This window comes from Electrophorus electricus, chromosome 5 (assembly GCF_013358815.1).
Source record: "Electrophorus electricus isolate fEleEle1 chromosome 5, fEleEle1.pri, whole genome shotgun sequence".
Classification (NCBI taxonomy): Eukaryota; Metazoa; Chordata; class Actinopteri; order Gymnotiformes; family Gymnotidae; genus Electrophorus; species Electrophorus electricus.
The window spans coordinates 12,034,641-12,178,819 of NC_049539.1; the positions used below are offsets into that span (position 1 = coordinate 12,034,641).

Genomic DNA, 144,179 nt, shown 5'->3' on the forward strand with positions numbered 1-144,179 from the left:
GTTTACTTAAAATTGTTATTTTGGGAATCCCACATTCTAATGAAATGATGCCTATAACAGATTATGCAAATATGTTGGTGACTGAGTGTCAATTAGTATTAGTACTATTAGATGATGATAGAAAAGCATAATTACATTTCCCTTACACAATTATTAAGGGAATTTAATAAGGGAATTACACAACTCCCTTATTAAAGATTTAATCAAGGATAAAGATAGACAAAGCAGGGCAGAATGCTCAGTGCCCCTAACCATAACTTTAATGATATTAAATTTGTGACTTAATATAATTATGATATCAACTGGTTTTACTCTGATGGAAGGGAAGTTCCAGTATAATATTACCAAAATCTGTTCAATCACTTAGCATTATGTTTTGCATCAATTATATGGTACATTACTTAATATCATGTCGTCATTTTGCAATGGTCCTCTTTAAAACTAGCAATAAACAAGAATAAGCAATAATACAGAGAATAGGAGGTGCTAAAACCATCAAAGCCATGTAGAGAAGTGGAATATTTTGAATGAAGATCCACTGCCCACGCTAACTATTACTCTCATATCATCTAACAAAATGGATGACGGTCCACTGTTCCAGTGGTTCCAAACTGTAATGAAGCAGTTTTGCAGTAACTAATAACTTGGAAGTGTAAGTTTAAAACGAATCATTTACCAATAACCACAATCACCCTATGGATGAAAAAGAATCCTAAAACAGTGTCTGTTGCACCCATCCTGTTATTTTTGTGAAAGTGGTCTGATCTTCAAGAAACTTAGGGTTAGTCCTTTTCTGTACCATGGTTAGGGTTGGGGTTAACCCTAACCCTTACTGTACTAGGATTGTGATTAACATGCATCCTTTCTGTACCACAGTTGAGGTTAACACTTTCTGTGCCAGGGTTGGAGTTAACCCTAATCCTTTCTGTTCCAGGCTTTCACTGTCATGCACAAAAGCTTTAAATGTTTTTCTCTTAATTTAGGTTTCAGTTTTGCAAAACACTCAGCATTAAATAACATAATGTAGCGAATGATATATAATTTATACAATATTTGTGTTTTACTGTTACATTTGTATTACTTTCTGGGCATGCTTTAGAATATTTTTGTAGTAAAAAAAAAACAAAAACTAAATAAATAAATAAACAAACAATCAAATCTTTTATATACACATTTTGTGTTACAGGGAGATCCAGGGGTAGGGACCTTTATACCTTGACTCTGTATATGTGAAGAACATATCATTTTTTAACTGAAGATCTAAACAGTGACTGGCCTGGGAAAGTTCAGGAAGCTAGTTAAAGTTCCCACGAACATCCCTGCACTGAGAGACAAGTCTCTAATGCTCCTTGCAGTGGCCAGTGAAGAAAATGGCCCTGCATGTCCTTATGTACTCATCCCCCACTACGATGAGAGGCAGTGGGTTTTGGTTTTGTTGTTCCAGAATAATGAAGCCAAGTATTTGTCTGACAGGGACATGCGTGTGTGGTCTACAGCAAGGGCTAATGTCATTCCTCAGAGTGTATGGAATTTTTTAACAGAATATCAACAGCATCAACACCCAATATCACAATATACATTACAATATAAAAGTGTTAAATTGTAATATGATTACAAAGAGTGCTGACAATTATATGCAAAACTTGGGCCTCACAGGTGTTTTTCATTAGAAAAATCTATCAGAGATGACCATGCAATATCAGCATTTTCCAAGAGAAAATTACTTTTTACAATACATATTGTCACAAAGCAGCTTTACAGAAATCATCTATACATAGAATCTGGGTCCAGGTCCCTGATGAGCAATCCAAGGTGACAGTAGCAAGGAAAAATTCCTTGCAAAGAATCAAGACTCAGAAGGGGAACCCATCCTCCTCAGATCCACACCAAATGATAAACTAAAAATCGATAATGAATTAGGTTTTAACCTTAACTTGCTATAAAAATTAAAAGAGCAATTTATAAGCCTGAAGAAATGACTAACAAATATTTGGCAGAGGTACTCTGTGAGATTACTCAGGCAGATAATATAGTGAGAATCAATTCAGAGTCTGTACAGTAAGCAGCGAGAGTCGGCGAATCTAGCAGGAGAGCTAATAGACATGGTGAAGGTAAAGTCTCCATGTAAAGTAAAGTCTCCATGGCATCCAGGAATTTTTTTTTATCTCTCCAGGAGTAGGTGGAACATGCAGAAGTCACTCCATGTCACTATGGAACTGACTGATGAATGCCACCTGGGTATGGGTCCCTAACACTAGAGAAAAGCAAAACATTGCTGTTTTGGAGGAGAAATGTTACCTCTGTATCTCCACATGTGACCCCACTTTAAAACAAAGGATGAATGAGCAACAGGAAATTAGGGCACTGCTTGTTTTAGCATGCACACACACACACACACACACACACACACACACACACACACACACACACACACACACACACACACACACACAAGCATGCAGAAATGTAATCACATGAAAATGTGTAATGATGTAAATCTCCCTGCTGGAGGGCAATCAAATACTAATTTCCTCTCATTTATTCAGTTAAACCCTACAGGCAGAACAACCACCTTAGAGCTGTTTCTTTTCAAAAGGCTTCTTCCAGTCTCACTGGCTATTAGGGTTAACCAGAGGGTCTGTAAAGCAGCCAGTGCTAAAGTATCACTGCTAGATTTTCCATTCTTGAAAAAGACTTGATTTTATTTGATGTTGTTTCTGCATGCATTGTGTAATGGTGAAAGACTTGGGATTTAAACCAACAATCTACTGGTTGCTTGCTTGCTTTTCTAACCATAAAGATACCTGCTGCTGTGACACCATCAGTCACACATTCCATGATGCCTACTCAATAACTACTGTGTTCTGAAACACAGGTCTACAGTACTCATCACCAAAGCACCTTTCTTATGACACGCATCTGGGTGTCAGGGATGTATGCCGTGGATTCTGTTTTATGCTGAGCGGAACCGCAGTTCATTGCATCATGTCTGGAGGGCCCGCCAAATTACTGAGTAGTGGAAACTCTCTTTTGTTTTTTGCTGGCTGTTTTGATTGTTTTGTCAGCTATTTTGATCCTTTTACCAGCTGTTTTAATCTGTTTGTCGGCTGTTTTGCTTTCCCCCTTTTGACTTTGCTTTTGTTTGCCTCATACGTTCCCATTTGCCCCACATTTATATGGGGACTGGACTTTAATTTTAGATTTAGGTAACCTAGTTTCCCATTCTATAATTTTTTGATAGTATGAATAGATCATTAGTCATTTTCCATAATCCACAAAGACTGAGGATGACTAAGGGGAAGTGAGCTTCCAACAGGACTGACATCATTACCAGAGAATCCATATTATATGGATGCACATTTTTGACCTTTTTTGGATTTTTAAATGAGCTACAGAGAAATGTTCATACTTCACTTATGACTGAACATTATAGATTAAATTACTTTGATGCATATAGCATTTCAAGTCTGTGTATGTAAGAATGTCTGAGTAATAACTTTTGAAAAACATTTTGAAAAAAAATATTTTTATATATATTAGAAATATAGAACTTACTATGATTTTTTGTTGTATTGTTTTTTTTTTATGTTGTATTGGGGGTTTTTTTTGGGGGGGGGGTATTATTAAAAATTAATCAGTTCCAGATTTTTCTTTCAGTTCTTCACAAACATTCAGGAAAAGAAAAAGAGAAATACCACCTCATGTTCACACTACATAATATCTTTATTTATAAATGTTTCAGGTTTCTTCCAGGTGTATTGACTTTATTCATAGATTTTCTCAAACCTCAGTAGATGTACTTAGAATAATACTAAATGTATAATAGTTTTGATTCATTTACTGTTATTCTAAAATGCAGAAAGTAGTAAAAATAATGAAAGAACAGGTATGTCCAAACTTTTGGTCACTACCTTATTTAATAATTGTATACAATATTCCTTATTTGGTCAGCACCTTATTAAATAATATATTTTTACTGTATTTGGAGGGAATGATAGGCAGAAGAGCAGGACATGCAAATAATCACTATTGATTAAAAAGATAACTGATAAGAAATTATACATATCTTTTGTTTATTACTTTCATACCTGTGTTTGAACAATATGAGCTTATTTCATGTCCTTATTTCAAGACCGTTTGGTTTATATTTAACAGTGTTTGACCTTGTTTTCATGTCTGATACAAGACTGATAAAAGTCTGTGTAAATAAATATATGCTTACACCCGAACCTTTAAAGAAGGCCTATCCAACATTAGATAGATATGTGTCTAAATTTCATTAATCATTGTACCAATGTCTCGGAATATTGGGCATCAGCCGATGAATCCCAGGCAAACCAGTTGGGTATTTTTTTTTCCTAAAGTTAACTTCTCAATATTTTACACATCTGGCTCTAAGAACAGGAAAGCTGATTCTTTATCAAGACTGCATGACAGTGACTTCTGTTCTTAAGCCTGCATACCATATTGCTACCTTCCGTCATATTCAGTGGGAAATTTGGAAAGGAATATGATAAACTAGATGACAGGCCAGCTGATTAAAGCCTGACAAACACTTGCTTTATTGATACTGAGTAAGATGAATCCTGTGAGCTGGTGTTGATGATAGCTCCTTTCCTTTAATTTGCCAAATCCATTTTTTAAATTTCTCATGAACATTTTCAGTGAATACAATACAATACATTAATACTTATTTCCAGATAAATGTAAAATCTGAACTTACATAGGCTGGTATTTTGATAGTTAAGAGACAAAAATGGCAAAACTATTATCCCCCTCATCTTTGACTAAAGGCACTACCCTGAAGTTATGAAGTCCAGAGACCACTAATTGAATATGATGGATTTATTGAGGTACAGAGTATGTCAAAGTGAACCTGAATGCCAAAGCAACAGCACTGATAAATTTAGCATATCAGAAATATTTGTGTTCCCCAACCCCACAAAAATATTAGAGCTTTTGAAATAGATCAGCTTCTACTTCTGAACAAGTCACTTTTATTTATTTAATTTAATAAATTTGTTTATTTATTCACATTTTATTTTTTTGTAAATACAGTGTCTTTAAAGAAACCTGTGTTCAGATCTCCAAAAATCTCTTGACTCATATAGAGAAGATTCTGTGAGATATGTATCTATAGATACATTTGGAGCACATAACACTTAATCAAAGTGTTAATAGTTGCAGGCCTCTCAGTGGGTTGGGCTGAAGTGGAGGAATGGTGATGGTCTGGAATACCCTAAGCCTGGTCTTTATGACTATACTACTATGATGTACTGAAAAAAAGGCATTAACTTCTAACAGTGAATCTATACACCTTTACTGTCTTTGGTCTCCTTTGACATCCAGTTGGATGTGTATCTCTAACACTTCAACATTGAGTGTATGCCCAGCACCTTCCCAAATAAACCACGACTTGTTCCAAAATGTGGCACAGCTCCTTTCCAAATAAACCAAAGATCCTCCCCAAATAAAACACAGTTCCTCCCCAAATTACGCAGAGCTCATCCCCAAATAAACCACAGTTCCTCTCCAAATGAGGTATAGTTCCTCCCCAAATAAACCAGAGCTCTTCCTCAAATAAAACACAGCTCCTCCCCAAATTAGGCACAGTCCCATCCAAAATTATGTATAGCTCCTCCCAAAATGAGGTACAGCTCCTCCCCAAATAAACCACAGCCCCCTCCCAAATGAGGAACAGCTCCTCTCCAAATATACCACATCTCCTTCCCAAATAAATCACAGCTTCTCTAGCAATAAGGCAAGCTCTTCCCCTGAATCATGGCACCTCTGCCTTAGGCCATCACTGCTTCTATGGAGGTTTTCTGGATTGATTAATGCAACACCAATGTAATGTGCCATCAGGGAAGCAAAAAGTCATAAACAGCTTCTGAGCAACAGATCAGAAGACTAATTAAACTATCTCTTCTTCTGACTTTAGTCCCCCTTAGTATAAAATTCTTCCCATCCATGTGACTTATCCCCCTGAGACTTTGATCAGGACAAGAGATCTGCATGCCACTGGTCTCAGTGGAAACATATAGAGAAGGGTTATTTTAAAATGCTGTTTCATGTCTTTTATCTTTCTGTGCATGTCTCCAGAGTGTGAATGAGCGGTAAAGTTATGGAAAATGCTGCAGGGGTTGTGATTGAGGTTTCTGGCTCCCACTGTGTTCCCAGTGGAGGTCTGGATATCTGATCACGTTTCCAGCAGCAGTGATTTAACTTTCCATCAAAAATTGCTTTAAAAAGAACTGAGAACTGGTAGTCAACAAATAGAAATCAACAACACAACAGAAGGTGGGCATCATCAATTGTGACGATGATGTGGGTGGAATGCAGTGTTTCAGAGAAAGTCACTCTCACTCCCTTATGATGCAACCTGATCACTGACACGTCTATTGTTTTTGGACCGTTCATTTGTCTTTACAGATCAAATTATATCTTTCTGTTTTATTTGCATGTTACTGCAGAGATTATACTGACACTGCTTGTCATTGCTGAAGAATCTGAAATTATGCCAAAAAATGTTCTGGTGAATTGGTGTTGCTATATTCATAATAGTCTTAGGCCTTAGTGACGGGGAAGGCCTGTATGGATCTGCTGTCTTGCTGCCAGTGTCCCAAGCTCACTACAGTTCCCAACATGCTGTTCGTCACCTGGTTAACAACCCAGCCAATCACAGACAGTTCGTCAGATTATCATCACCGGAATATTAACATCACTTATTCTTCTATTCCTAGTGTATTTAAGCCTTCTTACTCATTCTTCCCCTTGCGAAGTATTGCTTCCAGTTTCACTGAGAACACCAAGTAGTTTCCTCTGTTTTGCCCTTTTGTGTAACAGATCTTGTGTTCTGCATTTTCTCCCTACTGTCTCTTGCCACTTCAGATTAGTCTGCCTGTTTTTTGGATTATTTTTTTTGCTTTTCAACTCAGACTGTATTAACTACATGACTGTGCTTATCCCTGATCTCATTTTTCTGGCTCTGACCCTGGCTTTTTCTCTGACTACTGATTTGGATTAAAATAAAAGCCCAACCTCTTATGCATGGGCATCTGACTCTGTCTGCCCTGTTACATCTGTAGTGTTGGGGAATGCTTGGTGGTGTAGTAGATAAAATCCATATGTATCTGGTGGCACTGAGTAAACATTTACTGTGCCAGTGGATAAGGTTTTAGTTGCTGGGAAGGCCAAGATGGATTTTATAGGTTAGGAAGTGATCGGTTGCGAAGTGGCAGCACAGTGGGTAAATACAGGGAAATTAACACTGTTTGCTGTTGGTGTAGTGCATAAAGCCTATATGGAACTGGTGACACTGAGCAGATATTAATGAGATTATTTGGGCTAGGTAGAGTTTTAGTCACCAGGAAAGCCAATGTGGATTTACGTTTAAAGTGGTGTATGTGGCTGGTTTATAAGTAAGATGGGAGGGCAGTGGGGCTGGAAAGCCAGACCTCACCATTGAGTCTTCTGGAGGTGTTGTGGCCTTAATTCAGTGAAACACGGATGAGGGAGGTGCCTACCTGATGACCCCTGTGAAAAGCTTGCAATGTTGAAGCTTCTAGTATAAGATGAATTAGCTGGATCCTATGTAATAATTTGGTACAAGGTTTTTGATATCTTATACTGTGCAGAATCCACCTACTCCAATAAGTACAGATACATTTAGCTGACACTTTTATCCAGAGTACCTTAGAATTATGACTGAGTACAACTTCAGCAATTGAGGGTTAAGGGCCTTGAACCAGCAAGCTTCCAATTACAAGTCAAGTGCCTTAGCCACTGAGCTACCACTGCTACCACATACAGCATGCCAGAATTTTGTTGTGATGTCAAATCTTTTTAACTCAGCCTTTGTAATGAGTTTGTATTCCATTGGGAATATTGATGACGTTGGGTTGAGAGAAATAGAGTGTGTATGTGAGATTTAGGACAATTTTTCCATTTGGGGAAAATAATCTTCATCCTCTTCCAGTGTTACATAAACAATATTAACAGCACAATGTTTAAATGCTCATTTTTAAACCAAAACAAGATTCTTGACAAATAAAAACATTATTTAAATGTAGAAGTAATAACCTATTAACCTAAAGGGATCAGATACAATGAATGTGTTCATGGTGTGTATTCAAAGTATGCAAGAAAATGGTGTGTATTCTCATGGTGTGTATTCATTGTGTAGGGGCGTGCATGATGTGTCTACGTGGATGTTTTATGGACATTCATCTTATCAAAAAGTAAGGGGTTTTAATTATAGTGGGACTGAATCATGAAAAATAATAATCTTCTGCACTGATCAGTGATCCATTTTTGTTTTTTAATGCAGTTAAATAAGTAGAGAATCAGGTTCAGGTCATTACACTGAAATGCTTTCTATGGACAGCACAGACCTAGGCTTAAAAACCAAAATCTTTGATTTAACAAAATGTCTTTAATTTAAGAGACAATTCATCTTTGTCCAACTAAGTCGGTATGTTTTTTAAATGTAATTATTCATGTAGCTTTTTTACTTTGAAGGTGAATAAAGACAATCCAAAAGCCAGAACTGTTTCTTCATTGAGGGAAAGCCTTCATGAGCCATGAAAATGGCCACAACATAATAAATCTTGTCCAGTTCCCTTCCCTCAGAGGTTTATCCAGCACCAGATCATGAATGCAACTTAACATAGACTATATGGATTTGTGTGTAAGGATAGGTTCAACCTGTCAGTCATTATATATCATAAGCTGGAGTAAAAAAGCATCTTAAACTAATCAACAACAGTTTCAACTGACACATGCAGAGAGGAATGTAGAAACAGAGATGTATCCCTGTGTGGAGTTTATCACAGGCTTCTGATACAACAAATAAATACAAAATAAGAAACCAAAGGGCTTGTACATTTTTTAGCTTTGAGTTCCTTTTTTTAACTGGTTGGATCTTAGTCCGGAAGCAAAACTGTTTTAACTATGACTACTATAAAAGTACTATAGAATTAAGCCTGAAGTATGTTGAGCTGAATTAAGATGTTATACCATCTAAGCATTTTAAAATAGGGTATATTATTGATAAATGGTCCTATTGACTAAATGTGTGGACAAATGCCCTCTGGCCTTTATAGTTTCTGTATACACCACTTTTCTGAATCTCCCCAAAGACTCTGGGGAGATCATAGCAGATTTTGGAAATTTATAAGAGACCCCAAAGGACATTCCCCAAACTCCCAGAAAGTATAATACTGTTGCTAGATGCTAAAAATCCAAACATTTTCCATGACCTTGGAGCAGATTGAGGGAACAGTTTACTGTCAGCTGGAAAGAGTAATGGAGAACTTATTCATTACTAATCTGTCCTTATGTCTCACTACAATCTTTGGTTTGTGGGTGGAGTATAAAAGATTGCATGTTAAGTAGCAATTTCTAGCATTTCCCCTTAAATAAGACTTATGTATAAAAACTAAATAATTCATTGGTATTTAAGAAGGTAATTCAATAAATTGGATGATGAGGTGCATCTGGTGCGCAGAGTTGTAGTGTAACGGGAATCCAATGGGCTGAAGGGGAAGCCACAGGGTGGGAGGTGACATGAGGTGGACCAGAGGTAATTGCATAATTGGATGCCTGTAGTTTATTGGCCATGTGTAGTACTGCTGTTTATTATTAGCTCAAGCGCAAGATGATATTTTATTCTTTTGCTGATGTCTCACAGCATGAGAACCAAATAGGGGTCCAGGCATCATGAGGCTGAAAAGTGTATCAAAACCTCTTTCACACAGAAGCAGAAGCATTACGGGAACCCTAACATGAACAATCTGTCAACCATATAATGCAAAAATCAGGTACTCAGTGAGCAATGAGAGTCAACATCCAGGGAGGTAAAGAACACTAATATAGATATACAATAAATTAGTTACCTCGAGAAAAACTGAAAACCTTAAATCTGGGATCTTCTTTTAACCCTGTTTTTATCTCTTACATAGGTGCTAAGCACCAATCACTGCCTTTCCAATTATCGTTAACTACCTCCCCCTCTTCTGGATTGTTCAGACAAAGCAGCATTATTTATTTTTAATTGCTGACAAATTTGCCACACACCATTATTACATACCATATATTTTGTAGTCATGTCCATCATTAATGTTGTGTGTGAGTGCCACCATCATCTTATATGTTAAATTAAAGATGCAGGCCCACAGTTGGGATTTGGTTTTGCCACATTCCCTATTTGCAGCTATAATTACAGTTCGTTTATGAGTCTTAAAAATTTGTTTATGAGACCTAGCCGGCTCCACCAAACTGCCATCACTGCAGTCCTTGGGGAACTCTTCATCTCTCCTCGGTCCTGGCTCAGTAGCCTCAACCGCCCCCCCTCAAGAAATTCCTGGGGATGTTCCCCTCCACCTCCGGAGTGGAAGCAGACGCCGGTCCTCAATGTCCTAGGATCCAGGAAGCAGCATGGGGGGTGCCTACGCACCTCTCGCTAGGAAGTCTGTCATTCCACAAGGGAGTAGGCGTCCTGTCTTGGTTGGTCATTCTGTAATGGCCCGACTGCCAATGGGCGTGGAGCAGGACGCACTGACTCGACAGTGAAAGATGTTTATTAACACTGAATGTATATGATGACGGTGGCACTCACACACAACATTAATGATGGACATGGCTACACATTATCTGGACACAGGCTACAGCAAAATTAACAGTGGATACACAAACATTAACAGACATCAGCAAACAATGACCAACAACGATGCCCACACTAGCAGGGGTTTATATACAGACGGACACAGAACACGAAACCCTGTGCAGGTGTGTGCTATCATGAAGGACGTGGTTACAAATGACACATGTGAATCCCCCTGCACGCGGCAGGCCATAACACATAATTCGTGTGGGGAGGAGCATTCCGTGAGAATACAAAAACAAGTTTGGAATTGGCAGTCTGCCAAGAGCATGCCAACCCAATCTTCCAAATAATACTTAAATTGGAAGTATGAGCCAATCTGCTTGAAAATGAACTGAAAACTGAACACAGAATGAAAATTACTATAAGCAATTTTCCTCTGATAAGAATAACTATGATTCATGATGCATTTCAGAATTGAAGAGATATTTTTTATAATATGCTACATATTATTTAAAAAAATAACATAAAGAACAAAATTTTAAAAAACCTTTTCGATGTGAGAGCAATTTTTATCTCCTCAAAATTATCCCAAGTGCATATATTGGGGAGAAATCATAATGCAGCAGAGTTATTCGAGCAACAATTCAGAAACCCTCACAATAGCCTCTGATAACACATTGAAAAGACCTAAAATATCATTACAAATAAAACTGAAACTTCCCCAAAGTATAATTTAAGGATGTTTAATTAAAGTCATTAAAGGGGATGATTGGATACAGACTTTTATTCCTATTCACTAATGGCTTGCACACACACTGACAGAGCCCATTCACTACCAGTATTAATAAGCTTTTACTGGTCACAACATTTTCGGCAAGGGAAATCTCTCAGCCCATATGAATTCCATGAATCAAAATTGGATCAACGTGACTGATGAGGCTTTCCAACTCATCATATGAGAAGACCTTTAGACTGCTTTTCATCTATGTATTGTATTCTCCAGGAAGGGATTATAAATGTAAAAAATAATTAACTTTAAAAGGCTTCTCCACACTTTGTGCTATGCCGTTGATCAAATATATATTTTTGCTACTAAATTTGACCATTTTATACTATCATTAACAGTCTAAAATATCAAGTACTATGTCTTATGAGAATGTTTGGATATGTAGGTATTAGAGTGAAAAGAATTGCTGGTCTGTTAATTATTGGTTCAATTATTGCGGTAACACTGCTCTTTTTGCAATCTCCCCTCAGGAGATATGGGAACCTTTATAATACACTGACATTAGACAAGATGGGAAAATCTTTAACATAACTAATACATGTCTTGAAAAATCTATTTCAAAATAAATTCAAGTTTAAAGAGTTTAAAGTTAATTCATTTGCTTCTCTATTATCAGAATCATTTTCATACATCTAGACACAAAGTGATAACCTTCCATAAATGCAATTGTGGGCCAGAGGTGTCCAGTTTGTGTAGTTTACTAAGATGTATGCCTTGTACACTCCATGCTACGCAAGTGACTACCTGACCCCATAGTGCTGATATAGCACCATGCATTATGACACTACTCGGTACCCAGGACAGCAAGTTTACAGTGCTCTCTTATGGTATTCTCAGCAGGACAACTGACACTGATGAGTGAATGGTGAATGTATTGCCTAGCTTTAGCCTGAGGTATTTGAACTGCTTTATTCCCCATGAACACCAGAGAACTCCTGAAATATTTGATAAATATTTTGCTCTCATATGATTTAAACAATTGTCCAATATTTTATTTGCAGTCCAGACTTTTCTCCCACCTAGCTGGGTTATGACCATGGAGGAAACAACTCACTGTACAGCTCATTGTCAGGATTGTAGCTGCCTGAGCTTGTTGAATCAAGATAATTACAACTTAACAAATATTTCTTAACTCAAAATTAAGTAATCAATGCTGCTTTCACAGAAAACAGACCTATGTCTGCCAGAAACAGACCTCATTTAGAGATATATTGACTGCTTAATGATTGACTGCCTCTTTTTTTTGTCTAACAGCCTCAGTGGTTGAGATAGGCAAAACTTTATAGCGAGCTCACTGTGGAATTGCATTTACAGCAGAACTCTGTTATCACTAAGAAATGCTGTCCATCTTTTTTGTGTTCCAAGGAAGTGCATATTTCTCACTTTCAGCAAATCAGAACATTTGGAAAGACATTACATGGTTTGACAAATTTTTAGATTAGAAACTAGGTGCTTGTAGATTAGACATTATGTTTGTATAGACTCTATAGTAACTCTGTAATCTCCATATAAAATCATGAGTTTTTATACACATAAATGGGTCATGTATAATGACATATAATCTGGAATATCTGTTTATGGCATTAGCCGAATAAGTATAGTCTGGGCCTCCAAATGTCTGATAAGGATATACTAAGCCCTTAATTGATGTGATAAGGATAGACAGATCCTCAAGGTATCCGATAAGGATAAAATGAACCTCTAAATATCTAAAAAGGATGTATTGAAATGTTTATTAAATGCAGTCATGCAAAGACATTCTTTCTGTAACATACTGTAGCATTTTATAACAGATTCCTCTGAATGGATGTTTTGTAGTCCAATTATCAATCACTTCATTCCACTTTTCAACCACATAAATCACCAACTGTCCCTAAAACCTGCAGAATTCTCTTTTAGGAAAACTCTGTTTTATGAGTTTCCTTTTTGAAAATCCTCTTTTTACACTGCCTGGCCAAAAAGTTCACACACTCTAATATTTCGTTGGACCACCTTTAGCTTTGATTACGGCACATATTTGCTGTGGCATCATTACCACGAGCTTCTGCAATGTCACAACATTTCTGCCCAGAGTTGCATTAATTTTTCCCCAAGATCTTGTATTGATGATGGGAGATTTGGATCACTGCGCAAAGTCTTCTCCAGCACATCCCAAAGATTCTCAATGGTGTTCAGGTCTGGACACTGTGGTGGCCAATCCATGTGTGAAAATGATGTCTCATGCTCCCTGAACCACTCTTTCACAATTTGAGCCCGATGAATCCTGGTGTTGTCATCTTGGAATATGCTCGTGCCATCAGGGAAGAAAAAATCCATCGATGGAATAACCTGGTCGTTCAGCATATTCATGTAATCAGTTGACCTCATTCTTTGGACATATAATATTGCTAAACCTAGACTAGACTAACTGCAGCAACCCCAGATCATAGCACTGCCCCCACAGCCTTGTACGGTAGGTACTAGGCATGATGGGTGCATCACTTCAACCACCTCTCTTCTTACCCTGATGCGTCCATCACTCTGGAACAGGGTAAATCTGGACTCATCAGACCACATGACGTCTTCCATTGCTCCAGAGTCCAATCTTTATGCTCCCTAGCAAATTGAAGCCATTTTTGCCAGTTAGCCTCACTGACAAGTGGTTTTCTTAAGGCTACACAGCTATTTAGTGCCAATCCCTTGAGTTCCCTTTGCATGGTGTGTGTGGAAATGCTCTTATTTTCACTATTAAACATATCCCTGAGTTCTACTGTTGTTTTTCTACGATTTGATTTCACCACACTTTTAAGTGATCGCCGATCACGATCATTCAAGATTTTTTTCCGACCACATTCCTTCCTCAAAGATGATGTTTCCCCACTGTCCTTCCACTTTTAATAATGCGTTGGACAGTTCTTAACCCTATTTTAGTAGTTTCAGCAATCTCCTTAGATGTTTTCTCTGCTTGATGCATGCCAATAATTTGACGCTTCTGAAACAGATTAGCATCTTTTCCATGACCACAGGATGTATCTTTTGACATGGTTGTTTAACAAATGAGAAGCTACTCACTGCATCAGTTAGGGTTAAATAACCTGTTGCCAGCTGAAACATAATCACCCATGCAGTAATTATCCAATGGGAGGCTCTTACCTATTTGCTTAGTTAAATCCAAGTGGTGACCTTTTTTTTTGCCAGGCAGTGTATTTCAAAGGAAGTAAAATTTGTGCATTGTTTTCAGAAAACTCACTACAAGGGACGTCAGACACACATTTGCGGGGTCTGTGGTTATCCCTCACTGACCTGGGTCTGAATGCAAAATCAAAATATATAAAACTCTAAAATTACACATTAATCATGTTAATACTGCATTGTAAAAAAGACCCGCAATAGTACAGCAGCTGTTTCCACCTTTCTAAGTATTCATTCATCTGTCTCTCCAGTTTATGATTTGTTCTGTTTTTGGATTATCGTCTCAGCCTTGTCCCTATCTGGCTGCTTTGTCCTATCGGACTGCTCTCTAGTATTGTGTACTCTGGACTGTTTACTGGTTTGTTATATTGTCCACTCCTCAAGTTCTTGCTTACTACAGTATGGATACTGACCTCTGCCTGTTACATTACCCAGAACCTGGATTGTACTTTTGTAAATAAAATCAACTTTGCGAGTGTCTGTCTCTGGTCTGGTTCCAGACAGCAGCACTATTTCCATGAGTTTGTACTTAAGAAATAATCACAGCAAGAGAGTGCTGTTCTACAGAATATCAGCACAGGTGTGAGTCGATCGTAGGTAATCACAAACACGCTGATATGAAGTAGTACAGCATGAGGTGACATTGGGTCACAGGAGTGAGATGGGAGTTAGTAAAAAAAATAAGACAAGGCAAAGCAAAGGCACTTAGAGAAGCACAGACCGGATGCATGGCTGAATCAGGCAGGTTGTTGAGAAGGAAGTGAGATAATGAGGTGAAGGTGATTTTTATATTTTTATAATTATTATATTGGTAATTGGGACCGGGACAAGTATGAGAAAGTGGTAGAGGTAGTGACGTGTGATTCGTGGAATCCTGGAATCAGCAGTCATGGAACATCTCTTGTCCAATCAAATTACTTGGTCAGAACTAAATGTTGTGTAAAACAAAATAAAGAATTGTAACCGTTGTCTGTTATCTAAACTTGTACTGACTGTTGGCCTATTTACACAGTGTGCAGGAAACCTACTGTATAACTTACACATTACTTTATAACCTCTACTGGTTTCATTTTTTTCCTGCTCACCTATCACTACAGAAAGGCTTGCTCCAGATCCTCTTTTTAAAATATTGAAACAAAGCTATTTAAAAGGTTTTGTAAATAACACATAATACATGGAGAGTATTACCTGAATGTAGATATGAAAATAAACAGATAGATAGGTCGATCAATAGATCAATTCCTATTTCTCGCTCAGAGGATACTCTAGTCCAGACTTTGGAGCAAATTTTTATGAACTGTCGTTGATGGAGGTGTTATCTTGCCACTAAGAAACACTAATGTCTTTCTCTTGACTTGAGACACTAATGTCTTTCACTAATGACTCTTTCTCTTGGCCAAGTGCTCATAGCTAAACTGCCAGAGAGCACTATAATGTTTAAATTATCATGTCTTCTGGGTTCTGTCTTGGTGTAGTTCTGAATCTGGCCTGCTTGATTCTCTTCTGTCTTATTTCCAAGTACAGTACACTCTCCTGCTTCAAATACTGTCAGTATCCCATATACCATGACCTTTAATATCCTTCCAGAGCCTCAATTAGCATCCCAACAACCTTTGAAATCCTATTTAGCTTTTTTGTACTTGCTGATTGCTGGTTTCATCTCAAATATTGCAGCAAGTCAGTGCTGGAAAAATACACATCTGAAAGATTTCCATTTCTTAAGATATCAGATGTAAACCACGACCACAAAGTAACACGACCACAAAGTAACAGGTTTCTCTCTAGTTGTCAGGTAGTGCAAGCACTGTGTGTGATCTATGACAGTTCAAATTGAGTTCTGCCTTGAAAATGTTTTTGTTGTTAACTGATTGTTTTCCAGCTTATCGTCAGGGACTCTGGCAAAAATCAAACATACACACATATAACATAAACGTAAAAGACATTGACGTTCATTTTACTTTACATTAACTTTTTGTGCCTAGTAGGGGTTTAATTTCTGGGTATAAAGATCTCATTCTTGCTGAAAAATGACATTAAAATTCATTGTAAGCTGATATTACATAGCATTTCTATAAAAATAGTTCAAACATTAATGTAATGAGAAACAGGTAGATGCAGGTGAAAGCACAGATGGTAATGTTTCTTGCAGCTGCACAGTAAGGGCTTATTAGCATTAATCCATTTTTGCAATTAAAATATGCCTATCTGTCTAATCTAACTTATTTATTGAATTAACTAATGTATTTCTTTTTACTGAACATACCATGCAGTACATCAAAAATGCTTTGTGCCATGGTTATTTATTATATCTCAGAAAATGTACATCAACATTGTAACCTACTGTTTCCTATAGTATCAGTAAACTTAATTGATCCTATAGGATATTGCTCTGCAGTGTTCATGTTCTCTGGATATCACCACACTGCTAAATGTTTTCCTCTGCTTGAGTTTAGTGAGATCACTGTTAATCTTTATGGATTTACTTGATCAGCAAACAGTAAAAACACACAGTATACACATAGACATAGCATAGACAGTACATTAACCACTGAGCTAGCATGGGGCAGTGGTAGCTCAGTGGTTCAGATACTTGACTTGGACTTGTCGGTTCAAGACCATTAATGCTCAAGTTGTAATTGTAAGTTGCTTTAGACAAAAGCCTTTGGTAAATGTAGACTGTAAGCACACATAAATTAATGGCTAGAAAGTTCCATAAACACTTATTTTTTCTTAAAAATATTACATAAAGAGTCTAACAAACTAACAAGCAAATATACCGCAAGTTTCAACCATTGTTCATTGTATGCACAGGCCAAAATCTGCCTTGGTTGTGAGTACATACAAATAAAATAAAGCAGAGCGCTAACCTCGCTATGTGTATTAGAAGCTATCCTCCAGCTCTAATAGATGTCCTCTGGGTGTGGCAGAGGCTTTGGGCTGAAATGTAGTATATCATCATTTTAATTAACTACTCAGATAAAAGGCATGCTTGCCTTTCAAATACATGTATTAATTCTGTGAGACTTTTAAAGGTCAAGTTGAAGTCAACCACATACAGGATTTCCAAAGTGAAATTCAAAGGCACATATGGTAGTGACATTGCCTCCTGCTAATCTGTCAGTGCTGCAAACCTTCCCCTTTTGCCATTTACTTCACTTGTCACTTTCAGTTTCACTAGAAGGACTGACCCTTTGTTTACTAAATCATGAACCTACACCCACCTACCTATGCCTAACCCTTATCTGGGGTTAATAAGGAAAAATATTGCAGTGACAGACAAAGGTTACTTATGTAAGTAAAGGATTTGATTTAAGCATTTTCAATAATCATGTTACTTTTGTGATTATAAATTAATTTATTGACTTGCCCATGTAGAGGATGGACAATACACTGTAATGTGTGATTGTGTTACCACTATGACTAATTTTATCACTGACAGACATACACCTTAGGCATTAAATATACTGCACAAACAAGAAGTCTTAACTAGAACCATATTGTTATATTCACAATGCTGCTCTTCTGAATTCAATATGCTATAAAAAAAAAAATGCAATCTTTTTTTTAATTATTCCTTTGTGGGGATCTTGGAATGAATATTTCAGTTTATTACTCACTTAGTGACAGCTTAAAAAATCCATCTTTTCAAACACAACACTAATGTGTGCTTTAGAAAAGAATCTAAAGCCAGCACCTTGCAGACTACTTTTCAGAGGCTTTCAACATTTCAACATTACTACTGGACAGTGACCACTGCCCCCTGCACAGTGGATTCTGCACTCTATGCATTAAATCATTTGAGAACAAAGTTCATTATCTTGGTATTGCATTTCATCATGACTTAAATTACTCATTGCATAAATTAGATGTGATTTCCTGCAAGATGTGATTTGCTGATGTCTCCATTAACTGCACTTAGAATACCTTTTTAATTGATCACTCAGGCAAAAGAAAAATTAAAAACCGCAAAATCATGACATAGCCATGTCGATGGTGAAAACCATCCATGAAACGGAGTTTGCCAAGTTCCTGTCTTTGCTGTTCTAGTGCCACCATTTGCACAGCCAGCAGGCTTGCCCATTCAGGGCTGCTCACTTCACTGCCTGCAGGCTGCACATTCTGTGATGCTGGCAGCACAGAGGAAGCAAGAGCAATGGTGAGGCAAAGGAGTATTTATTCTCCATTATTCAACGTACGTCAGGAAGCTTCAACGCAGCGATAAAGAAAACAGGAATAACTAATGTGTAGGCTTAGCACTGTGTTGATGAGCAGCATGTAGCTCAAAGCTCCACTAATGTGCTGTGCCAACTTCAGGAACCTGTGATCTTAAATAAAGACAGGCGGAACAAGGAACAGGTGAGTATGTTCAGTAAATGGGTGATTGGGACCACGGCAGGTGCTGTGCGTGGTTCTGTGCAGCAGTGGGTGTGTCTCTCCTGCTGGATGACCAGTTTACCATGACACTTTCTCAAATATAAACTGGTTCCTCCTCCTACAAACTCAGAAGCACTTTGCATAGCTGATGAAGGACCTCTTCAACAGGATCATGTCTGAAACATCTTGTCTCTATGGAAACAGTATACTTCACTACAATTTGTTGCCTTTCTATCATCTCAAACCAGTTTGACCTCTGGCATCATTAAGGCATTTTCACCCAGATGACTAGAGTTCACTGTAAACCCTACAGATTGTTTTCCATGAAAATCCTAGTGGATCAGCAGTTTCTGAAATACTCAGACCAGCCCATCTAGCACCAACAACCATGCCATGTTCAAAGTCATTTAAATCAACTTTCACCCCCATTCTGATGCTCTGTTTGAACTTCAGCAGGTCGTATTGACCTACATGCCTAAATTCACTGAGTTGCTGCCATGTGATTAGCTGATTAGATATTTGTGTTTATGAGCAGTAAATCAGGTGTACCTAATAAAGTGGCATGGTGTGTGTGTGTGTGTGTGTGTGTGTGTGTGTGTGTGTGTGTGTGTGTGTGTGTGTGTGTGTATGTGTGTGTGCGTGTGTGTGTTTGCAATGTTTTTTGTGCAGTCTGTAGGGTTGTAGTCACGCTATGAACCTATAGTGTTATAGTGTTTTTGGACCCATTATTTGTCTCTTAAGTAATGGATCTGGATAATGGATTTGCCTGGAGTCCACCTATCTCTGTTCTGCCCACTTTGCTGCAGAAATGAATTAATCTGGTCTGGTCAATACGTTAAATAAGTTATTTTAATTGTGTGCTTTATCCTGCTTGCCACTTGTCTTCTGTAATAAATTATGTACAGTACAATGACATTTTCATAAATGTTATTCTTGTTTTTCTTGGCAGTATTATTCATAGTAAACTGGGTTGTTGATAATAAGCTGCGTAGTATTATTGTCAGTATACAGGGTAATATTATTGATAGTAAACCAGACAGTATTGTTCATAATCACATCAGCTGTGTGAGTGTGTTAAAACATTTTTTAAATTAATAAAATTGGGGAAAAAGTGACCTTGAGTTTGAGAAATGCAACTACTAATAATAATAATAATAATAATAAACTGGGTGTCACAGAGTCATGGGTGTCAATGTGCAGAAAAAAGGAAGACAAAGCAAGCCACACTGGGATGTTGATAGTTAAACTGTTGTATTGTTGGCACTAAATTAGGTTGTATTGTTGATAATAAAATGGGCAGTGTTGTTGATAGTATACCGGGCAGTGTTATTGACAGAAAGCTGAATGATGCCAACTCTAAATGGTTGCTTATGCAAGCAGCAATACTCATTTTGTTAACTGAACCTAGGATCCTTTCCAAATATGTAAAACATAAATAGTTATTTCATAACCCAGTCTAAGTACAGAATGCATATAAAGTGATTAAAAATCACAGAACACTTTTCATTGAAATTATATATCCCAAACAAATAAATTTGACATATTGCAGTAGTTCTGTTTGTGTGTGTGTGTGTGTGTGTGTGTGTGTGTGTGTGTGTGTGTGCACATATGAAGTTCTCAGTAGTATGTGTGTGTGCTTGCCCAAGCAGGCTCCATTCACAGATTAATCACTTAGACGTATGCAGCGAAGTCAGTCCCTTTTAAATCAAGTTGGATTAACTTTATTCCTGTTATTCTTTTGTTTCTTTTATGATTTGTGAATTGTTATCTTTTTTTTTTTAATGGGGAAAGGTTGTGTAGCTTTAACATAACCTAGTCATCATGCTTACTGCGTTCATATCTGATCACAAGCCTTTTAATGCTCGTATGTCTGTACTGCTTGGTTTTGTGCAGGCATTTGGAGCTGTTCTGCACACTGTGTAGTGCTGTTAGTCTCTGTTGGCCAGGAAGGCCAAGTGGCTCAGTTAGAATTACACTTACACAGGAGCCAAGAGGCCTTGTTCACAGAGAATTAATGGTCATGGTTGACTTAGCATGCTTCAGTGCATCAGTGTGTTCATTAATCATAGTAGTCTCATGGGTGATAGTACACTGAGAGTTTATCATATCCAGAAAACCCCCATCTTAAATCTCAGATGATGTGCGAAAATACAGAGAAATGTTTCAATGTCTTATAAGAAACCTGCAAAAAAAAGTGTAAAATACCCCAGGTGGTACCCAGCCAAACCAGTACTCATCCACCAATCACACACACCATCACTCATTCACTAATCACACACAACAATCACTTTCCAGGTCTCAATCACCCCTGTTTTTTTCCTGCAGGCTTCCTTGTTTTGTAGGTGCTCTGTGAGTTTTCTTTGTCCCTTTTTTTTTGGTTAAATAAACCATTAATGTCTCTACTTTCACCATGTTCCATGATTTGTTTATCTGCAACGTGTCACACAGGGTTCAAGTGTTTACAACAGCAACCTTTTTTTTAAGGTCCTCTAAAATCTCCTTTGATTTGCACCATATTACACATATTGCAACAGAGGTATGCTGTTGTCACACTCCTGGACTGCTGCAGTGTGCTCCTTGACCAGTTCGGGTTTTGGGACTGTCTGTGCACCTCGTCGCTGGCCCCGCTCTTCCTTGAGTGATTGCTGTGGCTTATATAAGGACCCTGCAGGAAGAAGACGGCGGCTTGCCCAAGCTCATTCTTTTATTGGTGGTGATTTGTGAGTTTGTAATCTTTGCTGTGCTTACCTGATCTTGTCTTGTGATATCCCTAGTTAGCTTGTGTTTGTGTTTGTGTATGTGTAGATCTGTATGTGAACATTCCCTGTGTTTTGTTTATTGTGATCCCTGTGATAGATGAATGGTTTTTGTGTATGTTTATTTGTATAATTACTGATTGTAGGCGGGTATTGTCTGTTATCTGTTATTCAGTGTTTGTGTGTGTGTATATATATATATATATGTGTGTGTGTGTGTGTGTGTGTGTGTGTGTTTGTGTGTTCACCATTTCAATACACAAAATTTCACCTTGTCTGCCAGTTCAGTCCAGTGATTAATCATTCCACATACCATCCTGCTACCAGTATTTTCACAGTGCTGTTGCAACCTTGCCACCTAGAGAGGGTCGTAACACTGTGAAAATCAGGGAAACAAATGCTTCATGTGGAATTCTCTGGGAGATGCACATAAACCTTACACCCATAAGGAAAACTTATCTGAAGGGCTGGCGCAGTGAAAGAATTAGGTATCCCATGAGCAATCACTAGGTCACAAGACAGAACTCTTAAGATAACTGACACTGCTCTATGTAGGCTGTTTATCCTAAGTAACAATTTACTTTGCCCTATGTTCATGATGAAGTCATTTTTATGACATACCCATCACATTTTAGTTAAGAAGATCATTATGAATATTTTATTTATACTTAATGATATGCTGTATAGAGTGAATCTTGTGTATGGAGAAGCAGACTCAAAATCACCTTCATCTTGCAGCAGGTCATAAAGTCTACTAAATCTTATCATCCCTAAAATATGAGAAGATATAAATAAGTTAGATCTCTACTAAATAACCCCTTCTGAGATAAGTCTAATTATTTTGTGAATAACTGTATGAAGATGTAACTGTTCATTACAAATTATATTACTAAATCAATGACCAAATAGTGTCCTGAAAATAACTTACTGAAATAAAATTACTGTAATAGATTTCTGAAGAAAAAAACAGGTAAAACATGTAAAACAGAAAGTTGTTATGTTCAGTTAACTTGTTTTTGTTCATTTAACCCCTTAAATTTCATGACTTATAGGAGTCTTGATAATTAACCCCTGAAGGCCCAGGACCTGCTGGTGGGTTCAGGCCCTGATTCTTTACCCCTTTCACAATAGTTTCTATGTAGTTATGAAATAATTCATACTGGCATAATGATGCATAATAGGTTGTCAGATTAATAACATAGGACTTTAATAAACAAAAAGTAAAATATTAATTATAATAAGACCTCTACTCTGAATATTTGTGAATGTGAATACTGGTTCTGTGAATACTTTCTAGGGGTTCCAGTAACGGTGAACCAAAGAATTTTAGAAAAAATAAACAATTTTCATGTCAAGCTGAGATGCAGCTGGCTATTTTTGTACTGCGTCCTTGTATTTGATTGCATACAATACAAGTTGTAATTTGATTATCTTCCAAGGAAATGCAGTGCATTAGGACTCCTTCTATAGAATGGTTTTTCTGCAGAAATGGATTTCCATTGATGGTGTTCTGCTTTCAAGTCCTTAAGATGACATATTGTCCATCTAGCTAATGCTCTCATTTTATGGGAATGCTGTCCTGGTCAAACTTGACAGTACTTGATCAAAGATCAGGTAGACAGAATCAAGCAGTTAATCCAGTTTGCTCGACTTGAAATCAGTGAACCTTTACATGTTCTCCCTTTAAACCTATGCTCAAGTTTTCATTACTCCAGTTGATTCTCTTTCTATAATGCAGATTTGCATATATGTGAAACAGAGGATTATAGAAAATTATTATTATTATAGGCTGCACTTTAAATAAACCTCAAAGCCCATAATGGCATTTAGGATGGACAATGTGAGATCAGACTGAATTGGATGTTTAAATATCTCTAAGCAAAAGGTACATTATTCACACACTAGTTTAATTATAAAATGCAATATACCAGACAGTATATACAGTATGTTTGTTTGCAACCAAATGTTATAAACATGTGCTGCTATGTATAGTTTTTCTGGGCTTCTTTTCAAAGATCACAATGTGCTTTAAAGTACTGTTGGTGACATGTTATGTATAGTACATTTTCTATTGACTATAACACAATTTAACTAAATGTTTTATACTAATGAATATTTGTATAAACTGCTTATCTGGTATTTGTACTGAGCTATAAGACAATATATAAATAACCAAATGGGTAAAATGAAAGGAAGATTATTTAGTGGAATAAAGGCTGAATTGTCTGACATTAATGGCAGACTACTACCAAATGGCTCTTCTTCTACTAATGTGTGATGTTAGACTGTCCCCAAACTGGTCAATGTTTATTTCTAAAAAATGCATTCCTGTATTGGTGATAGAACAATTCTACCAACAGTAATATTTCAGATTATTTAGATATTTTGAACAGCATTTAATGACATAGCATTAAGAACTGTACCTTATATGTCTGTAGCTTAGATGATTTTGTCAGCCAGAAAAAAATAGTAAAATAAAAATGAGCATGAATCAAAGAATAAAATGTTATTATGTGACATTTTATGGAATTTTGCTTGAATTAGACAAGAGAGTGATGTGAGCACTATTATTTTACCATATAACTATGATGCTCAATTAAAGCATAAAAAGGTGTTTGGATGGAGGACTACAAATGAAGTAGTGTTTAAAATCTTGATTTAAAGGTGCACAGTAATCTGTGCTAAATTAATATCATAAAACCTCACAAGCCCCACATGAAGACTGTAAAATTCAAACCAACACTGCAAAGCCTAGGATGTCAAATGATGTATTTATCTATTTATTATGAGTAAAATTATTATGAGTAATATATACAACCCCAATTACAAAAAAAGTTGGGACTCTGTGTAAAATGTAAATAAATGTAAATTAAAACAGAATGCAATGATTGCAATCCATATACTCATATTTTTCACAATAGAACATAGAATGAATATCAGTTCAAAGTAAGACTTTTTACCATTTATGAAAAATATTAACTCATTTACAATTTGTTGGCAGCCACAAATCTTTAAAAAAATGGGGTGGGGCAACCAAAGGCTGGAAAAGTAAATGGTGCTAATAAAAACAGCTGGAGGAGTAATTTGCAACTAAGTCACATGATTGGATATAAAAAGAGCATTTTAGAGAGGCAGAGTCTCAGAAGCAAAGATGGGCAAAAGTTCACCAATCTGCAAAAACTATGTCTAAACATTTTGGAACAAATTCAAAAACCAATCAAAATTTGAAATTCTTTTTGGAAGCCACAGACACTGTGTGCTGTGGACTTGAAGAGAGGGACCACACAGCTTGTTATCAGCGCAACAGTTCAGAAGCCTGCATCTCTGATGGTATGGGGTTGCATTAGTGCCTATGGTGTTGGCAGCTTATACATTTGGAAAGGCACCATCAATGCTGAACAGTATAGAGAGATTTTAGAGCAACATATGCTCCCAACCAGACATCATCTCTTTCAGGGAAGCCTTGCTTATTTTAGCAAGACAATGCTAAACCACATACTGCATCCATCACAACAGCATGGCTTCGCAGAAGAAGAGTCCGGGTGCTGAACTGGCCCGCCTGCAGTCCAGACCTTTCACCAACAGAAAACATTTAGTGCATCATGAAACGAAACCTGGGCAAAGAAGACCCAGGACTGTTGAGCAGCTAGAATCTTGTATCAGACAAGAATGAGACAACCATCCTCTCCCAAAAACCCAGCAATTGGTGTCCTCACTACAGACATTTACAGACTGTTACACAATGGTAGACATGGCCCTGTCCCACAGTTTTTCAGATGTGTTGCTGCCATGAGTTCTAAATGAGTTAATATTTTTCATGAAATGGTAAAATGTTCTCACTTCAACATCTGATATGTGTTATATGTTCTATTGCAAATAAAATATAGGTCTATGAGCGTTGCAAATGATTGCATTCTCATTTTATTTACATTTTACACAGCATTATTGTGTGTGTGTGTGGTGTGTGTGTGTGTGTGTGTGTGTGTGTGTGTGTGGTGTATGTGTGTGAAGAAGATTCCCAGTAACTGCAGTGGTCTGTAGTTAAAAGAGCCAGTACAAGATATTTCAGTGACAAAGAAACAAGTTGTTTTAGACAGAGAATCTTTCACCTACCATATTTTACATATATACTTTTATATAGCTAGTATAAAAAATAAGCAAGCCCCAAAATCCTGGTTTCACACCCAGATACTGTAATCTGGCGAGTTCTGTGATGTGCATAAGTATCATTTTCAAAATTTGCAGCATCTGCTAATACAGGGTAATACTTTCATCTTACGTACTTGATAGGAAACATAAATAGATGTTGTTGTAAAAAGTTTTGCTCAGTATGGATTTTCCTAATTTGAAGCGATACAGGACGTCAGTGGATGCTGGATTGGGATTGGGCGAAAAAAAAATCTCTCGGACAGCGTTGACGCATGCGCATGTGGAAGGTTGCGGTTGAAAGTTTCCAGGGCTTTAACAAATAGTTATAGTACCAAAAAACATATGTTTACTTCTCTACAACAACCAACAGTTTACTGCAATAACCTTAGCACAGTTGCAACAACCTGCAAATGTTTTCTTTCCGAACTTTAACAAAGCTACCGTATGTTCGTGCTGACAATGTTAATTTAAGTCCTGGACCGCCCAATAGCCACTGGAAAATAGCACGCCAAAGATTTCATGGCATCACAGCAGTGAACTGAAAACTCAGAGATGAATTTCGGAATTCCAGCAAATTCACTTTGTTTGTTCCGTGCTGGCGACGAGGCGCGACTACGAGCACGCAAAGAGGATACTCGAGCCTGCTGGGAATGAGTCGGGCAGACAGTCCAGAACACGTTTGGATTCTGTCTCGGAGTGCAGTGTGGACATCGTCCGGGGTGGATTGCCACTTGTACCCGTGGATTGTACCGACGAAGAAGGAAACACGGCCCTACACTTTGCCGCCGCTAGTGGACACGAGCATTTAGTCAGATTTCTGCTCCGAAAAGGGGCGTCTGTGGACAGCCGGAATAACTACGGTTGGACGCCTCTCATGCAGGCAGCAAGGTGGAGTTTGTTCACTTTTATTTTAACACAATAACAAGTAACCACCAGGTTTATTTATAGATATCATATGGGTTTATTTTTATCCAAAGTCTTGTTTTCGATGTTTGTCCTGTGATGAAAAGGCAAAACGCTGTAAACTAATGAGAACAACAAAAAAAAACAAACAGTGACGTCTCCAGTTCCGTTAGCTTGTTGCAAAAGTAATTACTGATAGTAGCCTGCTGTTACAAGGTAATGATTAGACAACCTCCACTACGCAGTAGAAAAGTAGTTGGGAATGTGCCCAGCTGCAGCACACCTGAGTCAACTCATCAACCGATTAACCTGGTGTCGATGGGTTTAGAACACCGGAAACGAGCAAACACTGTTGACCCCCCCCCCCCCCCCCCCCCCCCGATCTTTGTGATAGATCTTTACACAGATCTGCTGATTCTATTGTTTTAAAGTTGCCGTTTTTTTCTTTATATTCTTCATCTGAGTAATCTCAGTTTACCTGTCCATTTAAACACCTCACTGCACAAGTGTGGACAAATTCATAATACTACAAAATGTATTTAGTTATTAAATGTAAAAGGTATTAATATTGGGGTTGCTTGTAGAATAATGCACACTTAGTAATCAGTGCCTGCTTAAATGATACTGTATAGCAGAGCCTTTTTCACTACTGACTGACATACTGTGATTCAACATGTAATAAGATTTCAGAATAAAGAAAGTAATGTTATTTTATAATGTAGCATGCTTTCAGTAAAGTCATTGAAGTGTTTTTCTGTTTGGTGAGATTGTGAGTTGGGTGTTTAATTTTTCGATGAAGCAGAATATGATTGTATTTGCCTCTATGTATGGCAGGTTTGGCCATTTGAGTGTGACACACATTCTGCTGGAGAACGGGGCAGAGGTCAATGGCAGGAATCGAATGGGGGCCAGCGTGCTGTCTACGGCAGCCCGTGGAGGACACACACATGTGGCCAAGCTCCTCCTGGAAAACGGTGCTTTCGTGGATGACTTTGACCACCTTTCTCCATCTAATAACGGAGACCACAGCGAGCACGGTGATAATGGGAAGAATTTTTTTGGATATCACGCCTTGCTGGGTTGGTGCTCAACATGGTCACGAGGCCATGGTAAGGCTGCTTCTAGACTGGGGCGCTGATGTGAACTGTTCTCAGAAGACAACGGGCTGGAATGCTCTGATGTTAGCCACGCTGAAGCGGCAAGGCCAGTTGTAGCGGAACAGCTGGTGGAGCGGGGAGCTGATCCTGACCATCTCAATGTTCTGTCCAAAACAGCTTTTGAAGTTGCACTAGAACTTAAGCAGAAAGAGGTGAAAAGCTACCTAGACTCCATAACCACAGTTCGGCCACAACCTGGTAAGACTATTAGATGAACATTATCCTTCCTTAGTTGTTCCAGAATATTCTGGAGAAAATGCTGGATTGTTTGAGGTTCTGGCCTACACATCTGAGATGAACATAATTCTTACTTTGATCTTGTTTTCCTGGGCATAAAGCCCTTATTAAAAACCTTTAAGGGCATGTCTCTAATGGGGAAGAACAATTAGCCATTTATTAGATAATATTGATGGTTTACTAAAGTAGAGCTGTAGATTTATGATTCATTCTAAAGCTGAGAATGCTCAATGATCTTTTACTCTTTAGTCATCACATTTTACAGTGGAATAAATTATATTTTTAAAACACTTTGGTACTTGCATTATCAGGTGTGTAATGGTATGTAATGTGTATTACATACACATTAATTGGGTATCAACTGTGAAATTAACCAAGTCTTTTATTTCTCTCAAACATTAACCTAGTGTTGCCCTGGTGTTTAACATAGTATTGCCCTAGAGTTTAATCTCATGTTGCCTTAGAGTTGCCCTGGTTTTACGAGGTTTTTATTTTATTAACCCAGAAGACATTCCAAAAGCATATTGTGTAGACATTATTCAATGCCCATTACTGTGTAATAACTGTATAGTACTGTGTTTAGTATGTACATTGATATGTAATAATAATAATAGTAGCATTCATTGATTTCAGTGAAAATAAGTGACTGATTTGTGTCTGTGTTGTTTCTCAGGTTAGGACATTTCAAATTTACCTCAGAAATGTGTGTAGTCAGAAATGGAGATATGGATATGTTTACCTAAGTATTGTTTAATTCAGGGCCTCTAGTAACTTACCATAATGTTTTCTTTTGAATAGATGATGAGAAGAAGAGACCTGATGTTTTCAGTGCATTAAAATTAGGTGAGTATCACTAAGGGAAATGAAAATTATGAGAGTATCGTCTCATATTTTAAGTTTTGTTTAAAAGTTTGAACTACTGCCCTGCAAATGTGTTAATGCATTTGTATTTGTAAAACGTTTGTACATGGTGTTTTATGCATTTGACCATTTGTGCTTGTCTTTTTGTTTGACTGTGTTTTTATGCATGTGTGTGTTTGTGTGTATGTGCATGTATTCACATACATGTCTTTTTGTGTGCGAATGTGCATTTGTATGATGGTGTATGTGTTTTTGTGAATGCTTGCGTGTGTTTATTTGCATGTTTGTTTGCGTGTGAATGCATCTTTCTGTGCTTGTGTTTGTTTGCACATCTGTTTGTTTGTGTGTCCATCTGTGTGCATTTGTGGTAAAGGAAACACCCAGCTGGTGAAGGAGATCCTGGATGAGGACCCATCCCAGGTGAACATGGCGAACCCAGATGGCGCCTCCCCTCTGATGATGGCAGCTGTAAGTGGACAGTTGGAGGTGGTACAGCTGCTGGTGGAACAGGGTGCAGACATGGACAGGCAGGATGGGCTCCACGGCTGGACAGCCCTTATGCAGGCCACTTATCATGGGTACAAACAAACACACAAATATGTCCATTCTTATATTTTATTCTGTAAAACATTTTTAAACCTTGTTTTTAAAAGAGCTACGTATGTCAAGGTTGTTATTATGCCGAATATCTTACATTGCTGTCATAAAAGAATTCTCATAGTAACCTATTATAGATTTAATAATAGAAAATAGAAATAGAACACTTTACCTGAGTTAATACATGTACTAACATCTGCGGTTTGAGTGTATGTAGCAGAAACTGGCCTGCTGCTTTGTGGCTGGAGATTTATACAGTTTATTGCAGTTCCAGTGTTTGGCTGTCACACAGGAAAAAGGAAGTGGTAAAATATCTACTGAATCAAGGAGCTGATGTAATCTAAGAGCCAAAGAATGGGTACACAGCCTTTGACCTCGTTATGCTATTAAATGACCCAGGTAAAAAAAAATAAAAATTTAAAAAAAAGCACATGGTAAAGTGAAAATTATTTTCAACAATAAATTGAGTGTATTGAATTGTAATTTATTCTATTGGCTTTTTCTCTTGGGTTTTTTTTTCTGCAGACACTGAGCTGGTGAGGCTGTTGGCCTCTGTGTGTATGATGGTAGACAAAGACAAATGTAAACACAGAGGAAAGAACTCGATCAAGAAACGTCTGTCTGCCAATGTGCCTGTACCCCCAGATGATAAAGGGGGCCTGAAGGTGGAGTATTGCAAACATGTGTGCAGAGCCTTAAACTGAACACTGTTATGAGTGTTAAAACATATTTTAGCATTTCCATATTTGTTAATGTTTCTTTTCAATTTTCTTCTCTGGGAGTCAAAATTATTTTTTTAAAAAAAGAAGATATTTTCTATAATTATATTTTCCATAATTTAATTCTAGTATGGAATTCAAATGCTATTACATAATTACTTTTACTTCATTTTACTTGATTTGCCTGCAAATTCCACCTCACATTTTCAATTGCCTCAAACACCATTATCATTAATGAAATCAATATTTAGAAGATCAACTAGAACTGTGTTCATACAGAAGTTTTTATATTACAAAAAAAAAATTATAAAAGAACTTTGTAACATTTGTCGTAACATTAAAGGGTTGATAACACTCAGTGAATTAGAATTCATTGTTACCAAGAGAAAATTACACAAGACAGCCATAAGATGTTAAATATGTTTCTTGGTCAGTAGTACCCTGAGCCATCCAGTAGCATTGATCCGGTCATGGGTATAGTTTTGTTGTTGTTGCTTGTTTTGGTTTTTTTTTGGTTTTTTGGGGTGGGGGGGGTGGTATGTGTCCCTCTGCTCACTCTAGTCATATAATGTGTAAGTTTGGGTGGTGTGAGTGGTGTACAAAGTTGAAATGAAACCTATGCCACTGGATCCCGTAATTCTCTGCATACCTGTCACCTATTTCTTCCTCTCCAGTCATGGTGGAACCGGATGTCCAATCGCTTTCGCAGGCTGAAGCTCACTCACACGCTAAGGCATGGGCTATCGGCTAGCCGCTTGGCTCCCTTCCCTGACGGCCCTGAGGTTCTGCTGGATGCCACTATGAAGGCAGAGGGCAGCAAAGAGGATTGCAGCTCTCGACCCCGGGATGCAGCAACACCTCCTACTGCATGGACTGCTAAGAACAAAGACTCTGGTGAGATATGAATCATTAATTGTGCTACTCTTTGTTACAGGCAAAATTATTTGTTTTTGTAGCTCTTGCTTTTGTTATATAATAAGAGTTTACCATCCCAAGTAGGTCTTTTAGAGTTTTGGATCTAGCTTGATCCAGATATAGTGCTGGCAAAGTGCAACATGTTATATGCAGTAATTTAGGCATGAAAATGTTGGACAAAAGTACATTTGCACAAACAATGCTAAGTGAAGTCACATTTTACTGTACAGCATTTTTAGTTATCTTATGCTGTTTTGAAGGTCTTGGCAGAGCCAGCAGTGAGAAAGATGACTTTCTCATCACCACAATGGTAAGTGTGAGATTTTTCATGATGTGATGGATCTGAAACCTTTTGCTGCAGCATGTGCAATCGTTAGTAACCCATGCCTCAGATGTATAATCGTCACTAACTCCAGCTTCAGTTGCGTAATCGTCACTATCTCCCACTTCAGTTGAGAAGCGGAGCTCCATTGACTCGTCTGCCCAACGACCAGCTGAAGGCTGTGATCCCTCCTTTCCTGCCTCCATCCATCTTTGAGGCATGGAACTCGCACCGCTCGCAGGAGCTGAAGGAGGGAGTTAGGCTGAGCGAGCAGCCTCGTCTTCCCATGCCCCCCAGATCCAGCAAAGGCAACTTCAACAGCAGCGGAAACTCTGATATTGTATGAATCTGCTTGGGCTTGTCCAGTGGGAATGTGTGATGTGTTGAGATTTTTGACACCTTTTTTCACTTTTAGTAGTGACTCTCTAGATGGGAAAGAAGCAGGAACACTTTCATTCTATATTCTAAAATAAAAATGAGAACAATTCTTAAAGTATCCTGATGATATTTTTGAATTGTAATCTTGCTGATGATGATCTGTGTTCTCAAGCACATGTTGTATGTTTGCTTTTGTTCATGTGTGTGATTGTGTTTATGCACTTTGGCTGATATTTTAGACCTCCATAAGTCGAGTAGTGAGCAGATCCATGAAGTTCCCCAGTATCAGTAAAATGCCCTCATCCTCGCCTTCCAACTCAGGCAACTATAACTCTCCTCACTCATCAGGAGGGTCCAACGGAATGGGAGGGGTCAACCGGCATACATCAGACTCGCATAACCGCTCAGGTACCCTTTAATCAAACACAAACACACATAGATGCCTTCACATACATGCACAAATACACACAAACACTCATATACACACATGCAAAAAATATGTAAATGTGCTCTCTAACACATCAAAAGTTGAGTGCTATGAGCATCCTAAACAATCTAAAACAATGTAAAAGCATAAAAGTGGATATTTTGATGATTCATGACATTCATATAATCTAGCCACCATATGTTGATGATGTTTGCCTTCTCCTTCAGGGGGCAGTGTATCTGACAGTGTCCTCTCTCAGATGGCTGCCCAGAGGAAGAGGGCTGCCGGCCTGTTAGATGCTAGAGCTCCACCCCCAGAGACAGGCAGCCCCACCCCCACAGCCCTGCCCACCATACCTGATATTAGCCTGCCCAGCATCCCTAGTCACCCCAGTCTGGTGGCAAGTGACTTCCATTCCAGACGGGTATGTGACCGCGCGTGCTTACATTCAGGACCATATCTACGTGAATAGGAGCAGTCATTATAAATTATGTAGAGATGTTGGTGCTTTTTCTTTTGTATTCCATCATTTTTAAATCATTTACTATCTTAGCTTGCAGAATGTATAATTGTCTGCATTTAAGGGGAGTGACTCAGCAGTTTAATTAATTACTCTAACTTCCATTGCCCTCCAAAATTGCCACAGAAAGTGGACCTGAAGAAAAGGCCACAGTGTGGGAATTCCTCCACCTCTAAGAGCACATCCCCCACCCTGACGCCATCGGCCTCCCCGACTCCCAAACCCCCCACTGGGGACACACTGTCGTCAGCTTCCTCTCAGCCTCGGTCCAAGAGCAGTGGCGGATCCAGCAGTGGCACAATCACTGATGAGGGTCAGTCTGATGAGGGCCGGTTCGAGGGAGCCATTATATTTATACCATTCATGTTCACTAACCATTTAAAACTTCTGTTTATAGATGAGCTGTCAGGGATATTGAGGAAACTTTCACTTGAGAAATATCAACCCATATTTGAAGAACAGGAGGTATGGGAATCTTTTTTCTATATCATTCTTTATGCCCTTTGTTTGGGGAAGATAAATTATTTTAATGGATTTTGTGCTAAAAACGGCATAGTAGTCATCTTTGTTTTTTGAGGTTAAGCACAAAGATTTGCAATGTAACTAACAGAAGCATCACATTGTGACACTGTTTTTATCAAATACTTTTAATGCCAAAATGAATATTGAAAGTCTTAGATAACACTTTATTAATCCCCAAAGGGAAATTAGACAAATCTTGTGTGAATGTGTTGCTTCTTCATGTCTCAGCTTGTGATTTTTTTACCTGCAGGTAGACATGGAGGCCTTTTTGACACTGACTGATGGAGATCTGAAGGAATTGGGTATTAAAACTGATGGCCCCAGACAGCAGATCCTGGCAGCCATCTCTGAGCTTAATGCTGGCAAGGTACTGGGCATTTTTAAACAGAATACTTCACACGACTGAGTTGAAGTGTCTGATGGCACTGTTCACATTTTTGTTTTTGTGGTCGTGTATGCTCACATGTGTCCTTTTATGTCAGAGTTCTGTTCACATTTATGACAGATAGGTTACTGATGACCGATATGCCACTTACCCTCAAATGTTAGTCAAGGCAAAACATTTATTTTAAATGCTCTACACCTCCTACCTTTTGGCAGTGCATAGCAAATAGGTGTGCTTTTACATCTCTACCTGAAATACATATGCAATATTTGACCATGTTTTTATGTTCTTTTGTTATGATGTATTGCAATTTCAGGGAAGGGAGAGGCAGATACTACAGGAAACAATCCACAATTTCCAGTCGTCCTTTGGAAGCAGTGCCAGCAATCACCGACCTGCAGGGTGCTCACGCTGTGAGTCCATCACAAAGACACCACCTTCTATTCTTTTTTTTTTCCCAATCTTCTTCAGATATTTACATTTATGGCATTTAGCAGATGCTCTTATCCAGAGCAACTTACAAAAGTGCTTTGTCATTTACTCATAGAATACATCCTAGGCAGTACAGCAGGTTAGAGTCCAACATACAAATTATTTAGAATACTGTAGAAATACATGGATCACTGCTGATGCCTAGAAGTACAAAATACATAAGGTCTATCTTAAACAATGATATGTGTAATAAACAATAAGTGCTAGAGTTTGTTAAACAACATCAGTTTAATAAACAGTACCCTACAATAAGTACTTATTTAGTCAGTCAATATGGGAGCAGGGTCAGTTGTCATTTAAATATTCCGTGAATAGATGGGCCTTCAGTCTGTGTTTGAAGACTGCAGGGGACTCTGCTGTCCAGACAGCAAGTGCGAGTTAATTCCACCATTTTAAATCCAGGGCAGAAAATAGTCTTGATGCTTGTCTTCCATGAGACCTGAAGCATGGTATTTCAAGCCTAGCCATACTTGAGGTTCGAAGTACTCGAGGTACGGATCAGGCTTTGACCATTGAGCTCATGTAGGAAGGGGCTGGTCCATTTTTGGCTTTGTAGGCATGCATCAAGGTCTTAAATCTGATGCGTGCAGCTACTGGAAGCCAATGAAGGCCGCCCAGCAGTGGAGTAACCTGTGAACTTCAGAAGATTGAAGACCAGTCATGCTGCTGCATTCTGGACAAGTTGTAGAGACATCACAAGAGACTGCACAAGCATCTGGGAAGCTTCCTGTGAGAGAAAGGGTCAAATTCTTCGTATGTTACAAAGGAGAAATCTGCAAGACCATGTTAGATTTGAAACAGGAGTTGAGAACGACAACTGATTATCCAAAATTATGCCCAGGCTTCAGGCAGATCGGATGGTGATACCAGGGAGTTCTCGAAGTAAACTGTGAGGTCTTGGTAAGGGTTGGGAGTGCCTGGGATGTACAGAAGCTCAGTTTTACTTCGGTTGAACTTCAGGTGGTGGTCTGTCATCCATGACGCAATGTTAAGCATGCTGAGATAGGTCTGGAGACCTGTGTGTCAGCGAGTGGAAAAGAAAGAAAGAATTGAGTGTCATCAGCATGTGATAGGAGAAACCATGAGAAGATATCACCAAGAGAACAAGTATACAAAGAGAAGAGAAGGGGGCCTAATACTGAGCCCCGTGGAACACCAGTGGAGAGTCTACACGGTTTGGATGTGGATCCTCTCTCCATGTCACTGGATAGGACCTTCCCTCCAGATAGGACTGAAACCTTCTCCATGCACAGCCAATCACACCAAGCCTGGAGAGAACAGAGAGAAGAATTTTGTGGTTCACTGTGTTAAAGGCTGCAGTTTGGCAGCTTTAGCAGCATGAAGTTTCTCCGTTACTGCTATGAGGGCTGTTTCTGTAGAATGTGCCGGTTTGTAGCTAGACTGATTGGGATCATGCAGCTGGTTCTGGGTGAGGAAAAGAGACAATTGATTGTAAACTGCTCGTTTGAGGACTTTTAAGAGGAAAGAGAGAAGTAATACCGGTCTGTAGTTGGTAACGTTGGAGCTGTCAAGTGTGGCTTTCTTGAGGATTGGTACCACCAAGATATTTAACTCACGTTCACCCCTTTCTTGGAAACACTTGGCCTATAATACATAAGTATGCTTTATAGCTGTACACTTCAAAGTCAAAGTCAGCTTTATTGTCATTCAGACTAGACAACAAGTAATGCACAGCTAACCGAGATTGCCTTTCTCCAAACTCCAATATGCAAATATACAATATACATAAAGGTAAATGCACAAGACAAGACATATTAGTCAACATAGACAATAGTATAAATACAACAAGGAATATATAAAAAATATATATAGTAAAAGTATATGATTGTGTGTGTGTGTGTGTGTGTGTGTGTGTGTATATATATATATATATATATATATATATATATATATATATATATATATATATAGAGAGAGAGAGAGAGAGAGAGAGAGAGAGAGAGAGAGAGAGAGAGAGAGAGAGAGAGAGAGAGAGAGAGCACATTTTATAGTAATAGAATACTGCACATTGTATATAGAAGCTATTGACATTGAGCACTGGAAAATGTTATTAAGGTGCTCACAGAGAGAACATTGAAATTATTGCACAAAAGTAGCTATATATGAAGATGGGGGTGAGAGTTATAAATAGTGATCATAAATAGTTCCGTTTCTAAGTATAAAATAAAATACTGAGTTTGGGTATATATGCTTAGACATTCTGTGTGGACATTCTGTGTGTGTGTTCAAGGACAATTGATTGACTTGAAGCTAGATTTCAATGGACGGTTTGTGTTAGCTTCCCTCTGGCCATAAATGAAGGAGAGTCAGTGTTGGTTAGATCTATTTTTTGGTGGCAAAACACTCCTTGTCCAGCAGTGACACGAACACATCTGAAATGTCCAGCAGCACTATTCTAGCTGATATACTTGGGCCAGCACCCTGCCCAATACAAAACCAATTCCCTGTTTCTGTCACCATTGAATGGACCGTGTTCTGCAATCCTTGTAGTGTCCAATCAACAGTGGATTTGTGGTCAGAAACAAACCAATGACAGCAGATATGGCAGATGAGCTAAAATAGTAAAATGCCTCTATGAAAGTGGTCAGTGAGCATAGGTACAAGGTAGGTGTTTCTAACAAACTCTGAGTGTATATTTTTCATGATTTTAATATTGTCTTTACTGCCTCACTGTAATCACATCCTTTAGTGTTCCATTGTTAATTAGTGTTCATCTTTATTCCCTAAGCTCCAACAGGCTGGGCCAGACATCAGCTTCACACCCCTAACAAGAGGTAACACCTTGCCGTGACAGACTTGACCAGATCAGAGATGAGTGAATGGAGTTTCCTGACAGTATTGATTCCAAAACCTTGAGTTCAAATGATGTTCTAATTTTTCTTATTTGTGCTGATGTGCCAAAATGGATCTTATTTAATGATATCAAGTCAAAGTACTGTCCACTGGGCAGCTGACTGCTTCCATTGTTATACATAGAGAAACCACAAGAGGGAGATAAATCATCACAAAGAACCTTATGTGGCAAGCAAGGGAAGTGAACCAAAAGAAAAACATAAATGGGTTTTGACTGGGCCTACAGTAACCAGTGTTTTTTTTCTGGATTATTGGGCTGTGGAGAGATGTGGACAAAGGTAAATGATGGAAAATGAAACAGGTTTTCATAAAGGCTTTGAGGTAAAAGCATGAAGGAAAATAATGTTCTATATTTAAAAAAATCTCATGATAATGTCCTAGGTATTACTAGGGTTCGATGTGATCATTCATACATGCATACCATATACCGAGAGGTACAAATAAGATTTATTTTGTTTGCCCAGTATCTCAAATATTTTAGTGCTTGTTTAAAAGCTATATTAGCCTAATTCATGGTACTGGTGCATTGCCTTGGTAAGCGTTTGAATAAAAGCTCATACTTACTAAGTTTACAGAAGATGATCACATTATTAGAGTGGAATTATAGTGTAGATTCTTTATAGTTTAGATTCATACAGTAACATGCATGCAGAAGGATAAGACTTCTGAATTCTGATTGGGTATTCGTAGCTCAGTGGCTAATGTATTCACATTGTAATCAGGTTGTTAGTTCAAGCCCCACCATTGCCACTGTTGGGCCCCTGTGCAAGGCCCTTAACCTTCAATTGCTCAAGTTGCATTCAGTTATAATTGTAAGGTAATGATTTATTGACCAAAAATTTAATTTGTAATTGATTTAATATCATGGTTCTACCAAATGATTGTAATTAACTGCTGTGTAATGTATTTATGATATATACAGGAAGTTTCTGATTGTTGTTTTTTTATTATTGGGTTTTATTCTGAAAGAGTCTATAGTCTTATAAAGGTGACAGTAACTTTACTGCAAAGAAAACACATTTTGCAATAATATAAAGTGGGGAAATTAAAAAGAAAATATTAAAAATATAAGAAACAAATCTCCCTCTCTTTTTTGCCTTTTACTTATAATTCTCCTGCATATTCATGCATATATTCCATGTCCTAGTGCAAACCGCGCACATGACTAAGAAATCTAAAGTTAATTTGTGTTGTGACATGATCAGTGTGGAAAAAGTGAGGAAGTATAAAAATAAAATATATTTTCTCACTGACCTCAAAGGGTTCAAAGTAGAGTTGTGTACAGCTGTGTGTGTCTCATGCTCAAATCTCGCAGACGCAGGTTGTGTTTGTTTCTTCGTTTAGATTTGACACACTGTTTGGAAGGCCCACTAGAGTATAAGCTACTTAACTAAATCTTATGTACCACAGTGATGAGGCATAAGGGAAGGCCTTTATAGTACACCTAATGCCTTTCTTCTGCTTTAAGCACAATCCACTACAAAAAGATGAGCCTGGTCCTTGAACTGAGGATTTATTCTAATCTGAGATTTGATTGGACAGTGCCCAGCCGAGAACGCCAGTGCCAGCTTTGCCTTGAGGGGAATTTGCAGAATTCCATATTACCTTGGAACTGCAAAATGCTCTGGAACTACAAGAGAAAAACAATAGAATAACCTTCAAGGTGATTAAGGAGGAAATGAAGAAGTGATTTAACATGACACTGTCTTGATATTCACTATACAGTCCACGGTACTGATGACGGCTATTCATCTTTCACTACTGTACAATGTTTATGTGGTATGAAAATAGTTACTTATTGTGTATAATTGCACTTAATCTACTATATATCTTAAAATTATATCACAATATATCCAAACCTTATCAGTTGAGAGTTGCTTAATTTACATGGGTAATGTAAGTACATATGAGAATGTTAGTCTCAATAATTGCTGCTGTTTGTTCAAGCTGTTTGTATACATTTATACATTTAAGATGTAGGAGACAGTTCCTGCATTGATAACAAGGATTGATATAAATAATCTATAATATAGTGTCTTATTTTCTCAACCACAGACCTTGAAAAAACACACTTACTTCATGGGTTTTAAACACTGGTGTATTTAACCATCATCAACGACCAGGTCAGAAGCGAAATCACAAGAAACCCCGCAGAACTCAGGGGAGGTTTACACTCTGTTTAAAGCTCCAGCAGATGAATTATAAATATAACACTATAAATTGTCAAATTCTACAAAGAAAAAAAAAAAGACTGAATGCTCACAAAATCTAGATAACCAGAGAATCCCTTAATCTGGAGCCAGATTAAGAGTTGAACTGAGCTAAACAAAGATTCCTTTATTAGGACATCACATTGTTTGCTTCACATTTGTAACTTAATTTACAACAGTGAGCTGAAATATCATTTCATGTTTCATATTTGGAAAGGATTTGTCAATGGTTTCATTTTAGATTATACATTTTCCAATGGTTTTGAAACTTTCATTCATAGATCTAGTTCATCCTTGCCTACTTCAATCAACCAAATACTTTAAAAACATCTTCAGAGTCTCAGTGTGATATACTGTTATCTACCCTGTTGAGATTACTATTTAACAAGCAAAACTGCAAATTTACTTTTTCATTTTAATATTACTTTTCTGCCTGAGGGAAGGATGCGTGTGTGTGTGTGTGTGTGTGTGTGTGTGTGTGTGTGTGTGCATGTCTGTCTGTCTGTGTTTTGCATCCAGGGGAATATTAAACCCTTCCAAATGCAAAACACTAATATTTAAATCCCACACACAATAGTATGAATCCATTTCACCATCATTTATAACAACCAGGTGTTCTTGAAAACATACATAGACTGTGTATGTAAATATTTTCAACACTGTTTTAAATCGTTGTATGAGCTGTCAATGCATCTTCAGTGCCAACAATGAATCTTCAGAGACTCTAAGACCATGTAGTATGAAGAGTGTGCAATAGAATACCTATGCAGTTGGAAGTGCATAGAGTGTAAGGTGTATGTAAGTAAAATGTATGAAGCATTTACAATGTGAAGCATGTGCAGTATGCATTGCTTACAATATGAAGTATGTGTAGTATGAATTGTGTGCAGCATGAAGTTTGTGTATATAAAGCGTGTGCAGTATGAAGCCTGTCCATATAAAGTGTGTGCAGCATGAAGCTTGCGCAGTATGTGCAGTATTTAGTGCAGTATTTAGCGTCTGCAATATGAGCATGAGCAGTATGAAGCTTTTGCAGCATGAAGCATGTGCACTATATAATGGGGTGAAGTATGGAGATAATGTTGTAAAACAGCAAATCAAAAAACTTGATGATTAATGCCACATATTTAAATGATCATTTGAATATAAAAGAAATATCATGTTGTGGTGAATAGAGACAGTAGACTATCCTCAGTCACATGCTGTATTTGCTGTGACTGTGTAGACTGATTCTAGGAAGGAGCCAGGCAATTCTACCTGTTTGTCACGAATCACTACCAGTCCAGATTATCTAGCTGTTTGTTCCCAGAGTCATTACCAGTCCAAGTGATCTAGATGTTTATACCCAGAGTTATTACTAGTCCATGTGATCTAGTTGTTTGCTCCAGCAGATCCTGAGTTTTCTAGCTGCTTCTGGCTGGGAATATTTCTCTGTTGGGAATTTCTCTCTGTAGGGAGCTTTTCATTGTTGAGAATATCTTTGTTGGATTACAAGAGAAATCCAATGACTTTAATATGAACATGATTAACTGGTGAGTCTATTTCTCCTCACTATGTGCTTGGTTGAAGGAGGAAGTATGACTTTTAGTGCAGTCCTGTTTTTATTCTTAATGATTTCTTATTTATTGCATGTAGTGCTTTATAAAGTTGAAGGGAATTGGGTGAATTAGACAACAGAAGCTAGGTTGTATCAACGGAGCTGACGTTAAGAAACAGTTCTGTGCTATATATATCAAAATCTTTATAAAAGCTCTTTGTAAACAGAAATTAATTGGGGCATGTCTGCTTTCTTTCTTTCTGTTATGTATTATATCTGTACTCTGTCTTAGGTCAGCATTACATCTATACTTTTTTAACTGTTATATCTATACTCTGTATTATAATCTGCAGTCTGTAGTATACCTGTATTATATCTGTATTCTGTTTTATGTCTAATATTTCTGTTCTCTGTATTTTACTTGTGTCTTTATGTAACATGGAGGTCAAATTCTGAGCACACGACGTGTGTGTGTGTGTGTGTGTGTGTGTGTGTGTGTGTGTGTGTGTGTGTGTGTGTGTGTGTGTGTGTGTGTGTGTCTGTGTGTGTGTGTGCGTGTGTGTCTGTGTGTGTTTGAGCATGTCTGTTGGCCTGTATTCTTCTTTCATACCAGGCACTCACTGAAGCTACCATCTGGCAGTAAATGTGATGATATGTCTGTTTGGTGGGGTATACACTAAATACAAACAAGGTTGCATGATATGTCTGTTTGGTGGGGTATACACTAAATACAAACAAGGTTGCATGATATGTCTGTTTGGTGGGGTATACACTAAATACAAACAAGTTTGCATGATATGTCTGTTTGGTGGGATATACACTAAATACAAACAAGGTTGCATGCAAAGGCTTGCACTTCTCCAGCTACTTAGACGTACTGGTGTTTAAGCCACAAGGCCGAGAACTTCCCTGGACTGGCTGTTTATTCAGTCCTTCCTCTCCCTGCTGAAGTACCATTGAATGAGGGTTGTTAGGTCTTTGCCCGCCACTACACTGATGTATCAACTTCAACTACACATGCTGTGTTAATCTCGGTGACCACAATCAATCCAGGCTGCTGGGAGTGCAAAGGGGTGATTGGTCAAAACAGAAAATGCATACATGGAAAAATCAAATATTGTTTTAGGGAGGTCTGGTTGATAGCATTATTAATGCGTTGTTGAGTATTTCTCCTGTTAAATACAGAGTCTAAGAAATTCCCCATTATTTCATATCCACCATGAAGTTAATAATGCTAGCCATAGCCTTTAAGAGTATTTGTCAATCCTTTGTGCCGTTGGTCTCACAAAAGATCGATTCAAACAACAGAGTTGTCACCCTATTTGCAATAAAACTCAAATAACTTGAAGCAGCATTTTGTTTTGTTAAAGTCTATTTATTTTGTGCACATACGTTTAATGTGAAACTGAAAACATTCACCTTAACATAATGATCAGGAAGCTCATGAACCATCTTTTTTTAAAAAAACTTTCCGTATGATTAATTGTAAATAAATACCATAAAACCCAAATGAAAAAAAAAGACAGTGTGGCTTTAAATGTCATTTCCTCTTCCTCTTCGAGAAATTCTGCAGCGGTTACGATGTCTGGTCTGTAGTGTTTCTGAGAGGATCGCTGCAGTATGACTTTATGGCTGTTCATTTCGAAGACAGTAGGCCTGCATACGAATGTCAGCGTTCATTGGCATCTTAATGCTTAATGCATTCTTTCTTTTTAGTTGTGAAAGTAGTTATGAAGTAGTTGTGAAAGTAGTTGTGCATTTAGTTATGAACGCATGGGAATAGTAGACAGAACAAAAGTAAAACAAGATTATGCGATCAAATAAGGTTTGTCCAACTTCAGTGTTTATTGTAACACCATCAACATTCACAGAAAAGGTTTCCACGGCATTTCAACAAAAGACCGGTTATTTACACTTTAAAGAAACCAAGATTCGAACAAATTCCAACTCATATTTAAGACAAAGGCAATTCACATAATATTAATGTATGTAGGTACAGTTTCACAATTTTATTGCATGCGTGACGACCATAAACGTCTACATGGATTTAGTTCCAAAAACCCAAAGTCTAAATCGTTTGTCGCTAAATTCCTCTTTTGGAATGCCATAAGATTACTAATTTAGAGCTACTATGTAGATAAGAAATGGAAACACATTTTAAGATGTCTTATATTATGAGTGCAAAGGTATACATACGCCTAGAATTTGGGTTGGGCTTCATATTAGCTCTCCAGACGCGCCGTCCGCATCGGGTAAAATCGTTCATTTTCCTTTCATTAATTTCCAGGTGATGACGCTGATAACACAGTTCACAAAATTCCTTTGTCCTTTTTTGGCTCCTTTACATATCCAATCCACTGCACTTCAGGAGCAACCGCGCGGAACTGCTAGAAGATTTCGACTTCTGAAGAGATTTGTAGCAGACTGCTTTGTGTGTAATCCCTCCCCTCGGTCGGCCCAGTGTGTGTGTGTGTGTGTGTGTGTGTGTGTGTGTGTGTGTGTGTGTGTGTGTGTGTGTGTGTGTGTGTGTGTGTGTGTGTGTGTGCGCGCGCGCGTGTGTGTGCGCGTGTGTGTGTGCGTGTGTTTACGGTTTGTGAGGCACAGAGTTGCGTGCGAAGAGACCGGCTTGTCATTCAGAGGAATCCGTCACCTGAAACGCGAGGAAGAGAAGTCGACGCATTTGGGTATAAAACATCAACCACATCTGCCTCGAACTTTGCAAACTGATGAAAGCATCGATTTAGGGCACTGATCGACTTTAGTTAAAACAAGAGAATAAACAAATACTTATTCAGCTCAAGGCATTAATGTGCTAAATCTTCTATTCCTTTGAATGACACTTTCTGTATACTGGAACTAATAAATACTGGCGGACTCTGGTAAGCGTTTTTAATTGTTTTATTTTAGTTGACGAATTTACAGATACACAAAGTTTATAAATATTTATAGAATATCTATTTTAAAATGGGATGGGCAGCATCATAAGTGTTAATTATGAGCATTTCAACCATTGGCTCGTGTACGTAAACAACTCTAGCGTGGTTCAGCGATGACTTAACATTTGATCATACAATCGGTATACGCTAATTGTTTTATGGCTATTAATGTAATTTAAACTGTATACAGCCTATACAGTAGTTATAAACCGAGTGAGCGGTGATATTGACGACGTGAAACTCATTTTCTAAAAGTTAATTAAAAAAAAAGTGAACTGCTCACCTCTTAAAATTAATTTTGATGAAAACTTTGATGTATCTTCCATATAATTGTTTTAGCGCACCTGTTACCTACACGGAGCGCAACATGATACCACCTGGGGACTGCATGTATGCCGGACGGAAGCGGAGGAAGCCTGTACAGAAACAGTTACGTGTTTTATATGTATTTAATCTCTGGGAGAAATTGTTGGCGAATTGCTGATAAATCGAAGTTGCCTAATGACCTCCTAATGACTTTAAAGAAACCTCTTATAGTGGCATTCTATCTCAGCTAATGTTGGATAGACTACCGTGATACGAGACACGGATAGTTCATACGTTGACATGGATAGTTCTTGCATACACATACTTTACATGCTTTTATGCTATGCAAATATGACAACACTATTTTGGAACTAGTTTTTAATATGATTATAGTCCAACGCTGATACAGAAGACTTGAGTGACAAAATCCATTGCCCGTGGAGAGAGCAGTAGTTCTGTTAGCAACAAAAAGATTGTTAAGAGTATGGTGTGTTTCTGTTTACACTTTTCAAACGTAAACAGATCAAATTAATCATATAGCAATACATTATTATTATTATTATTATTATTATTATTATTATTATTATTATTATTATTGCAATTAGGGTTGTTATTGAATACACTAAATTGCTCAGGTGGAACCCAAGGAAACAAGAGAAGAGAGGATGAAGTTCATTGATGAAGCAGAGTAGCAGGAAATGGGGAATTTATTGATTTAATTATTGCTTGCACATGACTAAGACAGGTTTTGTTGTCTTCCTGTAGTAAATGAAAAAAACACATGTTCATGTTCAAGAACAACTGTGATAGGTTTAAATATTTTATCTATGCATACATTTAAATATTTAATTTAGAAATTTACACTATGTACTGAAATCTGTTGAAATTCCCTTAGTTCACTTTATTAACCATCATATTAACAGTATGATACTAATAACCTTTAGTGACACCACATCCAAGTTCATTCAGTCACAGCAAGCTACTAAAACCTAATAATTTGAATGTTAATCATTTGCATAATTGCCTTTATTTGAACGTTTATATGCTATGTTATTGAAACCTCATATGTGCTATTTTATTGAAGGATCATATGTGCCATTTTATTTGAGCCAACTGGCTGTGGGGTCCACAGCTTTAGGCTGGGTTTATTTAAAGCTGTGGTTTCCTACAGTTGGGCTTTGCTGACAGAAATCAGACTCCTAAACCACAGCATAGACTAACAGGAGCTAAAACGTAGCCAACTAGTCTGTCTGTGTACTGTTGCACACGGGACTGGATACAGAAACCTCAAATGAAACACCTGTTGTAGGGCTAGTGGAAGTTTTCTCTGAATGCAGGCAGTTATTAACATTATTAGGACTATTCACTTAGGATCAGTGTAACTCTTCAGTCCTGACCCAAGCTGAGCTTTACCATTATTTAACATTATCCACCAAAATTAGCCTGCAAATGTACAGGGTGATAAAGTATCCGTATTTCAGACGAAACTACTCTGTATTCTGTTCCCTAAAGCAGAAAACCAGCCCCAGTGACAGAGAAGTCCAACCCGTCGAAGCGGCACCGGGATCGTCTGAACGCAGAGTTAGATCGACTGGCGAGCTTGCTGCCCTTCTCGCCCGAAATCATCTCCAAACTGGACAAGCTGTCTGTGCTGCGACTCAGTGTCAGTTACCTACGCGTCAAGAGTTTCTTCCAGGGTAGGACTTCCACTTTTTTAAACAATGCACACAATGTCTGTGTACACCTCAAAACTCAATTACTAGCATTTATGCAAATGAGATAAATGGAAATACATGTTCAGTTTATTTAAATTAATCTTAGAAAAGACATATTTATATAAGGATTTTGAGAAAACTTAACTTCTGTAGAGTTGTAGATTTGTATTGTAGAGTCTTGGTTAAGAAGCATTTCCAAAGAGTAGCTGGATGATGTCGGAGGTGAATGTTCAGGATACACTCTGCAGTATTGTAATATAAACTGTAAGCATGTCAAGCATATTATTTTTGACAATTAGATAAAATGTTTGCTTTTCTTTTTCAAATTACCCAAATTCACTATTTGTAGCTAGTTTTTAAACTGTAGTCTTGACTCAATTCAATGTAAAATTTAAAAAAAAATTAAAACTGCAAAACTACAGATAAAAGAAATCACTGTTTGTGTACACAAGGTGATTCTACAGTAGGTGTCAGATTATACTGCATTTAAAACAAGCTGTAAGCAAAAACTATTTTGCCATTGATTTCATACATTTAATATTAATTCATCAGAAGCTTCAGTGGCTTTTATGGCTTTGTGTCTCCACATCCACAGAGGATTGATTTGTAAAGGATTTTATATACCCTCATAAAGAGATTTAAGCTCAGTGTAAGGCTATTTGCGATGGTCAGATTGGACCTCAGCGGGGGTCTCCTGCTTAAACACCTGCTATGGAAGTTTCTCTTTATTAGGTACTACAGATAGAAATTGTTTTTTTTGTTTTTTTTGCAATGTAGCATCTCCAAATATGATCATTGTGGAAATACAGTGAGGGAATTAAATTCAAACACTGTGAGTGAATATATATATATATATATATATATATATATATATATATATATATATATATATATATATATATATATATATATATATATATATATATATTTAGTTTATACCCTGTTTATAGCTATATAGTTCATACCCTGGTTATAGCTAACCTCTCTGTATGAAAGATTATCTAAGGAGAAGGTAACAATTAGTCCAGTGCAACAGGCGTAACATTTTGTCAAGACAAAAAGCAACAGATTTAGATCATTCTGGTTCTGTTCATTGGCACAGCTGCCTATACTTTTGTTGGAACATTATCTTAACATGTTTGTTATGGTTCATAAGATATCTATATATAGATATTTATGGATATCTCCAGCATCTCATCTGATCCTCATCAGTTGTATCAGATCAAAGATCAGTTCCCCCAGAGAAAAATAAGACACACATTAATCTATAACCCTCTTACTCTGAGAAGGTATACTTGTGCCTTAACATGTATTTCTCAGAAAATGTTGTGATAAATGCAGATTATCATAAACATAAACATAAATTTACATAGAATGCATTTGTTGATGTAAAAATAAATCCAGTGATGAAACAAAGCACAGTCTTTGACATTACAAAGCATTAATAAACATGTAATATACCTATATTATTCACATACATTCACATACTAAACATTTTGTGGTTAAGTACAATGAATGTCTAATCTTATTAAATGTGTCACATTTTGCCTTCACCACTAGAGGGTCTGGGGAGAGAGAGAGAGAGAGAGAGAGAAAGAGAGAGAGAGATTTACATTTAATACTGCACATTGTCTGGTTTGATAATATGATATTACCTGAGTGTTGATAAGATTGTCAGAATATCCCTCTTATATATAAAAGGATATTTATACACCAAGCACTTTAAAAAAAAATCTGTGTCTGCTGTTAGTGATGCACTAGAGATTTGCTTTAGGTTGAATTACTTAACATGAGTTACTTCCAAGGGGTTACATGGAATCAACATCACGAAATCAACATCAGTCTGGAATAAATCAAATCATTTAGCACACTTTAACCTGCTGAGGCAATAACCCAGAAAGTGCCTCTTTAAACTTTAGGTGTCTATTTCCTTTCAGTGTCATATATCTTAATCTGTGTCCGTGGTTTTGGTACCATCCAATGATGGCACTAATTAGCCCTGAAATATTTACTCTGGGGTTTAGTCTTTGCTTTAATTGCCTTCATGTTGTTCTTTGGAGTGCCGGGTACTATTTAATAGAAACAGGTATCTGGCCTAAACAGCTGAATAGCACATAGCACAATAATAAGTTGTTCGGGAAAAAACTGGTTTCTCTCTTTAAGCAACACATAAAGTTTAACAAAGTCATACCTAAACAAAAATGTGTAATTCCCAACAACATTCCATATGGCCTTGCATAATTCAATGATCCACATGCACTCTTCACTAACATTAAATGCCAATGTTAGCTATTCACCAGTACTGAAATACATATTCATTTCTCTCTTCTTTTTTTTTTGCAAAACAGGCCTGCTAAAGATTAAAAAGGCTGTTTGGTGTGATTAAGCACAGTTCTAAATGCACTACCAAGATGTAGAGTCATGAAACACACGCATTTGGGGGATTGATACTAGAGGTACATTCAGCTGGGTCCCTTAACACCTGTAGTTCAGTACACTGATGCAGGCAATTATGAAGCTGACAATTACAGAGATGGCTTCTTATTATTCAGTGCTAGGATTTGCATTATCAGTGTCATAATAGTTTAGTTGTTTCTGCTTCTGCATTGTGGTTATAGCTGTAGTTCTGTCATGCCAGGTCTGAGGAGGAAACCAGTAAACAGAGCCTCTGGGATCATGGTCCTAAATCAGTTTGTAGTGCTGCAAAGGAATCAGTGGAACTTCCACTAAGCAGAGCTGGAGTTACCATGGGTCTTTGTTAGTGTATCAGTTGGGTCTGTTAGAATTTTTAAGAGAACTCATGGAGTCCAGCTCACCAGAAGAAGCAGTGGCTGAGATAAGTGTCTTCCACTTTAACACACTGGCAATATTTGTGTGCTAGAACATATAGTACACAGTACAGTGTGTTTGTCAAAGTAGTATTAAGGAATATTAAGAGGATTTTAGGGACCATGTGTTATCAGTGACTGGTCTGATGCATCCCTGGTATCCAGGAATGTAGAAAATTTTCCCCTAGGCCTCTACATACAGTACTGTTACTTTATGTCTGCTTTGTGTCTGGCAGTTGCTATGTCATTGTTTTTGACCACCTGTATGTTTATCCAGGCAAACTGTCTGTGGCTCCATAGTGTCAATCTATGTTGGGTAGATGGTTCATTCCCAGTGTATAAAACTCAAGCTTCACTTTAGCTCATATGCTACACATATTTTGCAAGTGAATTGTTTGCTTACTTGTATTGGGAGTGTCATGTAAAGAACAGCATTTGCATACAATGATATGCAAATTAAGAAATATATAGTAGTAACAGAGAGTCCTGGCCTGTTAACTGTCTTTAACTAAACTTAGTCTTTAGATATCAGCACCCTCCATATCCTTTAAGTCTTCACTTTAAACATGATATCTGCATGAGAGTTTAATGCCCTGCAGGGCACCTTGTTTCATCTACGGCCTTACCGTAACTCTCTTACACAAGGAGGAAAGAACACAGAGGGGTGGAGCCTGTTAAAATCCTGGGCTCAGAACCAGGACCCTGAAAAAGGAAGAAAAATCGCCACAGGAAGCAGAACATGTGGCAGGCACACGTAATTCACACGTCACAACTCAGACAGGGGTCCGCTTTCAAAGGCCTTCTGTCAGGCTATGGACTCTTGTCCTCACTTGATATGAAAGTGCTTATTCTGGATGCAGGATTTCCACTATTTGTGTGGGGGAAAAACTGTTTGGTCTCGTAAGGCGCTGATGGTTGTTTTGTTGCTGTGTAAAAACATCTTTGTTAAACATATAAGAATGCTGCTGTCATATAATAATGATTTGTTCAGTGGTTGGAGGCTATTCACATTTAGTAATCTGTGCCCCAAAAAAAGTCTGTAAGTTATACATCTTGATATGGAAACTACCGTGGGTTCTGAGCAGTTTGATTTTGACATGTACAAAACTCATAGCTATTCAATTTTAGCGACTTTCAGGATCTTTAAGAGTTTGGCACCATCCAATTATTTTCAGTAAAAATTTCAAGATTTTAAGTTAGGTCATTCCAGAAGAGAGAATTGCTTTTTTGCTTTTAAAAAGTGTGGTATATGCATCATGTGCTAAGACAGATTTTTATGCAACATCTGCTATGCAATCTTTTTGTTCCTACCTAGTTAGACAATTTGCACTGCAAAAAAAAAATAAAAAATAAAATAAATAATAATAATAATAATTTGGTTATGTAAAGGTCTTAGCATTGGTGAGCAGTGATCAACAGTGCAGAATTAATCTGCATGCCTATTGTGTTTCTATAGTGCCTAGGTCCCTACAAATCTGTGCCAAAGACCAGCTGTGAATTAAGTGGAGTTGGTCATGTGTGGCATGGGAGTGTTGCATGGTCACTGACACTACTGCTTACGATGAACGCACTGACACTAATTTGTAGATTCACCACAGGCAGTGCTGCTGTCGACTAGCTGACCTGCTATGAGAGGTGACGTACACTTGCACCATCTGAAACATCACTGGGCATTAGAGGAAGCATCTACTGTGTTTAATTAAGAGACATGGATGTGTCATTGAACCTCAGTGATCCTATATCTCATTTTAGAGTGACATTACATCCATGTGACATCAACTAAAATGTTCAGGTTTTGGGTTTATTTGAAAGGACTAGGAGATTAAATAAGACTGAACTGTGACAGTTTCCTTAAATATTGTAACAATAGAAATAGTTAATTTTCTAGTTAATTTTACTAGACAGGAAGCCGTTGAAATAGTAAATATGTTAAAGGTTAAATATGTTAAATATGATAAATAAGTTCCATTTATATTTGTTTCTTTCAGTTTAAAATAAAAAAGAATCGGTCTATAATCAGGAATGAGAAATCAGTTGCTATTTGAAATTAGCTGCAGGAGCTACTCTTTATCTTAGGTGCTCCTAAAGATGGATGAAGAACAATAACCTCCAACCTCAGTTTATTTCTTTGTTTGCTTTGATACTAAGCGCCCTCCAGTGGGTTGGATTCTTTAATGTCATTTGGATCTTGTTCTTTGACCCTATGCCAGTAATCTACACCACATGGCACAGATGAAGAGATGGCAGGCAGTGTGAGTGATAGGCACACTGATAGGGAGAGAACAGGTTTGCATTACATGGTGTCAGTTTCATACACTGGCCTTAAACTTGTTTTGGTTCCATTACACTGGTTTTACACTAACTTCACATTGACTTTGAATTGGTTAATAATAATCTGTCTGGTTATTTTAAATTAAACTACGTCAGATAGATTATATTGTAAAGCAAATAACCACCAACTCTCAGTTTGACAAATGTATTAAAGACAAATATTTGAAAATCTCATAATTTGCATCTGAATTTCAACTGGCTGTGTTTGGATTGTGTGTTTAAGATACAGAATGCAATTACGCTTTCAAAGACATTTTAATGCAGTTGTGGGATGTTATGAATGGACATACAGTGTATGTCAGCTGCATTAAATACACTTTCCTTTACCATACCACTATCTTTCATAAAACTCTGGGCCATGACACTGAATTGTAAAATTATATATATATATATATATATATATATATATATATATATATATATATATATATATATATATATATATATATATGCTTTTTTTTTTTTTATTATACATATATACTGTGCGACAACTGCAAACTCCAAGCCTCTGGTTGGGTGTGAGAAAAAATCAAATATGATCACTTTTGGAAGGGTGAGTACGGCATCTAATTTTTAAATATGTCGAACTCATACAACTGGTTCTAACCAAAAATGACAATCTCAGCATAAAAAATTCACTTGGATCATTTCAGAAGAAAACAACTTGCCCTGTTCACAGATGGACAAGTTTGTTTCAGACCACTGTGACCAATTTCACATAATAGTGAATCATCCACAGTGTTTAAACCATCTATTTTCCAAGGTTTGGCATATCAAACTTTAATTTGATGGTATTGATTCCACTCTAATATAGACTAGCTAAATGTAACAACAACATCAAACCATGAGTCAGACTGGTATGTGAACAATACAAAGACTGTATTCATGAACTTCCATGAGGGACTTCTGGTCAGGACTCTATGTAGAACACCAATAAGTTTTGAGAAGAAGTGCACTGCTTAAAACTGTTCATTACTTTTGTAGTCACATATATGTGAGAAGCTGAATTTAATCTTCATATGTTCATTATATCAAGATAAATAAAATATTGTCCTCGGATAATTACCTTCTTCAGTAACCTTTTGTTCCACTTGAGTTATTGATATGGATATCAGTTATTGATATGGACAAGGTATATGTAGAGACAGTGGAGTGATTTATTTAAATAAACATTTTAAATATTGTCAGTAGGACATACAAATTTATGGTTACTTTTATTAAGCTGTAGACCTGAAGACCTGTAATATATTAGGAGGAATAGAATTGGTGTTTCTTGTGCTCTGCATAAGAAAATCCATTCCTTCTCACTCTACAGGGGGCAAAAAAAAACAGTATTTGCCATATAAGGCTCATATAGCTGTAGTATTCATGGACTTGATATTATCATTTAATTGGAGATCTGAATATTAGGATCAATCTAATCTTCAAACAAGCTTTCATGGCCTTCATGAGATCAATTTAAGAATAAATACAGTATCAGGTTTACAATGCCAAATTAGCTTCTATTTACCACATCATACTATATTCTAATAAAAAAAAAAATAAATATCACCATGTGCAGATTGGAGTTAGTGCATGGTATAGTGTGTCTCTTAATGATTTCCAGGAGTTTACAAAATAGGATGATGTGAGAGATTTGTCCTCCTTAGTTATTCATGCTGTTTTGCTTTTTCATAGAATGTTATCCTTCACTCATTTTTCCAAAAGGGGTTTGTGCATGTGTACAAGACCATATGAGACAGTGAGGAAAAACAAAACCAAAAAAATAATCAAAATAATCAAAGCACATTCGCGGGAGATTTGTGTGTGTGTGTGTGTGTGTGTGTGTGTGTGTGTGTGTATGTGTGTGTGTGTGTGTGTTTGTGTCTGTCTGTCTGGGGGGTGGGGTGGTTTCCAGTCTCATAAGGGAGTAATTGCGCTGAATGTGAAGTGGCAGAGGACAGTTGTGCTGGGTAATGAATGCTCCGCTTCTTCCAGCCCATTGCGTGACTACTTCTTGGCAGGGGACCTCATTGCCTGCAGCATAACAGAGGAAGGTATATCTTAAGTGTTCTGCAGTAAACAGAAGGTCCTCACTGAGCCCCTACTGCAGCTGGATATCTGCAAAGGTCTGACACACTTTGCAGCATTTAATGACATCACAGTGCATAACTGATCTGGGTGAGAGAGGAAGTCTTCCCATGGTATTACTGGTCAACAAAAAATACCACTCAGAGACCAAGTGGTTTGGAAGAAGAGTAAGAACAGAGAAGGAAAAAAAGAAAAAAAACAAAAATAACACCTAAATTATATTCGTGTTTCTTACAAACATGAAATGTAGTAGAAGTGCATTTCTATTTTCATTTTATCTTAAGTTCATATAAGTTAGTCTTCAGCAAATATTCACGACTTCTTTTTTTTTCATTCCATTTATCCTTCATCTTTTGCCAAGTCAAAGAACACCGAAGGTTATAGTTTGTACCTGTAATCTGCTAAACATCACTGCAAACCACCACAAAGCCATAATCACAGGACGTGGGTTTGACTAAAAGAAGAGAATGTAAGGCATAGAAGAAACCAGTACGCTGTGAAGTATAGTGGTGGACAAGAAGCACTCAAGACTGTTTTGCTTGCAGTGGTCTCTGCAATATTGTTAGGGGTACAGTGGTCACCGCACTGTTTTCCATGGCTATCCCTTTGGGTGTGAGTGCTAAGAAAGCTGACTGTAGGAGCCATTGTTACCTTGGCAGGCATTCCTTTTCCATAAAAAAAACAACAACAAAAAAAACAATGTGTTAAAATATTTTGTGTCTTAACATTAGTATCAGAAAATAAACTTTTAGACATATTAGTGTTCATATTATTTGAGGGTGTGATTAGTTCTTAATTTTTGCCATTTCTGTGAACTAATGTTCGCTACTAGTAAACTACACAGTTACAGCCACTCTGCTTAAGGAGTCTCATGTTTTCTCTCATTTCCAACTTAAGTATTTATGTGTTAAATTTGTTAATTACCAAGTGCATTTGCTGTTCATAATGTAATGTATGTACAATATTTCATTATTTCAGCACTTGTACATTAATCCAGATAGTGCATCATGTCACAGTGCACTGTAAGACTAAAACCTCCTCTGACTTCCTGAAAAGATTCCAGAACTACTGCAGTCAAAACAATATCATATACAGTCATGGCAGATCATAACATCTTTTTGAGTTCTCAATTCTGCAAACTGATAAAGCTATACTTCTTCTAAGGAAGTGGGTGGTTTTCAGGGTTTGGAGTGTAACTGCCAACTTCAGCTACTTAATACTCGTGAGGAAATGATCATATTTTATGGAAGATTGTGATGAAATGATATGAACAACTGAGGAATGGAATCAATGAAAGAATGAATGAATGAATGAATAAATGAATTAATGAGCTGATTATATAGGGAGGCTGATTAATTTATTAGCCTCACTAAATAAAAAGTGGAAATGACAGTCAATACTATCTTCTCTGTCTGTTACTGGAAACAAAGAAACATTATCTCATTACACACCCACAAACGCACACACCCACCCCACCCTCACACATACACAGACAGAGAGAGAGAATCTTGGTCTCCTTTGTGGCATGTTTCCATTGATTTGTGTATTACTGTACCTAAATAATGTTAGGCATACACCTAATCTCCCAACACTAACCTTACACTGCAAAATTTCTCCATAACATCATAATATCAAGTAATTCCCTGCATTTGATCCCCACGAAAAGCTAAATACCACCCCACACAAACCAAACACACAGGAATTTAATGCCAAGCTTTGTGTATATGGCCCTGGGTATCATGTTTAAATATGCTTGTCATATGAGAGTGTATGTGTGTGTGTGTGTGGTGTTTGTGTTGATTCTTGTGGACTGCAGTGCTCATATTCTGCAGCTGTCGATGCCTGGCTGGTATCTGAGCTTCGCCATCACAGCCTCGCGTGCGGAGTGAGAAATTCTCTGTGTAATGGTGTGAGGGTTTGTTTTCATCTGATGCCCCTTTTTAAATATGCATTACACATACACCACTGCTCAGTCCTTCCCAATCAGGATTCAGATGCTTCCCAGATGGAGAGAGTAACCATGAGATTTTTATGGGCATGTTGCTATAGAAGTTTCAGTTTTGAGGTTAAACAATATTAATAAAGAGTCTTTGGGGGATTGTTTGCCATTTCAAAGACCCCCCCCCCCCCCCCCAGTAACCCTTGCAAACATTCACTCACACAGTAACACTGTAATTTAAGGCCATGGGGAGCAGAGGCCATAGACGTGACTAAGCTGGCCCGTTTTGATAGACCATAATAACACCAATTCACAGTGACGGCTCTGTTTGAAGTTCCATCACCCCATTAGAGCATAAATGCAGTGTATCCGTGGTTGCCACCACTCAAAGGACACATTCATGATGAGGCAGCCTCTCTTCTAGGAGGCTAGTGAATCTACAGACCAGCCAGGCCTTCGCACGCAACGGCTCCCAAACATATGACCTATGACCTTTCTGTACAGTGAGGATAGTGTAGAGCCACACAAACCACATCATAAAAAATTGTTGACTGTTTTGTTAAATCTGTATTCCTAATTTTACTATTACAGTTATGATCTCAAAAATATTTGGCCTTAACTAAATTGACATATGTATTTATGCACACGCTGATGACATACCATGTGCATTCTTGCAAATTTATGCACAAATTGAAATAGTTCCCTGCAGTAAATGTGAATATCTACTCTGAATATGTATTACAGTTCTCAGGCTGTAATAATTAATACCTATTTTGAACAACAGACCCTTTAATATAAAATGTTTATTTTCCTCTTGCTTTTAAATCATGATAGTCTTTTTGCCAGATGTGGATATTGGGGAGGCTAGCCAACTTAAATACAACATGTAGCTGTCTTCAAAGGTATAATTGTGTCACTCCAAAGATTAAGTTATTTTTTTCATGAGATATTTGTCTATCCCCTCCTTAAAAATACATATTCTGTCTCTTACAGGCAGTACTGTGTCCCTGGCCCTGATATTTAAATAGCACTACCATACACAATGTTTGAGTGGAGGCATATCTGGAGCTGATCTCATGAGCAGTTTGGTCATTTACAGTGTTGAACATGAGAGCGAGAGAGAGAGGTGTAGGATTTGATTGTTTGCACTACAGAACTGCTGTAACACAAGGACACAGAAGAGAAGGAGTGAAATGAAAGAAAAATGACATGTTTGCATTTATGTGTAACAAAGTTTACTACATGTAATGAATCAGTGGTTTATTCCAGTGCTCTGTGCGTGTGTGTGTGGGGGGGAGGGGGGTGTGCATGCTCGCTTATTCAGATAGGGAAATGATTTATGTGGCTGTACATTGTTTAGATCACACCATGGAGAAAAGAAGTTCGGAGCTCCCTCCCTGGAGACACTTACATTCAGGGCTTCCACACTGAACTGACATACACTTACAGTCAGGGCTTCCACACTGAACTGGCATACACTTACAGTCAGGGCTTCCACACTGAACTCCCTATTCCAGCATCTGTTTAAGCTCTCTTCATTCTCTTACATAATTGCAGTTCGCCTAGTTACATGTAGGTGAACTGTAAACATAGAAATCACATTTAATTTGGCTCTCAGGTCTTGTCTGTACTCTGTAGCTTCTAACTGTAGTTAACTCACTGTTGCTGTATTTTTATTTATTGTTTATGATTTTCTACTTCATTAAGATGAGTAATTTTCATTGATGGATAAACTCTGGAAGTCTTATCATTTGTTTCTCCTTTTCCCTTTTACATTTGTGTTTTAAGGAGCAGCATAGACATTAGTGCAACCATTAGCGTAACCGTTAGCATAACATAGCTGTTAGGTAAGGTCATGTGCAAAGATGTACCATACAAAATACAGCCACACTCTTTAGACTAAAGGTCAAGCAACAATACTTCTAAAACACACAAATCCCTATCTATTTTGTACCAAATGTGAATTAAGTTGGGTGGGGGGTGGGGGGGGGGATGTTTGTTTGTTTGTTTTTGGTCACAGACAATATTGTATCAAATAGCAAAAACACATTAGTTGTGCTTTTTTCACAAAGGTGTAAGACACCTTTTGAAAGAATTAATAGAGGATCTTATTCAGACTGGACATTATGTAAATTACTGTTTTTTAAAGAATTTATTTTTATCTACTTTTTGTGGAGGAAAAAGGAGAGCTAATAGAATTAGCAGTGAAATATTTCCAATGGCTGTAGGCCCAGTGGCCCAGCAGAGCAGTTCTGTAAGGCTTTGGCCCTGCCATGCTGGAGAGTTTGGATTCAATTAAGCGCCTTAACACAGCCACATGTGACACTAACATCGGCTCACACGCAAACCTCTCAGATTACTGCATCCACCTTCTCTTCCACTTTTACCATGAATGCAACCAGAGACGGCTTAAGAAAAAATAATTGATGTATTATAGCATTGTGTAGCAGCTGAGCTCACAGTTTTCTACAGTTAAAGCTATATATGTGCAGAAAGGCTTCTGTTAAAGCTCGCATAATAGTCAGTGGTGATTTATCAGCCAAAAATATACAAGAAAGTTGTATTTAATAATGAGAGAAGCCAGTTTTATTTATTTGAGCAAAGAATGCAGGTATTTGATTCCACAGTAATGAGGACAATTGGCTGCTGTATTTGTGTTCAGTGGAAAAGCAGTTCCAGACACTTTGTAGTTCGGTCCCAATATTTATGAGCAACTTTTTTTTTTGCACTAGGATTAATTTAAAGAGAAACAGCAGAGGAGAGAAAGAAACAGAGAAGACAGATAAAGTGAAAGGGAGAGGAGCATATAGAAAGAGAGAGAGAGAGAGAGAGAGAGAGAGAGAGAGAGAGAGAGAGAGAGAGAGAGAGAGAGAGAGAGAGAGAGGAATGGTAGCTGGGGAAATTTCAGCTCAGTCCTAATTGCATAATGCCTTGCAGTTGGTTGCAGTATGGTTTTGCATAAGTCTGAATAAGCCTTGTATTTATATTATCATTATATATTATATTATTTATAATCAGTGTATTCGAGACTCCCATCTAGTAGCATGTTGGACCTACTTTGGCCCTCAGAAGTGCAACAATTCGTCATGGTATAGATTCCACTAGGTGTGGAAATTGTTCCGCAAGAATCTGTGGCCATATGGACAGGATAGCTTCTAACAGTTACTGCAAATTAGATGGAAGTACTAAGATGCTCTGAACAGCCCATTCAACCATTCAACCTGGTCCCCTTGATGATCTATATGATTAAGATCTAGGGAATGTCTAGGCCAGGCAAGCAAGCAATACTCATTGTCATGTTCCTGAAACCAATCCATGACTATTTGACCCTCGTGGCATGGTACACTGTTTTGCTGAAAGTTTCTTTCTGCCATAGGGTAAACAGCTATTATGAAGAGGTTAAATTGGTCAGCAACAATGCTTAGGTAGGCTCTACTATCCAAATGTCCATTCACACGTGTCAGAGAACCCAGGGTGTTCCAAGAAAACATTCCCCACCCCATTACTCCACCTCCCCCAACCCGAGCTGTTGACACCTGACAGGAAGGGCTCATTGATTCATTCTGCTTTGCCAAATTCTGACCCTTTCATCAACATAATGCAACAGAAATCTGGATTCATCTGACCAGCCGATGGTTTTCTACTGCTTAGTGATGCAGTTTTTGTGCTCTTTTTCCCACTGGAGATTTGCTTTTCTGTTTCCCTTAAACACCAATGACACTTGAACTGGTCACAACAAAACTTGATCACCTGATTTTATGAAACTCCAGGGTCACATGTCTAATTTCCACACAGGGAAGCTTCAATTGGGAAAGAGCAGGTGTATCTAATAAAGTGGCCAAGAAGTATATTTGGTCCAAAATGGTCCAAAGTAAAGTGTTTATCTGTTTATGCAGTCCTGACTACTATATGCCAGAACATCACATGTCATAATCTTATTAAGATTAAATAAATAATATTGAATAAATGATACTGCTAAATATATTACTGACATACTATACTACAAAACATTTTACAGCTTTCAACTGTGGCAAATACTGTGCAGTCAAATTTTAACTAGCAATAATAATTATCATTTTTAAACCATGCATTTGCAGATAGCAATATATGTGGTTTAAATTAGAGTTGACGAATCTGTTAGAGACAAAAACTGTGTAAAGTGGAAAATTGTGTTGGAGAGGCAAACTGCTGGAGGGTTAAACTGTGTTAGAGAAGACACCTGTGTTAGAGAAGACATCTGTGTTGGAGTAGAAAACTATGTTAGTGAGGAAAACTTAGAGAGCAAAAATGTGTTAGAGAGGATATCTGATAGAGGGCAAAACTGTGATAGAGAGGACACCTGTGTTAGGAAAACTGTGTTAGAGAGGAAGTCTGTGTTATTGGAGAGAACTGTGTTAGAGAGGAAAACTGTAAGTGAGCTACTCAACCTATGTCTCTTCTTCATGTTATGCTAGTTAGTTATCAGAGAACTGAGTTTAACTAATTCTAGACAACATAATAACATCAAGCTTATTTTAACACTCTGATGTCTACTCTACTCAGCTGTCATCTTGCTCGATGAAAATCCTTGCTGTAATGCTGCAATAATTACAATACAACATTCAACACTACATACAAAGAATTATATGTCATTTACAACAACAAAGAATACCTCTGTACCCCACAAGATTAGTCTCTCTATGTTTACACCTGTCTTATTGGCAGTGCTGTCCAAAACCTCCCTGTGTATATTTAGGCATGGTCCTAGTTAGTCATGCCTGTGATGTTCCTGCTGTCCTGCGTTGGTGTGTAAAGAGAAAGAGAAAGAGACACCATTACAAGCAGGCTGTTTGGCTTAGCAGGCAGTGTTATAGGCTGTCTGGAAATAAAAGTGTGCACTGTCTCTTTTAGAGTGTGTGTGTGTGTGTGTGTGTGTGTGTGTGTGTGTGTGTGTGTGTGTGTGTGTGTGTGTGTGTGTGTGTGTGTGGTATTAGCGGGGGAGGAGGGAGGGGGATTGCGTGACTGCAGCAGACAAGGAGCTGACCTCAGAGAAGTGGTTATGAAAACGATCTGTCGAATGGCGCACAGGAGACCAGCCCTGCAAAAATGACAGGGGACTTCCTCTGTGTACACCGACTTTTACACATGCACAGATACTGAGACTAAGACTAGGAAAACCACATAAAAAAGACATGCTTGTCATACTACAGAGATAAAAAGTAAATAGAGATAAATAATAAAATCATGATCACAAGATTTTTTTTACAAAACATTCTCACACACAAAGTAAATCTAGAAAACATTCAACGATTCTATTAACTGCCTAATGATTTTATTTCACCACTTCAGCAGTTCTTCACTGTTAAGGGGAGAAAAAGGGGGTCAAAGAGTGTCAGAGGGTATCAAAGAGTGCGTTTCATGATGCAATGTGATATAATAGGACAGTTATAAAGCAAAGCGGTGGGGATGACCACTCCCAGTGGATGTGTCACTACCAGGACTGTTGGTATCCTATTCTTCATAATATAGCAGCCCTGATCAACACTTATCCATTAAATTCAAGCCTGACCTCATTTGAATTCATAGATTTTGTGAGCATTGGGCTTTGTGCCTCACTCCTCAAGTTTTCTCATTCTGAATGGGCCGGTGGGGTGAGTTGCAGATTTGTTTGTTTTCCTCTTTTTCTAGCTGTTGCTCACAGTGGTGGGACTACATGCATAGAGATCCGATGCTGCCACCTTTGGTGTTAATGTCCAACTGTTTCTAAACACTATGTCTTTAACATGGGTAGGATGTGGTAAAGAGGAACCACACTGTCTTGTATATTTGGCCTATGTAATTTTGATCTGTTTGTGAATGCTACATATAAATAAAACTGTATATAGTAGTGTATATGTGTATAGTTTTCGTTAAATGATATACTACATATGTGAGCCAGGGTAGTTAGAGCCAGGATAGTTGTAGAGATTAACATTTTAAGTGTGTTTGAGACCAGTGCTAGTAGCAATCCTCCACATTCTGAATTAAAGATATTTCCTATTCCAAAAAAAAAAAAAGAGCGTTTCACTCTGCTCTGAAACACACATCAAAGTCATCAAGGTTATTAGCTCCATTGTGCACCAGAAGGTCCATCCTAGCAGTCTGATTTTGCTGTGGAGCAACAGCAGTCTTGGTAGTTTTCCTTGAAATAAAACTCTCAAAAAAGTCCAACCATAAACCTGTAGGTCCTAGCAAATTCAGGTGGCGTTTAAGGGGAAGGGGAACATCTTTTGTGTGTTTAAAGGTCTCAGCTTTCTCTAAAATTCAAATGAGATCTTTCTGGAAGAACTTACCATAAGCCGTTATAAGCAGTGTTACTGTAATTTTAGGGCCACAGATGGTCTTCATAACACAGTAAATGTTTGATTGTACCCAAGACTCATATACCTCTGCAGTTCTGTAGTCTTTAGAGGTGCAAAACTTGCTTTCACAGAAGATGTCCGCAGGGCTCTCTGCCAATCGCTGCATTAATAGCCGGGGAAGCAGATGATGCAGAGTATCAAACACATGCACACAAAGACATATACACATGCATGCACAGATGCACACATGTGCATACACACACACGCATACACATATGCACACACAGACACATACATACGTTCACCCACAGACACAAACATACATTTATACACAGATACACACAGGTACACACAGATACATACACACATGGACACCAACACACACACATGTACACACACGCACATGCACACAAAGATACATAGACACAGGTTCACACAGACGCATAAACACATGCACACACTGACACATACAAACATGCACACACACTACATAGTAATGTCGAGAATTGTTGCCATAGTAGTATAGGGACTTGTTGCCACAGTAATACAAACATGTGTTGTCACAGTAATGTAACAAAGGTATTGCCCCATGATATTCTGCTTTTATACTGACCCCAAAAATACTTGGACCTACAACACACTTACATGCTAATCAATTATATAGTGAAGCATAACTCTGCAGCAGTTTACAAAGTTTACCCATTTAGTCATTTCTCTCAGCCTTTCCATAACTCTTGCCAAGCACCAAGGAGACACTACGCTGCTCCTCTGAGTGCTACATGGAATGTCCACATCAATTGGTTCATTTTGCAAGTAATTGGTACGATTAAAATCAGTAATCACTTAAAACATGCATGTGTCGTATCCTAGCATCCATTTGTTCTCTGAATTTAATTCCACGTTCAGCTCCACTCATTTATATGGCAATTACGAGCAGGGTGCTGTTTACACAGGTGCTGCTCTATGCTTTGATGGTGTTCAGTGTATCTTACTGCTGGTCTCCTACATTTGCAGAGAGAGGAAAAGGGACCAGTCAGTAACACTGAGCCTTGTATGATTTCCTGGAGTGTTTTCTATGGATTCTGCTTTGCAGCCATTATCAGGGAACAATCATAACATATAATATTTCGAGCGTCAGTTTACCCTAACATAATAGATAAATAGCTGTTGTAGGCACTTTTGCTTGCTGTTTTTTTTTCTTTATCCCTCCAAAAACGTTGTTCTCATGAAAGCAGAAACTGCCAGCAGTGAAAACCCCTGAGGATATTGCTCTTGTATTTCCATTCGAACACTATACATGTCATTAGAAGTAATTGTGGGCCTTAACCGTACTTAGTCCCTGAGTATCCAGACCTTTGCAGGTGTAGGCCTGCCATTCAGTGGTGAGTACCTGGGGCTGTGAATTCAGTGGAGAGATGTTGTGTAGCTACCCACTTGCTCATTGGTCTTGTTTATCTTAGTCAGAACAGAATAATATAGAAGCCCCAGGAAAGCATAGCCTTACCTCAACAAAGATTTTTTATTTCATTATTTAGCAATGAGCAATTTCTGTTTCATTACATCCATTTGTCTATTCAGAGGGACTGAAATCTTCCCAGAGTCATTTATGCCCTTTAGGAGAGGACAGGGATTGACCTTTTCATGGCACAGGGCTAATCTGCATATTCATCACAAGGTCAGTATGAGCAAAGTGAGTTTCAGAAGCAATGATCAATCATTAATGCTGTTCCATTGGATCACCACAGATATGTGGGTATGTACAAAACTTTATGCATCTCAAATAACTGCTACTTATAGTCTTTTAGAGAACTACACTTGGATATGAAATCTGTTTGGAAATTAAAAGTGAAATGCAAACTGATCCTAAACTGTCAGCTTTGGACTTGCCCCTGCTGGTTTGGAAGGAGAATGTTCTGGAGAATGACTTGGGCAAATCAAGTACTTCTGGCAATTATAAGGCACATTTAGGTAGGTGGTGATGCCAACATTCAAAGGCCCCACCCCCACATTAACTGAAAGGGAAAGCTTCCCTGATATTATATGATTGGTGATATGTGCAAGGAAATAACTGGCAGCTTGATCCCTCAGCTTGTGAGACTAGACAGTTTAGTTTCAGCTAGATTCGATGCTCAAAGTGACTTATAGTAGGCCTTCCCCTGGAACTATAAGGCATTCAATTATTTGCTTAGGGGCACCCTAATAACAAGAATTGACTGGGATTGAATATATGGCCTTTGAAGTCATAATCAAGTTCTGTCAACCTCATGCTTTTATACTGAATTTCATTATATTCCAGAAATACATGTTTTGAAAACACATTATGGATCACATATGTTTCAGCATGCAGTAATGAATCAAATATGTTTCAGTATGCATTAGTGAATCACATATGTTTCAGTATGCAGTTTCACTATCCAGTTTCACTATCCAGTAGAGTATTACTTTGTGTACTTTCATATCTCTGCTTAGCTCTGCCATAATGAGGTGTATGTGTGTACAGAGATCATTTTTACATTTGCTGAAAAAAATGTACAGGTGCAGCAGAAGGATCATTTCTAAATAATTTCTGCTATTTAAATTATTGATTGTAGAAGTGTGAGATTACATGTCTTAAACCTACTCTGAGAATATGAACCAAAGCATTCTCAAATAGCTAAAGAAAAAATTACAAGTTAGATTTACAAGTTAGATTTACCAGTCACATAAAAGGCTACACTTTGTACACATGAGATTATCATGATTTTCTCCCCACCTTTCAGACAGTTTGGAAACCCCTTGAGAACAAAAGCTATAACATAGAGATATTTCAGAATCTAGGACTAATGTATCATCGCTAACTTCACTTGAAATATTTTAGATTTGGCAAATCTGAAAACAGTAGCTTTATAATCACTGCATTTTAAAACTATAAGACTCATTTTATATCGTAAGCATTCATTTCAATTGCTTTGCACAAGTCCTTTTCAATTAATTTCAAATTTTAAATCAACTTATTTCAAGCCCAATGTGCAAAAATTAAGCAATCAAATACAGTGATCAGGTATTGTGGAAATAACTTGGCCAGTGTCTCTGATTATATGTTAGTTATACTCCTATAATTGCCAATCTAGCTCCAAATCACACAATTAAAAATGCAGCAGTTTCATCACATTTTTGCACGCTGTGGCCCCGCCCGTACATGTTCTGCTTTCCCATTAAGAAAGGCACTTTAGTGACTCCATGCAGGTAGTGAGCGGTGTGTGCTCTGTGTTGGCCAAGTACTAACTCTTGAATGCCATAGGGTCATGTGTTACCTGCTTAGCTACATGTTTTACAATGAAACTCATGTAAATGTCATCACATTTTTTTCACATACTGCAGTACAAAATTCAAAACTGTCACAATGATGAAGAGGGATGCTGATTCTTCATAGTGTGCTGGAGAACATGAAAAACTAGTTTAACCTGTTTTCTGTAGACAAGTCTATCGTAGTATTTAAAGGTCTTGTTAAAAATCATCCCTGCTTTCTTTAAAAGGTTGAATGTTTATTAATGCACAAGTATAGACAGCTGAGGAGCAGTCTAATTTTAAATGAACAATCTTTAATCAGCAGTCTCATCAGTCCAGGTGTCCACACGCTGCAAGAATGCTGTTAGGAGGTGTTTGCTTCTTTGCCTGAAGTTTAAGATGTTATGAAGAGTAGGCAAGGAAGCTTTAAATTGATCTTTGTAACTTTGTAACTTTCAAACATGTTAAAGTCTATTAAAAAAAAAAAACAGTTCACTATGCAACATTCTTTACAGCTGATGTGTATGGGTGCATACCCAAGAACTGTAGTAAGTTTAAATCCAAATCTGTATGGATGCAGATCGAGGCCTGTATATATGTACAAATACAGACCTGTGTGTGTGTAGATCCTGAACTGTGTAGGTTTAGATCCAGACTTTTATAGGATAGATCCAGACCTGCGCACCACAGTATTCTGCTTTCTAGAAAGTCACCAAAACATGTTAATTTCTTCAGAAATCGATAGGAAATGTGTTACAGAAACAAATTCTCATTATAATATACATCTTTTGAGACTCACATGAAAGCTCTTACATCTAATTGGCTCTTTTAATGTTTTGCCCAGCACACGTTAGTATGACAAACTATGGAACAACTGTTAACCAGCAGTTCAAAGCCGTTATAGATGAAACTAAATACAGATGTGAATTAAGAGGTCCATTCTTGTCGTGGGGCGAGGAGGGGTGTCTAAATCTCATTCTCAATCTCCCATTGAGAACATGAGTATTTGCCAGCGTTCCAGGCCTTTTCTCTCTGCAAATGCAGGTGGGTCACTCTGTTGGCAGCTGAAGGTTAGGCCTTAAAACTGCATCAGGATACAGCTGCAATGATAAAGTCAGCCAGAGATCCTGTGAAGTCAATCGCCTGTAACATCAGCCCCAAAGCCCTGGGTGGCTACAGAAACAATAATGTACTCAGAGTGATGCTGTCACCATGGAGCCAGAACAATAAATTTAAACCCTAGTTCAATTTTCTAAAAAAAAAAAAAAAAAAAGTTGAAGATTGCATATTGGCCTACTTACCCTACAATATTTTACACACTGCATACCCTACTACATTTTTCATACTACATACCCTACTACACCATACATACTACATACAACATAATAATAGACAAACCTCTGAAAAGAAACAAATAAGTAACACAAATTAATTATTAATAACTGTTAATTAATAGCCAATTAAAAGTTTTTAAAGCTTTTAAAGATTTAAAAACAAAGTGAAAAAACTAAATGTGGAAAATGAAGCATTGATGTTGTGTGCAAAGCTATCTATGAGCTCTCTAGGAGTATGAACTGGAGATTTAGATTTGTCTCTAGTCCCTTATTGAGGAAACCATGGTTAATTTCTTTATGGCAGCTGTGTTGTTCATCCTAAGATTATGGTGAGAAACTCAGCTAACCAGGAGGAGCTCAGAGTAGAGCTGCTGCTCATCCATGAGAGCAGCCAGTGGAGGTGGTTCAGTTATCTGCTAAGCATGCACCCTAGTCACTTGGAGACATACCAGGCCTGGCTGACAGGAAAGAGACCTTGGGGTAACTCAAATACCCACTGGACGCATCACATTACATTACATCTGGCTGGCGTGGGAACACTGGGACATCCAGCTGGAGCTGGAGGAAGTGGCTGTGGAGTTCTCTGATCACCTCATTGCTACTGTGACCTGAAATGGACAAAGTAGATATATGAGATGTGATGAGATGAGACAAAAGACGGGCTGTGCTGAGATGAGATGAGATGAGAGATGAACTGTGTTGAGATGAGATGAGAGATGAACAGTGTTGAGATGAGATGTGAGATGAACAGTGTTGAGATGAGATGATAGATGAACAGTGTTGAGATGAGATGTGAGATGAACAGTGTTGAGATGAGATGAGATGAGATGAGAGATGAACTGTATTGCTACTTTGTTTTAGAACTTGAAACAGGAAATTTCTTGAAAAGGACATTTCAAGAATAAAATTAAACTTTCATCAATAACAAAATGTAATCTAATGCTACCATTAGTTGTTGTGTATGTAAGGTACTTAAACTGGAAAGTTAGATTATGTTAAAAATAACATATATTTATATCATTGGGTAGAGAGTAGGGAGGAAAATAGTAGGAAGGATAATAGAATGGGTACAAAAATTGGCAGTAGGGTATAATAGGGTGGATTGTATAGTGGGTAGAATAATGGATGGTAGGGTGAGTAAGGTGTGTAGCTGCATATATTAGAGTGGATGGTAGTTCTAGTAGTAGAATATAGTAAGGTGGTTAATATGGTATAGTAGGGTGGGGAGTAGGGTGGATAGTAGGGTATCATAGGGTCAGTAGCACAGAAGATAGAAGGGTGGAACTGATGTGTAAATATGAAAGATGTGATGGGAAAGTGACAATTGTTCCATCTGGTTGTAGAGGGATGAAAGCAAGACTGCAACTATTGTCAGATCCATTATATTCTAAGATACTATTATGTACACAATCTATTCATTCATTATAATTCAGAAAAATTAAGAGATCTTTTGTTCTTTTGTAGGAATAAACCTCAGTTTGAATATGCATGCAAAAATCTTGGTATACTCTATGGATGATGGAATGACTGAAACTTGGGATGACTTTTTCCCCCCGTATGATGAATTTTATTTTCATCATACATGTGCAAATGATTGCAAATAAAGTCAGAATTCAGAGGTATCACTGGGCCTTGGCTGAGGTTCAGCACAGCAGAACACAAAATATGGAGGTTCCTGTAACAGTAATTAAAGTGTGCATGCTTGGTTTTAAATGTCCACTAGTTCAAGAGGGATCAAGTGAGAGCACTGATCCATATCTACATAGTTGATTCATGATGGTCATTAATGAGAAATTGACATCTCATCCTACAGTGTTGGGTGACAGTCCTTTCAGTGTGGCTAAACATTGCAGTTGCCAAGTGGGTATTTTAGCTGGGTATTTTAAGTCTGTTGGCCATTGTCCAGGAAGCATTAGTTTCTCTCCTTTTTGTGTTCTTTAGTATGCATTTTAAGGATTGCTGCATCTGGCAAATTGCTGTTTAATCATACTGTTACCGATTTCTGTATCATTCATAGATGTTAGTATACTCCCAGACAGAGCCATAAAATCTTGTATAGACAAGGGTATACTGCCAGATGCCTGTTGTTACAAAAACCATTTGGAGTTACACATTTCAAGCACATAATTGTAGTAGAATGACCTTTCCTTCAGCATTTGATTTGGAGCATCCTAAGCTGTAATTAGCAGCCTTAGTAGGCACTGAAGACTGATGATCTTTTTAAACAAATTACTTGTGCTGCTATATGGTAAGAAATATAAAATGGTCACTTTTCATTATGAGGTTTTTCAACAAGTTGTAAAATAATGGACTGAACAGTATAAAAACTGAATAGATCCCATATAGAATCATGAGGTTCTCCTTTCTTGTTCACATTATGATTTGTTGCATCACAAAAAAAAAAGTGTTCTGTAACATTTGTTACAGAACTGTGTTTTAAAGTCACCCCTTTATTGAAAAAAACTAACTCACCTAGCAAATTGTGAATCAAAAGTCATGTGACTCAAAAATCATGTGATTCAACTAAGCAACAGCTTTTCCTTAGCGTGGGCTTAGTAGATCAAGCTTAACATAACATATGTATATATTGTATGTATGTATACATTTTCAGTAATAGTAACACAACTGCTTACACACGCATGCACGCACGCACACACACACACACACACACACACACACACACACACACACACACACAAACACACACACACACACACACACACACACATACACACACACACATGTATAAGGCATTGTTGCATATGAAGTCTACAGTTTAAATTTCATGCTATAATAGCAGCCCTCCTCATGGTCACAAGAATAAAAGGAGCATGGGGAGACTTCAGAGAGAATGCCAGTAAAGGAGATATAAGAGTAAAAGAACACCAGTCTACTACTGTCTACTAACTTTAGCTTTTACTGTGAACTTTGGCATTCTGTTGAAATGAAACCAAAGAAATGAATAAAATGGTAGGAGATATATTCTTTACAAAAGTATTGCCAGAAACCTCTATTTACAATGAGTGGAAATATTGATTATTGCTGAATGGGAGATATAATACCCAAAAGAAGACATCCGCAATGAACACTTTATACTACTTCGTTTCTCCTGGACTATATCATACCGTTTAGTCTTATGCACAGGCTGAGTCTGTTTCTGCCTTTGCATAAGTTTTGAGAAAGTTTGTAAATGCGTGATTATTTTGAATTCCAGGGAAACAGACTGTTTATCTGGCAAACCATTCCCTCAATCCTGTGGGATAAAATATTATCTGAGCAAAAATGTTATCAAATACTATTCAAATGAAAATTCCACAAAAACTGCAATAAATATGTGGCTGCGTTATTACTTGTAGCCCAGTTGGCCCTTCTGTTTGACTCATTTTAGGCCTCTTCTACTGTACCAGATAGAATGATTAGGCAGTCAGCCTCCAAAAATACGTATATACCATATATATCGCCAATAATTTTATCTATATACACTGTATATTTATCACCAGTAGCGTTATCTCTAAATACCAGAATGCATGAATGTTTTGTAAATTAAACATATTACACAGAAGTACGTTATATAATGTGATATGATAAAGTTGTTTACATTTTGTTTTAAAGTGATTAAGAGAAACAGGAGAAAAGTTATGAAAAAGAGAAAGAAAAGAAAAAGAGCCTGAATTTACTTTCGTAGCACAGAAGAAAGAAAGAAAGAAAGAAAGAAAGAAAGAAAGAAAGAAAGAAAGAAAGAAAGATAGAAAGAAAGAAAGATAGAAAGAAACATCCCAGACACACATTCTTTAACATATGTTAAAGAATTAGGTTCTATTACATTGCAGACCTTTTACATTGCGCATTCTTGGCTGCCAGTAGTCATCAATATTTAACAGCTGTTGTTCTTCTGAAATTCTTTATAAGCTATTGTGGCTTTTCAGGCTTGCACGCAAGGGCTTGGCTGCATGCCAGCAGTCTGTCAGTGACGGCAGGAGATTGACAGAAGGTTTGTTCGCGTGACAACGGCAGTTTGGTCAGCCAGCTTCTGGATCTAAAAACAGCATTATCTCTCTCTCTCTCTATCTCTCTCTTTCTCTCTCTCTCTCTCTCTCTCTCTCTCTCTGGATTTCCTGGCCTGGTTAGATTGGGGAGGGGTTTTAAAGGAGTTAAGTTTAAGCAAAAGAGTTGGCTGCCAGCCAGTGACCCCACCCTACTGCCTTAAGACTAATGTAGTATGTATACAACATTGTGTGTGTGTGTGTGTGTGTGTGTGTGTGTGTGTGTGTGTGTGTGTGTGTGTGTGTGTGTAAGGCTGTGTAGAGCAAAAGGAAATAAATATGTTCTGCTCACTACATAAAACAGTGTCACCTCACTACAAAAAAACAAAAAAAAAACAAAAACATAGCTCTTAGTTGAAGCTCTTAAAGGAAGATGGATTTCAAACTTACACTGGAACTGACTGAATAGAGCCTTTGAACATTATTTCCATATTACCTTAGTATCATTAGTACTAAATGTATAGTACACAATGTTGTACAAGACAGTATAGAGGAGCGACATATACTACAGCAGATCATATTGCATCTTTAACTTACTGCTATATGGTGGGTGTAGCTTACTAGCTTGGCATGATTTTTCCCTGAATATACTCCAGTGTTCTGGCACCTTAATGACTTTGACTTTATGGAAAGTCCTGGTAATAACAGAAGTGCACCGTTTGCCTATTTTTCTATAAGTTTGCGCTGGCAACGCTTGGATGGTGTAACTGTTGACATGAGAACTCAAGCCCATTTGGTTTTGAAACCAATCAAAACACGCTGAATGTTTTCACATACCACGGTTTTACAGAGGCTAAAACATTGAGATCCAAAAAAGGGTTGTAAAGTGATTATGACTAATGTGATCTTAAAGATCAATTAAGTAAGTGCTCATCCGAAATGCACTGCAAGGTGCAAAGATAAATAGGATCACATAAAGGAAACCTAGATACCTGTGCATGCATGGTGATTATAGGACAGGTTTCCCATCTTTGTCAGGCATTTCTACAAATTATCCCTACATTTTGTTAATTGTCACATTGCACAGGCTTCTCAGAGTTCAAGGTGTAGGGATTTGGCACTCTTCTTATTAGTTAGTTTGACAGATGTCATTGACTTTATGGACAATATAAAACAGGCTCAATTATTCCTTTACAACTAGCAAGTCTGATAAGTACAAAATCCTCATTGTCCCCAAAGTATAGTGACAAGTCACAATTATTGTTAATTACTACATTTCTTTTTAATTAAAAAAAATTACTAATACTCTTAATTTTTTATCAGTTTAAATGCATATCCCCTAAAACGAATATAAAGCTAATTTTTACTTCTTGTGGAATAAAATAAACATATATAAATGGTTATCTGTGGTATTTGTTAGGTAGCAAAATATTTTATAAATGTAATAAAGTATATTGCACATTTAATGTCCTTAGTATCATTCTGCAACATTATCACAGATTTGATTTCTTTATAATGGACATCATATATTTTATAGTGTAATAATGGAATAAACAGTGGTCCTTGAAATTTATAAACATCAACGGTAAATAATATAAAGAGCCCAGTTTTTCTTTTATATTTTCAGTGATTGTAAGCAATACACTCAAAATATCTATAATTTTCAAAAAAAAGATTAAAATGTGAAATGAGTAGAAATATACCATGTATAGTAAACAAGAAAGGGCTGCTTATTTAACTGTTACTAAACATGACTCTGTGAGTTAATAGAGCTTTACAATTGACACTGAACTTATGCGTGTTTTTCTGCCAACCATAGTACCTGACACATGGAAAGAGTAGCAGCTTATTCCATACCGGCCGTTGTGTGGAACAGTGAGTTCTTAGAAATAGCCTTCTAGAAACCACCTGTGTCTGGTTTCATGGGATGTTGTGTCTCTTGTTGTAAGTCATGACCTCAGGTTGCAGACACAGGCCACAGTCTCTGAAGTGTCACACAGACCCTTCCTGATGTCATCCTACACTAAACATGCCACTCCTAAAATCTGCTATCTGAACACTCAGCCATTAGCTTCTCTGTTTTCCTGTGAACACTGTGAATAAAGTCTGTGTTGGCAAGAGGACACAGGGCCTCAATAATTCATCATCCTGTATGTTTACCTTTCCTGACCTCTCATTCTTGCCACAGCTTCGTAAGTCAAGGGCTGCAGTGACAGAGTGGAGCAGTAAAAGAAATTTGATTCATTTCCTTCTCCACTTTCCTCACTTTCTAACAACCACAAATGTTATTAAAATGCCATTGGACATAAGTGAGACAGAAAGACGAAGGAGACAGAAAAGACTTTAGTGTCCTGGCTTGAAATAAATTGCTGAGAAGCTCTGGTTGGTTTAATATTATTGGTGGCATATGATGAGTAAAGTGATGAAGGAAGGGGAGAAAATAGGTTGTGAGTTGCATGCTGTGCTTGGAAACATATCAAGAGAGAAAATTATCAGAAGTCACGGAAGCACAATTGCTTTAGGAAAGGACGATAGAGGGGAGGGTTTAGAGCTGCTTGTAGGAGCGTGTGTGTGTGTGTGTGTGTGTGTGTGTGTGTGTGTGTGTGTGTGTGTGTGCATATGTCTGTACATGTGTGTGTCTGTCTGTGTATGTTTGCATTGTGTTTGTGTGGGTGGTAGGGGGTTAGTAGCGGGTACAGTGTATTACTGGGGTGTGACTCTACTTGTTTGACATGGTGACGAAGTGCACATTTTTTTGGGCTTACAGATATTGCGTGACTAATCCAAGTGTGTGTAAGTGTGTGTGTGTGTGTGTGTGTGTGTGTGTGTTTTGAAGCTGACATTTCATTCCTTTTCTGCTTGTATTGCTAAACTTTAGTTGTAGTTGTAACTTTTGCATGACATCACATGACAACATTGTGTTTGTCAGGAAGAATGTGAATAATAATAAAAAAAAAAGCTCCATACCTGACCAGGGCCCTAAAATAACCTTAAATATCTAAGACTAACCTAAACTAGTCCAGTCAGCTGGTACCATTCTTGCATTACCATGTTACATATAAAATGTATATAATAAAATAAAATTAATATAATAAAATATAACATACTTATCATATATTAATGCATTAAAAGCACATGTAAATTAAGAATTATATAAGCTGTGTAAGCCACAGGTCAGAGCATAAATAGCTTCACCTATCAATGAGCACCATCACAATGATGATTTACAACAACACTCTCACATTTTTACTATTGCTGGTATTAATCAATTCTTCTTTCTTAAAAGGTAAAAATGATCCCACATACTAGTAGTCAGAAGAACAATTGGTCTCAATATGGTTACATTGCAAATGTTTTGCAATACTAACTTATGCTTGTCCTTTCATTCTTAACAGAAGCTGTTAATATCTCAGGCAAAAATTGTGGTTTCAATTTCACTGGTCTAGTAGGAAAAACTCTGTACCTAAGAGTTTCTAGATTGCAGTGAACATAATCATAGTCTGGATTCATGGCCTACAGTAGAAGCTCTGTTAGTTTGCCAGTTGTTTGTTTGAGTGCATGAATATTGTGCATGGTTTGAGTGCATGAACTGAGTGTGTGGTTTGAGCACATGAATTGAGTATGTTGTGAGTGCACGATTTGAGTACACACTTTGTGCTATGCTATTGCACAGCTTGCATCCTCTCTGTCCCGCGATAACAAATCAGGCCTGATTTCTGAGGGCCACTGTAAACCTGGGGTGCAACAATTATTTTCCCTTTCAGGTTAACATACATCTTTTATGTGTTACTTGTTGGATCAAGTCATCTATTTTTATTTACTTTCTAACAAAATTGTATTACTGGAATTAGTTTGATGAACACTAGGAACACTGTGCTGTGCAGGCCTGGTTTCACTCTCACATCCACAATAACATTTACATGTACAGCATTTGGCAGACTCGTAACAAGGCAAATGTGACAGTAGTGCATATTCGGCCCACTTCTAGGACACTGCACCTGGAAAACTGCTAGATTAGAAGAAGTTTATTATCCCAAAGCTTAATAGCCAAAATGTGTGTAGAGCATGTGCCAACTACATGAAAAGGCTGGGTGTTCTTAATAGCATTAAAGGAAGATTTTTCCAAAATAAGTGGAAATGTAGCTATTATGTACAGTTGTGTTCAAAATAATAGGAGTGTGTTTAAAAACATGAGTAAAGCTCAGAATCCTTATAATAGTTTTTATTTCCATGCATTGGGCACACTGCACATTATATTCTAAATCAAAACATGAAGAAAATTGTATCAATTTTTTAATTACTTTACAGAAAATGAAGAAAAATGAATATTGGGCTGTTCAAAAAAAATAGCAGTGTCTGCATTTTTCTTCACAAACTCAAATATTTACTGTATAAACTGAAAAATCTTTAGGATTTAGCATTGCTGTGAAACACTAAACTAATATTTAGTTGTATAACCACTGTTTCTGAGAACTGCTTCACATCTGTGTTGCATGGAGTTGACCAACTTCTGGCACCTGTGAACAGGTATTCCAGCCCAGGAGGATTTGACAACTTTCCACAACTTTCCGCATTTCTTGATTTTGCCTCAGAAACAGCATTTTTGATGTCCCCCCACAAGTTTTCTATCGGATTAAGGCCCGGGGATTGGGCTGGCCACTCCATAACTTTAATTTTGTTGATCTGGAACCAAGTTGCTGCTCGCTTACGGGTGTGTTTGGGGTCGTCGTCTTGTTGAAACACCCATTTCAAGGGCATTTCCTCTTCATCATAAGTCAACATGACCTCTTCAAGTATTTTGATATATGCAAACTGATCCTTGATCTCTGGTATGTGACAAATAGACTCGACACCATAATAAGAGAAACATCCCCATATCGTGATGCCTGCACCACCATGCTTCACTGTCTTCAGAGTATACTGTGGCTTGAATTCAGTGTTTGGGGGTCGTCTGACAAACTGTCTGCGGCCCTTGGATCCAAAAAAAAACAATCTTACTTTCATCAGTCCACAAAATGTTTCTCCATTTCTCTTTAGGCCAGTCCATGTGTTCTCTGGCAAATTGTAATCTCTTCAACACATGTCTTTTTTTTAACAATGGAACTTTGTGGGGGCTTCTTGCCAATAGATTAGCTTCACACAGGTGTCTTCTAATTGTCATGGTACTCACAGACTTCAAACTGTCTTTGATCACCCTTGAGCTGATCACTGGCTGAGTCTTTGCCATTCTGGCTATTCTTCGATCCATTCGAATGGTAGTCTTCCATTTTCTTCCACGTTTCTCTGGATTTGCTTTCCATTTTAAAGCATTGGAGATCATTTTAGTGGAGCAGCCTGTCATTTTCTGCACTTCTTTATACATTTTCCCCTCTCCAATCAACGTTTTAATCAAAGTACGCTGTTCTTCTGAACAATGTCTGGAACAATCCATTTTTCTCAGGTTTTCAGAGAGAAATGCATGTATAACATGTGTTGGCTTCATCAATAGATAAGGGCCACCTGATTGACATCTGTTTTTTCACAGAATGAATGACCTCACTAATTGAATTCCACACTGCTATTATTTTTGAACACGCCTGTTTCAATTAATTATTCAATTACACAAACTCAGGCGCATGCATATCATGAATGTTGGGTCTGATGGTTTTCTATGACTCTACTACACCTACTGGTAAGTTATTTGCCATGTAGTAATATACCAAAAACAGTGATTGATCTGGTTAGTCGTGTTGGACTGCTATTATTTTGAACACAACTGTATAAACAATGAGTCCTATAAAATTTTGAAAACAAAATTTGAGATCTTCCTATTTCATAAAGGGTGGAAAAAAATAATACCACACAAGTTTCACATATCAGATATTGCCAAAGTGCAAGATGTTTATGAAAGTTTTTGGAAAACTAATTAATATTAATTGTTTTGTTCTGTCTTTCTTGTATAGCCAATGAGGAGAAGCCATCTAGGAAACACAGCCCTGCTGTTCATGAGGCTAGGAAGGAGAATGTCTCACATGTGCCTTATATTTCTGAGAGTGAGCTCCTACTCGAGGTGAGTGTCTGTGCCAACATTTCCATGTTCCTGAAACATCAGATTCCTGAACTTGTTTACACATGACCTAATTTAAATGCACTATGTATCATGTATGTGTCAGGTATATGGAAGCTGTTCTTTGCTGAATATTTTAGAATACTCGAACCCAACACTCATAGGTGACATGATTCTGCTTTGCAATTAACATACGTATCACATCATTCAAGATTTGTAATTATAAACCTAGAGAAGCATAGCAGTTGGTGTTTATAAGATTATTTGGATTTGAATATGATGCTGATATTACACAGACACTAGGCAGGATTTACAGGGGGCTGCAGCTTCATTTTTTGATAACAAAAGATGATGACTTGGTCAACAACTTTCTTACTGACATATTTACTCTGGATCTTCAGTGGATGGATGGTACAGTGACAACTTTCTCAAAAATAGGACATTACACAGAATTCCCTTGGAAGATTCAATTACAGAGTCAATGCAGGTTATGATGTGGACATGATGGCAACTGCAGTAACGCTGTGGAGAAATTTTAATAATATCTGCTTTAGTGGTACTAGATCTAGGTAAAGTTTGAAATGGGAATCTGGCCTGTGTGCCCTTAGAGTCAAGGTAATAGACATATAGATAAGATACGAAACGTCAGAAACATAAGGCAGTGGGTCAGCAGTGCATTTCAGAAGGGTAGGCAACATGACTGGTTTGACTGTCATCGCTCAGTTTGCCTTTTAATCTTTTTACCTTTGACAGGATAATGTATGTTGTGCCCCCCCCCCCCCCCCCCCCAACAAGTTCTTTAAAAATAATAAAGAGATTTATTAGGGTGGGAAACTGACCTTCTTCGGAGGAAAACAAAACACTGGACAAACAAAAAGGAATTTTTCAGCTCACAGGCCTGGCGACATACAGTCTTTTAAATGCTTTGAATAGACTTTCAGTTGACTGTGGTAATGTGTTGCCCCTCATTGCGTGACTTGAAAAACCACTGATTTCAGCCTTCTGCCATTGTTTATGGGGGAGAGGGGAGGTTGTGTGGCCTCCAGAGGGCAGGAATATTCCAGAGAGTCCACCCACTCCCTTTCATGGATGACTCAAAACGCTTGGAAAGTCTGGTGATGTGCCTTTGAAGTCCCATCAACAATGTGAGGGAAGAAGCCAGTGAGCAGGATGTGCGCTCAGCTGGCGGAAGGGCGACTCTGTGCGCCTGAACGCACTACATTCCTCCCAACTCAAAGAAAAAATAGCACTCATATATAAAGCATTAAAGTTTAAACCATTAAAGCTGAGAACACATAAACAAGGGAGTCGGCTCCTGTAACTGTACTTAGTGGCATGTTTTGAAAGGAGAAGCTGAGGCTAAAAGAGTGGTATCTCATGTTAAGACAGAGGTAGCCTGTTAATACTGAAGCCACATTTCACTATTAGAAAAATACTGTATCTATTGAGATCTTGTTCAAACAGAGTGAAACTCAGACTGAGGTGCTTTTGGAGAAAGTTGGACTATAAATATTCAATTCAGTTTAATTTTATTTGTATAGCACTTTTAACAAGAGGCAACATCACTGTTACAGGAAACTAGGTCTATAGCTCTAATGAGTAAGCAGAAAGTAGGAAAACTTCATCTAAAGGCAGAATGGAGGAAGACTGAGAGGAGCAGAGCTCCAACAGCAGAGCCATCCTACTCTAGGTGATACTACACACTCCAACCACAGAGCAGTCCTCCTCTAGGTGGACTCAAATACAGTGGGATAGAGGAGCAGCAGCCGCAGCCCACACACCCCACCACAGCCCCTTCCAACCCCCCTTCTGCTGCTCCCTCACTCTTTCACAGATGGTCCCTGTGATGGCTTTCAGCACCTGCACATGCCACCAACAGTAGCACTCCTCACCAAATGCTCTTGGGCAAACTGCCTAACATGAGCGCCAGGATCTCTTTCCCAGGCATTGCCCACATGCAGAGCTATCCCTCCTTACTCACAAGTGGAGGTTTGATGGGCACTGCAAGGTGGCATGGATTGCTTAAATAGAGATTGTACTGTAGCGTGGCTTAGGCTCTCCATAGATCTGACTAGGAGACCTTCCTACTTAATTCAGTCCCTGCCTATTTCTTACAGGATCCTCCCACTTAACCCATGTTCCTCCCACTTTACATAGGCTCCTAGCTAAACATATAAAAGCTCCTTGTTCTTTGCTGGTTATGAACTTATCTTCAGTGATAGGAAGTGGCATATTTGTGTTTGAGACAGTAACTGAATCTGTGCTATTGAGTGACCGAGTCTCAGATAGTGACATTTAGAGTTAATGCATTTACAGGTTTAATACCATATGTATACATTAAACACCAAAATATACAAATTATATAAAGAGACAAAAAAAAGCCAGCTGTTTATGTATGTTTTATGTCGTTTTCTGTTTTAGTATGTTGTTAGATTATATCTCTATGTAAAGAAACAAAATACATAAACTGAGATATTTAGATACACACAGTGGCATACTGGTCTAACTGGATTTTTTCCAAGTAAACATTGTTCACAATCACATCAGACAAAATTCTGAAACATGTTATTAAGTCTAGACTTATTAATTATTATAAACATACACCTAACCACATACACATAAAGCTGCCCCCCGACACACACACACACACATACATGCACACAAACACCCACACATGCACGCACATTGACACACACACACACCTAAACATGAACACACAGACACACACTCACACATGCACGCACATGTACACACATACACACAGACACACACACACACACACAAATAACCCCATAACCCCTAGCCTAAACCACCCCACTGCACCACAGCCCCTCCTACAGCCCCTCCCACACCCCCCACACATTCTTGGCAGGGAGAGCATAGTGCTGCTACTCTGCTCTGTCTCAGATTAAAGTGAAGGTGACAGGGTTTGGCCCACGGTGCATTGCTGCTCACGCGATCATTGACGACTTGGCTGCAGAACAAACATTCTGGTGAGGTAACAAATGACTATGCGGAGAGTCCAGGCCTCTGCTCCCTCTGCGCTCTCTCGCAGCAGCAGAGCCAGGCCTCTACGGGCACTGTCTGAGTGGACCTGATGAATGAAGGTTCACTGAGATATGGTTCGTTTTTCACAGGCATCTCTAACTGGCACTGAGCAGAGAGAGGAGGGTTCTGTGGAAGAAAAAGTGCCAGCAGATATATCAGTGCATATGTCTGTTTGTGGGAGATGGTCTTACATGTCAAACAGTCAAATGATAAAGCTGTTCTGATCTATTGTGTCCAAACTGCCCTGATGCAAAGCTGGGGTAGCTTATCACTCTTCAGTGTCTTTTAAATATCATCTTCATTACACATAAGCACTGAGATAAATATATGGTGTAAATATAAAAATAAATAATTATCTATTTTGTACTTTTACAGTCTCTAACTGGATTTGCTCTGGTTGTAAGCAGTGATGGAATGGTCTTCTACGCTTCATCCACCATAGTGGATTATCTGGGCTTCCATCAGGTACATTTGAAGCTTTTGGTTTACAGGCTGTTATTTTAGTATGGCACTGCAATAAATCTGATACAGCGTGCCTGGTTTTGGATCTTCTGTGTCTGAGATTGTCCGTATCTGCTGTGTTTGTGTTTCTGTAACGCACAGTCCTAGCTGTCCTTTCTCTTCTCATTTTTATGCCCCTCCAACTCCTGTCTCTCTATATGTCACACCATCACACTCTGCACATTTTCACCTCCCCACTAATCCTTTCATGCTGTGCAACATTATCCACGTCCTCTCTGCATGTCTGTATATGTTATGCATAATTGGATTTATCAGATCACTTCACCTGGTGCACAAACCTTCATAAACTCCTTTTCAGAAAATAGAAAGGTCAGGCCAAGGTTGCAGGTCCTGTGAGAGTCTCATTCCACATCAGTGTATGAAGCAAAGATCCAGTCGATTGTGGATTGATGAAGTAAATCAGCTACAGGCAGTCCCTTAACAGGCAAATAAATCCAGCAAAAGCACAACTAGACTCCCCAAACAACCCTAGATGCACCCTCTGCATCTACAGCAATCTTCATGCCATCCTATCCAGATTATGCATTAAAGCCATCCCCTTAAATATTGTCCCTTATCCCAGACCTAAGGCACATAGGAGTAAGGGTGTGCAAGCAGTTCTGTGAGAAAATATTTCAGTGTTTGTGACTATTCCACCACAGTGCTCTGCCTGATGCACAACAGAAAAAAAACAATGAATATTCAATTAATCTTATAAATCTAATGTGACTGTAATATATAATTCACCACTGGAGGAGTGAATGACTGCACTGAACTCTGAACTCTGGAGAGAACACTGTAGATCTGGATTGTCACTTCCTATCATCTGTCACCTTAAAGTCACACATAAAGAAGTAGAATTGTCTTTTAGACTTTTCAAATCATTATATATTTGAAAAAAAGGAAACATATGAAAATCCCATTTTTTTGCCAGTGTAAAGGTAGTGGGAAAGAGTTGCCATCGGTGGGTTATTACCTTGACACTCATGCCGTTGGGCCACATCGTGTGCCCCTTCCTCTCTCTCTCCTTTTCACAGGTTGCATCACTGATTTTGAAGAGAAGTGTAGTGTCACAGGCACCAACTGTTTGCAGACATAATGAAAAGATCTCAGTGAGCAACAGCTAGTGCATGTCAATCTCTCTCTCTCTCTCTCTCTCTCTCTCTCTCTCTCTCTCTCTCTCTCTCTCTCTCTCTCTCTCTCTCTCTCTCTAGACTGATGTGATGCACCAAAATGTCTTTGACTACATTCATGTAGATGACAGGCAGGAGTTTAGGAGCCAGCTACATTGGGCCATGAACCCATCTCAGCAGGGCTCGGAGCAGCACCTTGCCACAGGAACTGGTGAGTTATAATTCAAAAGCATTTAAGAAACTTTTCACTATAGTTTCAGTGTAACATAACTACTCCCTACTAAATGTGCACTGTATTCTCAATAGAAATGTATGTAATTATGTAATTGTTGGAGATGGAGATGCGCTGTGTACATGTTACACATAGTTTGAGCTTCATCATACTACATGTAACATAATTTTTATTAATTATGCTGTGTCCTTCTGTTTTCTTTCTACCTGGCACTGGGACTAGAACTATAGGTGATTCCAAGTAGTATAGTTTGCTAGTGGCGTGCTCTCAGGCCCTTCTAAGCCTTCTGAGAAGGAGTAATAAAAAAGTGGATGGAAAAAATTCTATAAACATATTTCATAAGCCTTTTCCTATAGGCTACTTTACATATTCTTGGTTACTACAGAACGCATATCTGGAACTGGAAGTTTGATTGCAGGGACTCACTGCTTTGTACCTGTTTACCTGCCCCTTCTGGTGATATTTTCACGTGCTCTATAATGTAACTCTATTAGAAAATCCCAGGAAATCTGAGAAAGAAATTTATGAGGTTGTCAAATAGCAGCCTGGCCTTTCCCTGCATTCTGAACAAGTGGCTACAGCATTATTTGTAAAATGTGACTGACTATGAACTCACTACCTTAGCCAGCTAAAGTTAAATGTTAACTACAGGTGAGTCTGACACTGATAAACCTTTTTTGAGGCTACCCTTCAGCAAAAATCTTACAACAATCCAGCGAGTTCGGCCAACCCTATAAATGTTAACCAGAGAGGAAAAACCTCATGTAGCTACTTAGTTTCTGTACAGGAGAACTGCGGGAGGTATGCCTGGCTAACAACTGACCTGCAGCATACACACCACTTTTGTTTCAACTGTCATTGTATATTGAGGACTGCTGTTTTTTGGAATCCAAGCAGCAGTTGGGGGGGGGGGGTCTATACAGAAAGGGTACATGCTCTAAGCACTACATGGCACTGCTCGTAACCACCTGGGTATCTGTTTCACAGGAGAAGATATTGTGCTCAGCAACTTGTTCCACTCCCAGGAGGCAGGTGGCGTTCCTCCAGAGTTTTCTTCTTTCCTTAATCGTTGTTTCATCTCGAGAGTCCGCTGTCTCCTGGACAGTACCTCCGGATTCCTTGTAAGTGCTGGACTGTGAAGCTCTGACCCATTTTTCACCTAACTTTAATAGTGGAAGTACCAATAGGTTTCCTGACAACACTGACAACACTGAGTCATTTATGACTCCCAGGAATAATGTGAAGAAAATCTTCTGCAGAATGGTATATAAGCCTTTATAAGCCATGTTCTTTAAAACTGTTATGACAGTTAAAAAATAAGGGGTGACTTTGAATCTACAGAGAAGTACTGAAATTCTCTGTGTTAACCTAGTTTCAAGTGGAATGGTCACTTGGCTTCTGTGAACCCTCCAAGTGCTGCTTTTACTGAGTGGCTTCAGCAAAAAGCAGTACAGCCATCTACAATGGCTGCATCTTACCACTGTAGCACTTAGTAAAATCCACTTTCTGGACCAGATCTAAAATAACCTTTATACACTGAATCCAAGAATGACCAATTGTTGCACATTGAGGTTGTTTTCCATAGATAGATAGATTACCCCTATTAGGATTTGAAAAAGACGAATTGTGAGAGTCCACAAGTGAACCAGAGTGGTTTGGCAGCTGGTAGGAAGAAGAATCACAAACATGCTTTTGCCTGTTTGCAGTTTGGATCCATCAAAATAAACCATTTGGCCAGTAAAAAGTTGTCCTCCATCATTAGGTGTGATTTATTGTAATTATGATAAGTTTTTTCATGAATCAATTGTTTACTGAAAATGTAACAGGGCTTAATGTAACAGATATTTAATCTAACAGAGATTAACAAAATAGTGTGTGGTTGAGTCACAGGATGTTTATCGAATGAAAATATAGGTAATGCATGGTTGGTCAAACACATCAGAAGTGATCTGCATATATGGAAACAAAGGTTTTTGATAGAAAATGTTTTAACCCAGCAGAATGCTTGTTCTTTGTTCTTAAGACAATGCAAATCCAAGGGCGTTTGAAGTTCCTGAATGGCCAGAAGAAGAAGACAACATCCGGTGTGACTCTTCCCCCTCAGCTCGCTCTGTTCTGTGTGGCAGTGCCTCTCCTCCTGCCCTCCATCACAGAGATGAAGATGAAGAGTGTGATGCCACGGGGCAAGCACAAAAACATGGCCCATAACATGAATATATCCTTAGATCACAGGTAAGAATCAACATCTTATTTTCAGCAATTTCATAGTTTGGACTAGTTTGGATCATTGTAAAAGACTGATCGTTTTGCATTTATGTTTCCACCGGAAAAATGTGGATATGTCTTATGAGGAGGCTTAACATTTTAATACATTCTTTCTTTTATTTGCTTCTTTTTATATTTCAAGAGTTTCAGTGTGTTGTGTGGGTGTATCTTGTGTGGGTGTTGTGTGTGACATGTGTTTCCCTGCAGTGACAGAGAGGGGACCTTAAGACGGCAGTCAGTGGTGAGTGAAGGGGGAGACTCAGCATTCCTGAACTGCTCCACACCTGTAGGAAGCTCACGCCTCCAGAGCCCCTGGGCAGCGCTTTCCAAGGACAGCTTCAAGTACAAGAATGAGGACTACTACAATCAGGAAGAACCACTTAACTATAGCCAGGAAGAGACACTCAGCTTCTATAAATCCTCTGCTGGGGGCCAGAAAGGTCCACACGGAGAGACCATGTGGCCTTTGAGAGCCTCTTGTGGGCCTGTCCGTACAGGTCATGGACTCAGACTGCTACCTGCTGGGAGAACAGGGAGTCAGTATGGGAAACCCTATAGAATGTCCCCCATTTATCACAACAGCAGAGCAGAGCTTTATGTTCCAAAGCTTTACGGAAGTCTTCTGCACCCAGGAGAAATGGAAGGAAATTACATGGAGGGAATCAAGAGTGAAAATGGATGTTATGAAGGCCACCTGCAAGGCTACGACGAACGTCTAATGGCTGAGCTGCCAATCAAGGTAGAGCAGGACTCTGACTCTGAAAATGGTTGTGACGTTTATGGCCAGCCCTGGACAGGTCGCGAGCGTTACCCAGACCCGTACGAAAGTAGCCCGCAGCTGAAAGCAGAAGGTGGCTTCTACGAGCAGTATCCAACATGCCTAAGGGGCAGGGGGAGTAACGGGCTGTCTTACAGCAGCCACTTTCAGAATGCCTGTGCTGTAACTGCACGGCCACTAAAGTGTGTCCTCGATAAAGATGCAGAAGCTCCCAGCCCCCAGCGCCCAGGTCACCTGGACCCACTGAGCAGTGGCCAAACTACCAGCTGCATGGAGAGCTATGCTGTTGGACCAGGAGAGCACAAGGCCTATATGCAGCAGGATTACAAGCTCAGCTATGAGTTCAAAAGGCAGGGCCTCCTGCATTCTATCAAGCGTGAGCCCATGGACTCACCGCCCTGGCCCGACAGCCAACCGGACCAGCTAAGGCTGGAGAGGAACATCACGCCAAACTGCATCATGAATGTTGGGCAGTCCAAAGCTAATCCATATATCTTTATGCAATAGAGGAACACCTGCAGGATACTATGGGATGCTGCAGGACCCTTGTCTGTCGAAATGACAGCTACCTTTATTCATCAACAAAGCAGTGTGGCTTAAATAAAAGCACTAGAACATCACCGTTTGATAAAGAAAGTCATTAGCAACCAATTTTGAGTTCTCAAGAAAAGTTCACTTTTGTATACCATAATTGTTTGGAATGTTTATAACACATCCTAAATTTTCTTTACATGCAATTTTTCCCAATATTCTAGCTGACAGCATTCAGAGACATTTGGACGCACAAGTTCGGGACATTTCAGGACATGGCTCAGGTTGAAGGCTTATTTTGTTATTTCGTAGTAAAGGAGCAAGCATCTAGCAATCTCTTAATGAAAGGATTTTATCTTTTTTGTATGCACTTTTGATAGATTAATATGAAATATTTCTCTGAATCTCACATTGTGTCTGTGATAGTGCTTTATTTGCCTGACTTATTTGGTTCTTGAAACATGAAAGTGTACTGTGATGTGGAAAAATGTTTTACAGATATCAAGATTTACACTAATGTTACCTGTCAAATACAAATATACATTTAATTCAGTTACCATCTGTCACATACTCACTTTCAAATAATATTTCAGGCATAAAATATTTCAGGTAAATTTAAAAGGTACTAAAGGATTTTTATATTGTTTGTTATTTAATATAATGATGGATGGAAACTTTGGACAGACAAGTCCTTACTCCAGTGTATATAAATTATATAAACAAAGGGTAAACAAAGGGTTAAATAAAAATTATGTCAGTAATACCTGGTCATGAATGTCTGTTTCCATTAATGTTACTTTTATATGTAATAGCATATATTATCACAATAATTTTCTTAACTAACTAAATAACCCCACCCACTGACTAGAGCACAAATAGAGTTATGGCAGTTTTTTTACTGTAAAACTACTGTGTTTATCGCATTGATTAAGAAATTCATATTAAACTTGCACTACTAAGACTGGTACATTTCTAGACTCAGTGTCCAATTAATATGCATTAAATGATGCCCCCTTCTACCTTTCTTATGTTTGCAGTTTTTGCATTGTACAGCTGCTTTTATATTCAACAATTTGTATTTATTTCCATACCTGAACCATTAGGGGCTTTGCACTGATTTTAAAAGGCACTTCACCTGTTACAATCTATGTAGGAGATTTATTAACTAAACTGGCCAGTTACATTCTTGGGAACTTTGTTGCTGCAAAGCTGAGTTTCTTGCAGGGTCTGAATTCTTACTATTTGTAAAAATAATCTGTGAAAACAGAAATGCAGCAATAAAAATTATTATACACAGAAAAATTAAATCAATTTAAATTTTGTCACCCTGTATTTTCTAATGATCCACTAGGACTAATTACTTCTTAAAATCCATCTGAGATAGTGCTTGCAGTTTTATATTAAACACTAGGGGGGCCACATTCTACATTTATGGGAAAGAATGGCTATGTGGACTAGCCCATAACAGTCCTTCACCCTGCTGAAACACCTACATGTGAATATATGTGCATGCCTGATTGATTACATGATCATTTAGCATGGATGCTGCGGTTTATGACTGGACCGAAAAACACTAAAGGGCTTAAGAGGGAATCGGCAGGTGTGTGCATGAGAAACGAGTGATAGGCCAGTTCTTAAGGGAAAGCAGGCATCTCTGAGCCAGAGGAACTGTGCCATCTACTGCCAGGAACAATCCCAGCATGCTCAAAGATGCAGCAGCTGTGTGATCCCCTACTCAGGAACTTTACAACCTTCACACTCTCACATCCTCTAAAAAGCTCAAATCCACTGAAGGCCCTGTCCTGTAGACCCACCCACACTGTTCTGAGGATTTTTCAGTAATATAAATCAAGGCATTGATTCTACACATATTTTAGAAGCTTAGAATCCACATAATTCCAGCACTATTTTAGTGTTGTTATTTGAATGAAATATATAGTGCCACTATTAAAAAAAAAAAAAAAAAAGATGTGTGAACAATATATTCAGATATATTCAAGTTCAGATTCATCTTTATTGTCCATTTGTAAGTATTAAAATATATACATTGGAATTCAAGTTTGGTGCACACTCAGAAACATAAAAAGTAAAGGAAACATGATACAAACATTAAAACTACAATACATACACACAAACAGAAAGATGCTAATTATTAGATTAGATTAGATTAGATTAGATTAGATTAGATTAGATTACATTAGATTAGATTAGATTAGATTAGATTAGATTAGATTAGATTAAACATTATTGTCATTGTGCAGAGTACAGGTACAGAGTCAATTAAACACAGTTAGCATCTAACCAGAAGTGCAACAATACATTACTATTTACATATAAAGTGCAAGGAAGTAAATATGGCTACAATATGTACAGTTAAGGGCAGTGGAGTAGTAGAAAAATATGAATGTTGAAAGTATAATATACATATGCACAGAGTGAATGGAGGGAATTCTAATGTATGTTATATGTACTGAGAGAGTACAAAGTTTGCAGAGTTAAAAAAGCATTTTTATACACAATGCTTTATCTCAAAGCAATTACTAATTGTACAATATTACAATAAAAATGATTATACAGTCTTGCTGTCCTCAATTAAATGGACATATATCATTTTCTAGAATGTGGGAGAACATAGTTTGCTGGATGGTATCTATTAGCTAATATGCAGTCTGTGTGCAGAGATTCTAAATGAGAAAGGGCAGCACCTATAATCCTGTGCATGCAACTCTGTCCAGAACTATTCGTATTCCCATACCAAATAGGTATACAGTATGTTTCTACAGTACATCTATAGACATTCCTCAGGATTTCTATGCTCAGTCCTACTTTCTTTAATATGCTTAAAAATACCAATTTCATTCATTTAATGAAGATTTTAAGTCCCTGTACAACCATCCAGTGACTCAAACATGCCAAAATGAATATACCCTTGCTTCAAAAATTGGTATGATTGTCCATCATAATTTGTGCAAAAGCAGTTTTATAAAATTGGGTAGCAGGTATTGGTGTATAAGGCACAGGTTACTAGTTTGAGAATGGTCTGCACCTTAAACATATCCAGCCAACAGTGGTTATGTTATCCAGTGATCATTAAGTGATCTAACTGTGCAGGGGCACAAATCAGCTGTAGCTTCTAACTGTACACCTAATTGTTTATATAATAAATAAATTGTGTTTATAATAAATAATATTTCCATTAAAGAAGGTGATGCGCTACTATTGAACTAGGTCATAACAACATACTACATAATACTATGAGTTCTCTAAGAAAACACAGTGGGATGAATTATTCTCTCAAATGTAATCTTTAGGAACTCATAAGCAGTTGTGCATGTGCTGTTGTAGCTGCAGAACTCTGCAATCTGCAAGGCCAACACCACAATGCACTTCTGGGGCTTTTGAAAGCTCTGCTGAGACAACAGTAAAAAGCCAAGGAAATGTGTCAGTGATTCTGAAAAATGTGCTCTCACTGATACCTCACATGCATAAGTTTAAACAGTATTAAAACTGTCACATCAGTTTTGTTTGAGGTCCCACTATTCAGAGTGGATCCAGATTAGACTTCAGCTTCCAGAAAAGTAGAATAATCTTTGTGTTTTTTTCTATAATTCAATATGAAAAGAAGTGGTTTCTATTTCTGTTTGTTTTCCTTCCCATTAATGATGGTTGTTCCTACTTTTACTGAGGGCATCTGAGGACACGGCAACTAAATAAGCTGTATTTCCTGCTACTTTATTTCCATCTTGTGACAAAATACAGGTACTGCACCCTAACACCAGCTATAAACAATAAATAAATAAACTTCTCTGGCATCAAAGAATGTTAAGGGTTTGTGAATTCATTCACCTTTCTAAAACGTTTTCACAATTACAAATTTATACAATTAACAAAGTGAGATTATAGCCCAGTACCTAATTTTTGTTTACCTAACCTTAACCCTAAATAATAAGGTAAACCTAACCAAAAACACAAAAATTGTTTGGCACCTAGAAAGTATCCTCAGTTACTGTGAGGATTGGTCTTCACAAATATGAATTCATGTCCAATGGTGCTCCATGACCTGAAAGAAACTATTCTTTGTCCCTCACTATGTCTGTGTTGAGAAGGGGTGAAAATAAAACTGACTTTTATGTTGAAAAGACAAAAACATTGGTAGTGTGCACTCATTCCCTTCTAAATTATAAAGGTATAATTACCACAGATATTAACCAACAACAGAAACCTCCCATTCATAAATCTGTATTACTTGTGAACAGCTTTTAATTTGCATAAAACAGCCTTTTTTGACACTATAAATTACTGCAGCAGGTCCATCTACACAAATAACATGGGAATATTTGTGAATGATGTCCAAGGTTTCACATTTGTTTGTATGAGTGATCTGTTTCAAGTGTAGCCTGCTTGCTGACTAAGATCTATGTTTTCCATAATTTATAACCTTGCATTGCATGGTGTAACTGATAAATGTTCCACATTAAAAAACAATATTTATTATGGCTTTTGATGCCTTAAACAGTCCCCCTATAATGAGTGTTTTTAAGCCCAGTGATCAATTGCACAGGAATAGCATGTTTCCCAGCTGTTCTAAACTAATGCTGTTGGCAAAGTTGTGGTATCAAGAATATAAATCATGGGAAATTATTTTAAGAAGGTCACTATTGAAAAAAGGAGACTAAACTATCCCTATAATAGACTAAATACAATTATACATGTTAAGATGTTTCATATGTGCTAAGATATTAGCCAATACATAGCTAACCTTCCTAAAGGCCTAGCTAACCTTCATCCTGTAACGGTACTTACCATAACAATAGATAAGACACCTTGGAGGCCAGTACATTGCAGGCTTTTCATTGAGGCTGTCAAATAGGGACGTTCCTTTTCCGCTATTTCATTGAATTGAGCCTTAATCATCTCAAGAAAACCCAAATGTGGGATTTGGTATCACACACTCACCCCCCTCCAACCCCATTTTGTAATAAGCTTATTCCACAACTGATACAATAGAGACCACCCCAGTGACCAAGGCCATATAAAGCCCCACTGGCACTGATATTGCATATCAGTGCCATAGTTTCCACTACTCCATCAGTCACATGACACAACATTATGATGTATCCCCCCAACTAATCTCTGACCTCTGACTACCCCTTTCAGCTACTGACAACTTTTTGCCTGCCAACCATATTCCCTCACCTCAGCCACAAAGTCTATGTATTTTAGCTTCTTTCTGTCAAAGTCTTCTTCAACTGTGTCCTCAGATGGAACTGTTAGCTCAATAAAATAAACTATTTGCTCACCCCCTGAATACGCAACATCTGGCCTCAGCAGTTACTGAAATGGACTGTGGAACCTAGAATTGCCTTCCTACCAATTCCACTACCAATTTCCAGTCCCGTGCTTTCTCTCATCTCTCTGGTAGTGCAACCTTGCTGAATGCCTTCTATGAAACACCCAATCCAAATATTCACCTCCAATTTTGCACCTGCTTTGCAACATCTATATGTTCCAGAGCTGTCTGAGCTGACTGGACTACCTCACGTGGATTTCACCTCCCTCCTGCTTTTACAACTGGAGCAGCAACTTTTAGAACTCTACCATCTTTAGAACTCAACAAAGTAATCTCAAGACTTATCTTGGCACATTTAAATTCCTCTAAAACTAGTCATCAGCAACTCTAGCATTCCTTTGCCATACCATGCCACACTACTTAGACATGATACATCTAACAACTTCCTTATAGCCTTTTTCATGATCTTCTCTATTTTCTCTACTTGTGTAATAGCAACTTCATAGACTGTGAGTGGACACCTCATACGAGGTAACAATCAAAATTAAAGACACCATGATTTTAGCCTACCTGGCAAAAGGGACATATAAATTCTATTAACAGCCTTCACCATATCTTCACCATATCCTAGAGCCAAGACCTTTATTACTAAGAACTACATTATACCATATACCTAAGCTTTTCAATGCTTTCGCCATTATAGAGGGAATCAGCTCACCATTAATTAAATATTTTCCTGCAAGACCTTTCCCCTCAATGATAGACTTCTGTTTAAGCTTTAACCTTGCCCACTTAGAATCATCATTCAACCTGTTAAGCAACCACTGAGTACATGGAAGAGTTCTAAGTGTTCTAGTTCTAAGTGTTTTCATATCATCCATATTTGCTGTAATAGGAGGGAGTTGAGTGCCATCCTTCAACCTCTTTGCATCAATAACCCCTTTGGAATCCCTGATTATCACTTCCGTTGCCATTGTCAACGAATAAATTGTACAGCCATTATACCATTATGCCCATTGCCAGATGCTGCCATGTGGTATATTCACCTGTATTAAAGCAAAATTGAATATCTTCAAAATAGGCTCTCACAAGACCTCTATGTAGAGGGGCTGGAGTAATAGACCTCTGTGGAACTGATGAGCGCACACAGAAACATACATACAAACATACATGTACATATGCATAAGCATGCAAGCACACACTCCAACATGCACACACATTCACACTCCTGCATTAACATGCACAAACATGCTCAAATATGCACATATGAAAATATGAACACGTGCGCACACACACACAAGTATGAACATGCATACACAAGTGTCCACACTAGCATTCACACATGCAAACACACAAATATGCATGCATACACACAAATATGTATGCCTACGCATAGCATGCGCATACACGCACACACATACATTTAAAAAATGGCTCCCAGTATGTAAGAGTGTATTCATTCCAATGTTTTATTCAGTTTGTTTTTTTTTTGGTTTTTTTTGTTTATTCAGTCTTTTTTTGCTGGACTGTCACTGGTATATAGTGTGAGACAATCTGGACCATTACAATCGAATTAATTATAAGAAACAACAGGCCAGCAAACCATATATACAAGAAAGTGTTGCGTCCTTCAAACTCTAAGTAGTAAGCAGGTGCCAACCACAAACCCTAAGAAAGCAAAAAAGAAAAAAGAAAGAAATACAAGTCAGTGCAAACATCACCACACATAAAAGTGTACAAAACACACCACAGACACAAATAAATGTTGAATGCACAGTAATGACAACCAAGTTTTCAACATTTCCCAATGTTTGAAGTATATGTGATTAACATGATCTATGTTCTTTAAGGCAATCTCTTTTTAGTCATTATTAGCAGTGAATTAATTGAAAGCTAGCTTTGGATGGTTAAGCATCTTCAGTGAATACAAGCTGAAAATAAAAGGGAAATTTTCATTATTGGCTGTTGGGTATCAGTATTATTTACTATTTGAGTTTTCTGTTATCTGCTCAATTAAATAATCAGTTCAGTTTTAAGCATCTACTATTTGGATATTATTATTGCTTTTGTGTGTAATTAGGTAAATGTTAGGCAGATGTGCTCTGTAAGATCTCAACACTTTTTATGCCAATAGTCTAGAGGAACATTGTAAATGTAAAGAGCATGTTTAGTTAATACCTGGCCAGTGAACCAGAGCAAAAGGAGTGCAACCCCCCGCTTCACCGTCAGGCTCAAGCGTGGCAGCACCAGGGGTAGCAAGCACAGGTACCACAGAAAATACTGCATCCAAAGAATAGAAAGACGACACCACCACAGCAAATGTCATGCCTCAGTCATCTTCAACTGATTTATAGCAAACTCTTTGAGAGTAGTTTACCATATGATGTTTAAAATGTTTTTTTTTATTTATTTATTCCAAGAGCTATGATCTCATTGGCTGGCTGGGACTGCTTTAAGGCCATGGTACATTTACAGGGTTATAGTTGCTTAGTTTGAGCTGAAACCTGTTGCTACAATCTAGAAGCTTTCAGCCATCATACTAAAATGATATGAAGGAGGCATACCCTGCTAATTATACTTCAAAATACAAATTCAAAATATTCAACAATATTCAAAACTAAATACACTTATGTGCCATAATATATCCTTACCTATAATCTGATACTTTTATTTGCATATGCTTTCCTGCAATCCTGTACCTTTACCTTTAATACCCTATACCCTTCATTTGAGGAAGTACTGCAATATGCAAAAAAGCTTGCAGAGACGAAGACAATTATACCTGAAGTTCATATCTTGAAAATACAAGCACTTTAAAATGGCTGGTTAATTAATGTGCATGTGTTTAATTTTTAGAGTGAGCTGTTTTGAATATTTAAAAGGAACACCAAAAAAAATCTCAGCAAAAAAAATATTACATCTTATAGCTAGTCTATATAGAGTCAAGGTCATAGTTGATCAAGGTTACCTGTGAGGTACACACTTTGTTGAAACTGACGAAGATGGCCGTGTTTAGGAAGCAGCAGAGGGGTAGATCAGTATGGAAGGCCAGTGAGGTGAGGAAGAGGAGTGCAGCCTGTGGGAGGAAGGCCACCAAGCCCAGAACTATACTCCACTCACTCTCCGCCATCAAATACAACATGTAAAAGTAAGGTGAGAAATTATGTCGGATGTCCCGTCTGGTTAAATGGTATAGGTATGTTTCATGGAGGAAATCCCAGCCATACCTGAGGAATTAAAAGAGAGAAGAAAAAGATTAAACTATCTGAACAAAGCATAACAGATATACATTCATTCAATGCAAAATTACAACATTGTTTTGCTTTTAGTACATGGGATTTGTATAATCTGTATAATGTTTAACAGAAATAAAAATTTACAGATTCCAAAGAAACAAGCGTTCTAGAATTTTCAGCCTTTGTTTTTTTTTTTTTTTTTCTGGATGTTTAAGAAATCATAACATCCAGAGAGCATCTATTCATATGTTCAGTGATGTAACCATATAGGGACAACAAACTGTAAGCTCAATCAAAGCACAGGATCGTTGCATACTTCCAACTATAACATCAACCTGTCTTAATACCCAGCAAGTCAAAATGCTTTTCTTTTTACCTACATAGACTGTCCTAAAATAATCTCTCATGCACTTAGTTATGCCAAAGCAAAAGCTTTGAGAACATATTATCAACAACCAGCTGTTGTAATTTTTCCCTTCATTTGGACTTACATGAAATAAAAGGCCAAAGTCAGCCCAAAAAATACAGTTCCTGATACAAAAGCAAACTGCAGCAGATCCTTATTGAAAAGTCTTTGGAACATCCATCGACCCCCTGATGGCCCCTGAGAGGCTATGGAGAGGGCAATGGCGAGGCCATATGTTACCGGGTAGATTTTCATATGAATAGACAGGCCATACAGAAATGCTGCTATTAAGGGTCTTTTCAGTTCTAAACACAGGAGTGTGGAGAGAACCAGAAGGGACAAGACTGCTTCAGCATTGCCACGTGTGGACACACCGATTGGCAGGGGGTTGAGCAGCCAAAGAGCAGAGAAATAACAGGCTGCCTCACTAGATGAACCTCGAAGTGTCAGGAGGCAGTGGAGTAGGGCACCACAGACCACATCACAAGTGACAAACAGCAGCTTCCCAAAGTGGGGTGTCAAGTAGAGGTTGGGTGACAGCATCCAGGCCACAAGCGGAGTATAGCGGTACGTGGATCTTTTGTATGGGGATTCACCCTATGGACATATAAAGTTCAGAATTATAAATGACCAGTGAGTCAGGACATTAAATTTCTTACCATTTGTACAATATAAAGGGGATAGAAAAAGTAACAGAAATAACTAACACATATGCACTCACTCTTCGCTTTGGAACAATTTCAGTGCTTCTTGTGAAATCCTGAACTGTGTGTAGTGGGATACCAGATAATTCTTTAAGAGGAACAGCCTCCAGTGAGGGATAAATAAAATGGAAACCTATCTTGCACTTTGCACCCTAGCACATCCTGGTAAGATTCAAAACCTTGTCTGTATTGTTACTATTTGCATCTTTAAAAATTAGTATTTAACAATAATGCATTATATTCATATAGCGCTTGTCAGTAACCCAAATACGTTTATTAATTTTGACAGAGAAACCACAAAATAAATGAGAGACTTTGATATGAAGAGGAGCACTTTGAAATGAATATGATTTTTAACAGGGAGCCAATGGAGATTACAGGGTGTAGTGTGCTGGGATGAGTCGGTATGAAGACGGGCGGCAGAGTTCTGAGCCATTTAACGTTTGTGAAGTAGTTAGTCATGGTTAATTGTTTATAGTTCGATATTAATCATTTTCATACTTTCACTTTCAAAGTAATAGTTTTCGATAGTTAACGGGCACCAGGCTACTGTCTAGCTAGTATAAATATACTTGTTTATTTTGTCCTACTATAGAAACTCACCTTTGTTACAAATCTGGATGCATCTGTGAACACATGATAGTCAATATCAGTGTATTTGACCACCATAGTTTTGTCTTGGTAAACCCCAAAGCCAACCAAAACAATTCGTAAAACAAATGCAACGGTATATAGAACCCTAACATTCAGTAGTTTCCATAAAACAGTGTGAGTAGCTCGAGCCATAGTTAATTCGCTGCGAGGTTAAAATGATCCAAAACGAACGGGAAGCTAGGGAAAGCTAGAGCGAGCTAGCTCGGCTTAACCTCGCTGGATCACATCATCTTCTTTTGTATTTTCATCTAAAATAAATTAGCATCATTATCGACAACTCCGAGACTTCATAGAAACTAAAAGAACAGAATGATCCTGTTGATTTGGCTGTCTGCTGCCATGTTTGTGTTTCTATTTTGAAATTTCTATTTCAAAATACAAGTCGTCAAAATACGTTCCTTTATGAAGGAAATAGAAGGAAATAGAACTTGTCGGATAGAGCAACAAAATATCACCAACGTGTAGATAATCTCAGACGGTCTTAGACAACTAGTGAAAGAAATCAAATTTAGTATCTTGTGTTTATGTGTTTTTGCGTGTATTGACGTGAAGGGTGGCAGAAAGAGCATGTATTTCCCGTGCTTCTTCGCACATTCTCTCTCTCTCTCTCTCTCTCTCTCTCTCTCTCTCTCTCTCACACACACACACACACACACACACACACACACACCCGTCTACATATGCAACTTTAAGGAAGAGGATGACAAAAAAAAAAGACTGCCCAGAATTATTTTAGATATGTTACATATAGAAAATATGAGTTCAGTTAACAAAAGTAAGTCAGTGTGATCATGTTACATAGGATCAAAATAATGCAGACAAAAGACAAAGATAATCACAAAATGAACACTTTTCAACACACTGGAGCCTAGATAACACACTGGATTAAAGTACCAAACAGCTTGTATGGCTTCCTTAATTTTTTATTTATAATATTAAAAACATTGTATAATGCAAACAGTAGTAACTTAAATGGCAAGGTAGAAAGTAAATGTGAAGCAGAGGAGTGAAAAGGTAGCAATGACACACAAATGTAATATGTCACACTGTCAGTTCTTGCTTAATGCATGCATTATTTGTCAAAGAAACAATGATTGTTATTTCTGGTATGTTCACAGGCACTTTGGACACTCATTTGACATTGTTTATTACCTATATATAAAACACTATGGTAAATATTAGCTGTTGTTGTCTGCAATTCATATGAAATGATAAAATAGAAAAATAAAATACTTCAAATCCTTAATCCTTTAATCTTTAATACTTTATTGTAAAGGAATTGGGTAAAGGCAATCACCTTAATGTTATGGGATATTTACACATAGATTTTCCTGAGACATTTCAGATCTTCCTAAAACTCCCACAAACACTGTCTCTCAAAAGATAAAGCAGCAAAATGCCGACTTCAAACACATGGCCTAGAAAACTGGTCTTTGTTGAGTCATCTGAACACACACACGCACGCACGCACGCACGCACGCACGCACACACACACACACACACACACACACACACACACACACACACACACACACACACACACACACACACACACACACACACACACTTACTTACCCAGTTTTGGACCATTCCTCTCTGGCACATTTTTTGGTCAAAATAATCATTTTGTTTAATAACTGCTTGTATTAACTAAGAAATTGATGTCTAAGTGTATTGTTTATACAGAGCCTACAATGTACATTAGTTTCTAAGCTATTTTTATGATATTGTCTATTTACTTATTTAATTTCATTACTCATCGTTAGCTTGAAGCTTTCTTTTCTTATAAATGCTCTGTGAGTTAAGTTTCGATTCTTAGGACCCAGCGCGACTCTGGGACGAGGGAGGGGCTTGCGATAGGGGAGGAGTTTGTTAATGATTGATAGCACTTTTTTTTAAAAGAAGGCAAAGCAGAGAGGCGCTGGGTGGCTAATGTAGACGAGATGTAGAGCTGTACAGGCGAGTGTCATTTTAATAATTCCAGAGCATCTGTTTAACCATCATATAACGTTTATATTTTGCGAATACTGTCATTTAACGACGACCTGATTTATTAAATAATGCAGCCTTAATTTTCTCATCACTGTTATTATTGTAGAGTTGATAATGTCAAAAATGCAGTTACTCATAAAAAAGGAGGGAGACGGTACGGCCGAGGGCGAGAAGGAACAACCGGAGCGCCGTTCGGAATCGGCCTTTAAGGGGCTTGGATCTCACTCTCTGAGTAAAGAGACTGTTTATGAATGGTTTGGTTTACATCTGAAGCCCGCTTACCGTATTGAATTCATATACGGATTGCTTCATATGTGCCAACCCTTAGAACTTCGCTTCTTGGGTTCCTGTCTCGAGGACCTCGCACGGAAAGATTTCCACGTTCTTAGAGACTTTGAAATACGAGCGAATTCTCCTAGTGAGATGGGTCTTTTGACGGATGTAAGCGACCCAGTGACGAGATCTAAGCTACTAGTTTGTCTGTCCCTCCTGGGCTCTGATAACAGGGAATGTGCTGGGATACTATTTCGGATACTGAACCATGTGGATTCATTTCGTTCACTGTCTGGGGACGGAGATGGGACGCACAACCGTGGTCTCGAACCTTTGACTGAATCACGCTCCGGGTTATTTGAGCAGTTGACGGTCCTTTTCACTATGGCAACACTTCACCCGGCCTTTCTTTTCCACCAGAGAGACATACTACGAATTAAACTCGAAAATATAAATGAGGAGCGACAGACCAAGCGTCATTACACCCCAAACATCCATCCCCAGGTGATTATATTTTTGAAGGTTGTAGAAGATTCACACTGGAATGGCTTGTCTGAAATTAGCAAGCTATGCTGGCTGGCTAGCTAAATTGCTTCCTTCCTTCCTTCCTAGCCAACCAGCAAGAGTCGGCTTGCATGCATAATAACCCTGTTCTAATTGCATGCATAATAGTTGTTACTAGCTAACTAACTAGTTAGTCGCATATTACAAGGTTATATAGCTAGTGATATAACTCGCTATGTAATTTATGTAACGTCAGGATTCGTTTCTGACTGATGCACAAATGTTTGTCCGTTTTAACAACTGGTGTTTCCCCAGCCTTACCGTTACCTTTAGCTTGATGGCTATCTATCCGACTGGCTAGCTAAATAGTTAGCTAATGCTAACTTGGCTTGCCAGCCTTGTTGACGTAACATAAGGGCCTACCCAAGTTAGCATTAGCTAGCTAACGGTTAGTTGGTGTCAGTAAGACTCAGTTCTCCCGAGTTACTTTACCTGTAAGTAAGCGCGTTAGTCGTAGTCAAAACATGATAGTTACACCAGAGACTTTTTGGAGCCAGACGACTACATTAAGGTAGCCACTAAAGTAACTTGTAAAGACTGTTTCGTTAATGAGCCAACCTTCAAGCTAGACAAGTCAGCTATTGTTTAAAGATTTAAGTAAGCTCATTACTTGCCATTGGCTGCCATGTTAGCTAAGCTAGTATTTTAGGAAACTTGAAATGGATATACCAGCTAAATAATTCAATAGACTGTCTGCTAGTTGTAAACAAAAAGGGAATTGTGGGAAGTAGTCTGTAGATTCACCATACAGACTAGTTTACAATAAAATTATAGTAACCTGTACGATTCTTATATTTAATTTTTTTTATGATGAGGGAGCTCTTGAAATTGTTCCGATTTCTTTGTATGTTTCTTTGTTTGTTTTAAAGTAGACATAACCTGTTGAAATAACAATATAATCTATAGCTATAATATGGCACTTATGTTCCCAGTGGTCCACTGTTTTTGTCTGTTTGACAGTTGAATTATTAATATATATTTGGAGAATAATACTTGTTTAATTTTTTTTTTTAAACAATAAGGACAGGATCAGTGTCAGACAAATTCTGAGAGGGCTTGAGTGATATCTTAAGAGGAGATGGTACTCAAGGCTATGGGTGGCAGTGCATAGACATTATATGCAAGGGAGACATTGAAGAAATTGAGGTATTTTTTTCTAGATGGTATATAAGAATGAGCTCTGAGTCAATCCAGTAAACAGTGATGAGTGTAATAGACATTAATTCATTGGTACTAGAAATATTAGGAACAGTATCTGATATCTGGTAACTGACTGTTAATATGTAGCTAGATTTTTTTAAATGTTTCCCTGTTTTCTTATGAATTCCTTATGGATAAATAATTTAAAACGTTAAAATTGTTATTAATTAAACAAAGTTGAATCAAGTAGGTCTAGATTATGGAATTTTTTAAAATACAGTACAGAGTTGCATGGAGAAAGATCTCAAAGTAACTTTACATTTTGCCAGCTAAATCAAGTCTAGATTTAGAGAGCATTTCCTACTCTTAAAACCCATATAATATGGCATAGAATATTTTTATGGCTTTTTTAAATGCAGCCAATAACTTATTTTTTGTGGTTACATCTAATAGCCTTGCTGTTACTACTGCAACAAGAAGCCAAAAAAAAGGCTATATCAAGTGCAAGAGGGAACTATGGATAAAGAAGGCCTCCCTCAACATTTACAAGCAACCCACTAATTACTCAGTGATCAAACATCATCAAACAAAGCCTCTTATCACAGCTTGAAATGGATGTATACAGGGAAATTCCACTGTTAAATATAGCAATCCCCCCGCAGAAATGTTAGAACCCAAAAATCTAAAAATGCCAGAGTATTTAGTAAACAGGGGAGATTGAAGTACTGCAAGGCCATATAACACACCTGGAGGACAACTACAAATACCCGGGGATTCTTTAATCAAATGGGAACTAACATGAGGCAGAAATGAGGACATAAACATCCAAGTACTTACATGGGGTAAGGCAGGTCCTCAAGAGGCAGTTCAATGGGAATAATTAGATCAAAGCCATAAAAGCATATGCGCTGCCAGTCGTCAAATACCCAGTAGGCACAATAAACAAGCCAAGGAAAGAGCTGCAAGCTGCTGACATCAAGACCAAAATCTCCTAACAATGCAATGAGTACTCCACCCAAAATCCAACACCCAAAGGCTGGAAACAATCTGGAAGGAATGGCTAAAATAAAATGTTTTTAAAGAGATTAAAAAAACAATTAAAAATCAAGATTTGAAATCTCTCATTCACAAAAGTATTCATACCCTTTGCTGTGGCAATACAAATTGTAGTGCATCTGTTTAATTATCTTTGAGATGTGTCAAGTGGCCTGTTTACATCTTGCATTAACATGTGTTTCATGTCTGGATCATCTCTGGATATAGTTTGCTGGGATTTTGTTTACACTTTCAATAAAATGCGTCCCCAGATGAAATACGATTTTACTTTCCCAAGTAAAAATTTCAAACGCACAGGCTTGATTTACTTCCTACTGTAAACATGACCTTGTACAAAGCAGATATTGGTCCACTCAATAAACTCAGCACCCTGCTGGCTGTATGCCAATGCTGGGCTACCCATGGACAAACAAGCTCCTCAGCCTGCATAGAAAACAGTGTTTTATACTTGTTTTATACATTAAGAAAAAAATGAGATGTATATTTAATTAAGAAAATATTACTGACACCATATCACATTTCTTAAAGGTCGTTTATATAGCCTGCTCAGTTATGCTTACCAGGTTATCATATAGCACATACTGTCTTGGTTAATAAATAAACATATAGGCTTAAAGTAAAAGATAAATACATATACAGTTAATTCATTTATTCAAGCCTTGAATGGAATGAACTACTGATACCAAGTGTAGTATCATGCTTCTCAATACCAGACCCATATGTTGGCCAAAAAACCCCACATAGTCTTTCCATTGTCTGAACATTAAAATGTTTTTAGATTGAACACAGAGTAATCAGATTGCAGAAGTTTAATTTTGATTTTTAAATGAAGACTTATTTGAAAAATGCAAGTAAAATGACTATAAACTAAATGCTTCAGATATGATCACTTATTTTGAAATTACACATTAGGTGGTTTCTTCTGTTTAAGGTGTGTCTAGGTGCTCTTCTGTCATTCTCATTCTCCTGCAGATTACTGACAGAGGTGCTGAACACTTGGTATGATGCACAGCTAGAGGCAGGAATGCACAGATATGCTTTAGCAAAAAAGGATGGACAGGCTTGTGGCATGATTTCCCCACCAGGCAAGTGGGTCTTAAGCAGAACAAATCTCCATCATCTGGCTGTACATCTTGAACTGAAATAGATTTGACTTTGAACTCACCGCTGTGCTTTTCCGTAGGAGTTTATTTTTTTCAGATGCATCGCTGTTTTTGTAGAACTGCCTGCTGATCCCCTTTTTTCTTTTTCTGTTATAATACTAGTAGCTCATCCTTCACACTTTTTTCCATGGACACATAACTCTTGAAATCTTTGATCTAGGTATGTGGCAGTGTTGAGAATGAGATGCGACTTTTGTTTTCATGTCATTTTAGTATTTTTATATACACAAAGTAATTTCTACCAAGCCTATCATACTTTCTGTGTAACTGCTGTATCAGATATCTGAATCCAGTTATCTCAGCTATAGGCACTTAGTCCAGGCAAATATATGCAGCTACAGCTCTGTTAGGCCTGGGTTCTTTGGTGTCTTTGCCCTATTTTGTTGGTCTGCCCACAGATGTAATGGTAGCCTGGATGAATTTGAAGGAGTGGTGGAAGTTGAGTTCTGTGTAAGGAAAATAAATAATGAGAAGAACATTTGTAATTTGAGGTTAAGAAATCCACACATTATTTTAAACTACAATATTTTAATGTTTAAAATTATCCCACATGAGATTTAATGACTTAGGTAGTCTACATGCTAGATGGAGCTTTTGTGATGGAACCTATGGAGCATCATGAGTTCATGTGGCAAGACAATTAACTGCCTTATCCTAGATGCAAAATCAGTTAAATTCTCAACAGTTTCTGAACACTTCACCAATCATCTAAAGCTTTTCTTAACCTTTCAGATCTTTGTATAGAGGTCAGGGTGATTTCATTAGCAATGTATGAAAACTATGCTCACACTAGTCACAGAAGTGAGAGATGACCTTTTGTTTTTGGAATAGTCATGCTAGCTAGGTCACTGCCTTTTTGCTGCTTGAAGCAGCTGGCTTGTGTGTTGCCCATCTGAGTGAAATTAGCATGTGTGATTTGATTGCTTTATCCAGAATATAGTTCCTCAGGCTATATACAGTACTTAGACTTGAATGTTACAGGATCAAATCAATTGCTGTGTAGTACTTCAGTGATTTATTTTATGGAAGAGCATATTTGACAGCACACCAAGCACTATGTCTGTCAAAAAATAGGCACTGCACATAACCTAGCTAACACTAGGTTATGTCCCTATGGCGAACCATGGTGGTGGCTGCATCATGGGGGTGGGATAGGGAGACTGGTAACATTTGAGGCATGAATAAATGCAGCCAAATACAGGAACATGCTTAAAAATCTCCTCTAAAGCACATGCAAATGCTTGCTGGGGTAACGGTTCACCCTTCAACATGATAGTGATCCAAAGCTTATAGGCTAGTCTCTGAATGACCATGAGTAGCCCAGTCAAAGTCACTTAAACCCCATCAGACATCTGTGGAGAGACCTGAAGATGGCACAGATGCTTGTGAGAATCTGCCATGAAGAATGGAATAATCTGCCCAAATCCAGGTGTGCAAAGAGGTGTGCTGCCAAAGAGATTTCTGGAAAAAAAAAATCACAGAATAAAGGAACTGAATACTTATGTGAAGAAGAGGTTTCAGTTTATTATTTTTAATAAATTTGCAAAACGTTTTCGCTTTAGTATTTTGTGTGATTTATGTATAGATTTATGGAGAAAACAAAGACAATTGTATACATTCAAAATAAAGTTCATAACATACTGTGCAGCAAGTAAACAAGTCAGAATACTTTGTGAATCCACTGGATATTCTCAAGCAGCTGGCCATATCCCAACCTGTGTGTGTGTGTGTGTGTGTGTGTGTGTGTGTGTGTGTGTGTGTGTGTGTGTGTGTGTGTGTGTGTGTTATTTTTAATTGTAGTCTACTTTTGTCTGCACTTTTTTTTGTCTCCTCAGAAAGTGGCTACAGATGAGCAGCTCTCACCTTTTGTTTTTTTAGTTCAGTAAAACAAATAAATAAAATTGAGTTGTTTTCAGTCAAAAAATCTGTTCTGATTCTGAAAGAGCCATTTTTGTGAATGGAACCAGTTAAACTTTAAAACACAAATGGATATTCTGTCTATGTTTTATATTTGGTAATAGAGTCCAAAATCCAGATATGTTAAAAGCATGCATTAACTTTTCTTATCTTTTATTACTTCAGAACAGGCCCCAGAAGCCAGAGATCCCTAGCACAGAGGTTTGTGTGAATGAGACAACACACCTCACCCCTGCCCATCACAACAAAAAAGCCGAGAGAGACAGTAAGGCTCATTCGTGGGCTGAGTATACAGCCATTTATTTTTGACGCACTGAACACTGTCATGGTTAGACATTAAAAAAGTATATGTTCGTAACATCCTGTTTTAAGGCTTTAAGTAAATGTTTTAATGTTCAGTGATTTGGAAAGATTATTGGTCCTTTTTAACATTTCAGCAGTCCACATTGAGAAGATTGTGTTGAAGGGGATCTCATGGGGCAAGACTGAACGGGAATACAATTTTGAGGTACAGGATTGTATTTGCATGAATATAAATCAGATATATAACATAAGATAACATAAAATTCAAATGTAGATTGCTGCACTGGACTATAGAACATTGTATGAACATCCTAGGTAATGAGTGGCAATATTTAAAATGTAGAACAGGGTTGGGCATTTAATATGAACTTGAAATTGTTACTGATGCATAGATTTTGCAAACATTTTAAATTTTTGCAATTTTCTGTCCATTGTTCATTTTTCACTCTTAAATAATAAATATTAAATCACAGTGCTTGGAGATCACAATCCTTTGAAAGATGATTGTAGAATATACATTGAATTTACAAATATCTATTATTATAGTATTGAATCTGGAGGTCCAAAAAAGGTAGATAAAGTGCCTTGCAAAAGTATTTAGTGGCTATAAATCATCAGATTAATCTGGATTACAGTTGACACTATAATAGATTGTGCTGTTATGTTTAAGATTTACACATTATAAACTTAATGATATTGATATTAGTTATGTAATAAAACGTTCTGTGACAGATTACTACCTGAAAATGCTGTTAGCATAGCCCTTGTGCTAATATAATAATATATATGGTTACTTTTAGGTGAAATGGTCTGACTTGTCAACAAGCTCTGTCACAAAAACACATCTTGAACTGGAAAACTTCCTGCTGAAGGTATTCGGTGTTATCAGTCAAATTTTAGGGACTTAATTTCAACCTATGACTGTACATTATTTTAATCTTTTGTAGATGTCCTGCATTTCTAATGTGTCAAATCTCCATACACACATAGTATTATATGTAGCAACTTCTAAACAACATTTAATATACAAACATTTCAGGAGCTCACTGGTTACCTTATGTCAGCATCACAGTTTGTTTCTCTAACCTCTCCAGACAAGATAAAAATAAATGGCTCTTTTATTTGGTTTTTGGTTGAATGCAGTTTGTTTAAAAAGGCAAGCTAAATTTTGACTGCTATCTGAAATGTAAAATGTACGTACTCTTAAGTAGTACAAAAGCACCGTAAGATCGTGACAAAGGGATGGCAAACATCATCTTGTTTAATATGATGGCGGTGGTGGTGTTGGAAGCAATTTGTGTTATAATTGTGCTTCTTATTCTTTCAGCTTCCAAAGGAGGCCTCCACAGACTCATTTGAGAGGGGTATTTTACAACTACTCAGTCAGGGCCAGAATCATCACTGGAGAGAAGTGGAGAGAATACTGAAGTAAGTGCAGTAAAACTGTCATTAGAAATGACTGAAATGACATTGTGTACATTTATAGGGGCAACCAATGTGGCTTTCCCCTCCCCACCCCTCATAACCGATATTTGAAGCCAGTATTCATTTACCATAAATTTGATACTTGTAGTGTGAAATTTTACAAGAATGCAACTCTTAATCACAACTTTTATAATCAGCATGTTTAATATTAGAACATTATAAAAGATAAATTGCTTTGAGGTTTAGACATGATAAATATTGGTCAGTTTATTTGGCTAGAGTGTAGTGTGCATCAGAACAAAAACAAAGGTATGGGGTGGGACAGAGACAGACTAGAGAAGTGTTTGTGTGTTGTACTTGATGTCAGCCACATTTCAAGCAGTCCAATAACTGGGTGGTACAAAAAGGTGTGGGTTTTTGTTTGTTTGTTGTTTTTTTTATATAAACTTAAAAAAAAACATTTATCAGAAAGGAAAGTAGCTCAGTAATTAGGATCGGCAGAAAATTTATGAATATTGGCTCAGATTATCGGTTGGGCAGATAATCCGTCAACCTCTAGTATATTATCCTTCCACTAAAGCGAAATAAAATGGTGGTTTGACCAGCCTCCTTTGTAGATGAAACTCCTTCCTCCTGAGTAGAATACAAAGACTGGTTGACATCTTTTTCTGTCTGTCAGAGAGAAGTTCCTGTCAGCACCACATGCTTTCCGTCAGAAACGGAAGGTGTGCATCTTCTTCCACTGTGGTGTCTCACCATTCCCCAGCCTATACTGTGAGTTACTGAACATCCTCACTTTTTGATGAAATACAAACCTTTGCTTGAGAATGATTTCCCCCCACCCCCCAAGTTTAGGGTTGGTCATGATACTGAAAGAGTTGGAATAACTTCTGTTGGCCCTCGAGAGCACAATCTCGATTTAGCTAATTGATAATCAAAGGAAACAGATTTTTTGGCTGCCATGCCACTTTGTCAGTAGTGCTGACCTGCATCTTTGCTTCTGGTTTATATGTAATCTATTGGGCCTGCCTCACCGACTGTTATTAATTAGTTTTTAGTAATATTTCTGGGTCAGATGATTGAGATGTAACCAGAACCTTAGGCCTTGAAAATATGAAACCTTCCAGCCTCTGAATTTCTGCATGTCCCGCAATCATACATCTTTATATAATGGTATCAAGCCTGCCAGCATCACTGGACAACTTATGTTCTCAAACATACCTCCCCAATTTAAGATCTGCCTAAATTCAGCCATCAATCAGTAATCAATGAACGATCTGTGAACTAATTCACCATCATAGAGCGGAAGACCCATTGTTGATTGAGGGTGGGTTTTCTAGTTGGAACCGAGCAGATGACAAAACTGGATCATATTTAATCCTCTATCTATTATGCTGTCCTGTTAGGGTGTGGTTATTTTTATAGTGTCAGATGTATGTGTTTGTGCAAAATTGGCAATTTGCTGCCATAAACTTGCACAATATGGACAAGATATGATCTTGGGATTATGTTACTACATATCAAGTTGCTGATATCCCATGCTGTATATTATAACCTCATTGGTGTACCATAATGCAACATGGTTACACACCATGTTGAAAGCATTATTTTAATACTAATTATTTTTGAGTCTCTTGAGTCATCAGAATAAATCAATAGCAATAGTAATTGAGAGCAGTTCATGTTCCTGATACTTACAGTATACCAATAACAAAATTAGTTGTGTGTTAAGGTGCTCATTTACAGCCTCATAAATGCAACCCTTTGCCATATATCAGTATTTCAGTGGCCAGTACTGCAGTAACAATTTACTATTGACAGGACAGAGCCCTAGCAGCAAGAAATGTTTATCGTTTTGTGCAGTTTACCAAGGTGGTTGAGAAACTCTCAACTATTTTCATTCTATATGTATGCACTACAAGCAAAATGTTTAATGTTTGCTTTTGTGATTTTTGTATTTTGTTTTCAGGTAACCACGTCTCCTCAGGTCAGCCCCACAAAGAGGACTGCTCTGAGCCATCAAGTCCAGAGGAAGGTGAGTGTTTGTTTGTCAGTCTGCAGTAATTTTTAATATCTAGTTTAGTGTCTTCATGTTTGTATTTCACCTGGTCCAATTGTTCTAACAATCTTTAGCAAAAGAAGGCAAAACAGAACTGAGGCCTGAGACACCACCTTAATGGACTATTACTGTTCTGACATGTCTATTCCATAAAGGTCTATCATGGCATTTTAGTCTTGCAGTAAATGCAATGAAAACCAGTAGAATGAAGATGTCAACAATACTGTATCTATTCCCAAAACACACTGCCATTGTAGAGCAGTTAAAGATCATCTGTGAACAGCTGAGGTATTAACTCTAGTGAGCATGAACTGAAATCACAGTAAAAGTTTAATTGTGCTTGTTCATGAACGGCTGGGAAAGCACTCTTTAGGATCTGGGCCCTAACAGGGCCTGTATATACTTGCATATTTGAGTTTTCTATTATCTGCCCATCAGTGTGGGTGGTTTAGAACATGCTGAAAGAATAAATTATCTATAAACATTCCTGAGGACCATTATGACGTGTGTGTGTTTGTGTGTGCGCGCGCGCATGTGTGCATGCAAATTAAAATAAAATTTAACATTTTTCACCTTAAATCTTTTTATTTAGTTCTGCTTCACACACTGCATTTATGAAAAACCCAGAATATAAAGTGTGACTGCTTGCCCATTAAGGACCCTTTATTGCTGACTATGCAAATATTTAATCAAATGCTTAACTGAATGTTTATTTAATGAGAGAATGCTTAATTGAGTGTTTATTTAATGAGAGAATGCATGTACAGAAAAAATGAGTGTTTCGTGATTGTGTATAAATGTTTTTTTTATTGCAGATATGAAACCATTTGTCCAGGGACATCGTAAGAAACCTGGCAGCAGAAGCCCCAGTCTTAAGTGGGTGTTCATTTAGACACACAAATATAGCATTGACTTATTCTCATCTAACCACACAAATATAGCATTTACTTATTCCCTTCAAACCTGACAAATATGGATATGTATGTCCAGTTGGAAGTGAACTTTGTAGAAAGTAAAATCCTTTTGAGGTCTTAGACAGTTGGACAGTCAGATGTTGATTAAACTTTACCAGAGTGACAGAAGGGGGAATGATGATTCAAAGCATACAAGGACTAAGATTGTGGCTGTGATTCCTATGTGGTTTATTTAGCACAGACTAGGGCTGTGTTTAAAAGATGCCACTACATACTAATTGCATACTGATTGGGCCCCACAGCAGCATGCCGTATACAGTATACGCCCAAAACTAATTTTTTCAGTACTTGAAAGATACCTGGATGACGTACTACTCCAGCCAAATATTCCAATATGAACCTGAGATATGTTCATTGTGTACTGCATTCTGTCATGCAACAGTTACAGAAAATCTTTCACAAGCGAGCGAAAACCTTCATACGTTCATGTGACCCTGTAGTATGGCTTGCCTTTGGACCAGTATTCACTATATACTAAATGTAGTTTGTAGTATGCTCGATGTAGTAGTTTATTTTGAAACTTGAGTCAACATTACTGACATTATGAACTCAAAAGTTGAATAGTGTTTCTGCATTTGAATGTCACCAGGTTAGATGCTTATTTTCAAGAAGTAATGCTTTGTTCATCTAAAAGGGACTGTCCTAACTTGCTGTTTTAATTTAGCATATGCTTGTTTCTGCTATTTGTAGTTTTTTGGAGGGCTTTTCTATTCTTTTTTTTTTTTAAGTTCTGTTAATGGGTAAGTTGGGGTTAGGGTCATCCCTACTTTCTGTTTAGTGGGTACGTTAAGAGAATGACTGACAAGTTTTCTTAACACCAAAAAACACATTCACAAGAAATGGTGTAATCAAATATACATGTGCACCACAAAAAGTTAGAATATCGTGAAAAAGTTAATTTCTGTTCCTAATTTAATTCAAAAGGGTAGTGTCATATTTTGTATTCATTACACATAAAGTGACATTTCAAGACCTTTTTATTTGTTTTACTTTTGATCAGTATGGCTTATAGCATGAAAATCAGAAATCCAGTATCTCAAATTATTAGAATAAACAGAATTAAACAGAAAAGTATGTACAATACAGAAATGTTCAACTTCTGTTAAGTATGTTCATATATAAATTGCATGGAGGCAATCAGCTTGTGGCACTGTTGAGAAGCCCAGGCTACTTTGAAAGTGTATTGGGTGTTTCTCATCTTCCTCTTGACAATACTTTAAAGATTCTCTATAGGGTTCTGGTCTGGAGAGTTGGCTGGCCAGTCAAGCACAATAATATAGTCAGCAAACCATTTGGTAGTACTTTTGGCATTGTAGCAAGTGCTAAGTCCTGCTCTGCAAGGAAATCGGCATCGTGATAAAGCTTGTCAGCAAATGGAAGTATGAAAAGTGCTTTAAAATCTCCTGTTAGATGGCTGTGTTGAATTTGAACTTGATCAAACACAGTGGACCAACACCAGCAGATGACATAGCACCCCAAACCATCACAGACGGCGAAAACTTTACACAGGACTTCAGATACAGTGGATTCTGTGCCTCTCCATCCAGACTCTAGGACCTAGATTTCCAGATGAAATGCAAAATTTACTTTCATCTGAAAAGAGGACTGTGCACCACTTAGCAACAATTCAGTTATTTTTCTCCTTAGCCCAAAGTAAGATACTTCTGACATGTCTGTGGTTCAGGAGTAGCTCGATATTAGGAATGTGGCAGTTGTAGCCCCTTTCCTGGAGACATCTGTGCATGGTGATGCACAGATTCACCAGCCTCAGTCCACTCCTTGTGACTGGCTCCCAAGTTCTTGAATCGACTTTTCTTGACAATCCTCTCAAGGCTGCGGTCATCCCTGTTGTTCATGCACCTTTTTCTACCACATTTTCCCCTTTTAGTCAACTTTCTATTAATATGTTTTAAAACAGCACTCTGTAAAGAGCCAGCCTTTTCATCAATAGTAATTTAATCAAATTAAACATTATAATAATTTAAGATATTGAATTTCTGATTTTCGTGAACTAAAAGTCACACTGATCAAAAGTTTTTAAAAAAAAAGGGAAAATAGTGATGTCACTAAGCAATGAAAATAACAGAATATCATGAAAAGGTTCATGTCTGATCATAATTCAAAAAGGTAAAATATTTCTTTTTTAAATGCACCTATGCATACGTCATTGTGTTGTGGTTACTCATCAACATTATATAACTGCTATTTGGTATAAGCTGCTAGCTCATGATGATTTAATTAACTTAAAGTGCAAGTAGTCTCTAGATAATACTAATGTGTTGGAACCAAAAATGGTTTAATGCACTGCTTTTACACCTAATACACTGTTGCCAAAATACTTGTACATTAGTTCTTATATTTAACCAAAAATTGGTTACACTCTGTTTTCTTAGTAACAGGACACCACAATATTTTAGATTATTTAATAGGTCAATTAATAAAATACTTTCTGCAGCCATTGCTGAAGTTTCCCCTACTACAATTCATCTGTAGATATGAACATTTATATATTGATATATTAATTCATGGATATAACCTTGCAGTTCATATCAATCAGGTAATGACTGGGAAAACCATAGGGGAAAACTGCAGCTTGTATCTTTCAGCTGTTGTTTGTATAAAACACTTAAACTGCTGTCATTTTGCTGTATGAGTAAGTAACCAGTATTTTTGCTCTTGGGACGCCAGCAGTGTGGAAACCCTGAGACCAGCTCCCATCTCATCGAACAACAGCCTGGGCGAGTGGGGGAGAAAGGGCTGCGTGCCGAAACCCACCTGTAGCCAGAACACTGTGAGTAGATGCCCACACATTTATGTTGTACTTGTGTGTTTGAGAATATGGACGTGTTCTAATTTATACTATATACCTAAAGCACATCTGTACAAAGTAGTACTTACTGGTACAAACTAGTACACACCCGTGCAATCAAGCATTAAGCAGGTAAGCACAAGGGTCTGAAGAGAAACTAACACGGGGTATTACGTTGAACCTTTTTTTTTACAACAGCTCTCAGGCCGAGAAGAAGAGAGTTCAAATTCCAAGCCAAAAGCCAGAACAGCCTTTTCTAACAGGTAAGTCCAGGCAAATGATCTTGTCAGAAATGCCTGTTTTCATTTTTATTTTTAGTGAAAATAACTTTTTTTTTGTTTTTTCATTATTTTTGAGCTCTTCATCAGTGAGAGAACTGAAAATGATGTTTGAAACTAAGGTTATGCATGTGTTACTGAGACTGAATTTTAGATGAATTAAATACGATCAAGACATGACATTTTTTATCTGTCAACCTTGAGTGTATTCACTTTTTTTTTTACATTTTATTTTTACACTAAAGTTTTATATATACATAAAACCTAAAAAGCAATGCACTCTTTGTATATTTTTTTTCCCCTTTCCCCCTGCTAATAAAGTATAATACTACCAATACTACTGCATAAGAAGAAGAAGAAGAATGGAAACAGCAATAAATGTTTGATGGGGACTGGGGAGGAAAAAATGCACAATTATTTTTCATGGCACCATATCATACAAAAGTAATTTATTCTACACACTGACACATTTCACCCATCTGTTCTCCCCCGCCACAGATGAATCTACTTTAAATGAGGCCGTTCATTTATCAAGGGAAATTTAGTCTAATTTTATCAAGGGTAAAGGAGCTATAAAAGTCTCCCATATTTTGTTGTACGTGTTGGGTTTTTTTCTTACAATAACTTGACATCAAAGTTAACAAAATTTATATATAAATGTATATATGTATATATATGTATGTATGTGTGTGTGTGTGTGTGTGTGTGTGTATATATGTGTATATATATATATATATATATATATATGTGTGTGTGTGTGTGTGTATATATATATATATATATGTGTGTGTGTGTGTGTGTATATGTGTGTGTGTGTGTGTATATATATGTGTGTGTGTGTGTGTGTGTGTGTGTGTGTGTGTGTATATACACACACACACACATAAAATATTATGGACTTTTGTAGGTGTCATGTAGCCTTCTAAACAGTGCCCTTCAGTAAAGTACTACATACTTATTATATGTAATTAATGGTCAATATTCACACCAAGCAGAACATCAGTACAGGGCAGTTAAAGCATTGAAATGGTACATTCAGAGTGTCAGACCAGCACATTGACACAGCATTTGTAAATCATGAAACATCAGTGGATTAGAACTAAAGCGCAGACCAATTTTTGCTTTGATGCAGACCAATTTAAATAAAGTACACAGTGAACACAGTGAAAAATATTATGGACATGTTGGATGCATCCACCTCCTTCCTTTTTCTAAAACAGTGAGAAGGGAGAGAGGGGAGTCGGAAGAGGAGCTTACTTTGCCAATGGGGTAATGTCACCCCCATCAATACTGGGCCACTCTAAAGGGAAAGGTAAACATTTGGTTATAAAAACCTGAGTTATAACCAAGTTACACAGTTATAAAAATAGGGATTATCTTTTCCTTTTGATTTGATTTTGATTTCCATTCTTAGCTGTTGTTTTTTTAAATACTGTTCATTTATGCCTAATGGTATAGGATTTTGTGTTTGCAGTGTCTCAGCATACCATTAAGATGTCTCCCCATCCTAGCCATCCTCAGTTTTAGGGGACTATTGATTCGTAGGAGTGTAACGATGCACTCCGACTCACAATTCGATACAATTCACATTACTGGATTCACGATTCAATTTTTATTTCTTTAGTGTAGAAAAAAAAAGCAAAACATGCAGTTTTTTCTTGTATAAATTCTTTAACAAAAAGGATACTTTAATCCACTGCAATTAAATTATGAGAAGAAGTTTACAACTGTAAACAATTTGTACACAGTACATTTTATCTTTACCATTATATTAAATGACCAGGTGAAAGCATTCTTTTTTTATTTCTGACGCAACTGCAAAATCAGTGTCATGCTTTAATTTTAAATGTCATGCTTTTAATTGTTTAATAACAAGACGAAAAAATAGAATCTACTGGGACCAGAATATTGACATTGCAAATGTAGAATATACCTATTTTTGCAGTTTAGCTTGCAGATTTATCCTTCTCTCAGCCTTAAAAATATATTGAAGCATAATAAAATTATAGGACATATAGTTTGATTTTCACATTTGTCAGAAATTCTATCCCTTTTACATGTAAACATTTTTCTTGTCCATTTTCTTTGCAGGTGTGTGCTCAGATACTACCTCCTGCCACAACATATATGGCGAGACGTCGTCAGAGAGCTACAGTTCCCCCTCCAGCCCCCAGCACGATGGCAGAGAGAGCCTGGAGAGTGACGACGAGAAAGGCAAAGGTAAATCTGATCTGTAGTGTAAAATAAGGGTTTCGAGTCTAATCCTGAGGGCCGCTGCCCTGCACGGTTTCCCCTGCTCCAAAATGCCAGCTCCAGCTCAGGAAGGGCTTGATAATGATCTGATCAGCTGCTTTGTGTGTTTTGGGGGAGGCTACCCTGTGCAGGGCAGTGGGTCCCAGCACTGGAGTGGAATCTGCTTCTAAAATCTAACACGGTCTGTGTTACTCAACTTCCCAAATTAAACTTGCTCTTCCTTCGTTTTCCTCCCTTAGACACAGACAGCCAATCAGATGACTCCAGAAAGTCTGTTGCAGGCTCTGTCCTTGTCTGCCCAGTCAGAGGAGGGTGCGTGGATACGCATCACCCCTTCGTTGCTGTGGAGCAGTCTGGGCCTCACAAGGCCACTCTGCGGGGTCCTGCTCTGCCGGGTCTGCTGCACTTTGGCCACCCCATGCCATGCACGTTCCACACGCACACTGAGACCTTAATTACTGGGGGCCCCCCCCAGGTGCCAAATGCAAAGCTGGGCCCAGACTTGAGGATGCCACATCCCATCATGCCCACGCAGTCGGTGGCTATAGATGATGGAGAAAAATGCTCATCTGATGTCCCTTCTGCTGTCCAGCCTTTTAGCTCCCCGGTTCTAGGGCTACAGCCGGCTGGCAGTCCTGCTCTGCAGCCTCTCCTGCCACGATTTAAGGTCACAGGGGGGCAGTCTGGTGCAGAGAGTGGGGTGCTGGGCACTCACCAAGCCCCGGTAGGGGCCATTAGCGTTGTTCAGTGTGGCCCTGCTTACCCTCCAGGGCTACCTACAGCCTATGCTAGCACAGATCCGGTCCACAGCCCACTCACTCCAGCAGATTCTCACAGCAAATCTCCGGCCCTGACCCTGCCCTCCGCACTGCCACCCTCACTCAGCCTGGCCATCCCTTCCACTGGCATTCCCCCCATATGCGCTATAGGCTCCATGGGCACAGCTTCTGCTGGTCAGGCTCCATCTCCAGTGGTGCCCACCCACACCCCAGGACCTGCCCCCAGCCCCATACCTGCTCTCACACACAGCACTGCTCAGAGTGATGGCAGCTGCTACATTAACAGCAGCGCCACCAGCAGCAGCCTCTCCCAGCAGCAACTCACCGCTGCACAGCAGCCTGTGGGATGCCATGCCTGTGGCTGTCGGGGCAGCTGTGGCAGTAGCCACGCCCCCAGCTACTACTTCCCCACCCAGATGGCTCCCCAGCAGCTCTTCAACATCTCCCCCGTCTTTCCGTTCACCTCAATGTGCAGCAATAACTACGTCAGCCAGCTCAGCCCGACCCTCCAGAGCAACAGCACCAGCCAGTTGCCATTCTACCCAGCTTGCCCAAGTGCGTTTGCGGGCCGGCCTCTGCTCCACCTACACAGCCAGTCCCACCAGGAACACATGCTGGGCTCACAGGCAGCCACATTCAGAATGCAACAGCTGCCTGGCCTCAATCGCTTTTACCAGCCCATTTACAGTAGCACCATGGTGTCTGGAGCGAGCATCACCCTTGGCGATACCGCTGGTGGAGTCAATAAGAAAAATGGCAGCATTTCTTGCTACAACTGTGGAGGCAGTGGGCACTATGCGCAGGAGTGCAAACAGCCAGCCATTGATGCTACACAGCAAGGTAAGATGGGCTGAGAACTGCTGCAGCTGGCAGAGAAGCTGAGCATCTTCTTTTCAGCCATTTGTTCACTTCAGCAAAATATTTAATTGTAATGGTAACTTCTCTAATATCAGATTTTAAACTGATTTTATTTTAAACTGAAATTATTTTATTAGGAACTTACTTGACATATCTGTTAAGTGATTTTTATAGTGTAAGGGAAAGTTTCCACAAAATCAGAATAGAAATTAAATGAAAGACAAATGTGTGTTCAAAGATTCCTTTTGTTTTAGTGTCATTTGTTGGATTCTTAAACAAATTGAAAATATCTAATTTAATAATACCTATTCTATATATCGTAAAACAAAATGCATGTTTTATCCATTTTTAAAATTACACATTTTTTGTTGCTGTTTGGTGGACCAATGGGAGCCCATTAACTTAAACTCATCTCCTGAGTCTACATGCATACTGTAAGGCCAGAAGTATGTGGACAGCCCTTGTAATTATAGAGTTCCTGTGTTTTAGACATGCCCATTATTAACCATGCAAACTCAAAGAGCAGGGCAACCAAGTGTATAATAAGTAAAAATCACCTATCCTCTATTGCATAACATACTACAGAGTTCCAGACTTCCTCTGGGAACAGAATATGCACAGAAGTGTGCATCAGGAGCTTCATGAAATGGGTTTCCATAGCCAAACTGCACACTAGCCTAAGACCACTATGCACAATGCCAAGCTTTGGCCGGTGTGGTGTAAAGCATGTACCTGCTGGAACCTGGAGCAGTGGAAACGTGTCCTCTGGAGTGATCAATCTCTTTTCATTATCTGATGGCAGTCTAATGGACAAATCTGGGTTTTCCAGATATAAAAGAATATTACTGTTGTCATGATGCATTTCAATAGGTAAACGTTTGGTGAGGGAGGATAACGGTCTCGGGCTGTTTTTTGGGGTTTGGGCCCCTTAGTTACAGTATAGAATAATGTTAATGCCACAGTGTACAAAGACATCTTAAACAATTACATGCTTCCCACTTATGCACAAAGCAAGATTCATAAAGAAGACAAAGATGTCCAACAAGCTCATCTAGGCATGATGGTCAGCTGTCCAACATATTTTGGTCCTTTCAGTCCTGCTCATCTAATGTGTGTGAGGTGAACTGATCTCAAGTCAGCACTGTTTCTGTTTTGTGTGAAATAGCTCCAACTCTCTGTTTTCCTCTTCCAGGTGGCTTCTGGCTGAAATATGCCCCACATCCTGAAGCATTAGATCACAATCCTGACTGAGGGTTCAACGCTTGATCCTGGTTCTCTCCTCCAGTGGCGGTCACTCCACTCTTGGCTGAAGTCTTGGGGTTGTTAACTGTACATACACATAACTGCTTTTTAAAATGCTTTAAGGTTGTGGCGGGCTGGAGTATTTGTGCCTGACATCTTCACCAAAGCAGAGAGACATGCATGAGCCTTCTGGTGAACTGAGGACTGGCACAGGACTGCAGGTCATGCTTACTGATCTTGGCTATTTTCTTGAATTTGAGTTTTATGGAGAAATGGACACAGTTCGGCTCTAAGGATTTAATGGGTTTGCAGGTAGTATATCTGCTTTTTCTCAGTGTGACCCATTTCTAGTCACGTGAGAATGGAATGACTAAGTAGGGCCACTCTGAAGTCAAAAGAAGAATATTTCGATTGCTGTATGGTGGTATAATTGAAACTATGCTTACATAGATTTTTGCATATATTTCGATATATTATGGTTGTTGGAGTTGATGTCAAAGAAAAGCTAAAAATTTAGTTTTCCACTATTAGAAAATTGCACATATGTAAACTCAGAACTCCCAAAGGTAATAATTAATTGTAGAGGTTTTAAAACTAACTTTTTTGATTACTGATTTTCCCCAAAGACTATGTTTTTGTTTTTACTCAGGTCAGCATCAGTTCCTGCCATATGTATTTTAGAGTCCAAAACAGTATCTGTGTTGGCAAAATGCTGTCCCTCAACAGGATGTAGCAGGTTTGGGAGCATGAAAACCTTTTACACAATCATAAATGGTGGTACTACAATCGTAAATGGTTAGGGTCAGGATTAGTTTCTGCATATTAAAGCCAGCTTTTACCCCAGCTGTCAAACTGTTGAGTGACAGTTTGGAAACTAAATTTTCTATAATTCCTATATTTAAGATCCCAGGGATCCAAGCAAAATTTTCTTACATGTTTTACAATAATTGGAAAATTGTTGTTGTTGTTGTTGTTGTTGTTGTTGTTGTTGTTGTTGAGTCCTTTTGTAAACTGTTAAATGTGCAGCAATGGAAAGTTGAGCAAGCCTTTTCCCTCCTCGCCTGCTGCACCTCTATGAATGTATAAGTTGAGTTTCTCAATAGAAGGGAATTTTGTAGTAATGGTAATATTTAAATAACTAACCTTTTAGAGCATTTTCCAGTTGATATAATGTGAAATGCATATTGAGGCACTCAAGCATCATGTTTGTCTAAGGTAAATGCTGCTATTTACTTTCAAATTTAATTTTGTCTTTATGGTGATGTGCACTATACCAACAAGAAGTCCTGAAGGCTTGATATGAAGATAAATTCATAACATATAAGAGTAACGCTCCTCTCTCCTGTTATACCATTTTACCACACATTCAGTATTGCTCTGTAGGTAATCCATAGCATAACGCTGCCACTAGGTGGTGCCAAAACGGCTCCATCCTCCTATGGTAATATGCCTTGCCATAGCCTTCTGTTCTGACAGTGGCAAGGTTCTTTTCCTCTGTGTGATGCATAAAAATTGCAGTGTGTTTGTTTTAGTTATGTTTCTTTTGGTTACGCAGGCATTCAGCCCACATGTCCTAAACATTGGTCCATGATCTGGGCTGTCTGCATGTGCGGCAGTTTTAAACATTTGAAATAAAACTGTTCTCCAATTGTTGCACTGATGCAGAACCAAGTTTGGAAATCCTGCATGTTTGGAATATTTGTACTGGGAGAAAGTGAATCACTGAACACTAACCATTGTGCAAAACAAAATGTTAATTATGAGCCATACTGATAGCTGCAATGGATCAGCTCAAGAGTGTTAGGAGGGAAGTGTACAGTGTGCCTCCCAAATTAAGGCTCCTCTGAGTGTCTCACTTTCTTTGTATATTGTACAGCAAACAATTTATGACTCCATTTAGTGGAGTATTGGCCCCACGTCCCACCCCTGCCTCCACCATCATACCCTCGCATTCCATTCCCAATGCCACCATCACACACACCTATTCCACTCCCAACCACTGTACCCAACCATACATCCACCTATACCAAATTCATAACTACTGAAGAATTCTGTTGCTTGTTAAAACCAGAGAAGAAAGGTGACCTTTGGAACACTGAAATTCCACCAGTGACTTGGGAAACACACACTGTTTTTTGGTGATGGAATGAATGGACACTCCACGGAAGACTGAGACTGGTGTGTGTGTGTGTGTGTGTGTGTGTGTGTGTGTGTGTGTGTGTGTGTGTGTGTGTGTGTGTGTGTGTGTGTGTGTGTGTGTGTGTAAGAACGTAAGAACCTGCCACTTGACCTTGTTAAACTTGCAGTTTGAAAGAATATTGTTCTGTATCAGACATAAGATACAGGGTCTACCTTCAGTTGTATGTTTACTGTTACATTTGATACGTTAATGTTATGTATTGAAAAGGTTAAATATATTTCAAAAGAGAGTTTGGATTTTATGCGAACTCTTCTTTTTCCTTGGAATTTAATAGCAATAAATACATATTAAAAAGGTCTCTCTGAGGTTCTTGCTGTGTGACACAAATTTAGTATGTGTATGACGAGTGAATTCTTGCCGGATACATTGCACAGAACAGCTCAAATCAATCTCATTCTCTGTTACCATGGCTTTCTGCTATCTTCCCAAATCCAGCTGTTGATTTTAACTTTTAAAGCCTCATGTGGATTTGTTTTCTCCTGTCTCTGAGCTTCTCTTTCTTTACACTCCCATTTGTAGGCTTGCTCTGGCACTGAAATCTTTGCATGTTAATTTGTATCGTTAAAAAAAAATAAGCTTGGGTTTAATGTGAGAACACACAGGCCATACGCTGTTAGTCAACAATGGCTTAATGTTCTGTGTATTATATTTTCACATGAAAAGCAAGACTGAAGAGAAAGGCTTTACTGGAGGTCGCTGTTGGACTGTTTTAAAATGCACATTCTATCACCATCATGTCAGCAGATTTAGAGTTTAAAAAAAAAAAAACTGCTGTCTGTGGTAGATCGTTAAGAGTGGGTCATGGTTTGATGAAGTTGGACAATGATCCAAAGCAAACATCATTCGTCCCACCTAATCCGAGCATTATATGACTCAATGCTGTTGTGTAATGAGTGTTTTGAGGGGGATTTCAACAAGCTGATAATCAGCAAATACTTTTTCATAGCCTTTTCCCCTCAAAAGGGCCAATAATCCAGAAAGGCACGATACATCTTACATGATTAAGATGCTGCATGTTTGTTATTTTGAAGGCGCATGGTACAAAGAACATCCATCAGGTTTACTGTATAAAGCTTGCGTTCTTTTGATTTTGTATAAATATGATTTAGCAGTTTGTATGTGCACAATGCAGAAATGCCATAATCTACTATATTTAAAAATGTAATAAATTTTCCAACAAAAATTTTCCAACAAAAGATAATGTTCTGTAGAGCACACTTGTCATACCATTTCATGTCTATGCACCACAAAATGGCAGAGGTGGGCCTATTAGTGGCTGAACATATTCTGGCTCTGACTACATAAAGAAAATCTTCTATTTCCATATTCATTATGAATCAATTTAATACACATTATGGCTAGATTATATTTGATAAGTTACCCAGTGGACCAGCTGTATTAACAACTTCAAATATGTTTCAGTAGTATAGAATTTAACCACATAATATGGTGAGAAGTGTAGAATAAAGGTTATCTATAGAAGTAAAACTGAGAAATTTGTGAAAATTTGAACTTTGCCAAACTGTTCATTTGAACGATAATCCATACCAAAAACAAGAAAAGCAAGTTAAGACACAGCAAGGATAATGAACATTCTTAAAGAATTAAACATTGTGTATGAACCACAGAGCAGCAGAATGCAACTGCAGTTCCTTCCTGTCACTGATGCCAACAGCAACAGGCCTTAAAGACAATGTTCAATATTATTAGATTTTATCCTAGTATTTTATTATTATTATTATTATTATTATTATTATTTTAATATTTTCTTTACTGAAAGTGCAAAGACTTCCCAGTAAAGCTGGCTAAATAAAGTAATAGCTCTGCCTGGTTTACTAGCAGATCTACTGAACCAGCTGCTAAATACCAGCTCCCATCCAGGTTGGCTAACAGCTGGCTAAGGCAGAACAGTACTGGTCATGAAGGACCCCAACAAGGGCCAAACACCATCCAACTATGGACGAATAGCCTGCTTGTCCACAACATTTTCTATTTCTGTAATTTTCAGACTGTTTGGACAGGTATCTTCAGCAAGCTGCTATGTAAAAATCAGAGCACACCCTTAAAATGTGGTGGGGAAAAAAATCAGACATTTCAGAAAGTGGTATGGCTATAACCCAAGTGTCCCCAGCATAAATTACACCTACAATCTAAGATGTATCAAAGCTATAGTTTCACCATTTTCCAGACGCTAGTAGCTCCTTTATCTGTTTTGCTTTACATTATGGCACAATAGTGCCCATTCAAACCTACTCAAAACCCGACCAATTATAAGTACGCATATTGGATTTTTGAGGGTTCTCAGCTTTGACAATTTTTACTACACTACATACTATATACTCAAAAATCAGTTAATCAATAGTATGTTGTTGGGATTGTTTTATCTGCAAACCGTGGTGCACGGCCCGATATTTCTAGTCGGTGTCAGGTCGCAGCCACATCCTTATCCTAGTGTAAACTAGGCCTTGTGCGATTGGTCATGCTGTAGTTTACCAGCTACAACTCCGCCTCTCTCTATATAAACCCAGCTTTCCTCTTTATATTTACGGAAATTTCATTTAACTATTGAAACATACTGAATCATACCGGCGCCAAGGTAGGAGTTTTATGACATATTTCAGGAAGTTAGCTAGCTAGGTTAGCGTTGGGGCGTTAAGTCCACTTATTATAGGTATTAGGGAAGAAGTACGCACGATTATATGATCAAGTGACCCAAACAGAAAACAAATTCTGTAACCTACTGAACGTTTTAGTTTCAGTGGAAATGTGCTCTGAAGTTCGATGTGTTCGCTTTTCGTTTTAGTTCGCATTTGAATGTCATCGGGCGAGCTGAAAGCTGTTGCATAACTAAGGTAGCTAGCGTTATCTTATATTTAACCAAAAGGAAAGTATCCATAATTTGCGTTCTCGCGGCAGTCCGGTGCAAATATCACACACGTTTGTGTTTTTAACTTAACAGTTTATTTAGCTAATTTCCTTTGAATTCTGAGGGCGTCCTGACAAACTACGGTCCAAGTTAGCTTGGTGTAAACTAGATACGATAAACTATGGCGTTAAGTTTATGTCACTGGAAACTTAACATGATCTTTTATCCCACTGAATTTGGTCTTTCTAGCTTCAGCAATGGTTAAACTAACGGTTTGAAGCTAGCTAGGAACATTGTGTAATCTGCTGATAGCTTAGATCACCATTGCAATGTCTATAGAGTAAATAGAACCGTTTTTGCACAAAACCAACTATTGTATCTGTAACTTAATTTAAATCGCTGAGAATTGAGCTTCATAAGAAATTGGGGCGTCTTTGTTTCATGATACAATTTATCTTGACACTTCAGAATTTTAAGCTTGTTCTGCTCCACAGATGTAGGTTGAAATGACCAGAATTAATATTTTAATAATAATAATAATAATAATAATAATATTATTATTATTATTATTATTATTATTATTATAAATAAATTTAATATTTTATATTAACTTTTCTCCCATGATCAGGGTTTGGAAAATGGACGCCCTATCAGTGGCCAACACCCATTTTAGCCTCGATCTATTCAAGAAGATCAGAGAAAGCAACACAACTGACAATGTGTTCTTCTCACCATTGAGCATCTCCTCAGCACTGGCTATGGTGTTACTAGGAGCTGGTGGCAACACTGCAGCCCAGATGTCTGAGGTCAGACCCGGAGCGTTAAGTTTAATCTCTGCAGCTGTGCATGATGCACAGCCTGGGAACTGACTCCAGTTAGTTAAAACATTGAATGTATTACTGTGTACTGAGTGTATTAAGAGCTGAGATGAGGTCCTGGAAAAATTTTGGAAATTCATTGATTGATGTTTGTAGGTTACCACATGTTGACATTTTATCTAATTTTACTGAAAGGGCAAGTTATCATGACTTAATACTAGTTGGTTTTGGATACACCCAGTGGACACTCCTTAGGTTTCATAACCTTGATTTATTTCATCACATTGTCTTCAGCTGCAAGGTACAAAGTTCACATGGTTGCAAAAGTCTTCTGGTACTTTCATGCCTATGTTTGCTAAGAAATTGAATATACAATCAGAACTCAGAACTCATTACTCATAAATGTTACGTTTCCACAGCAAGTCCACACATGTATAGCTCTGTCAGACATGGATACTCCTCTTAGTGTGAGTTAGTTTTTCCCAAGGTTTTGAATTTTTTAATTAACATGATTAAATGATAGCTGGTTTATTTACTTATAAAACTGAATTCCATAATGATTGTTTTAAATATCCAGCCATCTACACATTGATTATGGCTATAAAGTAGTTCAGTCTACAAAAATAAGTTTACCATGATGTGCATAGGTTTCATTTCAAATGTTTTTTGTTTTTTTGGGGGGGCGGATCACTGCTCACACCACCCAGCATAACACATTATATGAGTAGTGTGAACAGGAATTATGGGGGAGGTGGGATTCATAATGGGAGTCACTGTCTTATTTTTAAAAATGTCCAACCTGTAGGCAAATATAAATCACAGCCCTGTTGAGAGGAAGTGAACTAAAATAAGCAGAACCAAATAGCATTCATCTAAACTGATTTTCTACAATCAGTACAGATAGGCAAGTTAACTTTGATTATTAAATGTGAAGCATGGCATATTGCTTTTGAAAAAAAAAAGTTTAATTTTCAGTTTCTTTTATTTGAGCAGTTTGAATATAAAAATTATGGTATCATTTACATTTATGCCATTTAGATAACGCTTTGATCCAAAGTGACTTACAATTATGACTGAGTACAACTTGCTCAATTGAGGGTTAAGGGCCTTGCTCAGGAGCCCAAAGGTGGCAGCTTGGCAGTTGTGGGACTTGAACCAGCAACCTTCTGATTACTAGTTCAGTACCTTAACTACTGTCCAGATACTAAATGCATATCTATATCAATTCTCTAAAACAAATTACAGCTACATAATAAATAGTGTACTTGATTTTATTTTCACTAATACCAGTTTGAAATCACAGGAAATGCTGTATACAACAATTTTCACCTGCAGGATCAGCAGCTTTCAGCCTAAAGAGCACTTTGACATGATAATCACCACCAGATGTTCTCTGTGCAAGCTTAAGAAAGGTTCTGCTTGTACAATGAACAATAAAGACAAGATTTTCATAGAAGATGAGTAGGGTGTGGCCAGCTAGTTCCTGTGTAACCAGTCCTACACTGTGTTCTTGTCACTCTCAAATATGCAGTTGGATTTTACCTAACATATTTCAGATTGTGTATGAAGTTAATTAAAGCTGTAAAATCCTGTAGTGTGGTATTTCTGCCCACACATTTATTTTTGAAAGATAATGTCTAAGGAACTGAATATGATAGATATGTCATTAATGTGAAATCCTTCAATCAGCATGTGAGTGGTTCCCCAATTCTAGTAATCTGTGTAATGCTATAGGTTTTGGGCTTTAACAAACCAGTGAAGCCTAAATCTGCTCAACCAGCAATGGTTCAACAGTCACAGAAGGTCCAGAAACACCAGTTACCAGCAGCTCTGCAAATGCCAAAGGTTATTCGATATAAATCCTTGAGGAGACACTAACATGGTGAAAGAGCATGATTATGGCTATACTGCTGGTGACGGTATATTTATGGTAACTAGGTGCTTCAGCTCTGGTGGTGGATCTCTGGGATATTTGCTTAAATTCTTGTATATTGGCTAATATACTAAACAAGTATGTGGAATACAAACAGTATATTTTGTATTTGGTCTATACAGAATTTGGTCTATACAGAATTTAAAGCAAGTGTTTGTATAGTACATGACATGGATTTGAAAGTAAACACCTACATTTCTCACCTCAGCAGAGTATTTCTTTTTCATTAGTACCTTCCATCTTTATAACTTGGATTGTGTCAATCTCTACTTTACCACCCCCTTTCCTCTAGTCTCTGCATTTTAACAAAGCTAAGGATCACATCCACATTGGGTTTGACGAGTTGCTAAGAAAACTGAACAAGGCTGGAGCTCCGTACACACTCAGTCTGGCCAACCGTCTGTATGGAGAGAAATCCTACCAGTTTCTGGAGGCAAGTCCTTCATTTACAGAGAAGTGGAAAATGTCTGGATTAACTTTGGAGCTCTGTCTTGTAAATCTCTCTCTTTCCATCATTACACAAATGGCAAAGCCCTGCATTGTTTGTAGAGTACAGAGCTCTAATTAACAGATATGTTACTGAGAAGTGTGTTAAAGTTAATTTGACTCATTTCATGAAAAAAAAGGTTTTTTTAATGAAATATAAGCATTTATCAGAACTTTTAACCTGTTAGACATTTCAGTAGCAGCATATATTAGAATATAACCCAGTTATTGGATTGTTTTTGTTTGTTTGTTTGTTTTGTTTTTTGTAGAAATTTTTGCATGACACAAAAACTCACCATCATGCTGAGCTGGAAATGGTCGACTTCATATTGAATGCAGAGGCAGCTCGTATCCAGATTAATAAGTGGGTGGAGCAGCACACACATGGTTGGTGCTTTACACAAATAAACCTCACACTCTACAGCCCTCAGTCAGGGTTCTACGCCCCCTCCTCGGTGCTCTGTGTGTGTGTTTTACTGTAACAGTTCCTTGTGTTTTTAATGCTCAATATAGAAAAGATCAAGGACCTGCTGGCTGAAGGAGTTGTTGACAGCTTGACCAGGCTGGTGTTGGTGAATGCCATCTACTTCAAGGGCAACTGGGAGAAAAAGTTTGAAGAAAGGGCTACCAGGGAGCTTCCATTTCATCTCAATAAGGTAACTGGCAAACAAGTGCCTCAAAGGTGTTTAGCATATCCAAATGGAACGTGTTTTCCAGTTCTCTGATGGATGCTGTTACATGCCCCCGGTTGGTGGCACAATTGACAGGGCTGTGTGTGCGTGTGTGTGTGCGTGTGTGTGTGTGTGCGTGTGTGTGTGCGTGTGTGTGTGCGTGTGTGCGTGTGTGTGTGACCAAACACCAATTCAAAAGGAATAAAACAGAGATTCTCGAACAGCTTCTCGGGCTGCAAACAAAACAAGAGGAACTCCCTCATCCCATGCTTTAGTATCAAAACAATATTTACGAAGCATTGACTTTAAAGACTGATGGAAACGTTTCAGGGCATCCTGCGTTTCTGGATGATAAGGACTAGAAATAACATGCTTAACCTTTAAACTTGCCGTAACACAAGCAAAAAAGTTTCGACTGAACATTTATACCCTGATCAGTCTAAAGTGATCAGTCACTTTAGGCAAGCCAAATGGAGAAAATAACTTTACCAAGGATTGAACAATATTTGAAGTGGTAATCCTACGTTTACCATATATAGCCTCTGGAAAGCGCGTAGCAGCACACATGATGGTAAGCAGGAATTTGATTTAGGTAACGGCCCAACAGAATCCACCAGTACCCTCTCAAAAGGTTCACCTATAACTGGTATAGGACACAACGGAGCCGGTGGAATAGGTTCGTTATGCTTATCAGTACTCTGGCAAGTATGACGATGGGTAACACTTCTTTTGGCCTGCCATGAAAAAAGAGTGTTTTAACAACCGATTTCCACTTGCACATTAAAATTCCTTGATTGAGATAATGCACTACTTGCTTATTACCCGTTTCGTCATTACTACTCAAGATAGAAAAATACTTAACTAAATTATTATCTGCTCTTTGGGCTGCTATAAGATGATCATGTCCCACTACACACTTTAAACTGCTGATTCTCAGCTTCATCCGGCTCGCTGTTCTGGTTACATTCATTCAACTTCACAGGGTTCAGCCCTATCTTCTTCCGTGTTCATACACAGAAAGGTATCCAACAAATCTACATCACCCATTGCACGTGACTGAGCCCGTGTAAGCACGCATGCAGGAAAAACCTCCAGCTGTTCCCCAGTCCAGTCAACAAGGGTATCTAGAACATCCAAGTGAGGCAAAACCTTACCTCCTGCAATTTCATTATCCAAAATCAGCTGGATTCCACCCACAGGCAATCGATCATGAACAGCAACTCTAAACCGTTCTGAGAGTAACTCACTTGTTAACTGAATAAAGTGCAACGGTGCTTTAACATATCCCATTTTCAAACCCTGACATGAAACATGCAAACCACAATATGACCGATCCAAAAATGATAAAACACTTGCCAAAACAAAGAATGGGGAAGCCGCAGTATCTCTTAAAATTTTAACAGGTGTAAAATCATCTACGTCAGCCAAATGAACACCACCATCTAAAACGAAAGGCTTTTTGCTTGGGTCCAAGTCAACCTCTTTAACACATCCAAACCATCAGACTCTCCCGGGCCAACTAATGATATTCCTTTTGAAGCTTGGCTGTTCTAACCAGCACTATGATTACTTTTTGCTTTTCTTGTTTGTTTGGGTTTTTTTTACGCACCAGATAGTTCACTGCAATATGACCAGTTCAATGACAATAATAGCACTCTCTAATCTCCTGGGATCATGGAGATAACCTGCCAGTTTGCTTCCTTTTAAATCTGCCTTTAGTTGGGTATTCTACATCAGCCAATCCAAGAATTTGTTTGAGTGAGAACGAACTCATCCGCACAAATAGCTGCTTGCGTTGCAGTAACAACCGCTCGCTCGCTCATTCAAATATACTAGAGCTCCCTAAGTGATTCAAAATCAACAGCTTTACTGGCACAGCACCACTTATCAAATATTATAGACTTCCTTTCAAACTCTACATAAGTCTGAGCAGATAGCGTCCTCTGAGTTCTAAAACTTTGTCTATAAGCCTCTGGCACGTGTTCATATGCTCTTAGTATAGTTACCGTCACTACCTCATACTGTGAGCTGTCTCAGTGACAAAGCGACAAAGAACAAACCTCTTGTGCTTTACCCACCAGCAAAAATTTTACCAATATTGCCCATATAATCCTCCGGCCAAAGAAGAGCAATGGCGAGCTTCTCAAAAACACTAAATTGGGTCTCTACTTCACTTTCTCTCAAAGGAAGAACCACAGACATATACCTACTAATATGAACCACACCACTTCTGGAAGCACGAAGCTCTGTGGGCACCACAGGCACAGTCTGAGTCTGCATACCTGCTTGTACCAACACAGGCACATCAGTGGGAGTAGTGGCAATTTGGGAAACTGCCGGTGGTGGTGGAACAAAAGCAAACCCCTTTGCTTTAAATTCCAAGTCATGTATCCAAATCTCCTTTTTTCTTTGTTCAACTCCATTTTCTGAACAGCCAGATTATAATCTAACTGCTGTGCTTCCACCCTCTCAGTCGCTTCCAACTGCCATGCTTCTAACTCGAGACGAGCTAAACGTACTTTCAACCTGCCTTCCTCCACAGACCGATGACCCTCGGTAAACACGGAAGAAAGCGGGTCATAACAAGGCAATGTAGCACTAACCTTTACATCTGGCTCTGCTGTAATGGAGACACCCTCTACCTCTGATTCTCCAATTCCACATATCCCTTGAACACATACCAGATCTACAAGTACTTGTACATTTAATACACCACGCTCCTCTAAATTTTCTATCAATAGCTTGCGAATCTCTACTTTCAGCATAGACCTCGGTATAGAGAAATCAAAATGGCCAGCTATTGCCAGTAACTCATATTTCTTACACCTCCTAAGAACATCTACACTAGGTAAAGCAAGAAAACCCCTTATATCAATCACAGCAGCCATTTCTACAAGTTAATCACACTCGCACCAAGACCCAGCTCCAGGTATTAATATACCCTAGCCCAACAACACCCCCCCCCCCCCCCCACCACCACCAAAAGGACAGTACTAAATTCAAATAGAAAGAACATCACACATGTTACATGCCCCTGTTTGGTGGCAAAATTGACAGGGCTTTAACAGCCCTAAGAAGGTGTGTGTGTAAACTAGCCAAGGATGAGACCAACACCAGTAACACAACAATTCTGGTAACTGAACATAAAGTACGGGTGGACGTTGTGGACGGTGCCAAAGAAACAAAAATAATAAACCAACTTCCCTGCCTAACGCATACCTTTCCTGATCAACAATTCAACGAAGTGGCACCCGCCCCTAATCTACCACCTGTACATTACCACCTATACATAACATACACTGAACCATGTTACCTGATTTGTCCACACCGACAGATAGGGGGAAACATAACAGCAATCTCGTAAGTAAACTAAACAGTATCGTTTGTACAGTGTCACAAGATGCCTTTAGTAATAACTCTCAAGTATGCCCCGAATCAGCACCACCCCCACATACTTTCACAGGAGATCTGCCTTTAAAGCAGTAGTCCCACCTCCGTCTCGGCCCACAAGGCTTCTTATTGGGTTACCTGTAACAGGGAAAAGCAACCAATACAAAAACCACAAACATGCAAACCTGACACATAACAGACGGTCTTTAATAATCAGAATTTCCTTGCAGTATTACAGGGAATATCATGCTATGTATGTAACTGGCAACCAAGTGCCTTAAAAAGTGATATGTTTAACCAAATGGAACATGTGGTTCAGACTAGTCACCTGATTGGTGTTCTTTAATAATCTGAATTCTCTGCAGTAATGCAAGGAATATCATGCTATGTTTATTAATTAATTAACAATGATGTCCTGCTCCAGTTATATGCCATGTGGATTCTCATCAGCAGAGCACACGTACTTCATCCACATGAAGTTAATATTTGTAAGCTGCTTTGAATTAAAGCATCAGGCAGAAAGGTAAATGACCCCAGTTAAAAAGTGGTGCGAGAAACTAGTGTGTAACAAAAAAAGGGGAAGGAACATGGAATGTGCAGGTGAGCCCAAGGAAGGAGAGCAGCTTCACTATCAAGTGTCTGACAAATGAGAACTCACGTTTTTGCTTTACTTTTGATTATGTGCAGAACACAAGTAAGCCAGTGCAGATGATGCAGCAGAAGGTGAAGTTTCCACTGGCCTTTATTCCTGATATGAATTGTCAGATTCTGGAGATGCCATATGTGGGAAAAGAACTGAGTATGCTCATCATCCTGCCTAATGAGATAGCGGACGACACGACCGGGCTGGAGAAGGTAACGTGGAATCGCACAAATGGGCTCAGTAGATGTAAAGCAACTTTAAATTACATGTAATGGTCACTTGAGAGGGCAAATGCAAACACCGTTCACATTAAACTAACAGCTCCAAATTTACATTAAACTTAAAGCTGCACATTGGTTTGAAATTGTCTGTTTGGTTTTGTCTCAGCTTGAGCATGAACTCACTTACGAGAATTTCATGGAGTGGACTCGGCCTGATATGATGGACGTGGTGGAGGTTCAGGTGGCAGTGCCCCGCTTCAAACTGTCAGAGACCTATGACATGAAGAACCTGCTGGTCAGCATGGGCATGGCGGACGCCTTCGACCCCCGCAGGAGCGATTTCTCCCTCATGTCCCCCTGCGATGACCTGGTGCTGTCCAAGGTGGTGCACAAGTCCTTTGTGGAGGTGAACGAGGAAGGGACAGAAGCAGCAGCAGCTACAGCAGCGGTGATGATGCTACGTTGTGCTATGTTTCCCCCAGCAAGCTTCGTAGCAGACCACCCCTTCCTCTTCTTCATCCAGCACAAACCAACACGCACCATTCTCTTCTGTGGACGATACTGCTCACCGTAAACTGCTGCAGACTTTAAACGTGTATGCCATGCGAGGGAAGTTTAGTTTTCATGAGATGTTCATGCATATAGACATTGGTTGGAAAAAATGTTACTTGTAACCTAGCTGTTCAAGAGATAACTGCATTTAATAGAAAGGGTAAAGGCAGTAACTAAATGAATTTACTAATGAACTCCTGGTCTTAATGCCATCCTGAATATTTCTATGCCTTAACCTTATGTAACCTACACCATTAAGACTTATCAGAGTAACCATCATGAATTGCTGTTATTACTATATTCATTATTAAAATGTCATGACAAATAAAGCTCTTAACTGAATACTTTTGGCTAATCAATGAAAACAAATTAATCTGATGATGAGTTGTAAAAAGTTCCATATAAATAATTTAGATGTTGACTTTACCTAAGGAAAAAACTAAACTTGTAGGCCTGATATGATGCTCCTCTGGGTTTCCCATTTTCACATGAAACATCATTTTAGGCCTGAAAATTGCAAAGGTTTGTGTCCTTTATTGTGTTCCTTCAGGTAATCTGATTTCAAAAGTAACAACTGAAAACCTTGATCCTGATCTGTCCTTCTATTCAAGTGCAGGTAATATTACCTACATTAGGATAGCCTTCACTCCTCAAAGTACTGCAATACTAGAATATACTAATCAGTAAAAATTATGCAAAAAAAAAAAAAAGTAGTTTGTTTTTATTACCTCAGGATTGGTCCATGGTGATGCCCTGCTAACTGGATACTCCAGGAAGAGTTTAAACAAGCTTCAGTTAGTCCAGTTGTATATTTTTTTATTAATCAGAATGCTTCTTTATAAAACATCTCATTATTTATTTCTATTGCAAAAGGCTGCTGCTAGCATAGAACCGTCTTGTATCTCATCCATTACTCTGTGTTTAAGTAATCTCAGTATTTGCCCACTTACCTTATTTTTCCATTGTATATTTCATTATTCATTTCATCAACATTCTTGTAACTTGTCACAAGCAGCTTTATTCATTCCATGTTATTAGTTTGCCGTCTGTTGTTAACCAGAGGAGGATGGGGTTTCCCTTCTGAGCTTTATTCCTCTCAATGGTTTCTTCTTCTTAAGGAGTTTTACCTTTCCACTGTCATCTCAGTGTGCTCAATGTTTTGGTAAAGATAGTAGTAGTCACTTGTAACTTCAATCTGGATATTACTGATGGTGAACACTTAGCTTGAACCAGTACCACTGAATCAAAATGGAGTCTCAGACTGGTGTTTACTAAGTGTACATGTAAACAGTGTTACATGTAGCCAGTCATTCCACAATAATTTTCCACATTAGCAATTAACCAGTGCAGTTAGCAGTTGAAGACACAATAGACATACATGATGGCTAGCTTTTTTGTTTACTAACTTTATTTTTCCCGAAAGGCACAGTAACATCCAGTAATGGGGAACTAGCGCCATCAAGTGTCCAGCTATGCAAACTGCCTTAAGGTGCAAATACACCACACACATTGACTAGTACTAGGAATCATTCTACAGCAGTTGAAAGTTACACGTTCCGACAGCTTTGAGAGAATATCTGTGGGAGAGTTCCTCGCATGCCTTGCATCAAGGATATGCTTTAAAGCTCTCACACCATCGTCATTAGAGATGACCGTGTACAAACTTCTAAAGCATATTGCAAAAAGTAAAGAGCTGGCATGTAGCGTTTGCTCTTTCAGGAGTTCAAGGATTTTTAGAAAATGTGAAGAGTCTCTTAACATGTGTAGGGAGGGACTGAGCAAGAGATTGAAAATGTCTGAGAAACTGGTATTTCATTTATGTTGGGTGTGACGGGCCGAGTGTCACAGGGGTTAAAATATATACACAAATGATAACAAGGGGCAAGTGTGTTGAGCTACAATGACGACAAGGAGGGCGTGGTTAAAAACACGGAAGGCATTCGCTGTGAAAACAGTCAACAAAGACGACTCCACAAGCACGCTGCGGGCATGCCACGTGATTGGATAGTGGGGCGTACAGTTACATTGGGGAGGAACAAGCATGTACTATAGGACGTTCAGGATTCTTTTCCTTATGAATTGTAGGCAGAAAATAGAAACGACTACAGCGACAATTATCTATAATAAGATTCTATGCGGAAACTGGGAGGTGTCCTGCTAAAATGGCATGATTAATGACTGTATCTGTGGATGGATGTCAGTGATGTTTTGCCTATAAAAGCTGTTATCAGAAAGCTGCGTGAGTGCTTTCAATTCTCCAGTAGGCGGTGTTCAGTAGGTCTGGGTATACTTATATTTGAATAAATCCACTAGCGCATTGACATGTAAATAGAGTAAACTGACCACCTTTATTAAAATGAGCATGTAACCTGAGACGTATGAAGAAATTATTTAATGGTCTTAAGCTCATCAGTAATGGGGCTTGTAGGTAAAAGATTTAGACCTTTGGTAGTATAGATCACTCCAAAGTTAGTTCCAAATAATTAGGAATTCAAATCCCTGGCTATGTTCAAGAGGCAGAACATGCAGGATGTTGTGTATAAACATTGTTCTGTGTGGTGATTAAGCTGGTTTATTTGGGGACTATAAAGCAATCTGATTCATTTTCATTATAAAAATACCACTCACAGTTGATTATGGAGTATCTAGGAGGGAAGAATTGACTTTTGAAGAATTGAAATCAAGCTGTGGCAAGTTCTCAAGTTTCATCAATAAGCAACTTAATATCAATGGCACAGTTTCTCTGGCATGACACCTACAGTACCATGGTCATGTATTAGGCCAGCAGCAAGCTTCAAAAAATAAAAACAAATCAAACATGCTGGTAGCAAATACTTGAAGTGCTGAGATGCAGGCTAAACTTGTGGCATTGTTTCTGGTGGCTGTATGGGTGAGCAATGTGCAACAGTGGCAGTAGTCACCTGCAGGCACCAGGAGACATGTGAAACAAATAAGACACAGGTGTTCATGGTTAATAATCAGGAGATTGGCAACAGAGCACATGTGGGATGCGTGTGTGTGTGTGTGTGTGTGTGTGTGTGTGTGTGTGTGTGTGTGTGTGTGTGTGTGTGTGTGTGTCAGTAGGCAAACTGACAATCACCAAGCTGCATGTCATCCAACTTGATGTGAAACCAGTGCCAACCATAATAAATCCCACTGTATGTGAAACCAGAATGGGGAGCATATGGCTATTTGAGACATATCTGTATATTTCACAGGTCACCTGATTTGTTACTTTCTCAGCTTATTGGTGCTGCCACAGGAACATGGGAGTGACATTTCATTGCAGCAGAACTGATATTAAGTCCCAAAGAACACCTTTAGCTACTGCTGAGATTAAACATTCTGGAAGTCTTTTAGATGGGGATGGTGATACTCAAGTCTAGTTACAGTTATTATTATATGGTATGATTTTACTTGGAGATGGGCATCTATTTTTAATTCATTATTGACTATAAAAATTAAACACCGATTGCTTATTATATGTTTTTAAACCCACAACTGGTACTATTTGACACTATTTAATGTGGAACATCTGTTTAATCTTTGTGGCTGTGTAGCAAAGTAATTCTTCTCGCCACTCAAAACAGAGCAATTTTGAATCAGAATGAAGTGTTTAGTTGTTTTTTAAATGCACACACAAGTGTATGTTCTACTGAGAAACATTTAAAAAATGAATATGGACTTAAAGTCAACTTCATCTTCACAACAGTAGATCTGTGAGTGAATTCTGATCAACTACTAGTTTTTTCCTGCTCTTTCCTAATGTTGGTTCTTCTAAAGTCTACCTAAGCCTCTAAAAATGGCAACATGATGTTGCCACAGTTTCTGAAATAGAGTAAATATTACCATTTTGGCCTTACTACTATGTAAAAGATAACACCCAACAGAGTGTCTTGTTGTATGACAATAAAAGATGTAAAGACAAAAAACACCATGAATGTCGAGATTAGCTGCTTCCAAGCATCCTGTCCCCATAGTTTCCCTGTTTCATGTCTTCATTTCATTTTCTCCATTCCTGTTCCGGTCCTTGTTTTGTTATTCACTGTTTCATTAATTACACCTGCTGTTAGGCTTATTTACCCTGTGTGTATATATACCCTGTGTTTTCTGTCTTGTGTTTGCTGGTCATTGTGAATCATTGCCTCTGTGTTCACTGCTCATAGTTGGACCTACTGAGCTTTGTTGAGTTTAGGTTGGCTGTGTTTTAACTGTGTTCTGTGTTGAACATTTCTATTTAGCCTGTTTAGTTATTTTCCTGGTATTCAAGTTTCACTTTTGTTTGATTTATCATGTATCCTGCGACTCTTCATGTTGGCTCTGTGAACCTGCAGTGTTATCACCTTGATTCTGGGTTTGCCCTTAATAAATCCTCTCAGTGTGTGTGTCCATCTCCCATTCCACCTCCATGTTACAATGAAGCAGAGTGATGTTTCCTCGGCCAAATCTATTTTATTCTTTGAATGGTTGTGGGAGTGTTTATTTTACTTATAGAATTATTTATAAGCTATGATGCAGCATGTATAAAAATTAATGCAAAAAGGGTTTTTTGGACATTTTTTATTTCTTCACAGATTAATATGAACAGCAAAATCAGTTTTTTTAAAAAACAAGTTCTCTACATCCATATGCATAAATTCAATTGTTGCTGTGTTTTTACTCTACAATGATGATTATAATAGTAATAATAAGAAAAAGAAAGGAAAATTGTAATTTTAAAGAAAGTACATCTAAGGTCATGTTCTTCTGTGGTTTTGCTTAAGTAAAAGCAACTTTTACCAGTTTTTTTTTTTTTTTTTACTAAAGTATTTATTCCTTCACTTTAGTAAGGCACTTACATTCTTGTGCCACATCATACATCATCTTCCAGTTATTGTAGCCTTTATCTGCAGAACATGGTGTCGCACAGCATAGCTGTGGTTTACTCTCAGATTTTTCAAGCATCTGTTATCTGTCATCTGTCAGCTTGCAGATGCACAGGTCTCATGGGAAGGTAAGATGCATTTTCCTTCGTGCCCTATACAATTGGCCAAGCTGGAGTTTAGCAGTGATAACCATGGTTCTAGCTAGTATATAGTTTTTCTGCTTTTATTTTCTAAAAGAACATTTAACCGGAAACTACTGGATTACTGAAACCATCTCAGTGCTAAGGTATGGGTCCTGTGGTATATCCAGGAAGTTAGCATTTTACTTACAGTGAAAACTATAGGCCTACTTGTAAGTTTTAGGCTTTTGACTTTAGTCCGCATTTGAATGTCACCGGGCATCTATGCTAGCAGTAGAATAACTAAGAAATTTTAACCAGAAGTATCCGTAATTCGCGTTCTTGTGGCATTCTGACAAATTATGCATAATGCACAACAACCTGGTTTGATATCTTAGTGCATCCTTGCAAGTGATTACAGCATAAATAGGACATTTTGAGCTGCACAAGACTAGCTGTTGCATCTATAATTTGTACTAAAACTTTGCTTCATAATAAAATGTCAGGCATCTTTGAAGCCTCGAACAAATGAGCTTGATATTTCAGAGCTTTAAACCTTTTCTGCTCCACAGATGTAGGATGGCAGAGTTAATACATTAATTTTTCATCCTTCCTCAAGGTCTGGTAATTGGAGTCCCTATCAGTAGCCAACACACATATTACCCTCGATCTGTTCAAGAAGATCAGAGAAAGCAACACAACTGACAATGTGTTCTTCTCACCATTGAGCATCTCCTCAGCACTGGCTATGGTGTTACTAGGAGCTGGTGGCAACACTGCAGCCCAGATGTCTGAGGTCAGACCCGGAGCGTTAAGTTTAATCTCTGCAGCTGTGCATGATGCACAGCCTGGGAACTGACTCCAGTTAGTTAAAGCATTGAATGTATTACTGCATACTGATTGTATTAGGGCCTAAGAACAGATTCTCTATAAGCAGTACAGGTTGTAAATTTATATTGGGTTCTTAAATGTGAAGCATGACCTATTGCTTTTGAAAAAACCCAGTTTAATTTTCAGTTTCTTATAATATTTTAATAGTTTGATAAAGTATGTTCAGTCCAGATCATAAATGCATTTTAATAACTTATTTTCTACTCTAGTGAGTCTATATCAATTCTCTAAAACAAATTACCACTACAAATTGAAAGTGTACTTGTAATTTGACAATATAAATAATTTAACATAATATGATTTAATTTGCACAAGTTGGAAGTCACAAGAAATCTAGGATCAGTTGCTTTCAGCCTAACGAGAACTTTGACATGATAAACACCACCAAGTTCTCTGCGCTAACTTAAGAAAGGTTCTTCTTGTAGAATGAACAATAAAGACAAGATTATAATAAAAGATGAGTAAGGAGTGGCCAACTAGTTCCTGTGTAATCAGTCCTACACTGTGTGTTCTTGTCACTCTCAAATATGCAGTTGGATTTTACATAACAAATTTCAGGCTTTGTGTAAAATCCTCTAGTGTGATTTTCTGCCCACACATTTATTTTTGGAGGAGAATGTTTCTGTGTAACTGAACTGGAACTGAATATGATGGCTATGTCATTAATGTGAAATCTTTCAATCAGTATGTGGAAATAGGTCATTCCTAATTCTAGTAATCTGTATGATGCTGTAGGTTTTGGGCTTCAACAAACCAGTGAAGCCTATATCTGGTCAACCAGCAATGGCTCAACAGTCCCAGGAGGCCCATAAATCACTTAAGCTCTGGTTGAGGATCTCTGGAATATTCAAGGTTTGCTTGCAATTTTATTTGTGGATTGGCTAATATATTAAACAAGTAAGTAGAATATGAACAGTATGTTTTGTATTTGGTCTATACAGAATTGTAAGCAAGTGTTTGAATTGTACATGACATGGCTTTGAAAGTAAATACCTACAGTTCTAACCTCAGCAGGGAGTTTGTCTTTGTTATTTTTATTAACGTCTTCCAGCTTTATAACTTGGATTGTATCAATCCCTACTTAATCCCCCCACCTTCGTCTATCCTCTGCATTTGCCCAAAGCCAATGATAAAGACCTTAGTGGATTTGACAAGTTGTTAAGTGAACTGAACAAGGCTAGAGCTCCGTATACACTCAGCCTGGCCAACCATCTGTATGGAGAGAAATCTTATATGTTTCTGCAGGTAAGACCTTTGTTTACAGAGAAGTGGAAAATGCCTGGCTTGTGAATCTCTCTCTCTCTCTCTCTCTCTCTCTCTCTCTCTCTCTCTCTCTCTCTCTCTCTTTCTCTCTCTCTCTCATTTGTGAATCGCTCCTTCGTCCATTTCATTCCTCACGCAAATGGTATAAAACCCGCCATTATTTTTAACTTTCTAACAGATGTTTGTCAGTGAAAAGTCAAAATTAATTTTATATTAAATCATTTGATGAAAAAATCTGTGGTGTATCTGTATTAAACAAGACACAAGCATTTATCAGCATTTTTTAACCTGTCCTTTTACAATTTAGTGGCAGTATGTCAGAGTACAACCCAGTTACTGGATTGTTTTTCTTTTGTTGCAGAAATTTTTGCATGACACAAAAACTCATGCTGACCTGGAAAAGGTTGACTTCATATCAAATGCAGAGGCAGCTCCAGATTAATAAGTGGGTGGAGCAGCACACACACATGGTTGATACTACACACAAATAAATGCATTTATTGTTATGTGTGTTTATTGTATATTTATGTCTTCTTTGTGACCATAAATGAAACTGAGCATATTCCAAATTTCTTTAAAGTAGCTGGCTCCACATCTATCATTCCCCTTACAGCCTAATGAAGCTAGACACCAGTTAGCCCACTCGAGCCTTCAAGAAAATTGAAAACTTTTCAGCCATGGTATCGGTAACTGTTGCCTGAAATGTAGCTGCAACTACAACAATATAGCTCTGTTGTAGACATAGCAAAAACATCCCACACTCTACAGCCCTGAGTTGGGGCTCTACAGTGCTCTGTGTTTTTAATGTACACTGAAAACAAAAATGCTCAATATATAAAAGATCCAGGACCTGCTGGTTGTAGGATCTGTTGACAACTTGACCAGGCTAGACTTGGTGAATTCCATCTATTTCAAGGGCAACTGGGAGAATAAGTTCAAAGAGACGGCTACCGTGGAGCATCCATTTCATCTCAATAAGGTAACTGGCAAACAAGTGCCTCAAAAGTGCTGTGATTAACATATCCAAATGGAACGTGTAGTCCAGTCCTCTGATGGATGGTCTTTAATTAATCTGAATTCTCTGCAGTATTACAGGGAACATTCTACTATTTTTATACTCAAATAAGACCTTTAAAGACATTGAAAACCTTTGAAAGATAATGATGTGCTGCTACAGTAATTTGGAATCTGAATTTTCTTCAGTGGCTACATTTAAGTACGTCCATAATGATAATATTTGCAATGAATAATGATACCCCATTAATAATCCAACTAATAGCTCAATCAGAAAAGAATACATCCATGTAGCTTTCTCTGACTGAGACTATGCTGGGATCAGTGCTGATGCCTAGAAGTGCAGAATACATAAGCTCTATTTCAGACAACAAACATTGCAATAAACAATACCCTACAATAAGTACAAGAGTTTTAGTTAGTCACATAGGAGCAGGGTCAGTGGTCATTTAAATATTCCACAAATAGATGGGTCTTCAGTCTGCGTTTGAAGACTGCAAGGCACTCTCCTGTCCACACAACAAGAGGAAGTTCATTCCACCATCTAGGAGCCAGGACAGAGAATAGTCTCGATGCTTGGCTTCCATGAGACTTGAAGCATGGTATTTCAAGAAGAGCTGTATCTGAGGTTCAAAGTACTCGAGATATGGATTGGGCTTTGACAATTGACATCATGTATGGACATCATGTACCAGCCGGTTCATTTTTGGCATTGTAGGCAAGCATCAAAGTTTTCAATCTGATGTGGGCAGTTACTGGAAGCCAATGAAAGGAGCGCAGCAGTGGTGTGACGTGAACTTTGGAAGATTGAAGATCAGTCTTACTGCTGGATTCTGGACAAGTTGTAGAAGTCTGATGGTTCTTAGGGGAAGACCAGCAAGTAGTGAGTTGCAGCCTTCTACAGTTGTTGATCACCTGTCGTCCTAATTTAACAGTTCAGTAAGTGCTGATAAAAGGAAGAGTAGAAGGAATGTGATCCAGCGGACATGTAGTGAGATTGCTGGAAGTCAGGATTTGAAGAAATTCATCTGAGGAGAGAGGAGAAAAAGAAGCCAAAGAGTTGTAGGGGAATGAACACTGGTAGGAAGAGTAGGAACAGAGGAAAAGGACTGACAGATTGCTGCAACCTTCTTCTCAAAGGTGATGAAATCCTTAGGCATAATAGATGAGGAAGGAGCAGGAGGGGGAGGGTTAAGGAGAGAATAAGAAATTCTGAAGAGCTTGCATGGATCAGATCCTGATGATTAAAATTTTCCTCTGTAGTAGGATGACTTTGCAGATGTTACTTCCAGTGAGAACTTGGAAAGGAGAGACTGGTATGAGCTGAGCTCTGAAACTAGGAGAGTTTTCCTCTACCACCACGCTACAGTACATAGTTCTCTCCTGTGGCAGTGGAGTATTTCTGTTAGCCAGGGGGCAGATGGGGAAGGTCTTGGAGGTCTGTAGGAGAGAGAGCACAGACGATTCTTCGATGAGAGTGTTGAAAGGAAAGTATTGTAAAGTATTCAGAGAGAGGAATTGAGATCAGGAGGATGTCAAGCTTGTCAATGAAGTTATCTAGGGAACCTGGAGGGCAGTAGACGACAATGATGCGAATGTTGGTAGTGAAAGACACTGTAATGGCATAAAATTCAAAAGAAAAGATGGAAAAAGCAGAGAATGAAAGTGAAAGGAAATGCCACTTTCAAGACACTAGTAAACCTGAGCCACCACCCCTGCCAAGACACCTCAGAGAATGTGTGAATGAAAAGGCAGATGACGGGGCACCTGGAGTCCCTGAGTTCTCAGGGGTGATCCAGGTCTCTTTTAGAGTCAGGAAGCATAGCAAGTGGAGGGATGCTAGGGCTAAGATGATGTCAGCCTTCTGGACAGCAGATTGGCAATTCCAGAGCCCTCCTGCCACCATAATCTGTGATTGCGCTGAACGTTGGGAATAAATGAGGTTGCTGATATTGCGCCGTCTACGATGATAATGGTGTCTAGGAGGTTTGTTGGGTATGTAGGCAGGAATTGCAAGACGCATTTCAGATAGGGAAGATGCTAGGTTTGTGGGTGTATGTGATGAAAGTTTGAGAAAATGTAAGAAAAAAGATATTTAGAAGAGTTTGAGAGATCTGGTCGCAGCATAGATGAAGAACTAAATGAAAATCACTACAAAAGCCTTCTACAGGTGTTGGCCACCTGTCGTCCTAATTTAACAGTGCAGTAAGTGTTGAATCCCCCCCACAATTCACATCTAAAGTTAAGGCAAAACTATATCTGCAGCAAGTAATTATAGCTAACAGTAAACAAGTAACTAGGTTCAAACAAGAAGCCTTGAATTAACAGAGTCTAAGGCAAAGTTAGTATGCTCAGCCTACCTTAACCAACCAGAAAAAATGTTCCAGCATTTAAAATAAATAAATACTAATAATAAATAAATATATAATAGTGTTTTTTATTCATGAAGAGCCCTTTTCATATTCAAGGTAGCTCCAAAGAGCATAAAACAAAACACTTTGTAGAGATGCGGCAAACAGTAAAAAATTTAATAAAAATTTTAAAAAGTGCTAAATTTTTAGTGATTTTTGTGCTCAATAGAGAAAATATTGAAGGCTAATGGACTTGTTGAAAGCTTGACCAGAGCAAGGTGCTAGCATCATGAAGCTAATGGTTTTGATTCACAGTGAGCATATATACTTCATACTAAATAGCAGAGAGACAATGCAGCATGTAACATATATAGGGGCTACAGAGTTGGACGTGCCAGTCAATCTGATGAATCAGAGTGCTTTCATTGTCAACAAGTCAAACTTGCTTTTTTAATGCTCAATATAGGAAATATAAAAGACTGTATGACTAGAGGAGTTGTTGGGGAGGGTGGGGGGTTAAACAGAACTGAATGTGCAGGATAGTCCAAGGAAGTATCAACAAGTATCTGACATGTTTGAATGCACGCTTATTCTTTACTTTTGATTACAAGCAGAATGCAAATAATCCAGTGAAGATGATGTATCTGAAGGAGACGTTGCCACTGGGCTTTATTCCTGATATGGAGTGCCAGATTCTGGAGATGCCATATGTTGGAAAAGAACTGAGTATGCTCATCGTCCTGCCTAATGAGAGCAGACGAAACGACTGGGCTGGAGAAGGTAACTGGGAATCACACAAACAGGGTCAATGGATGAAAAACAACTTAATTTACATATAATGGGCAGTTGCGAGGGAAAAGGCAAACATTCATATTAAACTCATAGCTGCAAAGTCATTTGAAACTGACAGTTTGCTTTTTTTCTCAGCTGGAACAGGAACTCACTTATGAGAATTTCATGGAGTGGATGCGGCCTGATATGATGGACGTGGTGGAGGTTCAGGTGGCAGTGCCCCGCTTCAAACTGTCAGAGACCTATGACATGAAGAACCTGCTGGTCAGCATGGGCATGGCAGATGCCTTCGACCCCCGCAGGAGCGATTTCTCCCTCATGTCCCCCTGCGATGACCTGGTGCTGTCCAAGGTGGTGCACAAGTCCTTTGTGGAGGTGAACGAGGAAGGGACAGAAGCAGCAGCAGCTACAGCAGCCGTGTTGGTGGATTGTATACTTCCTCTGGCAAGCTTCGTAGCAGACCACCCCTTCCTCTTCTTCATCCAGCACAAACCAACACACACCATTCTCTTCAGTGGATGATGCTGCTCACCGGAAACTGCTGCAGGCTTTAAATATGTGAGTGCAGTTGGCACTTTGAGTGAGTTGTTAGACAGCAATTATTGATTGGAAAGAGAGTGTTGGTTACCAGGGAGCTTCCATTTCATCTCAGTGAGGTAACTGACAACCAAGTGCCTCAAAATATATATGTATATGTGTGTGTGGGTGTGTGTGTGTGTGTGTGTGTGTGTGTATATAATGTGTATATATGTATGTGTGTTTTTATTCTATGCCTTTTATTTTTTACCAAATAGACTTGGTAACAGCATTTAATTTGCAGTAATTCATACAAAAATGAAAGCTACCATCAAAGAGAAATTTCTTTTACATCTGATTGATTCTGATTCTGCATCCATAAACAAAGAATAGAAAATATTTAATTATTTGATGGATTATTTACTGGTGCATTTATTTACTTTCCTATGTCCTATTGTATCCTTTTGTTACTTGCAGGGGGACTTGAAGTCCTGTATAATGTACATAATTCCAGAGTAGGGCAGAGGCTCTAATGTTTCTGTTCTTATTTCTAAAAGCTTCAGCTGAGGGCCAAGTTAGAATAGACACATCGACCTGCTTCCTGTGCTCAGACCATCACTGGACCAGCAACTGGTATAGTCTGAATGTTATTTGCATTTGTCTGCATGCATTTGTAAGACCTTTCTACTCTGCCTCATTCTCTATTGCTTATCTCTTCTTTTCCTCCCACTATTTTCTCTACCTTTTCCTACTCTAGAGCAGTTAGAAACACAGGCCTCTTAGTTATTATTACTATTAGTTACTTTTTGTGTATGTCTTCATGTCCAAAAATCCTGTTGATTTCTGGATGAATATTGACTGGAAGGTCTAAACATGCTGTTTATTTGATGAATGTTGGCTGGCGGATGTAATTCTGCTGCTTATGGGATAAATATTGACTGGCAGGTGTAATCCTGGATGATTGTTTGTGGGAATGTGTAGCGAGTTGGCATGGCAGGGGCATTCCTGCATCATGTGTTAATTCTGCATCCTGTGTCCTGTCTCCATTTCTCAGTCATTACCAGAGCAGACTGTTCTTCATGTGTTGGAACAGTGCTTTCATCAATGGGGAGAATATATGAATATATTTATGAATATTAAATGTCCACAAATAAATGAATTTATACCTTTTATAGTGACTGCAGTCTTTCTTTGCCTCTTGCCATTATATTCAATATAATTTATTTTTTTCTCACTCCATAGCACTCTATAGCATAGCTTCAGTACTAATCTTACCGAAAATGGAGGGTTTATCTTGAAATTCATGCTTAGAGAGTGTTATCTATCTAGCGATCATTGTGCAATGTGGCATTATCTCATTCAGCAGCTGCTATACCCCCAGTGCATTCAGTGTGGCCTGCCATGGAGGTTTTTGTTCAGGTCTATATCACTGTGTAAACACGGGACCACGGCTCGACAGCAGGCAATAGTAGTTACCGAAATCTTCAGCCTGGATATTACTGATGGTCAGAGTGAACACTCTGCTAGAACAGAGTGCCACTGAATCGAGATGGAGTCCCAGAATGGCCTGTACTAACCCTGTATTTAAGCATCTTAGGAATCTTTCCAGGTTTTTGATAGTACAGATTGTCCTGAAGAAACTGTTGCTACTGAAGGAGTCTGTTTCACGGTAATGTCTTTCCTGGAGTCTAAATGGAAAAATTATATTATTTCAATAAAAAAAAAATAATTATGCCCTAATATACATCCGACCACATTCCTTCCTCAAAGATGATGTTTCCTCACTGTCCTTCCACTTTTTAATAATGCGTTGGACAGTTCTTAACCTGATTTTAGTAGTCTCAACAATCTCCTTAGATGTTTTCTCTGCTTGATGCATGCCAATAATTTGACCCTTCTGAAACAGATTAACATCTTTTAACGACCACAGGATGTGTCTTTCGACATGGTTGTTTAACAAATGAGAAGCTACTCACTGTATCAGTGAGGGTTAAATAACTTGTTGCCAGCTGAAACATAATTATCCATGCAGTAATTATCCAATGGGAGGCTCTTACCTATTTGCTTAGTTAAATCCAGGTTGTGACCTTTTTTTTGGCCAGGGCAATGTATAATTGTATTATTTTTCGGTCTCAGCAGTGAAACAGGGTGCTGCATGAAGGGGTTTTAAATCCAGAAAAAAACAACAAAAAACTCCCAGTTGGATTGAACTGGTTTGTCTCACTTTTCAATAAACATTTTTCAATAGACATTTTGTGGTGGCTCTGTGTGAGTCCCTCTGATTCTGGCTTTGGCAAATTGCTGAAAAAGTAAATATAATGTTCACATATATGTAGGCTGCCGTTAACCATGTTTCATGTGAGCAGTTGCCACGCAGACACTTGTCGACACCCTGGTGCCGTTCCCATGTATTTTTAGTTATTCCTTGTTGATAGCAGTAGGTCGATTTGGAATATATCATGCAGCAAACAAAGAACAACATTTTTAAAAAGTTATCTTTTTTTCATTTATAACTTGCTAAACAAGAGCTCCTGCCTCCCCCGAATACACCTGTTCCTTTGTGATAAAGATTCTGATGCGTTTGTGATATGTTACGCCAATTGTGTAATGTGCAAATTGCTCAGTTGTCCGAACTTGAAACCAAATTTCCCCTTGGGGACAATAAAGTATTAGTAAGTATTTTGTCTTTAAATATAAGCAAATAGGAGACTTTTATTCGTTACAAGATAATATATTTTTAATTTCATAATA

The 144,179-nt window shown here is 38.2% G+C and overlaps 5 protein-coding genes and 1 pseudogene across 9 annotated transcripts; 5 read left to right on the forward strand and 1 right to left on the reverse strand.

Annotated features, from left to right (window-relative positions):
* Positions 1 to 26,124: 26,124 nt before the first annotated feature.
* Positions 26,125 to 38,304, forward strand: LOC113571890 (ankyrin repeat and SAM domain-containing protein 6). Its single transcript, XM_027001092.2, is given in 19 exon segments — positions 26,125 to 26,452; positions 26,454 to 26,731; positions 27,581 to 27,800; positions 27,802 to 27,939; positions 27,942 to 28,101; positions 28,939 to 28,983; positions 29,375 to 29,579; positions 29,891 to 29,997; positions 30,124 to 30,263; positions 30,992 to 31,211; positions 31,493 to 31,542; positions 31,685 to 31,894; positions 32,172 to 32,340; positions 32,587 to 32,783; positions 33,006 to 33,192; positions 33,277 to 33,344; positions 33,652 to 33,768; positions 34,103 to 34,199; positions 37,028 to 38,304. Coding segments are annotated over 19 exon segments (2,715 nt in total). The 5' UTR covers positions 26,125 to 26,395; the 3' UTR covers positions 37,078 to 38,304.
* Positions 38,305 to 44,202: 5,898 nt separating this feature from the next.
* Positions 44,203 to 85,204, forward strand: LOC113571913. The gene is made up of 8 exons (XM_027001123.2): positions 44,203 to 44,264; positions 45,654 to 45,838; positions 75,871 to 75,977; positions 79,398 to 79,487; positions 80,738 to 80,867; positions 81,876 to 82,009; positions 82,912 to 83,120; positions 83,361 to 85,204. The coding sequence occupies exons 1-8, from the start codon at positions 44,203 to 44,205 to the stop codon at positions 84,436 to 84,438; spliced, it is 1,995 nt and encodes a 664-aa protein (XP_026856924.1). The 3' UTR covers positions 84,439 to 85,204.
* A 5,993-nt stretch (positions 85,205 to 91,197) lies between these two features.
* Positions 91,198 to 95,094, reverse strand: pigm (phosphatidylinositol glycan anchor biosynthesis, class M). 2 transcript variants are annotated; one of them, XM_035526396.1, is made up of 6 exons: positions 94,702 to 94,787; positions 94,116 to 94,159; positions 93,480 to 93,991; positions 92,721 to 92,979; positions 91,931 to 92,032; positions 91,198 to 91,420 (listed from the first exon to the last, which is right to left on the reverse strand). In XM_035526396.1, exons 3-6 carry the CDS (start codon positions 93,935 to 93,937, stop codon positions 91,256 to 91,258), a joined length of 984 nt encoding a protein of 327 aa, XP_035382289.1. In that variant the 5' UTR covers positions 93,938 to 93,991; positions 94,116 to 94,159; positions 94,702 to 94,787; the 3' UTR covers positions 91,198 to 91,255. The 2 variants fall into 2 exon arrangements, with proteins under 2 accessions (XP_035382289.1, XP_026856973.2); XM_027001172.2 differs by lacking the exon at positions 94,116 to 94,159 and having other exon boundaries at positions 94,702 to 95,094.
* Positions 95,095 to 96,341: 1,247 nt separating this feature from the next.
* Positions 96,342 to 118,334, forward strand: LOC113571948 (zinc finger CCHC domain-containing protein 2-like). Of its 2 annotated transcripts, none has more exons than XM_035526555.1 (14): positions 96,342 to 97,521; positions 103,023 to 103,122; positions 103,295 to 103,365; positions 103,961 to 104,032; positions 104,488 to 104,588; positions 105,265 to 105,359; positions 106,555 to 106,620; positions 107,460 to 107,520; positions 110,307 to 110,409; positions 110,626 to 110,690; positions 111,926 to 112,017; positions 112,797 to 112,925; positions 113,198 to 114,577; positions 115,788 to 118,334. In XM_035526555.1, the coding sequence occupies exons 1-14, from the start codon at positions 96,859 to 96,861 to the stop codon at positions 115,844 to 115,846; spliced, it is 3,057 nt and encodes a 1,018-aa protein (XP_035382448.1). In that variant the 5' UTR covers positions 96,342 to 96,858; the 3' UTR covers positions 115,847 to 118,334. The 2 variants fall into 2 exon arrangements, with proteins under 2 accessions (XP_035382448.1, XP_026856982.2); XM_027001181.2 differs by having other exon boundaries at positions 110,310 to 110,409.
* A 2,132-nt stretch (positions 118,335 to 120,466) lies between these two features.
* On the forward strand, positions 120,467 to 129,959 carry LOC113571920 (leukocyte elastase inhibitor-like). 3 transcript variants are annotated; one of them, XM_027001133.2, is made up of 8 exons: positions 120,467 to 120,633; positions 121,532 to 121,709; positions 123,456 to 123,566; positions 123,947 to 124,087; positions 124,410 to 124,527; positions 124,654 to 124,796; positions 128,889 to 129,056; positions 129,232 to 129,959. In XM_027001133.2, exons 2-8 carry the CDS (start codon positions 121,542 to 121,544, stop codon positions 129,637 to 129,639), a joined length of 1,257 nt encoding a protein of 418 aa, XP_026856934.2. In that variant the 5' UTR covers positions 120,467 to 120,633; positions 121,532 to 121,541; the 3' UTR covers positions 129,640 to 129,959. The 3 variants fall into 3 exon arrangements, with proteins under 3 accessions (XP_026856934.2, XP_026856933.2, XP_026856932.2); XM_027001132.2 differs by lacking the exon at positions 123,456 to 123,566 and adding an exon at positions 120,841 to 120,889 and having other exon boundaries at positions 120,469 to 120,633; XM_027001131.2 differs by lacking the exon at positions 123,456 to 123,566 and having other exon boundaries at positions 120,469 to 120,633.
* Positions 129,960 to 131,517: 1,558 nt separating this feature from the next.
* On the forward strand, positions 131,518 to 141,434 carry LOC113571912 (annotated as a pseudogene).
* The last annotated feature ends 2,745 nt before the right edge of the window (positions 141,435 to 144,179 follow it).

Coding starts and splice junctions, on each gene's coding strand:
- LOC113571913 (XM_027001123.2), top strand. CDS start 44,203: ATGATACCACCTGGGGACTGCATGTATGCCGGACGGAAGCGGAGGAAG. Junction 45,839..75,870: donor CGTCAAGAGTTTCTTCCAGG/GTAGGACTTCCA, acceptor TTTCTTGTATAG/CCAATGAGGAGAAGCCATCT. Junction 75,978..79,397: donor AGAGTGAGCTCCTACTCGAG/GTGAGTGTCTGT, acceptor GTACTTTTACAG/TCTCTAACTGGATTTGCTCT.
- LOC113571920 (XM_027001133.2), top strand. CDS start 121,542: ATGGACGCCCTATCAGTGGCCAACACCCATTTTAGCCTCGATCTATTC. Junction 121,710..123,455: donor CTGCAGCCCAGATGTCTGAG/GTCAGACCCGGA, acceptor GTAATGCTATAG/GTTTTGGGCTTTAACAAACC. Junction 123,567..123,946: donor CAGCTCTGCAAATGCCAAAG/GTTATTCGATAT, acceptor CCTTTCCTCTAG/TCTCTGCATTTTAACAAAGC.
- pigm (XM_027001172.2), bottom strand. CDS start 94,884: ATGGCTCGAGCTACTCACACTGTTTTATGGAAACTACTGAATGTTAGG. Junction 92,980..93,479: donor ACTTTGGCCTTTTATTTCAT/GTAAGTCCAAAT, acceptor TTAATTCCTCAG/GTATGGCTGGGATTTCCTCC. Junction 92,033..92,720: donor ACAAAGTGTGTACCTCACAG/GTAACCTTGATC, acceptor CTTTGGATGCAG/TATTTTCTGTGGTACCTGTG.
- LOC113571948 (XM_035526555.1), top strand. CDS start 96,859: ATGTCAAAAATGCAGTTACTCATAAAAAAGGAGGGAGACGGTACGGCC. Junction 103,123..103,294: donor CAAAAAAGCCGAGAGAGACA/GTAAGGCTCATT, acceptor TTAACATTTCAG/CAGTCCACATTGAGAAGATT. Junction 114,578..115,787: donor CATTGATGCTACACAGCAAG/GTAAGATGGGCT, acceptor TTCCTCTTCCAG/GTGGCTTCTGGCTGAAATAT.